This window comes from Chiroxiphia lanceolata, chromosome 1 (assembly GCF_009829145.1).
Source record: "Chiroxiphia lanceolata isolate bChiLan1 chromosome 1, bChiLan1.pri, whole genome shotgun sequence".
Lineage (NCBI taxonomy): Eukaryota > Metazoa > Chordata > Aves > Passeriformes > Pipridae > Chiroxiphia > Chiroxiphia lanceolata.
In genome coordinates, this window is record NC_045637.1 from 34,147,631 (window position 1) to 34,269,526 (window position 121,896).

Sequence of the window (121,896 nt, forward strand, 5' to 3'; positions counted from 1 at the left end):
ACAAGCAGCAGAAAAAGATAATATTATTTTGACAAAGAAAATTATCATTATTGCGACAAAGATGGACTATCTTGTAATCTCCTACTCTGACACACAGGTTCCAACTTTTTCAAAAAAAAAAACCAAAAAATATTCATGAAAATTTCTTCCTATTTCAGTGATATTGGGTAGCTGAAGTTCTATCTGTTTTTCAAAAGCCCCACTTAGGAAGAGAGTCCTAATGAATAACAGAGGCCAGGTAACATTACTCCTTTGACTTAAAATACACTCAAAAACTTCTGGCTTCCAAGGAAGCGAGCAGTTTTACATGCACCAGCAAAACAGATCCTGCTTAGAAACAGCATAATACATTTTGGTCTAGGACTTGAGTTTTGGTGTAATGGTGCTGTGAGAGTAATCACACAATAGCATGGCTTGTACGATAAGCAGAAGGGAGACACATTAATCACTGAATATTTTGTAAAGGCCATGCATACAAGCTGCTCCAGAGTAGTTCATCATCTGATCCCAAGGCTTAGAGTTTAGGATCTGTGCTTTGCTTTCTCTTGTAAGTTTTCCACAGAAGCAGCACATAACACTCCATGTGAACAAAGCAACGTCAGTTGACTAACATCTGTTGGTTTGATTAAAGTCATATAGATGGCAAAATTTCAGGTTCCAGTAAGAGCAGCTTGTGTTTGTAACAAAGCCAGGCATTGTGTAACAAGCTACCTTTGCTATACCTGCTCATATGATTTAGAATCATGTTTCACACCTGAAAAGGGGAACCCAGGCTGTCTGAACTGGTTATGTAAATTCCCTTTTATGTTCAACCGTTAAAGGGTATTAGTAAGCATACTGGCTACTATCATTACTACACAATAATGCAATAGAAATTTTAGACTTCCGTTTATATTGGGCTAGTGAGATATAGGCAACGAGTACGTTGGGATTTCCTTGCTGGTGTTCAAGCTGCTCCTAATGTGGATGTAATTGTGCTGGTAACTGCACCACAAGTGACCACAGTCACCTTAGAGAAGATTTTAAAACCAAGTAGGTGTTAGAGTGGAAATGTCAGGGGTATATCTAAAGGTATCCTCTGGACACTTCGAACAGGTTCTCATGTCGTCATGGACTGGTCTAGAAATTTGAAGGAACAAGACAATGGTCTTGTCAGCAAGACCCTGTCTGTGGTAGATGCTTTTTCCTCTGACACTTATGTTAGTTTTGCCACTGATTAACTTGTACCATCGCAGTATTCAGATTTTGAAGGCTCTTAGAACAAAGAGGACTTCAAAAAAGGCCAAGTGTTTTACCTGTGCAGCATAGGATGTCTAAAAGCACAACACATGAACCAATTTTGTCATCTGAGGAAACTTGTTCTGGAATGATATTGATAAACTGTGAGTAAAAAATAAGATTGGTTAATGCATCTGCCTTCAGAAGTTTTGTCACCATAGCGTTGTAGATGTCTACAAGACACAGTGGGCAAAATAAGCTATCTGCAGCGCCATGTTATCACAGTGCCATCATCAGCTGTATGTGGGACATACAAGGAGAGCAAAACAGTCACATTACTTTTGAATCAGCATTAGATCATGTCTGCCTTCAGTACACTGTAAGGACACATGCAATATCAGCTCCAGGGTTTTCAGTACAGCCCCAGTGCTACAGCCACGCTTTCAAACAGCTCTGTGGACTCAGCCTCTTCTATGCACTACATGGCAATTAAAATAAGCAGCGCCATTGTAACACTCAGGGGTCTAATGGGGCTCCAGGTTTTAGGAACAATTGGCCCATGAAAAAGAGTGTCTTCTAGCTGCAATATAGAGAAGCAGGCATCACTGATAAAAAAAATTTTAAGACCTACCATTTTCTACCCAAGTGACAAAGAAATGCAAAGACTAAAGTGAATATACTAAATTCCCGATGTAGCATCAAAGTCAGAGATATTACTGGTCTTTCTCTTTGCACCAGAAGAAAACCCGAGTTGAACAAAGACATGTCTGGCTGAGGAAGACAGTGTCAGTAGCTTGTGATGCAGACTGATTGACTGCTTTTCCAACTAAAAAAAGATATTTAAAGATAATGAATTTTCCTTCAAAACAGTGCAGGAGGGAATTGGGCTGACACCTGACATGAAATGCCATTTTCATTGTGAAGATATGAACATATCTTTTGCTGTTTCCACTAGCTGCCAAAAATACCTGTCCTAAATTTTACTCCACATACTAGTGCGGAACATCATATAGCCTGTGGTCAGAAGGACTCTGCAGATAGACATCACAGTACAAAATCAAAAGTGTGGCTGCAACTAAATTTTCTGATTCATCTTAAAGACACTCGGGTCAGTCTTGTGCTTTTCCTTTGATAATTCTCAGGGTACCTAAGGTGAAATTGTCTCTGTAGTTCCATTTTGCTGAAATCACTGGGTGATGGTGGCAACAGATAACATCAGCTAATAAATGTGTTTCTCAGATACTTGAAATCTTTAAAAAAATCCACCTCTCTCTGTGAAGCACATTATCATCACCAGGCTAATTATACCCAAAACTGATATTCTAAAGGAGTTCAGGGATTTCCTTTTATATGAGAAAGTGAGATGATTAAATGCCCTTGCAGTGTCTATTTCTTTCAACAAGTAGATTTTTGCAGAACTGCTACAGTCTGAAACATCCCAGATGGTGCTTTCCAGTTGCACTGGAGCATATATTTTCTGGTAATTGCATGGCTTACCTAATTCCCTTGATCCTGAAGTCTATTCTCTTGTAACAAACTTTTTCTAAAGGGAAGCATCTGTTTTATGCAAAACCACACTTACCATTTTGAAGGGGCTGGGATGTGGAGGACATAAGAAGTATGATTTTGAAGATTTCGAGTGACTATAGGAACCCATCTGGAAATTATAAGTAAAATGTAAAACTTGAAAAAAAATTGTAAACGGTAAAACTTCAAAAATTTTAAGTAAAAGCTAAGTCTTGAAAGACACTGAGAGCCAATATTATCCTAGGACATACAAAAAGGATTTGGAAATCAGGCCTCTGTGTACTGTGGCCTCTTATCTTGTCCCCTACAAATTACACATTATTTTGTTCACAAATCTTTATTACTTTTTTTATCACAGTAAAGTGCAATGTGCAATAGTAATCTATTTAACACTTCACTAAGGATTCTGCCTAGTGCACTAATGTGAATAATTACTGTGTATGGTTAAATGTTTAATCAGATATATGGAGTGAAAATAAGTCTTAAAGATACATCTGTCCTAGAACTGTGTTGATAAAAGTAATCACTAATAGCAGAGGCATTTTATTCAGTACCTGAACACAAAATCTTTGGGACAGGGATCAACTTAGGCCCTGTGACTAAAACTGAAAGATTTTTTTCCAAAAAAGATTGGCAAAAACTGCTGAGGATTATGCAGGGAAAAGGGAGTTTGCAGTTCCCTGAGAATGGGGGCAGCTCTGAGGAATTATCCTAGGAAATGGTCTTCACAGATAACTTCATCAAATAAATTCCTTTCCAATAAGAACAGGCTGGTGCATTGACAAAACTCTCAGTGAATCCTGATCTCTTTCAAGGGTGCATGTAGTTTTTAAAGCTTTTAAAGCTTGGGGATTTTTTAAACTAGAGGCTTTGCATTCACTGTTGAACACAATGGGACTGTGTGGGAGAGAAGCGGATTGTGCCAGGGACATGTAGGCAGCAGGGTGAGTTTGAGCCAGATATGTCTGCACTGAACAGCTATTTCTGGCTGCTCGGGACAGGGACACCTGGACATCAGCATGAAAACAAAAGAAATTAATAAAGTTGAAGAGATGGAAACCCTCTGAGATATTGCAAAAGACCTCATATATCCTATTTATACTCTTCAGTGACACATGAATAACACAAGATCACACTGGTAGCTGACTTTAGAACAAGATATAAGTTAATGAAGTGACATGGCAATTTTTATTTTTGAAACAAAATGAGCTGAGTGACAAATAGGCACCACAACTTTTTGTCCATACCTTTTATTACTTTACTCTGAGTAAGGTAGTGGGAAGGTATAAAGTGTTTGCCTGAAAATGTATGTGTATTTTCTGGCAATCAATTATTCAACTTTGACCTCAATACCGATGTAGCAAGTTCTGGTGAGTATTTTCATCATTAGTGAAATGGCTAACTTCACTGAAGAAGACAGTACCTTTAAAGTAAAATGCCACATGCATTTTTTGGTCGTTGCTCTTATTTTTTTAATTAAAAAAAAGGGGTATCAAACTAACTAGAATAAGAAAGCAAAAAAAAAGAAGCCTAGTATTTCTGCAGCCACACAAATACCATATTGTGCACTTCCTTTAGCAGAACCAAACTGGACAAGGCTGCTTTTGTCCATCCATCAAGATACACTGTGACAACAGACACGGAGATCAGTTTAAGAATCAGGTCACAGTTCTGTGCTTCTTTTGTGTCATTTACCCTGTGTTCTCCACCATCACAAATGAGGTATTAAGGAGTTACATGGTCTTCATCACATAACCCATAATTCAGAAAAGTTTCTCTCAAGATTGCCCTGAGGACCCCAAGCCAAATGTCAGACCCAGTACCCAACAAATTACTTCCTTCATCCTCAAAAAAATCAGGTTCATTGTACAAGAGGTCCATACGTGTGAGCACAGAGAAACAGCAGGCCAGCACCACGCTGGAAATGCTGCAGTTCTCTCACTTCTGCAGTTCCTATCAGCTCACCTTATGGACACTTTTGACACAACAAACTTTATGTGGCCCAAGACTTGTCCACCCACCTGGTAGCCCGCACCACAGTGTCCATATATCTACACAGTAGCCACGTTTCCAATGTCGGCAGAAATTGTAAGTGGATATCTCAGTCCATCCCTCCGTAACTCCACAGAAATAAGGATGAGTCTGGCAACAACTTGATGTGCTGATAGACTCTGCATCAGGCTGTTTATAGAAATGATGTTGTTGTGTCTTGAAAGTGTGCCAAAACCTGCAGCAATGTGGGCAAGGTAACACCTTTGGCACTTAATTGAATTGAACTGGTATATGGATAAATAATAATCCTAGCTTGTGGCTTTGGCATGTTAGGGAAGATCTGGCAGCTTTCACAGTACACAGACATGCATCCCAATTCGTTTAGCACCACTGAGGCCCTTTTTCTGATTTCATCTGTTTTTAAATACCTCAAATGCAAAGACATTGTTCCTTGTGTAAACATCCATTAACTCTAATGCATGTCTGGACCTGCCCCAGCTTCCTGAATCACCGGCTCAGAAAGCATGAAAAAGGAAAACATGACAAATGCCACTGCAAAGTGAACTGAGTCCATCTCTGTAACCATGTAACACAGAAATGGAGAGGCCTCAAAACATTGTCTAGGTCATCCCCAGCAGGTGACACTTGGACTTTCTCAGGTATAGTTAATTTTTTCATATCTCCCAGATGAATCTTTAATAATTAATTTAATGTCTCCTGTGCATTACATTTTATTGTTTCACTATTGCCAGTGATCTGCATCTTTTTTGAAAGGAGGTATGCCAATAAGGAAATGATGGTCCAGAAAAAGCCTGATAAAAAACCAAATAAAATATTTTTTCTTGAATTTTAGCTAGAGTGGTTTTTACTAAAAACCAGAACCATGTTTCCCTTAGGCTCTTATTTTTTCCCTTTGATTATTGCTACCTTATTTTTTTAACCTGTTTATTACTACCTGAACCAATTATCCTGCACATTGAAGAGGTCTAATTTTTTCTCTCCTTTGCATTTTTCTCCATGGAATTCAATTAATTCAATTAATCCAATTAACTGATTTCTGACTTCTCAGTTTTTGAAGATATTTCAAATGCTGATTCTTTCTTCTAGTCTACTAGTAACCCTTCACAGACTTTTACTATTTGCCTATTTTGTAAACATGTTCTCTAATCTTTAATCAGCCAAGTCAATACTGGAAGTGTTGAACAATACTGTCTGAAGATGTCCTTCCAGAATCCTACTTATATGCATAACAGAGAATCAGAAATAGCTACTGTTTAGGTACAGTTTTCAAGCAATTCTGCATCTACTGATCTTGACCTAACTTTGACCCAAGAAAGCCAGAATACTATTTTCCCATAATTTATGGATATGGCACATGGAGCTCATATTTTTAAAAACTTTCCTAAAGGCAAAATTGTCACTATTATTGTTTCCTGTCTATCCATCACACTACCTATTCAGAAAAGAAGAAAATTAGATTTGGAACCAACTTTGGCTCAAACTGCTTTTGGCAATCCATTCTGACTGTTTTTCATCTTACTATTACTTATTACATTTTTATTAATATTTCTCATTTTTTTTATTGCTTACAATTTTGTTTTGTTTAAGAGAGTGTTTCTGTATCTTCCTAGGGCCCTAAGGTTGAGCTTGACTCATTCACAATTCTCCAGAATGTTACACATAAAGCATTCATTTCATGCAGTGAAATCTTTCAGGCTGAATGACATTGATAGGCACAACCAGGGAAATTACTTTTGTGATTTGTGTTATGTTAGTGAGTTATGTTAAAAGCAGTCCAATATGTGATGGGAATTCATGCTGATGTTCAAATAATATATGTTTAAGGACACAGAAGAAAACAAGGATTTCTACCCCAACATCGATAACTTCTTTCATATTGAGACTACACCAAACCATATTCTAGCTACAGCAGGTTTTCTGAAGTCCTTTAGCCACAAAAGGTAAACTTGCTCAGATATGCAAAATATACTTTAACTTCCTGGCTGCAGTCACGCTTTTCTCTTTGAATTTTCTGTTGTAATTGCACTTACACAGAGCTGTGGATAGCTTCTGCACTTCAGTTCCCAAGATCAAACATAATTTTTGAGTGATTTATACAAAGCTTCTACAGACTATTAAGGGAAACCTTACACACAAGACTAGCATCTGAAACTATAATCACACATCTTGAAATATCCTAACATTTAACCTTACCCATCCTCTCCCACTGTCTTTCCAAACAAATCTGTGGAACACAGACAACCTTGTAGGAACTGTATGACAATACTTAGATTATGAGAAACCATCCATGGAAAAAAGGATCTTTCCAACTATATATTCATTTTTTGTTTAGTCTCCCAAGGCAACAACTTTCAGGAAGGGTGTTACGGTAGATCAGAATGCACAGTTCTACCAGGGATTCCTCATTCACATGAGCACAAAATCCATCAGCTACATCACCAGAAAAGCCATGTATACTCCAACACATTGTGAATTAAAGGAGGAATGAGGGAAAAAAGCTGCTCAACCTCCAGGATAAAAAAGAGAAGGAACATGTGAAGAAATGGTTGCATGAGATTCCCAAGCTAATAAACCAAATGTAAGCAAGCATTTTATTTTTTCCAACCAGGTATGCAGGAATCTCCTTGCTTTGGTGAATTGCAAACATGAAGTGGATTGCAGACTTCCTAATCAGGCAAACTTTTCCACAGTTGTTTTATGGGTAGGAACAAAATTCTGATTCTTGAATTTTTTTCTGGATGTGTAAATAGTTTCTCCTATGGTGATTCATCTGAAATAATTAGGAACTGTGGCAGAAGGTGTGAATGTCACTTGTACAGAAGCCACGTGTTGTCCACGTTATACTTTTAAGCTAAAAAGAATCCTGAGAGGCAAGAGAGAAATTCAAAATAGTTAACATCACTTCTAGAGCTGTGAGCTCCTATTTACAACATCAGAAAATAGTGGGTTTTTTCTCCTTGAAAGCAGGTTGAATTTCTTAATATAAAAAGGTTCATATGAGGTACAAAACTACCTAGAATGGGGAAATTGCTGAAGGGGACATAAAGGTACAAGCAGAGGAAATCCCAAGGTCCAGGGGCACACTGAAAAAGCAAACTGCGAGAGAGGCGAGGAGGTTCTGAAAGGAAATGTGGGGCTGGCTCAAACAGAGATCACATGGGAGCAGGAGACTCGGATCATAGCAAGGAAGGATGTGAAGAGAAGCAGAAGAAGATAATAGCAAATTGATAGATTATGGGAGCTGTATATCTTACCTCAGAGTCTTAGGGTAGGAAAGTGAAGTCTTCAACAAACAGCCAGATGGGAAGGGCACATTTTTATATATGCATTAAAATCTGAATTTTTCAGACTTAGAAAAACAAAATCAATGATGAGACCACACAGGAAAGCTCAAAACCAGAAAAACATCTGAATGGTTTTTAATAATTTTCATATAACTGTTTTAGGAATAACATGTTTGATTATTTTTTTTAACAATTGACATTATAAACTACAGTGCATTGTAAACCAGAAATAACTAGTGCTATAAAGCGTCTTTAACAACCTAACTCAAGAAGAGATCAGGTTGAAAACCTTTAATCAGGAGATCAACCTGTAGGGATATGGGGAATTAGCTATGTCCTTTTCTTAATTATTACATTCTGGCAAAGGCCCTTCAGTAGGAGTCTAAATGAACAGGACAAGTAGATTAATTACGATGTATGACTTCCAGGCACATTATTATTTAATCTTTGCACTTTTCAGTTGGCTTTCATTATCAGTCAACAAAAAAATTTCTTCATCATCATCTGTTTGCTATTTACAAATCTAACTCAGTTATCATCTCAGACTCCGGAATTCCAGGTCTCCCTGTAGTCCTTCCTTTTCTGACAACAGTCTTCACGGAACATAGACAAAAAATGGAAGGCTTTGCCTGGTGAATATGGCATAGCCATAATATATTCTGTTCCTACACACAGCTGAAAACACAACACTATGCCTACTAAGACCTGCTTGATGGCATCATCAAGGGTGATGACTGTGCATATTCTGTGTTTCAATATAATATTCATTGCACTAATGGCTCTAGAATCCCTGTGTAAGAGAGACATTGTATTCACAGGAAAACTGGATTAGGAAGAGGAAGATGGAGTAGAAAAATATATTATCAAATTTACTATTTATCCTAAGGAAAAAAAAATTGTATTTGTGTCTAGAATGGATTTGAAATCTTCCACTGGACAGAGACATAGGACACAGTATTATGTATTTTATTGGCCCAGACAGCACAAAAGAAGGGTAAGGCAGGCATAAGCTTTCCTTTTTCCTCTCTCCTTTGCATGGAATTCTTTAGAAGTGTTACTTTGTTGTCATTTCAGTGCCTGTGCTGAGAGGATCTCTTCCACAGAGGGTAGGAAAGGTATGTGAAGCACAAGCAGAAACTAGAAACTTCATCAAAATAGGAAAAATTCCCTGAAGCACGGACCTCTTGGTTTCTTTGTGTATCACATTCAAGCACTGAAGTTCATGAGTGTAGAACAAGGTAATACAGATCTATAAGGTTAGTTTAGTCCCTAATCTATTTGTTTGAATGTAGTCCATATGCTTCTATTCTGTTTTTTCTAATGAGCTTACCTTAACAGGGACAAACCAAGTTGATTTCTATATAGCAGATTTTTGTCTTTAATCACTGGAAGAAGTTATTACAGTGGTCTGGTATAGCATGGTGATTTTTGCTGCTGTCTTACTGTGCAAATAAAAGTGTTCTCAAGTGTACGGCATGTCCTTCAGTGATCTCTTCAGTGACTCCATATAATCTATTTATCCTAATTTGTAATTGCCTGTACAAAGCAGAAAATAGACAAATTCTCATTTATATTTTTTCTATGCAAAAGATATATCATATTAAGAAAAATTAATTATTTTTCACCCCATAAACTGAAAATTATTTGAAAGCAAACCAAAATAGTAGCTTAATCATCATGGCCTAACTTAGTTCTTTTTTGGTGAACAGGACAATGAAGAGAAATGACCTATACTTTTCACTGAAAAGCTTTCAAGAGAATGCTTAGTGTTTACTGCTTTCAGTACATATTCAGCACCTCACAGGATATACTTAATATATCACAAAACTTGACTCAGAAAACTAAAAATGGAATTACTTAAAATGAAGTTATGTGGACTATGAAACACTTTGTTTTGAGAGATATAAACAGAAAAGCATAAGAGAGGAGATTGCAGGATTTTTTCCTTCTCAGTTCAACCACATCTAATACATGACTGAGAACCCCATAGAGCATTTTTAGCTCACCAGATGCAGATTTTCAGCTAGAATAACTATGAAATTATTAGAAGGGTGTTTTTCCTAAATTGTTCAACTCTTTCGTGTGCGTTTCTCAGTGCACTCACATCATTTGGAAATGCACTCTGGTATGGGTAGTAAAATAAAACATTCTCTGTGCTTTTCTTACAAGATGAACCTGAGGAGGAAGGAGCTAGTAGAAATAGTGAAACACAAAGGTCAATGAAACTAAAATAGTGAAGGAAAAAAATAGCCTAACAGCTTTATTCAAGAGTAATGTAAAAAAAGAGAGTTTTGTGAGCTTGCTGTTGAAAGGTCTGTCAAGAGCAGATGAAGCTGAGTAGGTCAAGTACAGGTCAGAAACAGTTCAGCTTGCACAGCTTTTAAGTTTTATAGAAGGCAGCTCTCATTTGTCAGAAAGTCAATGGGACAAAAATATCCGATGTAAGTAGCTTAGGATCAGTCTTCTTTCAGTATGCAGATAGTCCCAAACACAAAAGCAAAGAAAAAATTTTCTGTTGTTGTGGAAAAGGATGGTGTAGGTAAAATAGAGGAATGGAATGAAAATGTCCTGCTATGTGATCTGCAAAACCAGTCATTTTTGTCTTGTACCTAGTGCACCCCTGCAATCAAAAGTTCCTGAACTCAGTTAAAAACTTCAGATGCAAGCGAGCCAATTTCTTCAAGTCAGTTCAGCCAAGATGTAAGAAATGCCCCACTCTCCTCACTGAAACACAGCTTGTCTCGCCTCTGAACCAGAAGAATTCCAGTTTCTCTAAAAAGTCTTCTGTCTGATCTTGTAGAGGAAGCTGGAGAAGTTCCCTAACACTTAAAACATCAGTACACTTCGAACAAGGATTTAAAACAAGTCTTTAAATTATTTTGTGCATCTCAGTTGAGCCCTGTAAATCCCTTGGAGGGAAGCCTTCATATGAGAGACAGTGAAAAAGTGAAACCCAAAGAGAAGGTGTGAACATAATAATAGCACAAATTTTAGACAAAACGGGTTCAGTCATTTTTGTAAGCACCGGGTACAATCAGCATTGCTTACAGATTCAGAGATTTGGGTGGTTTTTACACCAATAGCATGCACAGACATAGATCTAAATACTATTCTATGACAGCAAGCTTCTCTTTTATAGGCTGATGTAGACATAAATTGGGGCACGTGCAAATGATGATTGACTGAGTATCATTGGCAACTCTGGACAGACTAACTACCCAGAAGGTTCCTAATGCTGTGAGTGTGATATCTGGGATCTGTGGAATCTGTGTGCTGAGGGACCGTGGTGGAAACCTTTCTTAAAAGTTTCTCTACCACATGTGCCTTCCACCTGAGCGATTTTAGGTACAATTCATTGGTACCATTGTCCTTTCTTCATCCACGAGGTCTTCCTGCCCCTTTTCATTTAGGATGTATGAAGAGGTGTGCACATCCTTTCACACAAGGAAATCAGAAAATATGCTCAGGTTCCCAGTGCCCTGTGTGGGGGTGAGTTGCTCCTCTTTCTACAGCACGGGCAACAGAAATATCACCCAGAGAAGCATTGTTACCCAGTATGGCACTAAGGAATATGTCAGTGTGATGTACAAAATGCAGATATTAAAGAACATTTTGTGTAGGAGAAGCCATGTCATGCCAAAAAAAAAGTTTGGCAAGCCTCCTGGCCTGGTGTGGCAATGCCCACTGGAATCTGCAGAATTATGAGTGCATTGTTAATTTTAATGAGATTACTCTCAGAATTAAAGTTAAACTTGAAGGGCTTTGGTGACTTTTAATGAGAGCATTGCTTAAGTTGGTAGGTCTACAGCATGCCAACAAAGCTTAAATATGGGTGCTGCACAGTCAGACATACTGACCTTAAGTCCTTCAAGTATTTACAGAGCACTTACTTTATAAACACAGTGTTCTTACAGGCACTTGAGGCTGTGAAGTGTCAACAAATATTTATAGTGCTGTGGAAAGAGCTCCTTCACACAAGTGTGAGGGGAAGCTTTGGAGTGCAAAGTACATTAAAAATCCAGTGTGTGTGTTGTGTTGCTTCTGTGCTGTACACTCTCTTTGCTTTGGCTCAAATCCAGACTAAAATCTCAACAACACTCTCCACAAAGGTGGGGAAAAGCTGTCTCTGGGACTAGGTCTTTTATCTCCTAGACTAGAGCTGAATAGAAAACAGGAAATTTTTTCCATTTTTCAATGGAAAACTCTTTCACAAAGAAAGCCATATAAATAAACAACTCTATCTGCTGCTTGGAGAAAAGAATTATAAAGAATGGCTCCTTGCCACCCGGGTGGAAATTCCATTAGCTGCAAAAATTCACCAGATATGGTGAAAATGTTAATTTTACACAGTGCTTGTTAGTGATCCACAATTATCCATCAAAATACAAGACAAAATAAAGTTGCTCTTACTGTGGAAAACAAAGAACCAGTAAGAAAGGAAAGTATGATCCAAAAAAGCTCAAATAACACTGAATAGCTGCACCTCCCAGGGAATCTGCTAAAACTAAACCAAAACAAAACAGGAAAGCAATCCAGCATCCTCACCTTTATTTAATTAAGAAAATTAAAATCAAAAAAAGTAGAGGCTGGTGGTTTCTGAAACACTGTCATGGTTCTCTGGACACTGGACAGCATGGACAAAACATGGACACAGCATGTTCTCTAGACAGGCTATCTGAATCTGTTCTGCAATCTCTATGAGATGGTGAACCACAACACTGTCATATCATGATTCATTTGAGAACTGCATTTTTCCCTGCAGTGCACAGCCCACTAAGACAAATAAAACAACAGAAATATAATCTTCATGAGTCTCTGAGGCAATATAGGCAAATAAATGTCTTGGGTTTCAGAAATTTCATTTTTCAATCCCAAGAAACAAAGAATTTTCACAGAAAGCAGAGACTTTTTTAATGAAAAATCACATTTCATCCACAACCCAACTTTTCATCAACAGAATTTATATGAAAAATCTCTCTGACTGATGAATTTCAGGCTTATTTTCTTGAGAGGCCAGATCCACTCATGGCATAAATCATCACAGTCCTACTGAGCTCATCACTGAGTTTACACCAGCTCAGCCCTACACTTGATTATAACTGAGTACACACAAACATTAGTTTTAATTTTCTGTGGTGCAAGAGAGATCCCTGCTGCTGAAGCATAGCTATTTAGCAATAGTTCATTTCACAGGAGTTGAAAAAAAGAATAAAGGGACTAAAATCACAACTTAAGAGGAGTATTTCTTAATTTTGTCAAAAAACTTATGAAGTCTTAAAGTGTTTCTTCTTCAGGTGCTTTCAAGACAGAAGAAAAAGAAAGAACAAATTAAAGGGAAATAATAAAACCACCTCACAGAGTGCAGCCTCAGGCTGTAATTCTGCTTTCAAGAGGAGACATTAAAAGAAACCTCAGAAAAGCCTTCAAATATCAGGTGAAAGAGTATAAAAGTCATTCGTGCTGTGTTTGATGTGGTGCCCTGATGTGGATCTTGGAATTGGATTTATCAGCTGTAATTGAATTGAGATGAAGGAGACAATTCACACACTCCCCATCTCAGGCTGGAGAGCATCAGCACAAAGCAGCCCACAGTGAATAGCTGATGTGCTATCTACAGGGGAGAAGCCTGATTAAGAGCCCCTGGCTTGTGCAGTTTTGCAGCCCTTGTAGAGTGCCCATAAACGTATGTATTTTTGGAAAACTATCATGTGTTTTCAACTTCCTGAAGAATTCTTGTAAAATATAACTGAACCACATTCCCCTTTGTCCTGTGCTTTTATTCCACTAATGGACAAATTGGGAGGAGGCTGAGAACAAATGTGCTATTAATTACCCAGATGGCTTTTTAATAGAACCTTGGATGATTGCGCAGCCACTAAACATTGTCCAGAAATTTCTTAATAATGCTGGTGAATGAAGCATTCCTTGGGAGAGAATAAAGATGCCATTGACCAGGAGGCTAAGTTATGTCAGGTTAGTTTAAGAGATAGCGGACAAAGGGTGTGTATTGTACGGAAGGAATGACAGGCCATATCCTAGCTGTCCAGCTCCTCCAGCAATGACAGATTTTCTAATTCACTGCAGATTCTCATAAAAGTGGGTGGTCAGTTCTGTGGAACCAAACAGTGGACCTATTGATAGTGGGTGGGAGAGATGTAATTTTGAATTAACCTAGGTTGATTTAATACAGCAGAGAGTCTTAGTATCAGCATAAAATTAGGATTAATACATTAAATGTTAGGTCAGAATGTTAAATCCCATTGTTGAAAGACCTACATGCAGTCAGTCAAGGCTCAATATGAGTATTTCCTTCAATCAGAGCTACTGACTGGAGCGTGCCACACTTCCATGGCAGTAACATTGAATGCAGCAGTTAGAAACTGAAGATATTTTCATGCTTTCTCTTCAAACAGTAACTTTAAACATTCACATTTTTAATGTATTTGTGTCCATATTAATTTTACCTTCACCTGACATCATAATGGATAAGCCAATAACTGGCTCAGGCTTGTCCCAGCATTCTGTGAATGATCTTGCATAAAGAAGAGCAGTTCCTCATGTTTGCTGTATATACTGCAGTTCATTTCTGCCTTGGCTTTCACAGATTTTTTGATACACTAAAAGTTATATGGGAAATCCCATATCTAGTATCACTATAGTTCTCCAGGCTATAGGATTTGAACTCAGGAGGAAGAGAACTGATTTGGCTTGCTTTTTCCTGCCAGAAATATATTTTAAAACAAACAAACAAACAAAAACCCAAAACCAAAAACTAAACGACAACAACAAAAAAACTAAAAAAAAAAAACTAACAAACAAAATCCCAAACTAAACAGTTGTGAGAATTATGATAACTGTGATGAAGAAAATGTAGCATGAAGCAAAGAAACTACCAAACAAAATATAACAAATGAACAAAAGAGAAGTCAGTAAGATCCCATAAAAAGAAATGCACTATATCAAAACAGATTATCTGTGAGCATTTAGTAATGCTTGCCTTTTTGCTTCAAAAATTACCATTAGTTGGAACTCTATCCACGCTTATTTTACAAAGACATGATATGAAGTCATAGAAGTAGGAGTTTCTTTTAGTGGCATTGTCACTCTTTTGGAGCAGCTGACACTCCCTGAGCTCTAGGCTAGCTAAGGTCTCATATCCCACAATTGCTCTCCCACCTGAACATTTGACAGCACATGTTGCTTCTGCTTGACTATGCCATCCCTCTGCTTACCCCTTAATTTTGTAGTCTCCTGCATGTCTGCCTTCCTGTGCTTACATTTGTGGGTGATGACTGCATGATCCTATTCTAAGAAAAGAAGTTTCTCATTCACATAATTTCATTGTAGAAAACTGGCAGTGAAAAAAAGTCACTAACCCAGTTAGGGATAATGGCAGGTTTTATAAGGCCATCCTATGTAGGAATTATTAGTGGTTAAAATAATTGGTCCGTAACTAGGGTCAAAATGGTGGTTTAATTTTCACATATTTAAGCCTTTATAAATGCTTTTCTCATTATTTTAATTTCTTTGTCATTTAGTCATTTTGCCTTATTCAAGTATGTCACTTTCAGCAGTGTACAATAGTCCCTCTAGTTAATCCAGTTCTTATGCTTTAGGTGGGTTTAATACTGTAAGTTAAGGTGTCACTTACTTATAAAAATAGATTTATGCATTTTTCTTTACTTCTTCCCTTTTTTTTTTTTTTTTAATCATGTAGTGAGCTCATCTGATATAGCTTTCACAGGTCAGGAGAAAAATCTACTAAATTCTTGATGAAGTATAAGCATCCTCTTATGACCATAACAGAGAAGACTCTTTAGATTTTAGAAGCTGATGTATCCCCACATGCCTGCTGCATTTTCAAAGATATGTACCCTTCAGTCTCAGATTTTAGCAGTGCAACTGCAGGGCAATTGGCATAAACAAAAAACTCACCCATTGAAACAAAAGATAGTTTTGCTACAACGATCCTGTTCCTGTAGAGTACATTAAGTGCAGGTTATGTTTTTACTTAAGGAGCTCTAGTTGAATAAAAATGAACAATGCACTTATACTGCTTTTGCTCATCCTGATTTGTTATGCTGGTATTACAAAATGATTGCAACACACCTTTACTCTCTCCTGAGTTACAGCCTTTTTGTATCTTTTCCACTCACCACTAAAACTGCTTTTCTGTCAAAATAGACTGCATTATACTGGTCCAATATGAACAGCATTTTCTTATATGTTTACAATAGACTATATTACACCCATTTGAGGGTATGGAATAGCACCTTCTCCAAAGGAGAGATTTCATAGCACAGTTCAGTGAAGAACTTCAAACTTACTGAAAAATGTGTTTCTAAGGAATGTGCTTATGCAGGTTTCCAGGTAAGCTCTCAAAATCAGTAAACACCCACTTACCTGCTTTACTGGGAAAAGGATGAAATTCAGTAATTTTACATAGATTAGACATCTATGCTAAAATAAACATAGTGTTGAGGAACTGGACAGGAAAATCAAGTGCATCATGGCTAATTCCAGTCAAATCCCATATTTTTAGGCAAGTTGTAGGATTGCACTTTAACGGTAGGAAATAGATCCAACATAATTACAAGCTGACCCACCAGTGGATATTTTACAGAAGTCTCTGCATTTCAGCAGTTCCAACAAAGCCAGATGTAAAGGCTGTGTATGCCTAATACTTTATGTGACGGTCACGGAGGTGATTCTATGGGCATCTACACTGCCCTTCCTGAGATGGTGTGTCACAGTCAGAATTGTAGCTAAGAGTCTCCGCTCTGATGGATTTTTTAAGTTTAACTCTGATCCTCCACAATATTTTGCCATCAGTATTTCCATTTAATTGCAACATACCAGTGGGATAAATGGAGAAGCAGCAATCAGTACACACTGCAGTGTCAGTGCATTTATTAGAGAAACAAGAGGCTCTTTGGTTTCCAGCCTCTCTCAAAGACTGTGACAGACAGCCTATCAAATGGTGAATGCTTACTTCAGTGTTTAGAGTATTAGAGACTACTTTTTACAGATTCTTGCTTTAACTCTCTTAGCAAACCAAAAGCAAACCCTATGAAAAATCCCTGCACAAGGAAAAAAATAATTAAAAGAAAATGGGAAAGAAACCAAGAATTGATAAGCATGAAATAGCTTACAAATATATTTTTTTTTTCTCAGTCCTAAAGTGTCAGCTTTGAGTAGAACTACCTCTCAAAGAAGGTACTAGGACAGAAGTAGGAACTTAAGTACAGTGAAGAATCAAGGAAAATACCTTTAGAGTGTCAGTTTTTCTCGCAAAGACAAATGTACAAAACAAAATTTGATACATGGGGTCAAGACAGAAGTTGTCTTAGCTCTAAATATCCTGGCAATGTAACAAACTAAGCTTGCTGTCTGCCAAGAAATACCTGGCCAATACAGTCTAATATCCTTTCTTGTTTTCTTTTGGACATATTTTTGTAATTGCTTGTCCTCAGGTACAAAGATGCTTACAGGAAGTCATTAATCTTTCATGAGACTATTCTACCATTTCTTAATTCAGAACAATAAAAGCTTGGAAAGGCATGCATTCTTATGTCACTGTCTACTTCAAGGGAAAGGAAGTTTCAATGGAAGATAAATCTGATCAAATGATAGCAAGAGATAATGAAATAACTGTGTTAAAAAGAGTAGTATAACAGAGCAAAAGAAAAAGCTCTTGAACTTCACTCTTTTTTTCTGTGGTACAAGACCAGATGGGCTGTACAAACTTTGCAAAATATTACAGCTGAAAGAAATGTGATTGGCCCAGGATTTTCCATTCTCCTCTTCCTCAAGACCCCCCCCCCCTCAACTTTTCCTCCAGATACAGGAGATAAAAACACCTCTTGTTTGCTATCTGAAGCAGGTGTGGTTGAACTAAATGTAGGGAAGATGTCCAGCTGGAGGGACCCATCAGCCAGCTGCCTAGTGCAGGCTGCTTAGATAAATACCACCTGTTTCTAAAGAGCAGGGGAGAGAGGGGAACAAAAAAAAAAAAAGCCTAATGGTCACTGAGCTGAAACCTACTGATCCTCTGGTTACTCTGTAGGTGCTTTTGTAGCTGGTTAGTCCCCAAACTCAATATGAGTTTCACAGAAATTAGTGCATGCAATATGCTTAATTTGAGTCTGGACTATGATTAGATGCTTTCAGACAACCAGGGGAAATAATTCAACTCGTGCTCATAGCACACATGCAGAATGATAAACAGCATCCAAAAGGAACAGGGGAGGATCCAAAAAATGCACAGTTTTACACGTGCTTTCTAAATGAAAGGTCATGTTGAAGAAAAGCCCAGCCAATAATATTAAAACCATGAGAGCACTGAATTTATTTATATTCCTTTTGTGCTTAAAATATAGATCCTGCCCCACTGCGCATCAGTAATATACCACAAAAAGTTGCCATCCCTAAAAATAACAGCCTGCTTTTCTAAATCAGTCTGTACAAAATGTCCTGTACTTTTTTTTAGAGCATCTTACAGATGTGGTAATCCCTTGAACATTATTTGACCTGAAAGCAATTATTAAGCAGTGATTACAACACATCTGTACTGCTTACGGTTGTATATGAATGATTCATTTGACTAAGATAGACTGTTTCCTAACACTGTGAGGCATTTCTCTTTCTGCTCAAATAGCCCCAAGGCAAATAACATTTTTTTCCTTAGCAGCAGTGAAGCACTGTGAATGTTCACAGTCACAAGACTGTGCTCACAAAGCTAGTTTGACTAGAACTGTAGAGGAATAATTACCCTTTTGAAATGTCTTTGTCCGCTTTGTTACCAATACTGTAGCTTGAATTAGCCCTAACTTGGGCAAGCAGCATGGTTCTGTGCCTAGTGTTAACCTGAACCTGAAAACGTGAACCCCCTTCCTCGCCTGCTGCTCTGCACGGCCTGTGTGATCTTCAGTAATTCATTTGCTCTTTTTCTGCCTCAGTTCCCCACATATGAAATAGTTATCCAGCTATAGCAAAGGAAGCTTCATTCATATAGTCTGGATCTCATCTTAGAAAACTGACGGAAAATAAATGAGAACAAATACGAAGTCCAAGGGTTTGGAGGTTCAAAAGTATAGATTTTGCAGGGTTATTTTCAACTACACCTCCTTAACCACTTGTAATACAGAGACTTCATAGACGTGGTTGACTTTATACATATATATTCTTTAGACAGTGAGCATCTATCATTTGTGTGTGTTACAATCACTATATACCTAAAGTGTAACTTATTTAATCTAAATATCTTTATATAGTAAATTTTGAAACAGCCAAGTTTTGTGAAATTTGGCTTTTTACTCTCTTTCAAGTCTCATCCTCTGTGGAGAGCTAAAATCCATCTCCATATTTGCCTGTGTAAGATGCAAACATTCTGCATCTGTGCAGGATGCTTTTGGGCACACTCTTGAGAGGTGTCACCTGCCACTTTCTGGGCTCAGTCAATATCAGAAAATCCTGGAATGAGAGGTACCAGAGAAGAGTGAGCACAGGATTCTGTAAAGGCAAGTCATGGATCAAAAGAGTTATTGCAGCACTTCAAATGAGAGACATAACATTCACATAAGCAAGAGTAAGTAATAGAATCAGAAGTTAAGACTAAAAAGTCACTTTCACAGCAAAGAAGGTCACCAGGGGATTTCTCAGGGCTCTGTACAAAGGTAGGTGTCACTTGGTGTCACTCATAGACAAGGGGCAGCAAGGTCTGCTCACCATCATACAGCTACACGAACAGTTTGCCCATGTCTTTCCCCTCCTCAGAAAAGATATTGTAGAATGGCAACAGATTCAGAGAAAAGCAACAAAGATAATCAAAGGGACAGGAAAGTGCTCAGGCAGGAACTAATGAAGGCTTTTCTGCCTGTAAAAGGCATCTGAGGGAGATTGTGGTGGGGGTCTGCAAAACAAAAAGTAGCATGACAGATACAGATCAACTGCTCCTTGTCTCTTCCTAACCACAGTCTGAGGCATCAAATGAAATTAGTAGGTGGTAGGTTTAAAGCAGACAAAAGGTATATAGGTGAACACGCACAACAAATAGCTAAACTTTGGAAGTCCCTCCTCTGACAAGTAATTAAAGATAAGAGCTTACTCAGGATTTAAGTGAAGCCCTTGGATCCCAGGGACTTTTGCACAGATCTCACAAAATATTTGTAACAGTTTTTCAGGGTTTTTTTCCCTTTTTGCTAGGTTTTATGTAGTTATGTTAGACTATGCTTTCATGTTTACAAAGCCGTAGCGCTGTCTACTCTCTTATATGGTTCCGAATCATGGGTCATCTACCGCCACCACCTGCGACTCCTAGAACTCTTCCATCAATGCTGCCTCTGTACAATCCTAAACATCCACTGGTCAGATTATGTGACCAATACATCTGTTCTAGAACAAGCAGCAGTCACAAGTATTGAGGTCATGTTGCTGAGAACACAGCTGCGTTGGGCAGGGCACGTCTCAAGGATGGAGGACCACCGCCTCCCTAAGATCCTACTCTATGGTGAACTTGCCACCGGCTGCCGCAAGAGAGGAACCCCAAAGAGAAGATACAAGGACTCCTTGAAACAACATCTCAGCCTTGGCCATATTGATCAACATAACTGGTCTACTCTGGCCTCCAGTCGGGAGGTCTGGAGACACACCATCTATAACACTGCTGTTTCCTTTGAGAACGCACGCAGAACGTCACTCTCAAGGAGAAAAGACGACGCAGAAAGAATCATGTCTTGCAGAATACACCACCTAAGGAGTCTTTCTGCTATGCCTTTTGCAATCGGATTTGTCTATCTCATATTGGCCTTATTAGTCACCAGCATGCTTGTAACAAATGCGGATAGAGCCTTTCCCAAATCTTCGTTCACGAAGCCCAGCCATGAAAAAAAATGAAAAAAATGAGATTATGCTTTAGCTATTAGCTGCACTGCTGAGCCATGCCAGTTTGCTAGCATAGTGTGGTACCTTCCCTTTCACCTCAAAAATTAAATTAATGGGAAGGTCTTGATTCTGCTAATTATTAATAATAATAGTGAATGACCTGTAATTTCTAAATATAAGGGACCAATAAATTCTTTATGCATTCCAAATACCTTGATCTGCTAAACTGCCCATGTCAGTTCTTTAAAAAAATTTGTTTATGTCAGATCTGCATTATTCCTTTCCCTTGTCACTGCAAGAAAATGTTTTGTAGGACCCATTTATAAGGGAGACTATTAATGTTTTCATTTCTCTGTGAGGAGGGTCATCCATTTCCCATTATATATTATGTTTATATATATCTCAGCAATAAAAATACAGCTTTTAGTCTCTTTCCTCTCTTTAAAGTCATTGACATAACCACTAATTTTGCCTGTATAAAAGCTAGTGACCCAGATTCTAGTCTAATTCTTAACGTCCAAATAAATGTACTTCAACTTGGATAGTGCATTTTTCTTTCTGTTTTGCCTGTGGCATGGCATAAAGGGAATTCTTTATACACTAATAGTGGCCTCATCTTTCTAAATTGTAAAAAAATGTTTCCTAGAACTATGGCCCAATAGTCTGAGGCCTTCTTACATGTCACTTTATCTGTGTAATCTGACCATGTACTTCAGTTGATGTCTGTCCCATTTCTGTGACCCACTTACTTTACTAATGTTTGTAAAATAATGACTTTAGGTAACAATCAGCAGCAGTTGCATATAAATGACTTCTTTTTTAAAAAAAAGAAAACCCTATAGAAGTTTCCTATTGGCTTATTTTATTCCTAAGGGCCGAGGGCTAGATGTTGTGATACCATGTATGCTAAAGGAATTCGTTTTGTATTTGAGAGATCTTTAAACTATATCCTTTGTATTGCCTCTTAAAATACAGTCTTTGTTGAATACATGCAAAAAATAAATAGATGCAAAAAATTCAGCAAAAAAATTATTTTATTTTATTAGGAAATACAGAAATACAAAAGAGCTACTATACTATTATGCTGCTTTCTAGTTACTACATTCTGATGTTTTTATTGAGGGGAACATTCTTCACTTTTCTATGTGACATCCTTGGTTCCTCTTAATCATGTTTGCCTGCAACAAACAGCCCCAAACTCTGAACACGTGGTTGACTTTTTTGACCATCTCCATTGTAGTCCAATTGTTGTCTGTCTTTCAGACAACTCTGGGTCTGGCCAGCATCTTACAGGTTAAACAGAAATAAAAACATTAACAAAATTTGGGAAATCAATAATATTTAATGCATTAGCAGTAGTACTAGTAGTAGCATCAAAAGAGATTCAAATTAGTTGTCTTAAGGGGAAAATAAGGTTTCTTTATACACATCAGAGAATCTTGTAAAATACCTCTTACTCATTCAGACATAGTAGCTGATTTCACAAGGTGGTATGTGCAGACTTCTGCACTTGAAGTGTACCTATGAGATCGGAATTAAACCTTTCCAGTTCAGAGACAGCTTACAAGTAAAATGGGGGGGGGGAGTGTTGTTTGTTACTTAAGGTATCACTTTCTAGTTCATGGTGATGTCTAATCTTAAAAAAAGGAGTACAATTTTAATAATATAAGCTCTGGGACATGTTAGATTATAAACATGACCTACAGAATGTGCTTTGATCTTAAATAGCTATTGCTCTATTCCCCTCAAGATTCAGTGCTTCACTGATTACAGAGGGTTACCTTAAAGACTTTCATGTCTGAGGAATAATTTTTGAGAAAATGTTCTGACGAATAAGTCTGAATAGGGAGTTACATAGACTAAGCATACTGCTAAATTTTGAAATTTTTTTGTTAATTTGTCTAAACTTTCATTACATAGAGCAGAGAAGTCTTGAGTTCATTTTGGAAAAGATTGATAAATAGTAAAACATATAAACTAGGTATTAACCAGATGTCACCATTCAGATGGTCCCTGACAGGCTGGACAATTGGCCTCTTCTGAAGATCAAAAAGAATTGTAAAGTTCTGCACCAGGGGAGGAAAAACACTGTGCTCCAGTACAGGCTGTAGAACACTCAGCTGGAAAGAAACTTAGCAGAAAGGGACCTGAGGGTCCTGGTGGACACCGGATTCAGCACAAGACAGCAGCACATCCTTATGGAAAAGGCAGCCAAAAGCCTCCTGAGATGTGTTAGTCAGAAAGTTCTCACCACGTCAAGACTCCTCTCCACTCAGCACTGGTGAGACTCTTCTGGGGTTCCAGTTCTGGGCTCCCCAGTACAAGAAAGATACAGACTTAGTGGAGAAAGTCCAACACAAGGCCACAAAAATGATGAAGGGGCTGGAGCATGTCTCCTGTGAGGAGACAGAGAGCAGAGACTGTTCAGCCTGGAGAAGAGAAAGGCTTAGTGGATCTCATTAAGGAATATAAATACCTGAAGGAAGGGTGTAAAGAGGACTCTTTTCAGTGATGTCCAGCGCCAGACCAGAGGCAATGGGCACAAGGCAAAACACAGAATGTTCCCTCTGAACATCAGGAAACACTTCTTCCGAGTGAGGATGACTGAGCACTAACACAGGTTGCCTGGGTGGTTGTGGAGTCTCCATCCTTAAGAGATATTCAAAAGCCTACTGGACATGGTCCTGGGCAACTGTCTCTAGTGGCCAGGACTGAGCAGGGGGTTGGACCAGGTAACCTCCAGAGGTCCTTTTCCACACCAGTCATTCTGTGATTCTGTAAAAGTTGACAGAATTACAGATATTTACAAGGCTTTTCATCAGTTCTTCCCCAATTATGTACTAAATTAATAGTTTTCCCTTTGATTTATAGGTTGGAAAACTGTGATCTATAATGAAAAATACCAGTCAGCCTGCAGCACTATCAGGAATAGCATCCATCTGCTCTGAGTCCAAATTCAGTGCCTTGTTCATCAGGTCAAAATGATATGAACACCAGCCAGAGCAATCGAGGGTGGTGTTTGCCAACCATGGATATCTATAGCATGTATGATGAAAAAACCCTCAGCCTAATAAAAGATGAAGCTCAGACTAAGAAGAGCTGATCTGTTTTCAAAGAGGATATTGCGTTCCCTCTGTGGTCAAAGAATCCCTGTGCTGATATTTGCACACCTTAAAGCCATAAGAGCACAAGTGAAAATAAGTCAGTTTTCATTTGAATTCCCTGCCATTTAAATGTCCCATCCCCTTCCTGGGCTATCTACAAAATGAAGACAAAACACTACAAAGTAAAGAAATGGAACAGAAATACGTGTTAATCACAGTCAGCTAAATGTATTGATGAAACAAAAGTTGAAATGTCCTAACGCTCTAATTTTATTTTATTTCATTCAGGTCAATCACACCTCCTAAAATGAAGAAGTAGCTAATTTTAAACATGTACCAGTCTGTGACAGATGGCAACATCATGTAGAAGAAAAAACATAAATTATTAGAAATTCCATTAAGCTATTCACTTTGGTGTTACTCAAGAAAATAATGTGATACTTACGATCCATTAATTGTGAAATTCTTTGTGCTTGGTTTATGACTTCACTGCAGACTTCATGCAAAAGTTGTGTTACTAACTTGCATGTCAGCCCCTACTTTTTGTTCATGACACACAGTCGGACTATTTGTTCTGAATGTTCTTAATAAATTTAGCCTGTTTTCATAGAAAACCATTTCTGAGTTGTGACTGGCTTTCCCTGAAGATATCTTTCTTGTTTCTGAATGGTTTCAACTACAATTCAGACCCCCGAACCCAGTCGTCTCGCTAGCCCTCTACCAAAAATTGTATTTTTGATAAGAATTGCTGGACAAATCGGCCATAACTCCTGGCTGATAATTCTGCACTACAAACACTGAAAAACATCTCTGCAGGAGTCCAGTTGCCAGACCGCAGCAGTTTGCTTACAGTCTGATATGAAAATTGTGCCTATATTACAAGAGGGGGCAGATGGCAGCATGGCCAGACATACCAGTGGCAGGTTAGATTTAACTAGTTTGGGTAACCCTGGAAGCCAAGTTCAAGAAAATTGTACTGCTGCGAGATTTATGGGCTCCCCTTAAGGAAAGGATCTGAACTGCTGTATCTTTACTTCTATTGGTGCTAGAGTTGGTTTTCTCAAAAGTGGTTGATCAGAAGGTCCCCTGGACAACAAAGTATTTGGAGTTTCTTTACAAATACTGTGGTAAGAAGAAGAGGTAGTTCTAATTCCTAGGAGATGAAGTTCAAGTCTGTTTCTGGATTTAAGTAGTCAGGATGATGTCTGACTGTGTGGCTTGCAGTCAGTACCTGATTCTGCAGAGAAGAAGCAATAAGTTCTTGTTTAAGCCCCTATGTTTTTTTTAAATCACTGTAGCAATTGAAATCTTTCACCAAAGATAAAACAAGCAACAAATTGTCCCATCCTTTTTCATGGTCCTTATGGTAAAGTGAGTTGCCTGATATTTAGCAGGGATGTTGCTGGAGTATATCATGGTGTGGAAAGGTGAAATGTGTCTAGCATAAGGCAGGGTAATCCATTCCAGACTCATGTGTAATGCAGGGGAAACAGGTGCAAACAATTGAGCTCGCTGTCAGTAAGCCACAGTGATCGCTTTTGATATCTTAATCGTTAGTTGATCCATGTGCAACATTGGCAACATCACTGTCATAGCTGACTGCCTTCTGCACATCTGTAAACCTTTTCTGGGTGCTTCTTGATGTGTGTGTGAGTCCACGAAGTCCTGACATCATGAGAAACTAAATTGGGCATGATTGCTGCCATTTCCGTTTTCCTGCTAGAAAACCAGAGGGTTGACAAATGTCAATAACTGCTAATAGCTCACTACTGTTTGTCAGATGCCACACAGGACAGGTGTGAAGAGAAGGCAGCATGTTTCTCTGAGCACCACTCAGCAACCACTTAATTTGTGAGACTGCTATCTAATTGCTTTTGCAGATAAAGAAGTTGCTGTTTCTTCACTTCGTGACACCCTTTCAGCATTAAACAGGTTCCCATTGCGTCTACTGACCTCCAGCAAACCATGCTGCAGATTTCCTTACAGGTAATAACAATAGTTTGGAAATAAGTCTAGCCCATAGCACAGCTTTATGTGTAATGCTATCAGCTAACAAATTAGTCACCTCCTCTCTATTTTCCCTCAGAAAACATTAACATGATTATGTACTCCCAATTTATGACCTTCCCACAAAACATGACACAGATGACACAGGGTGCTGTGGTGGGTGCTTCTGTTTCTATGTCGACCAGGTAGTACCAGCTTGAGGACAGCAGGTTTTTATGATTTTCAGTAAGATTTGTGTATTCCGTTTATTTTAAATTTCAATTTATTTTTTTCAATAATAAAAGGGGAGTCTTATCTCTACAACAGGGTTTGTGTTCACAGGAGGATTTGAAATTGAAATTGTGCCTCTTGAAAATTGGGTCTTTTAAGAGGGAGGCTTGTTCATGCAAAAATATAGGCAATGCTCTATATACGTCATTAATTTCTTCAAGAATTTTTTTTATCTCTGTTTTACATTATAATAGTGAATATTTTGCTTGCCTGTGAGGTACATTTCAGTCACCATTCAGTGAACTAGTTCTAAACTGATTTTGAAGCATTTCTTGAGAAAAATATCATTTCAGGTCTGACATGCAAGTAGCTGATCATTTACTTCATACTTCTGGGAGTATACGACTGCCACGTGTTCAGCTGAGGATCTGCATTTGCTGTGTATTTCTTCTGACACATTAATTAAATTCCCCAAGAAACCAGACTAAAGAAGTTAATTGAAGTATTTTTTTTTCACCATTGTTTGATTCTCTCACCACTGATTGATGGCTCACCAATTCTTCTTAGGTAGGTATTCCCAGACACCTATCTTCTAAACAGCACCACAGTGAAGGGTTCCATGATGATCTTGTATTTTCTGCCAGGGAATCCTTTCAGAAGGCTGGGTTTTCATAAAATCCCTGCAGAATTTCTGTATCCTGTCCAGTATAACAAAGTTATGGGGAATATGGTTTGTAGGTTAGATCAGACTCAATAAACATTTCCTGCTATATCTATTCACCAATTGAAGAAGCAGATGGGTAGATAAAATCTGCAATGGTTTTTCCATGTCATCAAAAGTAATCAGAAAATGCAGAGAAATGGTCAAGTCTGATTCCTTGTTAAAATTGGCGAATCAAAAAAGGATTCATTTCACGTTTCCAGGCCTTTGTTCATCTGAGTACCCACTGCATCCTTATTTCAAAGGTGGCACGCGAGATGGTTCTGTTTATGATTACACAGCATATTTAAGTTTGATTGTTTCTGGACCAACGAACACTGACTATAAGAAATGTATATGCTCCACTCATTATGAAATAACAAAACAAACATTAATTCTAATCATGTTGAAGGTGAGAAAGAGCCAATGTGTGTTGGTGCCTCACCTTCTCCATCAGTGTAATACCATAGCAGAGAATAACAGAAATTACTACAGCCATACATAACCCATCGATTGCCGTATCTGTACTGTTACATCAGTTTTGGGGAGGAGCAACCAGACTTTATTTAAGAATATTCAACACAATACTGCTGTTCTTCTCATACAGTTAGAAATCAGAGCTAAATACAACTATGAGTCATTATTTAGTCTGCCCCCTTCCTCCTAGTCAAAGGAGGATGACCTAAACAAGGCCCAAGCCATGTTTTCTAGCTTGTCCTAAAACATCCCCATATGGAAAATGTCTCCCATTTCTTTTTCTTCCAGAGTCTGATTAGAAAGATATTTACCTCATGACAGGACTCAGATTCAAATAGAGGATTAACTATAGTCCCTTGTTAGACTATGTAATTTCCTAACTTATAACACCAGATGGGCTACCTTTGAGCTTTAGAATTGATAACCCTTAAAATTTAAGATTGGAAGAAGTAAGTATATAAGCTTTCACATGTGTTATAAGATACCTGTTTTTATACATATGAATATATAGATTCATTTAATATATGTATCTTTACAGGTATGTATAATCAAATTTATTTACACGTGATAAAAAGCAGCCTCTTATGTCTTTCTAATGTCACTCTCCCTGTAAATACTTATATTTAGTGCTCCTACTTTCTCCATTTTGCCTGAATTAGATAATAGCTTCTTAGGACTGAGGATATATGTAATGTTCATAACCAGTAAGTGACTAACTCTTTTCATATGCTGAAAAAGAGCAAGTCGTGTCTCTGGGATGAGGAATTACAGCACCTTCTTTCATTCAAATTTCCTATCAACCAAATGTGGGAATGTTGTAGGAGAGTGCAGCTGCACCCATATGGATACCCACAATGATAGATGATCTCAATAATGAATTAAATTTTACTACTATCATTCAAAAATACGCTCATCTACTTCTGTTTTTTCCTACTTTCTTTTCAGGAAATTTTTTGAGATCCTCTGTCTTGACTAGGAATCTCTGTGCTCTCAGGAAGCTCACAGCTTACAGTTTGAAGAAAAAGCATTAACTTTGTTTTTTTTGACGTGTTTTCAAAGGCAAAAGTTTGACATATTCTCTCTTTTTGCAAGTTACATGTTTTTATGTACTGCGATTTTTCCCAATTGGAAAGATTTGACTCCTAGTGGTAACCCTTTGGAGCACCTGGCTCAGGAGAGTAAAAGAAAGGAAATCTTGATTTATAGAGGATGCCAGTGACTTTCTTCTGGCTGTGAAACTTGGCTCTGTCCATCTGATGCCTTTTAAAGCACAACCATGTGTGAAAAATAATGAATCTTTATAACTTCCTTTGCCTTTTAAAACAAAAAGGTAATGTATTTCTTTCAAAACCTGATTGCTTTTTTTAGACTTATATTTCATTTCAAAATATATTGCTTTATACAACGTGGATCATTTAGAATGGATGCTGATAGGTAATCCAGTAGTACATCATTTATGTTTCTATAATATCATAATAAAATACTAAAGCATTAGAAAAACATATCTGGACAGCATGATCGACCTTTGAAAGAAAAGCCTTGTAAGGCCAGAAAGAACTTATGTAATTATATGCAAAATTATGACCATGTAGTCAAGCCCAGCTGTTCTCACTGACATAATGCCATGTGTGTATTCCACCTATCCGGTCACATCCGTCCTCTCCGAAGTGTGCTGCAGTTTGCACCTAACCACATCTGCACTTTGGATAACCCCCGCCCCCCAGTCTGTATGTGCCTGCAGCCCACTGGCTCTCCTCAGTGTGGAAATGACTCAAGAGGAGCTCCAAGGCAGCAGAGCTGACCGAGCCCTACCCTGCTGCTGAACAGGGAGTTTCTCCATAGCATGCGGTCAGGGAATGCTGCTGAAGCTCTCTGCCAGCCCAGCGGCTGCTGTGGCAGGGCAGGAGGTAGGGCAGTAATGATTAAAAGAATCTGAATCCTGCAGACAGGCAGGTGCAAAGTTATGCTTAGCTCCTATTTTGGCTGTAAATGTGTGGCAGAGTGTATGTAGAGACTGCCAGCATAATGTGTGTGACAATTAAGAGCCTGGTGTGGAGGGAACCAGCACAGGCTGCACTGCAGTACTCTGCTGCTGTGGAGAGGCTGGGAGCATTGCAGCCTTGGAGATCCACAATCACATCCAGAAATCCAACAAATAAGTTTTTGGTTTGGCAACCAGCTTTATCAGAGAATTGCAATAATTCAAACTTACAGAGAGTAATGTTTCTTGGCACATTCAGCTACATGTACCAGTAATGAGACATAATGTCTATATTAGAATTTGAGATGGAAAGATATATATGACCAATCAGATGTCTTCAGCATAGATTAAAATGTCTGAAGAAGAGGCAATCAAGGCAGTAAAGATGGCAATTGGTAAAATGCTGTGTGGTATGAAGTTGAATGGGAAGTGACTGCTGTCACACAGTATTCTAAAAGTAGGTGACATCAATTAAAATATTTGGAATTATATTCAAAATTAATAAAAGAAGTTTACCGCTACCCCTGGTAAGACCCTCAAACATAATGGATGCTGAGACATTACATGGGTTCAAGCACTGACAGTACAAACTCACAGAAAAAAGCTCTGTTGAGGGCTATCAGAAAATCAGATAGTTTGTCTAAGTGAGCAAGACCTTGAGCTGCAAACAGGCACTGAACTTATCAACTATCCATTTGCTCTTTTCTCTTACATTTCTGTAAGCATTTGCCATCAGATGCTAATGAAAACAGAACAGTGGACTAAATCAACCTCTATTCTCCTTGATATCTATGTATCGATATATATTCTTAATTGTGCTGCAGGAAAAATTGGAGGACCAACTAGTTTAGCGGTTAGGTGGCATTTCCACTATTCTACAGTGACATCTGGCATGTATTCAGAACAACAAAAGATTTTTGAACATAACTAAATGTGGACAAATTAATTTCCAATCCTCTTTCAGTCAAATCCAATCCTTTGGCCAGCTTCTTGATCACAGCCTCAGCATTTGGCCTATTTAGATGAAGTACTTCCTCTCTACTTTATCGGCTTGCTCAACCAGGATCACCATAACTCTCCAGAAACTCCCCTGTAAACAGAAAATACCAAATACTTCAAAATTAAGGGGGCTCCTCTGTTAACCCAAGAGAAAGAGCAAAGAAGACTCTTGAAATTTATCTGCAGACTGGGTTACCACAGCTAGCTAGGCTTTTGCCAGCATATAAGGAATGAGAAACAATCCAAAACCTACGAAAAGGTTGTCCTTGACAGCTATAGCCAGACTAGCCTTTACATCTGTAACTTGGATCGAGGAGATTCTGGAAAGAATTAATTGTTCTGGAAGAAGCTGGATAAATCATGTTTTAAATTATTTTTGTGGGAAGGAAGCCCTTTAGTCTATTAACAAATGGCTTGCAAACTGACCCTGCATTCTATTTATGTATTAGCTGAATAGTTTAATACATTTCAGCTTTTTGTGAGTTGTTCCAAAACAGTCTGTCAATGGTTACATGAGTCATAGGTCATTGTTTCTGAGACCTGATTGGATGTCTGTAGATTTTAATAAGGAGACAAAATGTGAAAAATAGCACCCAGAGAATAAAGCACTTAAAAAGGTCTGTGCCAAAAGATTAATCAATTATGTTGAAATGCCTTAGTTTTGAGAGTTATGGCCTTTTACGCTGTCTGAGCACTCAAAACACATGGGTGACATGACCTGCAAATAACAGCTGGATTCACCACTTCAGCTTGGACTGTTTCATACTCTACAACCACATCTATTTTATTGTGACTTGGATCAAGACATAAAGCGTGTTTCTTACAAAATAAATTTTTCGTTTGCTCTAAACTGTTAAAGGCAGACAGTAAATGTGTGCCCTTGACTGTGGTTGATCTGAGTTGTTTCTTCTTACTTCTTATTCAATGAAGAGCAGCTGCTCAAGCAGGCTAAGTAGAAGAAACGCGAAAGTCCTGTTGCAGAACCACACTCCTATAACTGCTGATGTACAAGTGCTGATAGTGCATCACACCTGCCTCAGGCAGCATCTGCTGCCATGCCTTGGATTTCGCTCTGATGAGCCCCAGAGGTACTTACACAACACATAGCAGGTGACTTGATGCAGGAATCTCCCTCTCAGGGCCCGCTTTGTGAAACCAAGTCAAACCAAACTGCTCCTTTTCACCCCAGCAGGGACAAAATTGCTCTTCAGGTGCTTCAACTCCTTTGCATTATTGCATTGAGCTTGTAGTTGTCTGTACTTTGGCCATCATTGTCAGACTTAGTTCTTCCTGCCCTTGACTCCAGGGATACGGCTTTACAATTTTTAAAGGGACTGTTCCCCAGAGCAATTTTGCTGTCAGTGCAGGCAGTGAATCCCCTAGACCATCTGCAAGCCCTGTCACAGGCTGCCTACCACAGCCACTCCAAACGCACACATTTAGCATCTGCCATGCCCACAGTTTGCCCCCAGGACGCCCCCATGAGCCATGTGCCCACCTTGGAAGTCTGCAGCTATAGGACCCATGCCATCGTTTCTGACAGCCCCTTTCACCCTATTGCTTGAGCATCCTACCTTAACTGCTTTCTGTCCTAGTGCCTAGGGCTTCAGCTTGCAAGTGATTGTTATGAGTCCTTTCCTCTTGTACACAATAAGGACACTTTTTCAACAGCCCTTTCCCATTCTGCAGTAGGCTACAGTCATTCAATAGTTATTCAGGTTGACAACTACAATGGACATCTATGTTACACATAGACAGCTATTTAATCACCAAAGTCAGATGAGATGAAGCCCTTCCAAGTCTCTACACCCTTGAGTAAAATTGTGTTTCCTGAATACCAAAGCAAGCACAGAGGATATACAGCCTCAGGGCCCAGGGCTTTGTTCAGCATCACCAAAGCAATCATTCATAAATCATTATCTTAAAAGCAGCAGCAATGGGTTTTAAATCCTCGTTCGAATGCTGAACATTCAATTCCTTGGCTTAAGTATTTGGTTCTTTGGCTTCTAAGCCATTAAAAAGCCTCTCTTTTAGTGTTTCCTTCACAATTTTTGAGGACCTATAAATTTGTTGGGGGTTAGTTTAAATTTAAAGTAACTGGATTCTCATGAAACTCTCCCTGGGACTTTTAAGAAAAACACCAAACATTGCAACAGCAATCAGTCTTGAGAAGCAGTTGCTTTACCTTTCAGTGGCATTTAACTCTCACATAAATCACAGCATTTGAACTGATTCCTTGACTCACTATTACTGATTCCAGGACAAAAACCAGAAATGTAATTGAAATTTAGGCCAAATTCACCACCGACTGAAGGAAATGGTTGTTAGATGACTTGCACCGCAGTGAGGATCCCTGGGGCAGGTGGTAGGAAGGATGCTTGTAAGTGCAGTTAGAAACTAAGTCAGTTATACTGACTGTTAAATTTATCACTTTATTTATAATGATACCAAGATTAAACAGAATTTTTGTCTTTTAAGTGACTAGTTGTTTTTTAGTACCTGTATTGTCAGGAATTGAATTTGAAACACAGGGAAAGAAAATTGTCAGCACTTCCTGATATAAGAATATTTTTGTAAAAGAACTGAAGGAAACAACCTCATTAACTGTTCAGGTCACTCATATTGTACAAGATCATAGAGTCATATAATAATATAATTATAGAATGGGTTGAATTGGAAGCGATCTTAAAGATCACCTAGTTCCAATCCCCCTGTCATGGGCAAGGACACCTTCCACCAGACCAGGTTGTCCAGAGTTCATCCAGGCTGGCCTTGAACACTTCCAGGGATGGGGCATCCCCAGGTTCTCTGGGCAACCTGTTCTAGTGCCTCACCAGCCTTACAGTAAAAAATTTTTTCCTAATACTAATCTAAATCTACTATCTTTTAGTTTGAATCCATTCCCCCTTGTCCTGTCACTACATGTTCTTGTAAAAAGTCCCTCTCCATCTTTCTTGTAGGCTCCCTTCAGGTACTAGAAGGAGACAATTAGATCACAGCTAAGCCTTCTCTTTTCCAGGCTGATCAAACCCACTTCTCTCAGCCTTTCCTCATGGGAGAGGTGCTCCACCCTTCTAATCATCTTGGTGGCCCTACTGTGGACTTATCTCAACAGGTCAATGTCCTTCCTGTACTGGGGACCCCAGAGCTGAACGTAGCAAGATCCCACGGTCTTGTCTGATTTATGCAAGTTGTACTTAATATCCTTGGGACAAACCTCCCCTTTTGACGTGAAAAAGAAAAAAACCACTTAGAAGGACTCTCCTACAGTCTCTTCCCATTCCATTTCACACTGAAAGACTTTATATTGTTTTACATTATCTGGGATGTGTGTGAGAGAGAAAATGCTGTATGATTGTGTTCTTGGCATTCAGAATACTGTGCCAGCCTATGAAACACATGCACCAAATATTTTAACTTTTAAAGGGCCTTTTATTTTGGGCCATTAAGTCACCTGGTGTCTGAATGAAGAAGCAGGCCACCCAGTCCCTCAAAGAGTTGATATTTAATTAGACAGAGGTTGTCCCCATAGATGGAGAGAGAATATGGGTCTCCATTTGCCCTGAAAGCATCTGCTAGGTGCTAGAGTGAGAGCAGGGGCTGACCTGACTTGCTGCTCCTCAGATCGTGAGCTACCAGCAAGCCAAAAAGACAAAATTTTAGATCAGCTTACTTGAAGGAATCTGTAACTGCTCCTTAGAGCAGTTTGCCAGTGGTTTTGCATTGGCACAGAAAGATAAAGAAGGTGCAGCTAACACCAGGGCAGATGCAGTGCCTGGGTGAGTAAGCACAGTAGGCATGTCTAAGGAGAATATCATAGGGAAGGAAGTTAAAGTACTTGAAGAATTCCTAGGTCGAATACACCACAGGTCAGTGCTCCCTAGGATTTAGAGGGCACAAGCAAAAAGAGATGAAGATCCTTACACCAGAGGATTTTCCCCCAGAAATCCACCAAGGTTATGCTTAAACTTGCTCTTTAGAGCCACCAGAACAGCTTTACAAGGACTAGGGATCACATCAGTGTCTACTTCACCTTTGCTCTATATTTAAGTAGAAGAAATGTGTGGCTTAGTTTATCCACCTTTGTAGGAATGCTTGGAAATTTCCATGTTTTCTCCCTAAATCCATTTTCCTATTGTACCTTTATTCTTATTTTTATTTAGATCTTTGTTTCATTTTATGAGTCAACAGATCATATCCCTGGAGGTAGATTGCATAAATGTGAAATCACAGACACCAGAAAAACAATCCCATGAGTACTCCCCAGGGCATTACCAACATGGAAATGGGGAAAAAATGTTCTCCCAAGGCTGGTGCCTCTGAGACAGTTAGAGTCTTTAATGTTCTGTCAGCTTCTGTCTTGTACATAAACCATAAGACACATGGCCTCTTTGCATCATTATTTTGCAGCTGCTTTAATTACTCCATCACTGACACTAGAACTCAAAAAGCAGGCTGGAAGTAAAAACTTTCACATTTACTGAAAAATATGGTGGTTGATCTACCTTACTCAGGTTCATATTTTTTTCCTTAATCCTGTAACTAGTCTTCAACCTGCTCGAAATTGCCAAGAAGTAAAAACTTCTCTGCTGTGGCCCAGGGAGAACATGAACAGCTTGAATTCTGCCAAGCAATTGAGTAGTCTTTTGTTTTTAGAAGGGTTTTAGCTTTTCTATTGTGTGATCCAATGCAACACACCCACAAAAAACGGCAGGAGGCACCTGACTAAAAAGGTGATTACACCCCACACAGTTCTCTTCCTCCCCTCATTAAATATTTGAGATTTTCCATACACATAACAGAAAGCAGCAGAACAACTTTGTCCAGACTTCTTTATTCTGAGTCTGTTGGTGGTGAACACTCAGGGAGAAGTGAGAAAGCTCAGGTGGTGCAGGCCAGGTCAGACGAGTCATTAGAAATAAGTCCATAGGTAAGAAGAGTCTCTCCTGGCCCAAACACTCCTGAGACCTTGCTGGCCTTCTTTGCTGCAGCATCCTTCTGACATGCCTTAGGCTGGGGAGAGACATGAGGGCTGGGCAGTGCAGCGGGTGGCAGCCATCTCAGCAGGAGGTGCATCGTGAGAATTACCCTGGCTGCAATGCAAAAATCCCTGAGACATAAACTCCTTTCTCCTAGCCGCAAAGCACCTTTTCAAAAAGAAAAAAAAAAAAACTGTTTGCATAATTTTTGACAGGCTAATTTTTTTTTTAATAATTCTACAAAGGATGATTTATTTCTTTTACTCCAGCTTTGGACTGAAACTGCACTTTTAGTTCATGTTTCTCTATGCTTCTAGTGGCTTTTGGCCATGTACTCCACAGTCAAAGTTGTAATGACGACTATAAATACTTTTACTAACAGAGAATAATTTGGCTTCCCAGACCAGAAGGCAGAGTCTGCCCCTGAGGTACCTTTACTAAGGTAAAAAACCCAGCTCCCTTCCCACCCTGGGCTGATCAGTTTCAAAACCTTCCCGAACCTGAGGAGGGGGAGTTCTTTGATACATCACGTCTATTTGCCACAGCAATCTGTCTTGTGGCAAAGTAAACACAAGAAGACGTCAAGATGTCCTGCTTTCTCTGGTTAGCATTATTCACAGTAGATATGGTGTTTACGTGAGGGGGTGAACAGACTTTAAAGCAAAACGTAAAGTCTAATCGAGGAAGGTTGGAAGGTTATTTAGATATATATCAGTTTAAAGCTTTTGATATAACATCATGATGTCAGCTGGGGTTAAACTTTTAAGATTCAGACTGGGTATAATAGAGATAGTCCATCATGGGGAATGGGGTTTCCAGAGACCTGTAAGGTTAATTTAAATTATCCCGGAGATTAGCCCTGAGACAGAGAACGGTTCCACAAACATCACCACCGCTGTCCCAAGCAGCTATGTGATACCTTCAAACCTCAGTTAGCATTTTCAAAGAGACTAATCCTGAGCTCACCAGTGAGGAGAGGACATAATTTTATAGGTGACGCTGTCACTCTCTCTCGGGGTGAGTTATGGGGCTGGGCTCCAGTGGAACAGGAGCATACAAGTTACAGGTCAAGCTCTTCAAAGACTGTCAGCTCAAGCAAATCCACTCTGCAAATTTAAGGCTCTTCACCCTGAAGCGCCAAGCAATTTATTCTGTTTTAGAAGAGAAATAAGCTGTGACCCTGTTTCTTGTATTTCTAGCTACTATCTTTGACTTATTATAGTCATCGTTCATCCACTTTGTGAGAGGCAGCATCAGTAACACGGAAAAGTTCCCAGATAGCTTTTCAGTACTTACTCTGCAAGTCAAAAAGAAAGATGCTGAACTACCTGCTCTTTGACATCAGAAAGTGCAGATCACTATCTGCAGAGATTTGCTGCAGAGATTTGCTACAGAGATTAATTCTGGGAGGCTGTGTTCAATGCCACTATTGAACACAGGTACGCAAAAAATGACAGAGCATCATTAGTGTAAGTAACATCAGCATATGTCACTTCCCACCCTGGCTTGCACCCATGGCCCAGTTGATTACACTAAGTTTTCTTAGTACAATAAAAACATTTGAGTTTTTGCTTTTTATCCCTAACTTGCTTTACAAATTACCTAAGGAAAACCTGCATAGACTTCAGTTTCGAGTTGAGCAAATATTTGCTTCAGGGCAATTTTAAGGAAACACAGTGGATTCCCATTGCTAGAAAGCAGATATAAATGGAGCTGTGGACACAAATAGGCTTGTAATAAATTAGGAAAACTCACTGTACGTAGGAGGTGAAATGACAAGGGCCACATGAAATCATACAATGAATACAGGTAGATTTTTATTAAACATTCAAATAATACCAGACCATCAGCTATTTTCACAATCATGTTTTGCTCATTATGAGCACTATCACAGTAGGAAAAATAACACAGAGTAAGAATTCAAATAAAAATAATGTGTAATTATGAACTGATTATAAAATAAGGGCCAGTGTAGATGCTCTGATTATTTTTACAATTATTTTACAATTATTTTTAATTGTATTTTTAAAGTGGTGAATGAGGAATAAATGATGCATTAAAATTCAGGTAATTTTAAATATAGAAATATTAGAAACCTTTCTGAAGCCAGTGAGGTTCTATTTCAAGTGCCCAGAACTGCAGAAAACAAGAGGCACACATAACAGAAGCAGTTTTCTGTTTCATATATCTCATCTAACTTTCTTGTTCAAAACGGAAATGGTGTGTGAATCCAAGAGTAGGGAAATCTCTTTCTTACTGAAGCATCTATGGAGATGTGTTGTGTTAACATTGCCCCTTCTAAAATCATTTTTCATATAAGATCATTTCACACTATTGATAGTCTGAGTCCATTGAAGCATCTCACATCTGTACTTCTTTTACCACCCAACACTAATTGTCAGCTGAAGTGCCGGAAGTTTTAAAACATGCAGGTTTCATTTCTAGTTTCTGTTGAGAACTGAAATTGCCAAATAACAAAAAAAGTGGCAGCTGGTTACATTTTCAGCTCAGTTTTCCAGATTCAAAAAATGTAGACAAGTTGGGCAAGCTTCAAGCAAACACCCAAACAATTCAAAGCAGAGAAGTAGATCCAAACTAAACCAAGAGCGTGGATCTGAAAGTTCCCACATTTCATACACATTTAGATTCAGATACAAAAATTGTAGTGGGCCCTGTATACACAAACGGGTGAATCAAACCCATGCCCAAATCACCTTTCTTTTCTTCTTCCTTCTCAAGCTCTGATGGTGTTTGACTATGAAACCAAGTACTGATCACCATTTCTTAAGTTGCTTTCCAGCTGGGTGGTTGATAACAGTTGAAACTAAACACAGATCCTTTGAGGATTGGCCAGCAAAAAACAAAGGTTTGAACAAATACTGTTGACTTGGCTATGATCTCATGAGACAGCATAATTGCGTCTGCTCTGAAGGCCAAAATATTTCAGATGGCAATATGAGCTACTTCATTTTTGTCAGTGAGTACAGTAGGAGTAAGAGGTTCAGCACTTACAGGCCTAGTTTTTGAAAAGTAACCAGCAATTTGGGGTTCTCAGTTTGAAACACCATATGCTTGATTTTTCAGAAAATGCTGAATATTTTAATTCTGAAAATTGGAATGCCTCAAAATGGCCAGTCTTTTTTTTTTTAGCTTTAAATTGTCAAGTAACAGTTTCCAGAAATATGAAAATTTTGCCACAGTAGACATTATTTCTGTAAAAAATTGACAGTCTGCTGCTTTTTCACTTCTGTGTAGTAAACATTTTTGTAATGTCTGTAGATTCCTTAAAAAAAAAAATCTTTGTTGCTAGATTCAGTCTGATGGATGAACAGCTGCATCAGCTGCTAAAGTATAAAATATATTAATGTTAAAAAAAAAAATCAACCTCATAAGATCACAGACTTGTTTGAGTTGGAAGGGACTTCAGAGATCATCTAGTTCCAGCCCCCCTGCCTTGGGCAGGGTCACCTTCCGCTAGACCAGGTTGCTCAGAGCTCCATCCAGACTGACCTTGAACAATTCCAGGGATGGGGCATCCACAATTTCTCTGGGCAACCTGTTCCAGCGCCTCACCACCACTCTCACAGCGAAGAATTTATTCCTTATGCCCGATCCAAACCTGCCGGAGCCCCACATGGAGCGGAGCCGGGAGGCGGCGAGTTCGTGTGGAGGCAGCGCCATCTGCCGGCGGGACCGGCCCCAGGGCTCTGAGGGGAGAGCTCGGAAAACCCCGACCGAGAGGTGTCACCTTCCTTCGGGACACGACGGGATGGGCCGGAAAGGATAAAACGGGCCCCTGCACAATTCCCGGGCCCCTGCACAATTCCCGGGCCCCTGCACAATTCCCCACCCTGCTACAGGGAGAGCAGCTCCGTTGTCGCTGGATCAGGAGGAAACAAACGGCGTACGAGGGGGAAACCGAGGGGAGTGTCTGCCCTCCGAGAGGAAACGTGTAAGAACAAATCAGTTGCATCAGCAGAGAAATTAAGATAGTGCTGGTTTATGAATTGAGGGTCCCACTGACCAAGAGGGTTGAATTAACAGATTGCAACCACAAAATTAGGTCAATACCTAGGTTTATATGCTTTTGTGAATTATACTCTCTATAAAGTACTGAGGAGACATCTCTAACTTTGGTGTTGGTCAGTTTACAGGTTTAATCTTTGTTATTTTATTCTCGCTTTCTTAGCATGTTTTTTCAGTACTGCAAGCAGTTAGACCGTCCTAGTCTTATCAGTACTCCAAGTGGTCAGGCAGTCCCTTCAGAAATACACAATGACAAAAAAAAGAGGTGGTTACTACCCAAAAAAATAATAAAATCTAAAAAGTTCCCATATTTCTTCCAATATTCTTCTCCAGCAAAAAGAATGTTGTGAGAAACGTTTTCCTGTGCTTGAACTGATGATCAGCTAACTTGAGTTTCAGCAAACAAGAATCATAGAATGGCCTGGGTTGGAAGGGACCTTAAAGATCGTCTCGTTTCCAGCCCCCCTGCCATGGGCAAGGACACCTTCCACTAGACCAGGTTGCTCAGAGCTCCATCCAACCTGGCCTTTGACACGTCCAGGGATGGAGCAACCACAGTTTCTCTGGACAACCTGTTCCAGTGCCTTGCCCCCCTCACAGTAAAAAATTTTTTTCTAACATTTGATCTAAATCTACTCTCCAGTTTGAATCCATTCCCCCTTGTCCTGTCACTACATGCTCTTGTAAATAGTCTCTCCCAGAAATCAGGAGATACTTAGGGTTGACAATACTTAGAGATATTTAGAGATAATGATCGCTGTAGATTCATCAGAAAACAAGTTGGGCCTCAACCAGGTATTTATCCACAGCAGAGCCCTGTTGCTGTCTGTATCCATGGGTTGGTTCCTTTGGCAGTGGTGAACTACAGTCTTCTTCAGACAGTATTCATTTCAGGTGTGGGAACAAACTGAATGCAGGGACTGACTCAGTCTTTGATGTTACATGTAAGGATATTGCAGAGCTCATCAAATGTAAACAGTTAGCAAAGAATCAGACATTTTCTGACGGTAAACCATTGCAGCCTTCTCTGGGAATGCCTGTCTGGAAAAAAAATACTTCAGAAGAAAAAAATAAGCGATTCTAGAGAGGATTATAAAATTATTTTTACTCTTCCTTTTTACTTTTTTGGCTGCATATTCTTAGTCATAATTATTTTTGCTGTTTATAAATACATATGATTGCTTATCAATGAATTAACCTATCAATGGCAATATTCTTGTGAATTCCTTGTAGAAACAGAAAAATGCAGTATCATACCTGAAATAAATGCTGAGCAAAAACCTTGCTAAAAAAGAAAAAAAAAATCTTAAAATTATCTGGATTTGGCATGAAAACTAAAATTGTTGTGTCTATGTTTTCTCCAGCTATTTCAGTTACATTGTTGGTCTCATAGATTCTCCAGAGGAAAACCAGCCACTGGGGTCTGCTCTGCTAACAGTCACAGAGGGATGAGAAAAATGGTTACATGATCATTTGTGTTTTCCCTTGAGAAGACGTAATATGGCATTAATGTTTTTTGGCACTTGAGATGTTGCTGATATTGGGCTGTCGGCCTATGTTAAATAAGTCAGGCACAGTTTGAAGAGGCATCAATATTTTCACTGTTTGACTGGTTGATAGAACTGTTAAGTGCACCAAGGCACTAGTGGGTGACCAGATTTTCCTTTTGTTCATTTGCTGAATAGCTTTGGGACACTGATTACAGAGAATTTTAGCAATAATGTGATATTTGGCATATTTTTGAGGAGAGAAAGATTTTCCAGAAGTCCTTCTCCCTTTTTCCTTGCAGCAATCTCTTCCGCAGTAAATTTCGCTGCTCCCTTGGACTCCTTCCAGCCAATTTAAGCCACCACCATCATGACAGCCCTTTTCTAGCTGGCAGCACTGGCACTGACAGCAGATGGAGTGTCTGGGATATACTTACTCCTATCTGGCATGTTCCTCTTACCTCCTCCTCACTGTCTCCGATGGATAACCTCAGATGTTGGTGTAAGGCAGCAACCAGAATTGTCCTCAATCTATTCATTCCCAGTTTCTCTCCCCAGAATAACTCATCCTGCTGGGGAACAGCAATGCCGTGACAGTGGTCACAATCACTCCCTCCACTGCTCTGCACAGGGCACCCTCCAAACTGCAGTCATGAAACCACGGCCATGCCAGAGGGAATGCCATTTGCTTCATGTGGAAGTTTGGGAAGATGCATAGCATTTCATAAGACAGAAGCCTAGGAAGGAATTTGAAAGAAAAGGATGTGGGCCAGGGTTCAGGAATTGCTATTTGAGGTATTTTAGAAGTTGAAAACAAAGAAGCCCCAATAATAACCAGTGACATGCTGAAGTGACCAGAATATTGTAAGTTCCTACTAACACCGTCCTTCCACCTCTGTTGCCCACTCTCCACGTATGCACACATACATACCTCCTACAAAATCTCATACATACATGTAAAATCTCACCCAATTTACAACAATGACCTCTGTTAAGAAGGAACTTGCCCAAAATGCTGAAGGTCTGGTGCTCTGTGTGTTTGAAGCTCCAAAGCACTATGTTACGACAGCAAGTCACTTTGCCCTAGCATAATGTCATGAACTTGATACCCCATCCAGAAATGAGACCACAGTGAAATGAGGTGATGCATTGTTTATGTGAAAGAATGTTTGTACTAGATACTCAATTTTTATATGTATATAATCAGTTCTAATAGATCATTATCAAACTAAAGTAAACCTCTTAAATGCTCAATTTGTGAGTGTGTAAATGAAGCTCTGCAGAAAGGCCTCGGGATAGAATGAAGTTTATGAGATTGTAAGTGAGCTCTATTTATAAAACTGTTTGGGAATGAAACAAAGAGTTGTTCATCGCTTGTTCTACACAAACCATCATCCCTAACAAGCAGCCTGGGACCTCATACATTTGGGATTTCCTAATTCAGAGGGATGAAAATACATGATTCTTGTGTTTCAATACAAACCGAGTTTTTTTCTAGCAAATAGTCTGATTTTGAAATATACTGGAATAGAATATGCTGAAAGTATAAAAGAATAGTGGATCAAGTTCAGTTTCCGTCAGAATGTTGCTGAGAAAATCCATATTGGGTTTTAACAGTCCTGATTTGAGTCCCCTTTTTTAGGACGTAATGTTTCATTTCATTCGATGGAACTATTTCGCGCTCTCCTTCAGATTTCCAGACTTGACTCCACTGTAGTTACCACACACTAAAATATTATATATTTATTACTCCTTGTCCTTGTGCATGTATAGTTGCTCGATAGAGAATTTATGTCATAAATTAACTACCTGAAGAACAAAGATTCATTTTAGAATCACAATAGGTGTGTGCTATGGTCACTGTTACTTATGGGGTTTTTATACAGAGTGGATTACAGGAGAGTTGAAAGAAAGTAGTCGTACTGGATCTTTACTTGATGAGCAGCACAGAAACTGTTCTAGGCGCTCAGCTTCCTTTTTATGACTCATTCTTTCAAGCCTAGGAAATTGCTTTTTACCTTACTTCATAGTCATAAGCTGACCATCTCCCCAGTGCCTTTAGTACAGCAGAAATCTGATGCAGAAAATTATCAAAATAAGCCATTCTGGTGACTTTTTTTAGAGTTTGCACCCATTGAACTGTTGACAAAAATTCAGTTAAGATTCAAAACAGAAAAAAAATGTATGTCACAGATGCAGGTTGTTTGATTTGGAACAAAGAATACTGATCTTTACATTTCAGAAAGCTTCCCCCCAGCCTGGATAAATCCTTTAGCCTCCTATTTAATTTTCACAGATCTGTCTTTATAGGAGGCACGCTTTATGAAAAGATCTTTAAAATATATGTATGTATCTATACATACTAAAACACATGTATGTATGTATGTACAAATATGAAGAGCTTGAATCATAGGTTAAAAAGTCTGAAAAATGTCTATTTTTCTTTCTCCTAAATGAGCAGAGCACAGCCTACGGAGGGGAAATTTTAATTCATCTGTATTTATTACAAGTGAATCGCTAAAAAATGTTGTTTCAAACAGTTTTAGGTTCAAGACCTTTGTTCAAAGAAATGCAGATTTAACAGCAAGTGTTCAACAAAACTCATTGCACAGGGTTGTCTTCCAGCCAGAGTTTAAAGCCTCACTTGTGAACGCTGGCAGTGTTCAGGACTTCCCCTGCTGCCCCAACCAGAGTGCCAGGACTTTGCACCTGTGATTTCTCCCACAAGTGCTCAAAAACTATCTGGATCCAGGAGCAAATAGGTTTATGGCAAGATCTTTCAGGCATGGGCACAATTTGAAGCTGGTTTCCCAAGGAGAGTGCAGCAGCAGGGTTTTGGGCAGTGAGCTCTGTGGCTCTCCTGTCCAGTCCCTGGCAGTCACCTGCTGTGCATGGAACCCACAACCTGCCCTGCTGGCACGAGTCCCTCGGTATTACCACAAATCCTCCATTGCTCCATGTAAGGAGCAGGACATGTCCTCACTTTCTAATGGGAAAGTAGTGGTTTGGAAACTTCCCTGGGCACCGAAAGGCACAGGTCCAGGACTGCAGGAGCAGAGGGAGGTCTGGGCTCCAGTCACCCATGACTGCAAATGCTCTGGTGCAGAGGGAAAAGCAGGAGCAATTTCCTGGTAGTTTCTTCTGTATGTGCTCTAAAATGTTTCCTTCTGTACAAAAATGCAGACAAACTGAACATGAAGCAAGGCACTTGTTGCAGAACAAATTAAGATTTCCATATATCCTAAAAATTAATTTTTTTCACTTTATTGACCAAAGTAAAAGTCCTTTATTACAAGGTGAAATTAATTCTCTTTTAAAAAATTAAAAGCTTTTAAGCTGAGGTGATAAGTTGCATCTCATGTCTAAAAAATGCACTTTTTGGCTTAGGAAAGTGGTTTTTTTCTCTCTCAGTAGCTGGCATGTTCTGCCATGCAAACAGCTTGAGCTAATATTTAATTAGGTAAATAGAACATTAATGTTGGAGCAAGAGAGGCTGGTCAAGCATTCCTGACCCAGGACAGCCTCTTAGACGCTCTGACCAGAAAGGAAATACCTCTACGTGTGGGCGAATGTAAAATGAGACATTTTATATGCAATATTATTTATTGTTCTATTTGAAGTTTGGATAACAATCGTAAACCATGCGTGTGTGTACATATGCATGCCCTTAAAATAAACAGTTAATGAAATCTGGATGCAAATGCTGCTGCTGACCTCCTTCTATATATGTATATAGTGGACTGAGCCAAAACACAAGCCTCAGGTTTTCCAGACCTGGATCAAGATCCAAATGTTGTGGCTCCTGTCCACCCCTACTTCTTTTCAAGGAACTAATTTATCAGTGGTGTGGACATTTATCTGGACTTTATTTTAGCTGCCAGAGATTTTTTGGCATTTTGTAATAAGACTAATTGCAGTGCACGTGAGCACCAAGGAATGAAGACGTTTCTCTGCTTTAAAATTAGTAGTTGTGTCTGCCAAAGGGACATGCAGAAATATTCTGGAGGGCAGATAGAAAGCTCAGTGGGGGTTTCCAAGGCCCCACAACCGAGTGCTGACTTTTTCAACTTAGCAAATACGGTTTTCTAAAATACTTTTTATTCATAAGGGGTGCTGCAGCAAAAAGAATTAGAGTGAACAATTCTTGTACTTAACCACTTGATTTCCTCTCTAATGAGTTTTCATCTCTGGTACTGAACAGCATGCCTTTTCTTGGCTGTTTTGAATATTGGCTCCTTGGCTAATAAAATTTTACAAGTGATTTTGAAAACAAACAATATTATATTATCCCTTTTTTTCAACTCATAAAATAAATATTCCATCAAAGAGACTTTTATGTTTCACAGTGGCAGTTCTCAAATGACCAGCATGGTATCATGTTCAAAACAGGGCACGGTCCATTTTTACAGTAGATTTACTCAATCACAGTTACTAATCAGATTAGTACTGCTTTTATGTCTGACAAATTTTTAAAAGTTGGGGGTCATTAAAGCCCTTGCACAGTGAGAGCCTGTGGTGCTGGGCTGTGTTTTTCCAGTTAACCATTTCTGCCTTGAAACAAATCAGAGAATTATACTTTTAAATGCACGTAGAAGCTATCTTGATCTTTAGGCTGCAGTGCCACTGAGCATTTAAATCCATTGCTCAGCTTAGCAAAGCACATGCTTACGTATGGAGTTAAGAAAGAACATCAGTTTAAAAGGTAGGAGAGGCTGAATGCTGGGGAAGGACTCATGTATGCTACTATCCAAAAGAAAATGCTTCCTGTTCCCTTACGCCTTGCGCTTCCCACTCAACCATGTGCAGGAACTAACCCTCACCATCTGAAACACAGCTCTTGATATTATTACTTCACAGTTGTTGTCCAAAATTCTAATAAAAAAATATTAAGGTTAGAATTAGCTGTCATGAGCTTGAAAGTGAATTCTCTCAGAAGTTAGAAAGGAACTATGTGTACCACCAAAGGGAGAATTCTGCCACCAAAAGACTAGGTTTTGCTCAAGAGGCTGAACTCCAGTGATGTCAGAAGGCTATTCCAGTTCTTGTAGAAGCATAATACAGGCCTTGTTTGGATGCTAGGTGTGTATCTCCTACTCCAGCTGGTTTCATGAATTGCATAGGAAAACGACTAGAAAACTTTTACTCATAAAGTTGTAGGAAAGCCCAATATCCTCTATCAGACAGTTGGCATAAAGTTCAAGCAGAATTGGTCCTGTTTCAAAAGGAAAGCAGAGAAAGCAGACAAAAAGGCTAGAAAATGAAGCCTGATCTTTCATTTTTTCTGGAAATTCCACCCTGGAGCTGGAGGAGGGAGCAGAGGGCATACAATACCCTTTCCAATAGCTAGTGCAGCCTTAAAATTATAGGAGTGGTTCTGACTGGCTCATTGCTGAACAGGCAGAAATGGGATGTAAAATTGGTAAAAAACATACAAAACATTCCAGGTGTCAATACATCAACTGACAGTGTCTGTCTTTTCTTGGAATTCAAATAAATTTCAGTTTTAAAAGACTGCTACCAAAGGCTACCATGGGTGTTGATATCTGCAAATGGTTCCACTGCTGCCACCCCCAAACACATGCAAACAAGCACCTTTCATACAGCCTTTGGAATGCTTTTATTTGCTCTAGTTTACTAAATCTGTAGGAGATAAGCAAAGGTTAGATTTCTTAACGGAAAATTTTTCTTAAAGAAAAATAAGACATTTAATTTTTTTGACATTACTCAGTTATGACAAAAGGATTTCAGTAGAAACAGATGCACCAGAATACAGAATAACTAAAACAAAAATTGAATGAAATATAGTCTATGTTTGCACATGCTCTCTATAAATACTAACTTCATGAGAAAGTGAATGGGTTAGCATCAGCCAAGCACAAGTCAGGAAACTACCAAATTAAGTTTACACACCGTAGTTTAGACTCTGTCCCCTGGGTACATGCATTGCTGTGAGATCTTTGATATTGATATCATATGTCATTTTCTAAACAATGAAGTGCAGTAGCATGCATTTTAAAAAAATATATAATTCTCCTATACAAATACACATACAATGAAGTCTTGCTGTCTGTGTGTCAACTCTTCTTTGGAAAGGAAAATAAAAATAAAACCTAAATGCTGAGGCCTCCTTTGCAAGACTGCAAAGCTCTGTTGCCCTGTAGGGTAAAAACAGTATATAAATATAAATCTAGCTTGCTATTCATTAACAGAACTACTAGCCAGTCTGATGAGGAGGTTATTAATGTGAACTGTTATTAAAAACTCTGTCATTTTTATGGTCAGGCAGCAGTTCATATCTTCTCAGTGGAAAACAGGATAGGCATTTTTCCTTTGTTCTACCCCAAATAATTGACTCCTTGAGAGTTTCAGAGCTGAATGCCACCTGATACCTACAGAGACTGTGCAACTACTATGAGTTCCTCAGCACTTCACAAATTAGCACAAATAAACCACACAGAGCAACACACTAACAGTTTATAAAACTTCAAAGTCTAATAATGAGGCTGCTACTGCGAAGACACTGTAAAATACCATATAAATTATGAATATTACATTATATATCATATTATCATGTCATAAGGTCTTTTAGCAAAATTAATGCTCGATGAGGTTTTGGCTTTTATAAGAAAAGGTAACGATTGAATTAACAGATAATCCCAATTAGAAAAAAATATTAACTTCTGACAGTGGCACAAAGGCTACTATTGAGCAAGTTGCCAAATGCATGAACAAACCTCCTGACTCAGTAAGTCTGTTTTAAAGGAAAAGTCACAAAATATGAAATTCATCTCTGTTGTGTGTTGTGCAAATTCCTCCACATTTTAAATCCCTTCTAAGGCCCCGCCTGAAAACACCAGCACCACTGCATACTATGATTAGACAGGCAAACTGACACTAATAAATAATAATTCCTTAAACCATGTTGAGAAATACTAATTATAATCCTAAAGACTCAGGAGCTCTTAGGTAGGGGCACAAGGATTAGGTTTCAGACAGAAAGTCAGCAGAATTTAAGTGTCTACTGTGAGCCAAGGTCATCTTAAACTTCTAGACTAATCAATGGAGAACTAATCAATACAGTCAGTGAAACCAGGAGAGAATTTCACCTTATCCTAAGATAAATAAACAAAAGAGGCATTCATGCTCCTAAAGAGAGATGTGGAGAGCTGTTTGAGGTGCTCTAGGACACTTGGGACAGAACCGAGGGAGGCTGGGCACAGGACATACAGAAAATTTTGGCCCTTCAAGAGCAGCAAATAGTGGCCAGGTGAAATATCCTGGAGCATCAAAATGTCACTAGACAAACATGATTAGGCAGCTGAATCCCATCTGTACTGGATAGTGAGCTGAAGAACTCTCTAAGGAGCTCTAAGTTGGATGTGGATGAGGCAACTAGTGCACATATGCATTCACTCCTAAATTTAGGTAGACACCTAATCCTATGCATTGTGTTAGTTCCGTAGTTTCTAGCTAAAAGATGGATGGCCATGTACTCCTGACTGCCTTGGCAAACTCACTGAGAGCAGAGGAGTATAATCTCAGGAGAAGTTATTTGCCAAACACCAAACAATGATGACCCCCAGAGAAGAAAAATATTGAAAGCACTAACTTAGGCATTTCATGTGTTTAAACTCTTGGCATGTTACTAGTCACACTGATCCAGTTTATTTATTCTTGTCAAGCAAAAATAAACAAATGCAAATCCCCAGGTCTATGACAAGAAGACACATAGTACTCATCCATTTCCAGAAATAGATGGGGTAAAAGTATTGGCAGTAAAACCTTGCGATGAAGATGATCAAACAATTAGGGCATAAAGAATTTCCAGGGGAAGAACTCCACACCTGATTCATTTGCTAGGCTGTCTTTAACTCAGAGCAGCAAGCCCTACAGTAGCACAACATTCTTCCATCAGCAGGTCAGGAGGAAAGGCATATTTCATGCTCACATCACTGACCCAGACCTGTGGCCGAAAGGGAGTGATATTGATGAGCTCTGCAGCAGGTTTATCTGACTCTTAATCAGAAAGCCATTAGCCTGACACAGGGGTCAAAGGAGGGAGTATAAAATGCACTGATAAAGGAGGGATGTCCGTGATTTCCAGAAAAGGCTTGGAAAAAGAGAGTCTGTGGCACTTCCTCTAATCATTTTTATTACCATGTTGGACTTCAAAACAGCAGCTCAGGAAAAGAAACAGTGAGGTAAAGTCTTGACCCCACTGAAATCAATGGGATTTTTATTACAGACCTCAGCTGGACAAAACTCAACCTCTTTTTTAAGTTTAAAGGAGTGCCTGCTTGTTTAGAGCATATAAATATTGTAAGATGGGCAGTGATTTCAGCTGGACTGAGAAAGCTCTCTCTGATTTCTTGTGCAAACCAGAAGTTGTCAAACCAAACACGTTGCCTTAGCTCGGTCCTGCTGGGCATGTTTCCCCAGAGTCTGCCAGGGCCCCCACTGCACAAACTGACTTCCATTGTCCTGAGCAGCCTCACCTGGGACCCACACACACCTTCTGCCCATGGCCTTGGGAGCCTCAGTTATGTTTGGCTTTGGGTTGTTGAAGTTTTCCTGGATATCTACCCTGGGTAGACACTGGGGCTGTGTGGTAGGAAGCTTTCTCTCCATTTCTAACTGTAGCTCCTGCATGGACATCAGATCTGGGCAGTAGCCTTGTTTTTGCTCCTGACTGGTGTTCCCTGGCTGGACTTTGGAACTAAACCATTACTTTGACTTGTCAGAGACTATCAGTTGAAACCAGCAGCAACAGCAGGAGCAGCAGCAGGACCCTTTTCAGGTACTGTTGGGAGTGAGGCAACTGTGGCCTTTTTTCTAGGGAGAGCTAGGGTAGTCATCCCTTGTTCCTCTGCTGCTCTGTATAATTTCTGTCTCCCTAATAAGATACCAAGAAAGTTAGATTTAGTGATTGGAACTGAAACACTCAAATCACTGTGTTTTCCATTTGGTTTATGTTTTGTCATTTTTACACATCTGTCCTAAATGTAGCTAGGGCACTAGCAATCCATTCTTATTAGTAGTCTAAAGGAATCATTAACAAATTAGATTTGGATGATTATTAAAATGTGTATCTCTGCATATGCAGTTTCCTGTCCCACTGCAATGCTAACATTTCTAACATTTTGAAGAACTGGCTGAATGGCAGATCCCAGGGAGTCATAACCAGTGTAACAGCATCTAGTTGGAGGCCTGTCACTAGGGGCGTCTCCTAAAGTTCAATACTGGGCCCAGTATTGTTTAACTTATTCATCAATGACTTGGATGAAGGGGCAGCTGCCTCCTCATCAAGTTCACTGACAGCACAAAGCTGGGAGAAGTGGCTGATACCCCAGAGGGCTGTGCAGCACTTCAGAAGGACCTCAACAGGTTGGAGAGGTGGGCAGAGAAGAACTGTCTGAAATTCAAGAAAGGCAAATGCAGGGTCCTGAACCTGGGTAAGAATAATGCACCAGCACAGGCTAGGGGCTGACCTGGAATCATACTACATTCTTTTTCTGAGATGGGAAAATAAGAACTGCATACAGTATTTGAGGTCAGCATGTTGTGAAGTTGTAGGATGGCACAGTATTGCTGCAGAAGAAATCTCTTCACACAAGTGTTGAGAAACAAAATGTTATCTTATTTTGGAGTTCGACTGCGCTCTTCTAACTCAAAGAGAGGCCAGGCCTACAGTTCATCTACAAAGGCAAGTGATTCACTCAATAACAACAGAATTTTAAACAACTTAAATCGTCATCACTTAAATTATTATCTAATTCAATCAAATAGCTGATCCATCCTTGATCTGTTGGACCAAATCTTGGCTAATAGGGAACTGAAATAGATTTCTCTAATAATCCAGAGATTCCTACATAATCCTAGGATAATTATAATTCTTCAGGTAAATCCAAATTCTCAACCTGTGTTTATTCACATAATCTTCACTGCTTAGCTACAGATGTGTATAAGCCAGTGAGTTGAGTACCTCACTACGACTTCTCTGGCTATTTGCAAGCTCCAGTAAAGTTCTTGTCTAGGGAAACTGATGCAGTTTAACTGCAGAATCAAAACAAAAAAAGCTATCAATTCCTTATTCCATGTTCTAAGTTATATAAGTGACACTGATGCCACTTTTTCCACAAGGCAACTTTTCTAAAAAAATTTAATGTTCGAGTTACTGCTACCTGACCATTTTCAGGCAGACGCTGCTTAAATTAACAGCCTGACTTGATAGGACAGGGTGGGTTGAAAATGTGCACCATTACCTGTGCTGCACATTTTTGTGCATAAAAAGAGAAATTTTACCGCTGGCACTGTCAACCTCTCATCTATGTAAGCCAAGGGGAAAAGAAAACCCTGACAGTTAAAGGGGGAGTAGAGAGTAGAATGGAGTCATACAAAATGTTGCTAAAAAAATTTAATCTATGAAATTATTTTTGTCCCTCTATTACGTTCCTTTCTTTAATAATGTCCTAGGTAATTAAATCTCAGAACTGACCTTCTGGCATTATCACTACTCAAGGAAATCACCATACCATGCCCTAATGCCTATTTGAAAGATTATAAAGTCTGCTAAGAATGTGTTTCTAATATAAACTGGTTTTCAGATTAAAATAGTCCCTAAATAAAGACAATTGGTTGCATGATGAATGCTAGAACTGCTGGTTAATAATTTATGCATGAAGGAGATTAGTTGTTAGGCAACAGACCCAGGATGTCAAGAAAGGATTAGAAAAATGAAAATCAGCCTCCATACTTATGGCTGCTTATACAATAAAAAATACTGCCCCTCCCAGCACAGCAACAACCATCTGTTTTCATTATGTGTATATATATATACATATATATGAATATTTTGCGGTGCATTATGCTATTTTTGTTGGTATCATGTTTGCCCTGTTTCTCACACCAGAAGACATCACTGGCAGAGGTGCTCTTTTTGCAGTCAGCTATATTGCCTAGAGTAACAGAAGTAAAATACTAAGGATGAAATAAATGCAGATTGTACAGACGTATATAAGCCTGGCTGTAGGAACATATAGTTAAGTTAAATAGATAAGAGGTCAGCCACTCTGGAGTCCTGGACAAAACCAGTTCACCTGCATGGATCAGTGAAACACTGCGGGGATACTTTGGCTGAAGCCCGAAGGGCCTTATTCACTCTTACACAGCACCACATCCACACTGTAAAACTCCCAAGGTGCTCACAAAGCAGCTCACTGCAGTACACTTAATGCCTCCCTTCACACTGCAGTACACTTAATGCCTCCCTTCAAAGGGGTTTAGAGCTGGCCCTGTGTCCCTGCCTTTGCAGCATGGTCAATCTGCAGCTCATGTGCACACCCACAAACAATGAAGATGTGACTGTTCAGCCTCACTCTATAGGAAGTTAGGGGAATAGCAATCTCAGGAAGGGTCCTGTGATAGAGCAACAACATGTAGGCTGAGGTTTCTCACAAACCATATAAATGAGGAAGATAATATCAGGCTTTTCTATTAATATTTAGGTGTTGAAAGTCTTTTAAAAGCCACATCTCCTTCTGGCAATTGTGTCCATGTTGTTTTCCAATTTTTTTATTTGGAAATGCAAAGAACTGTGGCCTGCTCATGTGACACAGTAATTCAGGATCTGAGAGCTTTTCTTGGTGTGTTTCTTTTTTCAAGTTCTAACAATCCAAAATTTTCAAGCCGGGAACATTTGCTGCATGTTGCAACTGTAACATGACTGCATTTGGGGAATTTCTGTAACTAACAACCCAGGTGCCCCTAGGTGTCCCTGCTTGAGCAGGGGGGTTGAACCATATGACCTCCAGAGGTCCCTTCCAACCTCAGCTGTTCTGCAACTGTGACACAGCTGGGCAGAAAGATAAGTAATAAGTTAGTAACAAAATTATGTCAGGGCCAGAAGTACAGCAGTAGCATTAGTGTAGGCGTTGGAGGATGGAGAAATCACATAAAAGCATGAAGGAGAAGGACAAGACCTGGGAAAACGAGGATATGTGCATAGGAGCAGTAAAATGGCTGAAATGGGAGACTGACAGACTTATGGAGACAGAAAGGATGGGTGGAAAAGACACTGGAATAAAGTTCCTGAAAAAGGTGTGACAGAACCTCTGGTATGGAGAGAGGAGGACTACCTAGCACTCCTAATCTGAAAGAAGGTGCATGGCATCACAACTTGTGGATGGGACACTAACACAGAAAGGAAGAAAATGTGGAAAAGTGTATGTACTATAGGCCACGTATGTACTATAATTAGGCCTGAAGAAGCAAGGGAGCTATGCAACACTCAAATTATCTTTAGGTAAGCAGCAGGGCTGAGGTGCATCAGAAAAACCTCACTTGGGGGCACTTATCTGGCTGAACAGCCAGGCTGTCCCCTTTCCTCCTGTGTAGGAGATGGGCTCCTGCCCTCTCCACAGGCACAAGTGGGGGACTGAGCTGAAACAGGGGCTTTATGCTGGAACAGAGCAGGAACTAACCTGCTTCTTCTTCCTCTCTCTTCTACACCTCAGCCCCACGCAGGTGGTTTCCAAGATCCTGTTGCCATTTGACCTACCCAAGCACAGACTGCCTGCGTGTCACACAAAGATACTTCTTGCTGAACAGCAGCAGCAGAGTTCACTGCTGAAGAAGGACCAGGTGGGCCTTCACAGAAAATGAAGAAGTGAGACAGACAAGGTATGGGCAAGTCTCTTCTGAAATTATATTTTAATGGCTTGTGATGTTGTATGTGCTGTTTTCTCAAGCTGTGCTCTGACTGCCAGATGATAAAGCGATGGTGAATTGCACTTGCTGAGAACTTGCTTCTAGAGGTCAGTAGGCAGTAGGAGAATCCTACTAAATCTAAAATTTACGAAGCAGGCCCTTTTTCTTTTTTAGTATGGTACCATATTGAATTGATCCATTTATTCCCCTGAGCAACACTCTTTAACTTCCTGAGATTAGCTACGGCAAACTGTATCAGTAACCACAGATCCTTTCTAATCTACTGCTGAGAAAGCTCTTTTTTAAAACAAAAATTCACACAGAGATCTTAAATCATGTAGAACTCTCGGCTTGGTGTATGGCTGTCTGACATATACATAAGATACCACTGACACAATATTGTTGGGACTTCTGTAAGCAGCAAATAAGTCATTGTTTTGACAGTCACCCATTTGAACATTTTATTGATAAATGGAAGCTGGAAGTGGAAGACTTAGTATTTTAGTGGCATTCACTTGCTTGTTTCCCAAGTGGTTGAGCTGAGCACCTTTCTCAAAACACACAAGTGTATGTAGTCATTAACCAGCAAACAAAGGGCTGGTTTGCACTCCACTTTGCATGTGGTGTGGTAATTGCCGAGCCTCAGAGGTCCAGCCCACTGTGGTGAGGGAAAAACAATCATTGCCTATGACAAAGCCTGCAAGTTAACAGTTTCTATTCTCCCATGCGCAATCCCTCATTAGCAAAAAAAACCCCAAACCAAAACCAAAGAAAAATAAATAAAAACCTTGTGGTTTTGTGTTTTGGTTTTCTTTCTGATGGAGGAAGGCCACACCCAACTGCTTTAATTATACTTCTAAATACATACATGTAAACATTATTTCTTTGGCTTGGAGAACATAAGGGAGGAAAGGCTTTTGGGGGTTTCATTTCTTCCATCAAAGAAAGGCATAAATTAGCTACTGATAGCTACAATTGTTGTTCAAGTCTGATTATAATTATGGATGTCAAATCAGTAATTATAATTTTATACTCGTTTTTCCACACAATAGTCATTCTTGTTTGAAATTACCACGCTTATTTCTGTTATAAAATTCTTGTTTAACAGAACACAGTAGAAATGGACATGCAACTTGAAATGTAACTTTGCTTATATTATGCTTTTTTAAAATGCTGTTGATTACAGTAACTGTTTGCCAATGCACAAGCTCATTAGCTTATGCAAATTCTGGTAGTGTCATTTAAGAAGTTGTTTATAAGGGACTTCTTCCATATTATGTGGCCTAGTCTATTTTCCCTTGTGTTTATGTAACTGTGCCATTCAGCTCTGCAGAACATAAGGTCACACTCGGTTAAGTCCATGTACTCAAGGCCATGGTAGAGAATCCAGGGAGAATTCACCAGGGGTAAGTTCCTTCCACTTTTCTTCTCAAGTGAGAAAATAGGGTCATATCAGCAATTTGCACCTAATAAAAGTTGATAATGCATTTATCTTTCAAGGACTTGAGATGGTTGCTTTTGGCACAGAGGACATTAATACCAAGCTTCAGAGAAAGGTTACTTATTTCAACATGCTGTTCAGAAGTGGTCCAAAGTCTTTAATAAGGTAGTCTGAAATGCTAAATGTAAGCCTTTATGCTGAAGAAGCAAATGAAATTCAAAGGCTCTCAACACCTCAGAACAGTCCATGTCAATAGGATGGAGAAGATGCATTCCTACCATTCAGTTTTTAGGATTCAGTGGTTGAAATAGCCAACTAACATCCGTTTGCTCCCTATATAAACAACCTGAGGAAAAATTCTTACTGATAATTTACTGGAGTTCTGCTACATATGATAGTTTTACTATGCAAAGGGTCAGTTACATAACCTAGTTCTACCTACCTAATTTGCACACCGTTGACGTTTTTGCTGTAGTCAAAAGGAAAGGGCACCTCCTAAAGGAACATTTATCACATCCTAAATAGGAGGCAGGATAGACAGGCTGGCAGTCCCTTGGGTGTGAATTTTTTTCTCCGTTGGTCAAAGAGAACCTTATACAACTTAACATGCAATTTGAATTAATTGTGTATGACAGAAATCTGAGGTAAATACAAACCTAAGGGTACCAATACCACTCAGGTAACACTGCCACACACTAGTGAATGTGACAGAGCAGCACAGAGCTATATGAGGTACTGTTTTCTGCTTGGGAGTGCTGACACAAGCAACTGACAGGAGACGAAGACTTATTCTTTTAAATCTAAGTTTAGGAATGTCTATAGCCCAGCAAAATACAGCCCCAAACAGTGTGGAAGAGACCTGTAGTACGAGGTCTCTATGTGTCATTGTACCTATTGTATGACACCATTTTCCAGAGCCCAGATTACAAAAATACTCTCTTCTCTCTCTGCCTTTTCAGCCAATTCAAACAGTATGACAAAGATCTGATGGCTTACAAAACTATCAATAGCACTCAGTCTCCAACATGACAGTGGCATGTATCCCCACTCAGCTTAACTTCAACCAGGCAAATCCATTTCTTCTCTCAGTTGAATAATGCAATATTCACTAAAGATGCACATCTTCATGTAGAACGTAGTTCTTTGGAAAACCCCAAAGATAAGCATAGCAGAATTATAAAAACCTAATGGCAATTTTCTGAAGTTGCTCAAACTTCTATGTGAACACACAGACAAATTCTGATGACTGAATACCTGGCATTGAAGAAGAGAAGCTGTTTTTTCAATCATGGGCTGAATATTCATCAAAAGAAACCTCTGAAGGAAACCAGGCCCTAGAGAAGGCAGCAGCTGAACTTATACTTTACGGTGGCAACCAAACACTCAAAGAGGGAAGAAGAGATAAGACAAAGCTTCTGCACAGAAATATTTGTGCTGCAGTGCATTGAATTTGAGTAATTAAAAGTCATGCTGTCGGAAAAAAAAGATGAAAATTATGTTTGAGGTTTCTTTCACCTCTACTACAGCAAAACATACTTCAAGTTAGACTGAATGTGTGGAGTATGTTATGTGGAAAAAACACCAGCTCCCATTTTCTCTACCCACTATGCCTTTCTCTCTGTACCTTCATCTTTGCAAGTGACCTGCAAACATGTAGCTTTGTCATTTACTTTATCACAGCAGCCAGGAACTGTCCAGTAACATTTGGCCCTTTATTTTCAGCAGTTTACTTACTGCTCACAGATCAAAATGATTAACTATCTCCTTTCTAGGCTCCCATTAAAAAATATCTCTGCTGAATCAGAGAGACTTGAGATCACTTGTAAGTGATCAGATAAAGCATTACAGAACTTTACTACTAATTTTTTGTTGCTTTCCAGATCCAACAGATAGATTTTCTTCTACGTATTGTCATCCTAGACACTTCAACAAAGTGCCGCTAGTAGTAATGATAATGATAATGATGTTCTGTTATTTACATCTGTGTTCACTGTCAGAAATAAAAACTGTATGCTAAAAATAGAAACATATGGAAACCAGAATACAGTTATAGGAAGGCCAGTGCAATTTGTATTTTCAACAGATTCTAGCAGGCTACACTGCTTGAAGCATCACTGCCTATACCACCGTAGTCTACATTGTACTAAGCTAATGAATGTGAGACTTGCATAGTGAGAATCTTTAGTGGGACTTGTATTTTTTATATGTTAGCTAACTGGAGGTAAAAGAAGAAAACTTTTTGTTGAAGATGGACTCCAAGGGATTAGCTGCACTTCAATCAAATATCTATGGCACAGCCCATCTACTTTGCTATTCTTCTACTAAAATTCTGTAAAATTAAACTAGAGAAGTGCATGAAGAGGTAAAACAGGACAATTCTTCACTTGGAATTAATGACAAGTACATGTACTTCTTCAAGTTCAGACACGATATGTTGTTTAACCTTTCAAAGCTTATCTTTTCCTGGAAGAATGTACACATGGTGAAACCTGTGGGCAGAATGTAAGTAAGCCTAAAAATATTTGAGCTCTATGCATGCTTCTACACTGCGTAATAAAAATGAGAGATGCTAGTTTTGAAACCATCCTTGAGATGTAAGACTCTGTGGTAGAAAAAAGAGATGGTACTTAAATGTGTAAAGATACAAAGGTTAATGTTTGGGCTTGGGGCTTTCAGTAAGAAATATGTCTAGTACTAGTACCAAGCAAGAGGTGGAACTCAGCACTCTGAAGGGTTAAAGTGAACTTTAGTCTTCCACCAATCACCATTTGGTACTGTATCTTCATAAATTTCCCCCGTTTATGGAGTGTTTTTGATGGCAGGCAATTCTTTGTTGAAAGTTAAGTGCTCTTTTATATGAATAAATAAAGAAGGCATTGGTTTGAATGAATACATTATTTTGACAAATGTTTATTGGAAACCCAATTATGGCTTCATAAATCAGTGCTATCTGTGGTACATCAGGTGAGCTCACCCATGCCATCAAATGGCACGTTGAATATTAGTAAGATAATTAAAACAATTCTGTTGAATGTTGTTCTTCTTACCCAGGTCTGATAGTAGTCAAAACAGGAAGAAATTGTTTATTAATTTTATTTCACTTATTAAAATACTTCTTGTAAGATGTAATGGGCATACGTAACACACAAAAAAAAGGGAGAAAAAAAACCATTTGTTTTCAATTTGCAGTTAGATTAAAATGACAAGGTCAAGCACAACGCATGAACTGAGTGGCAGCTGAATTTTAAGAGTAGTCAGGAACAGAAAGGATATGTATGAAGTCTATTGTTTAAACTTTACACCCAGGTGAAGTGGGGCTTTTCTTGTTTTGTCTGAAGTGGTCACTGGTGATATGAAATGTGTCTGGAGTCAATTCATGTGCTTCCTTGTCCACTCCACCACAGTGATTCTGAGTTAGAATGACCAAATGAATGAGAAGCCATTTTCATATCTGTGAAAATGAAGGGAATCAAGTGAAAAGCTTGAACTCAAGGTCAAGAAGAGAGGGAGGACTTTACAGTTGAAAAATTTTTATTCTCATAATATTCCCCTGTAGATAAAAATCTACAGGGCACAAGCTACCAGGAATTCCCATCTCTTGAGGCCATATGACTGACAGCAAAATGGAGACATATTGGTGGCAGGACACTGAAGGTCTCTTTAAGCTTTATGGAAACAATATACATGATTTCCCCAAGGATCATTTCGCTGTTTTAGGATACGGCTATATCCATAAGGATTTACAAGAATAAAATACGGATTGAAACTGAAGTAATTGGGTTTGGTGTATATTTGAATTAGAGTGATATAAACAGCCACCTAGATATCTTTCTTACCAACTCAACTTCAGCATAATATTCCTCTTAGTGGCACAGAAGAGGGAGCGAAGAGATAAAAGAACAGAAGGCAGCATAATATTCAGCTTTTCTCTCATGAAAGAAAGTGAGTGTTAGGAGTTGGCCACAGAGGTGGCAATGAAATACTTTTATTTGGAATTTCTCAGTACATTGAAAGGAGGAAAAAAAAAATCAGCAGGACAAATTCTTTTGTTTCACCAGAAACTAACCTTCCTCCAGAGCAACTCAGGTTCCAGATTTCTGTCAGCAGGCAGACAAACTGGAGGCCCCAGGGTTGAAATGCCCACACTAGGACTTCTTAGGATCCCATATTTCCCCAGAGATCTGCTTCTCAGATAATGTATAAAGTTTGAGGTGGTCTTTGAAATAATGGGTAGACAAAAAGTTTTCTTTTCTTCAAGACAGAGATAATATTCTCCATTTTCCACCATTCCTTACTCTAGTCCCTTCTCAGGATTTTAGATAAACAAACAAGTGTGGGAAGCAATATAGGGAACATCTTCACTATTTAGGATCCTATTTTTTTCATAGCAAAATAAAAATATATTCAGCCTAAAACCAGGCTAGCATTTTACTGCCAAGGACATCATCATTGGTAGTAAATACTCCGCGATAAAGGAGACAGAATTTAGGGCAATCATGGTGCATGAGGTAGAGTGGAGCCTTGGGCTTTTTCCTCTTACCTAAGAAGGAATGTTCCAGGGCAAGAAAATTTGGAAATCTCTTTTCCAGAGTAGAGAGAAGTGAAGATACTCTTTTATATATTAATTTTAGAAAAACTATTGCTTTAGTCTCATGGACTGTGCTTTTCTATGTCTTAACTTCTGGACCCATATTTAGTTCTCCCTAAGTGGAAATGAGGGATTTTAGAAGCAAACTCTTCTCACTACACTACTTTCTCATGTGTAGTCTCAGAAAGTCAGACCATTCAGTTCAAACTATGCACATAGAAATTCATTTCCTTGACTAGTATTAAGGAGATGTACGTGGTTGGCATGGTTAAAGAAAATGTGGACATGGAACAGGAAAGAATCACGTTTAGAAACTTTGATAAGATTTGGTAAGGCTGGAAGAGTAACAAGAAAAAGGCATTCTGCAGTCCATGAACTTGATACAAAAGGCACAAGACATGGCTCTTGAGCACCCTAACTATCGACCTTATTATCAGCCATTCTCCCAAAGTTTCAGGGAAGTTTGCTTTAATCAACAATACTAAAAGATTTGGTTCCTGGTGCAGTTTATCAGTTTTTCTTATCTCTAGTCTTTTTTTTCTCAGACCCTGTTTCCTCCCTTTGTCTGTAGCCACTTTAACTGCAAATGTGACTTACTGGCAGTGAAAATGGGAGAGAAAGAGCCCCAGATTTTCATAATACAGATTTAAAACATGGAAGCTCTGAAATACTTCCCCTTAAATTTTATTTCTGAAGATACTATCAACCTTACTTCCTTTGTTTTAGCATTCAATGAAACGTTGTCTAATTTCACTCTGCCTTCTGCCAAAAATTCTTGATGGGCAAGATACTTATTATATCTTTTCCCAGTCCCTGTGAGTGCAATTTATCAGAAGTCACTCCTCTTTTCTCCAGTCACAAAGACATCTGCACCACTGCATACCTTGCACAGCCTCCTATTTCAGTGGAAACCAGCATTTAAAGTGTTGCATCTTAGAGCCCAAAGGAGACAAAAGCTTTATGGAAGATAGTTCTTTCTTTATATGCAAAACTCCTGTTGCCATTCACAAATCACTCAGGCTGCTATTATAACACCGAACAAGCTGGCATCACCCCTAAATACAGAAGATTCTGTGAAAGATTAGCAGAACAAAAACAACAAAGGAGTCATTAGAACACCTAGAAGATAAAATGCTTGAAAATATCTCCCCAAATTTCCTTGTTGCAAGAAAGTGATTGAGCCATAAATCAAAGCTATTCTTCTTTAGGGGATGTTTAGGGAGAAGGCAGTACAGTTTGTTACTATGTGCATCTAAAAACGAACTGCAGCTCTTACACTAATGGGGAAAAGCAGATAACTAATCACTGCCCTCAGTTATTTCAAATGCACTCCTCTTTTCTTCCAGTAAGAAAAAAAAAAAACAAACCTTATTTTTAACAGAATCAACATAAATGAATAGAATGTGGTTTTAATGCTAGGTTTCATTTTATTAACTTCTAGCTTTTCCTATGTTACATTTGCATTGCGAAAAAAACTAAAACAGTGGAATGTGTTGGATAGATAGATTGTTTCTTTTTCAAAAGTAACTTTCACCAGCAGGTGAATATTCATGTTACAGTTTTTGTACAGCATCACAGAAAACAAATAGTTATACAAAGTCAATAACTAGGGTCCCTTATGTGATGATACATAAGAAATAAGACAGAGAAACAGATTGTCCAGCAAGTATTTGCTTTGAAGTCTTCACAAAAAAAGATCTATACCATTCATGGCATTAAAAAGTTTTGAAATCTGCTGGTTTTCAATCTATCTTTTTGTCCTGTCATTCCATCAACTTCATCTAAACATGCCTGAGGTCTGCAATAAGTAGTCGGATGAAAATGCTTATAATAAACAACAAGAAAAATAATACCTAACACCAGATATAAAATAGTTAAGATGATCACAATTGTAAAATGTATTTCCTTGATAATGGAAGGTTTCCAGAACACATATACAAACAAAATACCTAGAGTTACTACAGTGTGAGTAGCATAATAAATAGAAATGCAAACTTTCGTTCTTCTCTCCTTTATGTTAAATAATGTAAAAATTAGAATTATTCCAACTACAGTTCTGTACAGATATTCCACCTTCTTAGATTTGCAAAATGTTGTACATTGTTTCAAAGTCCAAATGAAGCCACAGATCCAAAGAAATATCAGCAGAATTACAGAAATTGTAACACTCAGTAGAGTGATAAGTGAAATACTGAGTACCCAAGAAGTGATGGTAAGCAGTTTATAGAAGAGATACATGAACTTGGAAGGCACACGAAATTCACCTTTGTCAGGCAGAGATTTTCATAATGACATCTGATAATCAACCATTGAAAAGGAGATACCACAAAAAAGACATAAAAATGGCAGCATCTAGACAAAACACAAGGAAAAATGTTAAACCAGAGAAGAAGATACTTACTTTACATTATAATATCTGAATGAAGTTTTGGACAAGTTTATGCTTCTTAACACTTTACCACAATTTTATATTTACTCTGTGCTCCAGAACAAGTCACCCTAATTTTAAGGCTCACTTTAGTTACCTAAATCTAGGCATCTGATACCTGTTTGGTATGCCTGTGTTATCCTGCCCAGCCTATGGTTCTTAAAGGTATTGCCTAAGTGACTTTTTATAGTGATTTGATAGCAATTAGTTTTGCCATGTTGCATGAGGATGTAAATCTGGACAAAAAGTTGTGGTGTGGTCTTAAGAAAAGCCTTGAACACTCTGAGCATGTTAATATCAGTCACTGTGTCAATAGCTTGTTTTTTAATGAAGTTGGAAGGATCTGTTTCTGAAGCATCCCCACTGCTTTTTAGTTTAAATGCAGCTTGGCAGCCATATTTCAAAGCAAACCAATACCTAATAAAAAAAGAAAACTGATTAGACAGCAGTTTTTAGAAGAGAAACCCAACAAAATTATATAGTCTAACAACAACTTTTCCCATTTCATTTTCCACTGATATTTATCTTTGAATGTAATCTAGTATCTTCTACTAAGCTAAAATTTTTTCTGATATCTGTCTGGTATCAGAGATATCAGAAAATCGTTTAAGCCCAGCAATACTGTGCAATATAAAAACTAACAGAATCAGACTTGTCTGAATAAAGATTACAAGCTTTGTTTTGTTAGGTTCTTATTTCTTTAAAAGTACTGCATTTCTGAAAATTCCCTTAGCATCTCTCCTCAGTCCCTCTTTGGGATACTCATTCACTTTTTTTGTATCTTTCTAAGAGTACTAGTGAATATCCAGCTCTGAACATCCACATCTATGTAAGTATAGTTTAGAGCCATAAGCCTCAAGTATAATCCTTGATGAATTGCAAACATATAACAAACTTTTTTAAAAAAAAATCACTACAGTGTTACTTTCTAAATACTCAGGAATATAGCAGTGGATCACAGTCTCCTTCTGCTTACAAAGGGAGCTAGGAAGAATTCCTGACTCCTTCAGGGGTTATAAGTTTAACACCTTCAGTATCTTTAAAGATCAAATCCTTTGACCACAGGGGAGACAGCATCAGGGGTTCTTCCATAGCTACAACCAAGACAGCTGGGATTGGCAGGTGCTTGGTTAAGTGCATGCTAGAGGACTCATAACTTATTCCCTGATATGTTAAAGCATGTTGACCATACAAATGAGAATTGCAACATGGAAGCATTGGTAGGAGTAGGTGTGGAGCAGCTATGCTACTATTAAAGAGCCTTAGAGGAAGAGCCTTTGCTCTTCTCCTTGCAGAGATTCATTGACCGCATCCCTGCCATTCAGGCTGATTCCTGATTCCATGAGCTGGCTCTAGATCCATTATTTACTCCCAAAGGAAACCCTTTTCTACTTTTATGTTTTTGTATGTTTTTCTTAGTATTCTCTGAATAACCACTCATAAGTAAAGAACTGAACTGTTTGGCAAGGCATCTATAGCTTTTTCCGTTTATAAAACAATTAGTATTCCAAAACATATGGTTCTCATCTGAGATGTAAACATCTGGAAAGTTTGCAATGTTTTCAAGAAAAAACAATTGGGTAGACTGATCTGCTAGTTGTCCATGGACTCACTCACCAGAGCCTGTGTTTGTCCAAGCAGCAAGAAGTGGAAACCAGCTGCACAAATTTCAAGCCACGGAGCTCACAGCTGAGGAGGCAGGTGATATGCAGGGCATGTTGTAAAAGGAATATTTTAGCTGGATGCACACCTGAAATCACTTGTCAGTTTTTCGAAGTGCATTCCTTCTGAGCACGGTATACTAGGTTTATATTGTTATAAGATGGTATGCTATAGTACACCATGAAGTATACTCCTGACTGTATATAATACATTGGGTTTTTTCTAGAAAAGTCAAAATATTTCTATTGCTCTTTAACTATATATTAAGCACAGTGATGTTCTCTGAGCTCCATGTGCCTTTGTCACTTACTGTAGTTCACTGTGAGAAATTTTTCATCATTTAAAAGTATCTTGCGCTTACACTCCCATTGTCATCTGCCCATTTGGCATGCAATAGAAGGACATTTTAGGAAGGGTTCATAGCCAACTTTTAGGCCTAGTGTTGGACAACTGCATTCCCAGCCTAAGGCAAAGTTCAGTCCATACTAAAGAGTAAGTCAGGTTCAAATTTTCTCCTTTATCATGCCCATGGCTCACCTAAACCCTGTGCCTGCTCTGACCCTATCATAGTTATATTCCTATAATCTATTTTCCTATAATATATCTATTGCTGTAGAAGCTCTGTGCTTCAACATTCATAAACTGTAAAAAGTCTTTCCAAAAAGGTACTTCAACTCTAATAAAAAGACATTAACTGAAAGTATTGGATTAGTTATGTATTTTAAGTAGATGTCCATCTTAAACTGAAGGTGAAATGGGTATGTCAGTAATACAGACAAATGCAGGTTTATAATTTACTTTTTCTTCCTCTAAATTCATTACAGAGAATATGTTTTTCATTAATTCAAGGTATATTAGCTACTTGGAAGCCAACAGAGTAAAAACCCCACAATTTCTTTATAACTGGAATCATCATATGTGAATGGTAAAGAATTATCAGTTTCTAAATATCATATTTGCTTTGACAGGGGAAAAAAAGGTTTCTGCCTTTGCAGTGTTGCTTTGTGGAGAACAGAGATGATAGGGTTCCTACTTGTTATAAAAAATCATGGAAGCACAGCTCCACCATCTCTCTGTTCTTGAGATGCTCCTACATTTTCATCATCATTTCATAAGGGATGAAATTTGCTCCTTATCTCCTGTAAAATTAGGAAGGCTTTGTCTCTGACTGGGAATTCACAGAGGTGACAGCTATTTGGTTTTGTTGCTTCACAGCATCACAGCCTTCACATGTGACAGGCAAGCTGCCTTGCCAACGTTTCCATATCACATGCTTCCTCTCAGATTTCCAGTGAGGACTTTGCAACACAATCCCAGCATTACACTACACATCCCATCTCATCACACACTACACTGTTGAAGATTTGGGTGCCATTTAGAAGTTCATACAGGCAGGGTGTGAGCAGCCTGGCAGTAAGGATTGTCCTGTCTAAATTCTGGTCACGCTGTCTCAGTATTCAGCATAATATAAATCATATAAATCCTTAATCAAAGGAAAAATACTCTCTGTTGCATACTAAACTTCACCTTCTAAGTATCAAAATACTGGGATTAAATCCACGAAACTGATGCAACTAAGTCAGGACTTAGGTCAGTAAATATATATTAAGAAAATGTGATCGAACACAAAGAATCATAGAATAGTTTAGATTAGAAAAGACTTTAAGACCTTCAAGTCCAACCATTGCTCTAACACTACCAAGTCCACCACCAAACCATGTCCCTAAGTGCCACATCTACATGTCTTTTAAATAGCTCCATGGTTGGTGACGTCACCACTTCTCTGGGCAGCCTGTTTCAATACTTGTCAAACCTTGCAGTGAAGAAATTTTTCCTAATTCCAATCTAAGCCTTCCAGGGGCAAGTTGAGGCTGTTTCCTTTCCTCTCATCCTATCACTTGTTACTTGAGAGAAGAGATTCACCTGCACCTCACTACAGCCTGCTTTCAATTGTGGAGAGCAATGAGTTTGACACAGGCTGTAGGGTAATGTAACCTCAGCGACACCTCCAAGCTAGATGAACCATCATACTTGCTATTACTCAGTTCCACTTGCAGAGCCTCACACCTGTTGTGGCAGGACACCTGTGAAGGTAGTCACAAAGACACACCTGGGAAGGAACTTGTTGCCATTGCCCCGTAGCCTTAAGTCGCTGTGCTCAGCCAGGTGGAGACAGGATAGGGAATTGTCCATATCATGTCCTGTGACTGTTGGGCCTGTCTCAGGGAAGGCCAGGTGTGATTCTATCTGTCTGCCCCTCCCTGATACTCCTCAGCCTACTCACTTCCTCACGGAGCTCTGCCACTGTGCAGAGGAATTCCTTTACCTGGATGCACCTCCCACACGTGTGCTCACTGCTGCCAGCTGGTACTAACTCAGAGCAGGACCCACACTGCAGCCCAGCACCAGGTATTAACAGAACATCATCTATCTTGGCTCTGAATTTTTCTCATTGTCTTTTAAAAACATGTAAGTAAATAATCTCAGATTCAGCAAAACACTCACATTTACTCTCATGCCTCATGGATTTAGAATTAATCTTTACAAATATGCAAAAAAATCTTCCATCTGCCCCTTTTCATAACATCAGGGCATCCTGATGCTACCTTTAAGCATCAAGAGACACAATAGCACCTGCCAGTGTCACAACAGCTTCTGCCTGTATGGCCTTCTATTCTGACAGCAAAGGTTAGGAATTGCTAAAATTTAGTCTCCAACAGGTGTGTCCTTGACTGATGCTGCAAACTGCTACACATCAGATGGCTCCAGAATTCATATGGTGCTCTAGGGAAATGTCCTGCTTTCCCACATTCCCTGACTGTGTTATTGTTTTGTTATCTGTTATGTCACAGATTGTTCTCAATTCTACCAACATCTGTGTGAACCACTCAAATTGGTCAGGCTGAAAAGCATTGTAGTCGACATACTTAATATATACTTTACCAACTTAATTAGGTTTCCTTGCAGAGAATAATATTTCACATAAAATAAGATTGCAGGTATACATTCTTTTCATTAAAAGAAACTAAAGCCTTATTAGATATGTAATATTTTTATTTAATTTTCCTTTTTTTAATATATATATGTATATACATAAGTGTATACACATATATGATTTTCATATTTATTACTTAGCATTGGCAGTGTGATAAGATAACCAAACTGATTCCCATTGTGCTGTGCACTGTACAAACATGACAAAGTTCCAGTAGCTAAAGGGTACCAGCTTGTAAGTCACCAGTACCTCAAGGGAGCCTAGAAGAAAGCTGGAGAGGGACTCTGTACAAGGGTATGTAGTGATAGAACAAGGCAGAATGGCTTCAAACTGAAAGATGGTAGGTTAGCATGAGATATTAGGAATGAAACTCTTTCCTGTGAGGGTGGTGAGACACTGGCACAGGTTGCCCAGAGAAGTTGTGGATGCCCCATCCCTTGAAGTGTTCAAGGCCAGGTTGGTCCAGTGGAAGGTGTCCCTGCCCATGGCAGGGGACTTGGAGTGAGATCATCTTGAAGATCCCTTCCAAATCAAACTGTTCTATGAGTCTAAGTTCCGTGCTTCCGTGCAGCAAGTAATGTAAAAGGCATATGAGAAATGGAAGAAGCGAAGAAAGAAGGGAAGAAATGAAGAAAGATAATTTGGTAAGTCAAACATCCTAAATTCACTGGCCAAGACATATTTACTGGGGAGGCTCCCATTTTCATCTGTAGTTCAGGTTCCTGTCCCAAATGAGCTTCTGGAGAAGCTCATCTTGACAAGTATGACCTGACTCATGACAGAATCTATTTTTATCCATTGACTGTATCCTTAGACCTGAGAGACTCATTGTCTAAATTAACTGCATAATCAGATGACTAAGAGGTAGGACATGAGAGAGTTGTACCTTGATATTCCAAAGAAAACACATACAATAGGAAGTAGCTGGTCACAAAGGTACAAGCACAAATGCCAGCTTGCTGTTATCAGTTTATACTTTACAGTATGCATTTCCAACCTGCTGAATTGTGAGGAGTGGCTGAAAGAACTTTGCAACTTATACGTATCATCTTGGAAGTTTTCCAGGTGTAAGTGACAGCATAAGAGAAAATATCATTTATGCAACAAAGAACAGGAGATCTAGTAGAAAACACTATCAGTGCAAAGGGCAAAATAATGTTTGCTACGTAATAAGCCACTCAGAGAAGATGGGGCTAATTCTGGAAAGAAGATTCAAAAGTTATAGAAATTCATGGTAAGACGTATTCATTCAGGAAAGGGTATGAGTTCAGGTAAGTCCAAGAGTTTTGTGGATTACCTTAGAGTTAAGGTAATTACCTTAGAGCTAAGCAAAGATTCCATAATTAACTCAGTCTCTGCAGAAGTACTGCTGGAAGTGTTCTTATATGCAGCTATTCATTTCTCTACTGAATTTTGGTTGGTTTTCTACATATGGTTAGATTCTCAGGTTCAAAAATTACCTCTTACTTCAGCTGTCTCAGCTGTTTAGTGTGCATAACATCACTTTGAAAACTTATATTTATCAGTTACAACAGTACTACACTATAAAGCAAGCAGTTTTATTACATATGCCTTATCAAAAAGCTGATTAATCAAACAGAACTGGATTGTGAATGATAAAAATTATTACTTAAAAGTAAATAAAAGAAGATCTGAAGGTACATCAAAACCTGATAAAATTTACCCTGGCAAAAGCAGACAAAAATCTCCTTCGTTTCATAGTAATTGTTAAGGCCAGAGCTGGTCTTATCCCTGAAGCCATACTAAGCATTTCTTAATAACTGTCTTAAAGGAACATGATTTCTCATTTTAAGATAAATTTAGAGGTTTACGTACCTTATAAAAATTCCACAGTGAAAGAGATGAACTAGAAAAATCCATTTCAACTTCCCAGTATCAGTACCTTCCCAGTCGTTTTTAAACCATTCATAACTAAATATCTGAGTTACTAATGATGAAAGACCTCTAAAACACAGTGTCAATATACTCCAAGAATATTGTCCTTGACAGAAATATTTACTAGCTACCTAAAAGTCCACTCCAATATCAACTACATAAATTATAATTCCGCCAACTAAAACAAAAAAATTCTGCTTAGTAAATTTCATCATGTGTTAGACTGCCACTTATCATTCTCTCCTCACTTCATGTAAAGGAATCTAAATGCTTTACTACAATAGAGTCTTTTTACTGATGATATCACCTGCTCATAGGGCTCTATACAAAGGAAAGTTGGGTTATGCATTTTTATTATGGCAAAGGGACTTGCATTTTTGTATGTTCTTGATTTAAATATTAAATTAACTTCCTTGATACATATCTATTCTGGAAAAGATAAATGTAAATTGTCTTTTTAATTGGTGGAGTCATTCTTCATTAGTGGTTCCTAAAAACAAGAAGAAAAAAAATTAGCAGTAGCAATATCTCCCTCATTTAAAGTATCATATAGCAAATTCTTTAAATTTTCACAACCATTTAAATAGGCAAACACAAAATGCAGAATGTAATGAGATATCAGTGAACAATCAAGCCAAGAGAGGTGCATTTCTGAACCTGCTGAGGTTACTCTCCCAGCCAGTGATTCTCCACTCAGGCAGCTGTTGAGATAATTCCTAACGGTTGCAAAACACTAAGAAACAAGCAAGTTTTTAAAAGCAGTTTATGGGGAAAAAATTTATACCTTTCCAGGACTTTCTTAACTTCTGAGCTCTTCTCCTTTACTGTACACAGCACAAAACATTGAGAAAACTTCTGTCTTGAGTGCACACAATTGCATCAGAGTACACATCATTCTGCAATTTCCAACTGCATTACTGCATTTGTGTGCATACAGCTAGTGGTTTTATCATTCCTGCTCTGTTTTCCACATGCAGCAAGAAAGTGCTGAATAGGATTGCAGCTCCTCTGTTAAAGAGGCTTGTAATGACCTGACCTGCACCAGTCTACACCTCTTTGAGAATTGTCTCCCAAGCTGTGTGAGAAGTAGCTACATGCAGATGATCTAACTACATAGTCCACTACAAATAGAATTAATTCGCAGTTTGAACTACATTTACACTGCCCAACACTGCAAGGATTCTTTTGACTTCTTTGGGTAGTCCTTAACACGTTTTTCCTCTGTAGATCTTTGGTATTTGCCAGGTGAAACAGAAAAGCTATATGACAGTACATTCTTTGTCTCATTCATGTCCAACTGTGCAAAGCTAGAAAATTAAAATGACAAAATCCCTTATTTCATTTACGTGTCTTAGGAAAAAGATGCTGGCAGCAAACACAAAGGATGGGATGCAGAACATGGCAACCCCACTGGGTTTGGGGTGGTGCCAGTGCGAAACAGCAGCAGACAATACATGGGGAACAGCTGGGCCAGGGATCTTAGAGCAGGGGAAGGGCATGTGTAGGCAGGTCCCTTTGGATTTTTGTGAATTCAGGCACACTGCCACAGAGGAATGAAATGAGAGAATTGGTCAATAACTCATGAACAAAGGTAATGACTATTCTTTGCTTGTGTTAACTGGGCTCGTCTATGCTGTGACCCAGGTACAAACCCAAAAAAGAGAATTTAAGCTCTTAATTTCCTAATAAAGACAAGTGGAAACATAACAGCCTGAAAAGGTGCTGAGTGTCTAAACACCATTTTTTTGGATCTAGGCCTTAGCTTTTTCTAGCCTCTCATTCTATCTCCTACTTAGGTTTCATGTCCTGGTCCAGGCGATCTTTCAGCTGGGATAGTTGGAATCCTTACACTGTTCTTTCCTATCCCCTACAATAAAATACCACTAATGTCTTTGAAAGACACTAATGCAATTTATATCCAATTCACATTTAGATTTTCAGAAGTGGATTTCACTACAAAGTCCAACATAAACTAAACTTTGTGTTTACAAACACAAATAGACAAGTTAACCACGAGCCAGCAATGTGTCTGTGTGGCCAAGGTGGCCAGTGGCATCCTGGCGTGCACTACAGAGAGTGTGGCCAGCAGGTTGAGGCAGGTTATTGTACCCTTCTACTCTGCCTTGGTGAGGCTGCATCTGCAGTACTGTGTCCAGTTTTGAGCTCCCCAGTTCAATAATGACAAGGAATTACTGGAGAGGGTCCAGCAGAGGGTTATGAAGATGATTACGGGCCTGTAGCAACTCTTTCAGGAGGAACAACTGGGAGGGTTGGGCTTGTTCAGGCTGGAAAAGAGACAACTGAGAGGGGATCTTATTAATGCATACAAATATCTTAATGCCAGGTGTCAACAGGATGGAGCCAGACTCTTTTCAATGGTGCCCAGCAACAGGACAAGGATCAACAAGCACAGACTGAAACACTGGAAATTCCATTTGAATATAAGGTAAGACTTTACTTTAAGGTGAAAAACCACTAAAACAGACTGTTCAGAGAGGTTGTGGATTGTCCTTCTATGGAGATACTCAAAACCTGTCTAGATGCAATTCTGTGCAACCTGCTCCAGGTGAACCTACTTTAACAGGGAGGTTGGACTAGATGATCTCCAGAGGTCTCATCCAACCCCAGCTGTTCTGTGATTCTTTGAAATGTTTTATATTTGAAAACTTGTGTAGGAACCAACAAGAATTTATTGCTACTGTTCATTCATGAAAATTCCAAAGTAAACTGTATTTACTCTACATAACATCATATCATTCTGCAAGTTGACATACCACCTTTGTCAAGCTGTACACTTTTTTGTAACAAGAACATTATGCATTGCTTTTAGAACTGATTAAAACCAAAACCAAATATAAAACCAAACCAAAGAAAACAAAACCACCCTGGTCAGGTCCATTATCTGACTGCTGCAAGAAGCACAACAGCAAAAGGTTAGTTAGTCAATAACTGGATTCAAACAGAAAGTTTTTTGGAAGGCAATTTATGGCCAAAACAGGTAGTATATCAAGGTTCACACTTAATGAGTAATACTGTACTAGACATTCCAGTGGCAAGGATTAGCCTCCAATTTTGCACCTGAAATAAATAAAAAAGGTAACTGGATTCATCTCTCTTTACAGCCTCACCATTCTTTTGTATCTGAGCACTTCACAAATAAGAAAGAAAGTTTTATAGGCTATGTCCAGACTCCTCTGAAACAACAGCAAGAAGAGTAGCTGTGAGCCAGGTGATTTCTACCTCTGACAAGCCTACTGTCCAAACTGCTGCCACGCCAGCAGTCTGCAGACCTGTCTGGACATCTTGGTGGTAATATGAAGCCATCAGGTAAGCTAAGACGAAGAGCCACACCAAGCGTGGCAGCTTGCTTGCTGTCTCATAATTATCTTGAATAAGGAATCTAGTCTTGAAACAGCCTTGGAATGGCTGGTAAGACACAGGATTTACATTTTGCTCACAGTTACCTGAAAAAAATGCTACCAGAGACTCACAAATCTGTACTGACAGATGTCCAATGTCAGTTCCAAGTGCAAGCACCAATGCCTACTCACAGGTGCACCTGCTCTCGGATGAAATCGCTGTTGAAGATCTCAGCCTTTAATATCCCCTATATTTTATGCATGACAGCACTCCAAAGAGCATCATGGTCTCATGTACAAGGCGGGGTTCAATTAAGTGCCACAGGAGAGAGTGTCTTGTATCACTCAGAACTATATTGTCCCTGGTCTTATTAAACATATGAGATCTAACCTGACAGGAGCAAGAAGAGTAAAATGACTGTCAGTCAGCATAAATATAACTGCTCTAAAAACTGAAATACTTTAAGAGCATCATTTTGTAATAAAGCAGAAACAATAAAATGTGATTAGAAAAATCCTTCCTTTTTCACTATGCATTTAAAATTCTATTAAAAAATGCAGGGTTACCTGAATACTGGCCATGGATAGAGGTTTTTTCAGTTCAAAAGTTGTAGATTTGCATATTTGCAGGTTTCCCATCCATACCTTTACAAGACTTGCAATCCAAAGAAAGTTAAAGGCCTTACTGATATAACACAAAGTGAAACTAAATTCATATGGAAACCATGTGACACAGTTAATGATTTGCTATCTGTAAAAAACTGTCATTCTTAAGAATATATTCTAAAAGTTCTATTTTAAAAACTTTAGAAGTCCCTGTCTATAGTTAATATTAAACTTAACAAATTATAAAATTCCTTCAATAAATTAAGTTTACTCTATAAAAATTAAAAAAAAAAAACACTTTTTTTGCTATAGTTGAAAACTGTAGTACAATGCATTCTAAAAAAATGTACAAAAAGCTTTTCTGTGCAATGATACATGAAGAGTCCGCACATCTCCAAGGACAAATGATTAAAATTGTTTTCCTCTGGTGAAACTACAGGTGTTTGCACGAGTCTGCTCCAGCTGAGCTCTTGGCACTCAACATGAAATTTTTATTCATGTTTAAAATAGCTGCAGGGTACAAGGTGCAAGTGTTGTGATTCTGCCTCGATGACTGTGCTGCACAGGATGATGCACACCCTCAGCCAGAGCAGTCTATAGCTTTTATAGCTCTAGACTAGGAGGACAGGAGGTACAATCCTATCTTCATAGCAAACATAGTATCAGTGCTTGCCTTTTCTTGTGCAACTTCCTGCTTCCCCCTTATAGGTCAGAAACACGCTACCCCTAAGCAGTCCTTGCAGTGCTTGAAATACCATTATTTTCATGTCATCACCTGAAGAACAGAATCACTGGATCAAGTGAATTTTCCAAAGCTAAAAAACCCAGTGCCTGAAGACAAAACAGCACTGCATTATTCCTGGTTCAATTGGCCTTCTGAATAAATGCAGCAGAGGCCTTTCTGCCTGTGCAGAATCATCTTGGGGATGATTCAAAGATAACAGGCCTACTGTGTGCATGCCCAACAAGCTCTTTGTAATAGCTGTGAGCAACATGAATTCACTAATTAAAAATGCAGTTGTATATTGCTCCACAATAAAATCCCAGGGATGTCAGAGAAGAAGCAGCTCAGCGATTACAATGACACCTGTCCCATAAATGGCCAAATGAATACAAGCATTCTGTCAGAATATAGCTTTTGGAGACGATATTTCTTTTAAACTCAGATTAGGCTACTGCGTGGTTTTGCAGCAAATTGAACATCTGACACCAACATAAACGTCTATAATATTTGCAGAGAAAAACAAAATAGTTTCATTATGCCAATCCTGCCTTGCTTACTCCTGACTTGATTGTTCCACTTGCAGAAGATCCATTGGAATGGATTTGGCCACTGGTTCTTCACAACATTCACTTCACTGCAACCTCAATGGATGAGACTGCAAGAGTAGCTGCAGACAAGATGAGACAGTGGCAAACTGACTGGACTAGACTATTTACAATTAGCAGCTTTTACCAAGACTGTCCCTCTCTTTGGATCTGGGCCAAATTTGAAAAGCACCTGCTCTCCAGTACAACATGGGGTTTTTTTAAACCCTATAAAATCTCTATTGATCTTAGTCAATTATTAATATCATTCCTTTCTGTATGAAAGATGTTAGTTATCTGAGATATGCTCTCCTTGAATTATAAAAATGTACGTAATTTAGCAGCAGAGCAATAAATACATTGTATACTACATTTGGTATATAGTTTTACATTCTTTTAGCTCCACCACAGCTTTTTAAAATTTGTAATAGGCTTTCCAAGCTATTTGCCCAAATAAAAACTAAGCTACAGATTTAAATCAGCCACATCACAAATCCACTGTTGTGACCTTTGTTATAATTTAAAAACGACAAAAACTCTGTAGCACAGAGAGAGAGGTGAGGTTTGTGTATCTCATTCATGGAGTGTAAATCAAGCAGCTCACAAGCTAAATTACAGGCTGGATAATTAATTTGTTTTCTGGTTAGACTCGGCATCAAAGCAAGCACATTTCTAAATTGTGACAGATCTCCTCTGGTATTCAGTACACATCCTTTTATGTGGTTCCAAAGGGGTAGGAAAGACCTTTTCTCTCTGCATTGATTAGTGTTAACAGGACATTGAACATTTTATCTTTGAATTATTTCAGACATTGGAAACCAAGGTCCTCACTGGGATAAGCATAGAAATACCCAGGATGAAATGCTGACCTAAAAAATTTCTGAAGATTTATTGTGTGTCTTTACTTTTGATACTTTCTTTGCAGTCAAGGAATGTTTTTGCCATTGGTATTAAGGGACGTTACCCAAGAAAATGCATGGCTTGAAAGAATATATTGGTTGATGACTTCATCTCAGTGTAATAGATCCCCCTGTTTCTTCATGAATTATTCCTGTAGAGTTGTACAAGCTGCCAGCAGTTTTCTATCATCACAGCTTCTTGGTACCCTGCTACAGCAGAACTCCTGGTCACCTGCCCAGGGAACCCAAAAGTATTTATGTTCTGAGCAGCATTAACATACAGGTTTTTAGGAGAATCTTACAAAGTCACAGAACAGCTGTGGTGGGAATGGACTGCTGGAGGTCATCTGGTCCAACCTCCCTGCTCAAGCAGGGCCACCTACAACAGGCTGCCCAGGACTGTGTCCAGATGGTTTGTTAATACCTCCAAGGATGGACGCTACACAACAGCCCTGAGTAACCCGTGTAGCACTTGGTCACCCTCACACTGAAGAAGTGTTTCCTGATGTTCAGAAGGAACCTCCTGTGAGCAGTTTATGCCCATTGGCTCTGGTCCTGGCACTAGGCACCACTGAAAAGAGCCTGACTCCATTCTCTTTGCATTTACCCTTCAGGTATTTATAGGCATTGATGAGAACCCCTGAGCCTACTCTTCTCCAGGCTGGACAGTCACAGCTCTCTCAGCCTTTCCTCTTACAGAGATGTCCCAGTCCCTTCAACATTGCCTCTAATCATCTCCCATAAATCTGCTGATCTGACTTTTTACATTTTCTACACTATGTTGCCTCTTAACGTAGGAATCTTGTAGCCCATGGCCTTCCTCTCTGCAAAATCTTCTTCACTTCTGTTTGGTTTAAGGTCTCTTTACTTATCTCTGTACCGGATAAAAAGCATAAAGAAAGAAATATTCTGCAAGTACCAAGAAATCTTACTTTTATAAACAGCATCTATAATTGCATTAAAATAACTTCAAAATCTACCGACTAAAAATCCTCTCAACAAGACTTACATGTACCAATGTCTATGAAGATAAGTCTGTCAAGACACTTTCTATCTACTATTCAGTTGATTCTAACTACTACAGAATTACATGCCTGTGCTTAGTTCTATTAGGCCTCTACACAGCCACAGTGGAGAGGCATTTATCCTCAACATTTACAGTTAAAATGTGGAAGAAAGTCAAGTGCCAGTACTCAAAGATTTCTTGAGTGCTAAACATTCAAACAGTGACACGGTGGGATTTTCAGAAATACCAATCTGTGTCTCACAGTTATTACAAAATTAATCTTCCATGATACATCACATTGTATATTACCAACAATCTCTTTTTAGGTTTATTGAAACTCAGCTTTTTTTTTTCTCTTTTTACTGGTAGTCTAACACTATCTACTGCAGAACATTTTTCGCCTCAAAATTTTGTCTTAACAATGTAAAACAGAAGAGAGCGCTACAAGAACCTCAGGATATACACTCATATTTTCTTGTACCACATTAGAGCATAACAGCAAGACTTTCACTACATGCCTATTAACTTCTGTATTTGAAGAGAAACAACAGACTTTTTAAAAAGATGGGCTTGTACAGGAAATGAAGATAATAGAACTTGTACTTCGTTTTCCAAAGGCACCATTGCTGCCACCTACAGATGAAACAGATTCATAGCTCCTGCTAAATAACTGGCACCTTACTATTTCTGAGTAATCAACAGGTAAAATTCAGATAAATAATTTCAGAAACCTTCTCTAAACTCAGAATTGTCTTAAAAGTAGAAAACCACTTAAATATGCAATTTGCCTTGGGTTAGGTAGTAACTTCTAATGACACAGCAACTAAAGACTGAAAATGGGTTGAATATACCAACAAATAGCTACAAATTAAGCACAATAGGGCACCTCAGGATTAGGTAAATTCAGGTCTAGTCACGGTTGCTTATAAAACAATATAGAGGCAAATGATATGGGATGAGATTGGAATATTTTGTATAGGGTTTTCTTGCTTACTTCAGCAGCACCCCCGCACACAAAAAGGCTTCTTTCCTTTGACCTGAAACATCCTTTCTCTTGTCTGTAGTTAATGCTTTAATGAGCTTGAAAATAAAAAATAAATGCAATGGGTTTATATCTTAAATAAGTAAATAGATATTCTAAATCTCAAATAAGTAAATGTTTATTATATAAATCAAAGAAATTGTCTTGAAGTCCTAAATATAGGGATTATCAGCATCAGCGGCACATTTTCTGTCTGTGGCTTTTGTGATGCCAACCAATTAACAGCTGCAATTGAAGTCCATGTCCAGGAGTAAATTTTTTTATTTACTGCATGATATAGGCCTGCATAATGTACTGCCTGGCAAGTCATTTGTGCATCATGAGGCAAGCTATTTGGCTGCATGGGTGACTGCAAGGTAACGCAGCTGATGGGTTAGCAAGCACTTTAAATGTAGCTAAACTAGCACTGAAGACACAGCCTAGAAGCAAGCTTGCTGTTGGTCCCTGGACAGCAAAGGTGCATCACTGCTGTCTGGCCGAGCAGCATTTGTTCTCTAACCTTTGAGGCCAGCTGAAAATCTGAGTTGTGAGCCAATACCAGCAAGTGCAGCATGGTTAGGCAGGTAGCAGGATGTACCTCAGAGCTGCCTCCCTGCCTTGTGCCATCCCCTGCCTCGCAGTGCCCAGGAAGCCAAAGGCATCAGGTGGATCTGTGCCAAACTGAGAACCAGTTCCCAACATGGGAAGGAGGAAAGAGACACAGTGTTAGAGTGGGGAACACCAGTTTGTCATGCATGGCAAGATGCAGACGTTTGTTAGTATCTGAAGCTTTTAATAGCACATCTCCTGGCATGTATTGCATGTATTACCTGCACACAACAGCATTTAAGTCCATTTAAAAAAAAATTAAACTTTGAATTTTCATGAAGTTACAAAGCTCTGTTGAAGCCACAAAGTTTTGTTTTTCAGTTCCATGCTGTGCACTGAGTTGCTTGTTTCTAATAAGTCTTTTGGAACTTTGCCTATCAAGATTATGTTTGGTGATTTCTGTCTCTTCAGAAGTGAGAATCTGTTCTGTTTGCCCATGCAAATCCTAGAAATGGCCCTAGATCACACATAAGAGTTGCACCTCTATTTTCACATAATGAAAAGAACATTTAAGAAAAAAATATGCTACCACCAAACACTTTTTGTTCTTTGTATTGCTACCATCATCTTAGAAATTTACATTTATTTGTTATAGGTAACATATGGGATCTAATATAGATATAAAACAATCAGACAATATTTGAAATTCTAATATTGGTAACATTCCTGTAATAATATTATCTGCTTTTATTTCAGGTTAAATTATGTTTATTCTTCATTTACAGGTGCTTTAAGGAGAGAACAAGCCTGCCCTAATTTCTTTAACAATGTCAATTGAAAGGCAAATAATTGGGGGTTTCAGAAGGGACACTGCAAAGCCAAACAGGTGAATTTCAGCACCTTGCACACTCTAGAATGAATGCTGTTTGCAAACACAATATTACTACCTGACAGTGACAAAATTTCACAAAATCACAGAATGGCTGAGTTGAGATCACTGGAGGTCATCTGGTCCAAGCCCCTGCTCCAGCAGAGCCACCTAGAGCCAGTTGCCCTGGACCATGTCCAGATGACTTTTGAATATGTCTCATAATGGAGACTCCACAACCTCCTTGGGCAACCCGTGCCAGCTCCTGGTCACCCTCACAGTAAAAAAGCGTTTCCTGATGTTCAGAAGGAACATCCTGTGTTTTGGGTTGTGCCCCACTGCCTCTGGTTCTGGCATTGGGCACCATAACAGGACAGGCAGCAATGGCCCTGTGACAGAGCCTAGCTCTGTCCTCTGTACACCCTCCCTTTACGTATTTATATACACTGATGAGATTTTCCTGGGCCTGCTCTTCTGCAGGCTGGACAGTCCCAGCTCTCTCGCCCTCTAGTAACAGAAGAGATGCTCCAGTCCCTTCATCATCTCACTGGCTCTTCACTGGACACTCTCCAGTAGCTCTCCATTTTTTTTTTAAATGCTGAATCCTAAATTGCTCCTATCTGCCATACAGAGCATATATAGCTCCTACATCCTCTGTAAGTGGGCACGTTCCTGGAATATAGAGAAGGTGCAGCTGCCCCTACAACAAATTTCTCTGGAAGAATCCTGCAGAGCCTGGACCTGCCTCTCACTGAGCAGCAGCGAGGCACCGACCGGGAAAAGGAGGACTGAATTCTACTGAGAACTGTTCTCCACGAAGGATAACTTTATCCCAGTGGATCACCACGGCGTTCGTTGGCAGAGGCCGAGTTCCAGGCGAAGCTCGGCGGCCGCCCCGCCTGGGCCGCGGGCCGGGAGGAGCCGCCTCACGGCGGGTTCGCCCCAGAGCCGGGCGGAAGGCGCCGCGACCGGGCACCGGGAGGCGGAGCAGGGGGAATACAGGCTTCCGCCTTCCCGCCCGCTGGCGGTGTGAGGGGAGGGGAGCTGGGAACTCGGGAGGATTCGCTGCAAGGATGGTGTCGCTGCTGCCGCGCATCGAGCGACTCTCGTCTCGGGTGGTGCGGGTGCTGGGCTGCAACCCGGGGCCCATGACTCTGCAGGGCACCAACACCTACCTGGTGGGCACCGGGCACAGGTACCGACCCTGCTGGGGAACGGGGCAGGGAGAAGGGGACCTGGCGGCGGAGGTCGTCTCTCTTTCCGCAGCCCGCGGTCGCTTCCCCTGCCCCGCCGCGGGGCTGTGCGCTGCCTCTGGAGCGAGAGGCGGCTGCCGGCCTGCTCACAAGTCCCTTAATTAGGGCGAGAAAGAGGAAAGAAACACTAAAGCGTTAAATTTTCGGGGCAGGTGCCCGGAGGTGGCTTGGACAGGTGGGGTGTGGAGCCCCGGCCGTGCGACACTTGGGCGAAGGCCGGGAATTCCCTGAGGGAAGCGGGTGGGAGCCTCAGGCCGCGCAGCTCCCCGGCCGTACTAAACGATGGTTCCTGCTACTTGTCCCGGAGTTGTAAATGTGTGGGCTATGTTTATTATTTATCTCACTTTTTAAATTGTCTTGACGCGGGCTTGGCATATCGGGGAGAAAGAGATGGCGTCTGGATATGGAGACATCAATTATTGCCACATTTCCACGCAATGTTGTCTTCTTCTATTATTATTTGTGTTTCAAATGAACAGTCTTAATTCTGTGCTGTTTGTATGTCCCTCCCTTTTTTTGTCCGTGTGTAGAAGAGTCCTTATTGACACCGGAGAGCCAGCTATTCCTGAATATATCAGCTGTTTAAAGCAGGCACTGTCAGACTTCAATGTCTCTATTCAAGAAATTTTAGTGACACACTGGCATCGTGATCATACTGGTGGAATACCTGATATCTGCGAAAACATCCCGAATGGTAGGCCAGAGGTTTCAGATATTGAAATCTCATTTCATAATAACATTGAAAATGTTAGATACGTGGCAAGTAAAAAACATTAACTCAATGCTTCTGTGCAAAACAGCTGGATTATTCTTCTGGAATCTTCATATAAGATACATGTACTGTTGCAGTGTATTGAATGAGAGCAATGAATAATCTGAATATTGTACTTGTAGTACTACAGTTTTTCTTCAGTGCCTGTGCATACCTTCATAGTGATTTTTTCTTATGTCCGAATAATGAGAACTTAGATTACCATCAGCAGTTTACATGGTATTATGTGATGTGAGAAAAACTTGATAATCCTTCCTTTTTACATTGACTGCAGTGACAAATTGATTGTTATTTTCACTCGTGTAAAAACAAATAACTTGAATTTTGAAAAAGAAACATACATAACTTTGAGATTCCTACAGGAGCCCACTAATAATTGCTGACAAATTCATAGGCCTCAGATCATGGCCCACCAGGGGAAGGTGGTAGGGCAGTCCACAGGTAAATTCTGATCTAAAAATGTGCATTTCATATTGATAAACAGTAGAAGACATTTCTGCTTTGGTACCTGGGAAGAGAACTTTATCATGAACTTTGTCACAGGCTTTATTTTGTAAAACTGCTAGGTACTTTTCTGCAAAGAAGCCTGGGCACTACTGAAAACAGTTGGTGTCTTGGTGAGGATTTTGGGCTTGTCAAGCCATGAGTGTGGTTGTAAAGACTAGCAAGGAATATAAATGCCTTTCTGGGTTCTTATCCATAGCTGTTCCAGCCAAGGCATGCACAGTTCTGAACAATAAAAGCTAAGGGAAGTTGCAGCTCAAAAAAGTCTCCAGTTTTAGGCAAATGTTGAATCACAATGAGAATGCGAGTGCAGAAATCTTAGTGGTGTTGTAAAAGTTTATGCAGGGTGGCTCTTGATGACTCAAGAAGGAATATTTGTAAAATATTATAATTACTGAGCTTTTAATTTCATTTCTGATTGTTTTTTTCATCTTCTAATTTGTTGATGGTACAGAGTACAGTATTCAAAATCAGTGGCTTTCTGTATTCTTTACAAACATAAAGTTACTATACAGAATTTATTGTTTCTAGTTTTCTATTCGTACTGTGTGGTAATTAATAGTACTCATTAAAAAAGTAACCTTTCTGTGGAATTAGGTTTGTTAGTGACAAATTCCAAACATCAATTTCTTTACTTTCTTTAAATATTAGACTCAGGATATCGCATCTGTAAGCTCCCTCGTGTCCCTCACTGTGAAGAAACAATAGAAGGAGGACATAAATATTTTTATCTTAAAGAGGGTGATGTGATACAGACGGAGGGAGCCACACTCAGGTAAACACCAATTTCTGCAAGTTCTTTTTTCTTCAGAATTCTGACACGTACGTGTATCCTAATTTCTATGACTGCAAACCCACACATCTAGTCTTTTCATCACTTATGCATGTGGACTTCCTGTCATAATCCAGCACGTATGTTAATACAAAGAAATCGATTTTATGAATAAGAATTATCAGGAATTAGCCTTTGGTCTTTGGACTCAGCAGAGAAATTAGGAACATTTCCCTAGAAAAATATTTTCTTTGGGAAAATCAAATAAAATTTTACATCCTTTCTTATCGCTCTTACATAAGTACTTACTATTAAAATTGATACTTTTGTGAAAGCGTGTGGTAGTCTGGATGGATTATTTAGCATGCCTTTCCCTTTACTTTAAAAATATTTCCCAAGGAGACACTAAAACATTTAATACTTAAAATGTTAAATTTTAAACCTTGAACCTATGAGCTTCTTGAAGGGTGCCAGTCTGGGAGAACTTCTTCCCCGGGAGTATATTACCTGTAATGTTAGTTTGAATGAGTGTGAAACAGAAAGCCACTCTGCCTCATGGAAGCACACACACAACAAAAAGGTCTGATCGTTCTCTTTCCAGGCTCCTTTCATTAACAAGGCATTACACTTCTAAGGACAAAGTTTGCTTGTTTTCCTCAGTTTAGCTGGGAATTATATCCCAACTTGCAGAATGTCAGTTGGTTGATTGGAAGAAAAAAAAAAGCCACTTTTTTTTTTAAAAAAAAGGGTATTTTTAGGATGTATTTCTCCAAAAGCATTTTATTTTGTTAGTGTAAAAAAAAATTAATAAAAAAAAGAGTATTATATTGCATATTGAAGACCTTTCACTTCCCTAAGTGGCCCATGTTTGGACAAAAATTTAAAGATGTAAAACAACTTTTTTAAATTTCAATCCTAGTAGGACAAGAGTGGCACATTTTGAAGTTTGAGGTGGTGGAGGACCAGGCCTAAGCGTGTTTTGTCTCAAACATTATGACTGTCACGACAAGAAAGTTGTGATTGGCAGAGAGGATCCCATGGAAGTGGGGCAGCACTGAGGCAGTTCCGAGCCAACTTCCTTTTCTGCCTTCAGACTCATGCCTGCATCAGTCCCCCACCCCGGCTCACTTCCTGGGGTGGCTGTGCTGTTGTGGGAGTTTGTTGTAAAAATACAGGGCTACTTAGCCAACACCTTTGAGAAGTTTGTCCTGATGATTGGGACTTGTTAAGTGTGTTGTCAAAGTTAAGTGGTTGTTAGCCAACACTTCTGGGACTAAATAGTGGGCTAGTCCCAAAGTTAAGACAATTACACCACTAAGCACAGGAGCTCCCTGTCATGTGTCTGGTGTCCTTGTTCAGCCTGGTGAGAATTTATAATAGACATCACAGCCCCTATGGAGTCATGACAGGGGTAATGCATCCAAACTTCATGCTTGGTTAAAAGCAGGTAAGCTATTTAAGGATACTCTCAGATCCACCACTGGTTCCAAGATAGCAGTATCTGCATGTTAAATTTTAGTTATCAACCTTCAAGTTTCCAAGGTGAGCCAGGCAGTGCTGGGTTCATTTTCCATTGTTTTTCCATGTTAGTGGTTTCCTGGTAAAGTTTCATCAAGAACTGGAGGATAACACTTCCCACAAAGGCAAGATACAACCCATCATCTCGATTTTGATGTTGCTTCCATAGGGTGATGGCTCACCTGCTTCCTTCTGAGCTCAGTATTCAGTAAGAGCTGGAAGTCATTGCGTTGGATGGTGCTGTACTTGTGGTCTCCTAGCCCTGGCTGGGAGCTGTTTAGCCTTTCCCTGTACGCCGTGCTTGGCACCAGCTCTTGTCAGTTCCTGATGCGTCTGCCATTAACAGGAAGATTGTCCACTGTCCCTTTGTGGCATGCTAATGCAGTGCTGATTCAAGATGTGGGTCCTTAATCTTTACCATTCAGATGTTTACTGACCTGCACATAGAACAGCTAAAAGACCTTGGTTCTTTGTATTTGAGGCTCTGCTCCTCTGTGCCATGGGGCTTTCAGGGAAAAATGAATTTTGAGAAATTTAACTTTATCTGAGTCAGGTTCAGAAGTTTAGAGTTAATTTCTAAAGGAATAGACGTCATCATTAACCTTATTGCTAAGTACAAGGTGTATGTGAAGAATGTCACACTTTTCAATTTGGAAATAATATCTGAATCTTTCTTTTTGAAAGCTTCAGAGTAAAGCCCTCTAAAACAGCAGTTGTACACGGGTAGTGAGCTCCCTTAATGCACTTGTATTATGATGTATCACGTAAGTAAAAGCATGTCAGTAAGTAGAGATGATGATCTGTGTTCTCTACCTGGTATAAGGAAATGCACTGGGATTAGACAAAGTGATACCCTGGTTACATGAACTTTTCAGCCTTTTTTTGGTCAGTTTTTTTCTGATTCTTGTGGGCTGCTTTGCAAGTGTGTGATTTTATTATTATTTGTTCTTGCTTCAAAAATTAAGCATATTTGCTGTATGAAAAACTTATGCTTTTTTGTTGTTGTTCTTTAAACAGAGTTTTATATACACCAGGACACACTGATGATCACATGATTTTACATCTAGAAGAAGAAAATGCTGTATTTTCCGGTGACTGTATTTTAGGGGAAGGAACAACAGTCATTGAAGACCTGTATGATTACATGAAAACTTTGAAAAGGTTGTTAGAAATGAAACCAGATTTGATATATCCAGGTAAGTGGTTCTATTTTTAACTTCTTTCTTTTGCTGTGTAATTTTGAAGTATGTCCTCTAAGAATTTGAGAACTCTTATTACAATCAAACACCATTCCTGATGTAACAATTTAAGTTCATTACTTAATAAGCACTAAGCTAAGATGACTTCATGGCATGGTGGTTTGCAAGACTTGAAAATTTTTAGTGATAGGTATCTTTCCTTCCTGAAATTTCTCCATTTGAGGGTGAATCTTGTGTTTTTGTGCCCAAAGCCTTCAGAGGCCAGAATCTTTCACTGTTTAAATTGTACAGCAAATTTAGTTTTCTTATATTACTGTATCCATGTACCTTAATGTTACCCTGGAAATAAAAATAATAGTTGTTCTTTTGGTCGTTTCCATCCCCACATATTCTGCCACTGTGAGTACCTGGTAAAGTTTTTTGAGAGAGGTGTCCGTCCCTTGCAACACAGATTAATCACAAATTCATCTTGAAAAGCTGCAGAACTGTGAAATGGTTGTCTTAGTTAATGACTTAGGTTACATTTGAACAAGAGCCAAACATGTTCTAAAAATAAGTTGCTGATTCACTCAGTCTATGACTTTTCTTTAATTTTTTTCCACTCTTTCCTCCAAACCTTTTCATATAAATCATTTGTCTATTTGACAAGACTGCATTTTAAGAACTCATTATGTAACAAAGGTTTAAGCTCCTCATTTGCTTTCTCAGAGCTACATCTCAGGATTTTTTCTGACTTTTTCTGTTTCATCATCTTCAACTTGTCATTCTGAGCTACTGTGTCTACATTCTCAGTCCTGTCTTGCTCCATTAACCATCTGTGTTTAGCCTACTGTCTTGTGTTCACTCTTAAAATGGCCTTCTTTTGAAGTAGGTGTCCTTTAAGTGCTTTAAGATCTAAGCATACAAATACTATTTAAGAAAAACATCATTATAGATATTCCATGGACATGGAGGCTGATGTAGACAGAATAGCAACTTGGTCATAGTTATTGACTTAACTTCTGTTAAAACTAAAGATATTTTAGCTCCCAGAATCTCACTTAAATGTTCTACTCTCTTTCAGTCTGTTCTAATTCAATTTCTGCCTTCCAAAAGTCCATATATACCAAATTCTATTTTGTTTATCAATTTTATCTGTTGTATTTCACTGTGTTCTTAATGGTTATGTATCTAGATTACACATTCACCCAGGCTGAATATTTGTGCCTTTTATATGTAGCTGTTATAACTGTGCTTGTACTGTACTTGCAATTAGGAAGCCAGTCTGATATGCATTTTCAGTGATGAGTAGCCAAGTATTGAGCTGGTTCAAAATTAACTTTCTTTTTTCATCCATGCACCAAAAAGTGTATGTGCAGCTGGGTAGAAGATGGTTATTGCTCAATCAGAACAATTGTTTATGCTGGTGGATAAGTATAGCAGAAGGTAGTTTGCTGTACTATACATTCTGTGTAAGTTGAGAACTTCGTCTGTACTGCAGTTTTAGATCTTCATAATTTTTGAACTGTTTTTCTGGTCCCCATCCATGCTTTAGCACTCATGTGGCAGCCTCAGAATTAGATGAATTTCTGTAACAAGCTGACTGCTGGCTAGGTGTGAGTAGCTGAATTTTGCCAATCATTCCCTTCTGTACTTCTTTTTCAATTTAATGTAGAAGTGACTCAGGCAGAATACTGATGACATCTACTTACAGTCGGTATTTGATGAGAATCCTTGGGACAAGAAAAGGGCATTTTAGTCAGCAGAGGGCTCCCCATCCTGTAATAATGAACAATATTCCTTCATAATACAGAAAAAATGGTACTGGAGTTAGGAATCTATGCAAAATTTCATGAACCAGTTGTTTTCTTCAGTTCTGTCCTTTGTGCTATAATTTAAAGTAAGAGAATCTGTATTATTTCACAGTGTATTACTAGAAAATAATATGAATCTGTCTGATATAAATTTGTGGAATGACAGTCATATTTTGAGAGTGCTTTTCATGTGCTCAGAAATGTTTTACATTTATTCAGATATAAATCCATTTATGGATGAAGTTAACTATATTACTGTCCTGGAAAAATGATGGATGGGAAAGATCCACATCTGGATTTAGTTCCTAGCTTTCTGACATCATTTTAATGTACATATATGCATACACAACAGCTAGGGATCAGATGATGTAATGGCTATGAAATGCCTTTAACTTTGCAAATTGTGGATTCCATTTCAGGTCCTGACATTGGTCTTGTAGTCTAAGTCAATTAAATCACTTGGAAGAGTGGGGACAGCTTTTAAGATACCTTGTGATTCCATGTGCAGGCCTTACTTTTGATTGCTTTAATGAGACTTCTGTCCTTAGAGAATGCAAGAGAATGGACAGTTACTGTTATAGTCTCTGCTTTGTGTATCTTTTAGTGTGTTTTTTCTAAACTTAAAGTTTTGGTTTTATAAACAGTAACAGTGTTATATTTGTAATCTACTTTGTAAGGGACAATAGCTTCAGATTAAATATGTTTGAAATCATTAAATATAAATGCATATGACAGTATAGTTTTATATTTGCACATTACATATCTTATATTTATAATACTATATTTACACAAGGCAAACTATATTTAGTAATTTCAGATGTGCTGAAGTGAGTATATAAGTTGAATTGTGTATATTTTGACTTATGGAAGAACAGATTCCTTTGACACTTTATTTCACAGATATTCAAAACATGAAAAATTAATTGCTCTTTTTCTATAAGCTGCCTGTCCTCAGGCAAAATGAGCTTTAATTTAAAAAGCCTTAATACTAAAAAGTCATTTAGTCAGTTAACCCAAAGTACAAGTAAAGAATAAGGTGATTTTTTTAAATAGTCCAAGAATCTCAAAAAGAAACTGTCCAATTTGGATGATACTAAATAACTTCTAAAAGAAAGCTATGGTTTTTTACACTACTTTCTTTTCTACTAATTTTGTAAATTACTCAGAGTTTGCATTGGCAGAGCTGGAAATGGCTATTGCTACTTCAGTGAGATATACAGGCAAAGAAATAGGAAACCTTGCTATAAAAAGCATGTGATGATTATTTGTGCAAGTAGATTTCTCAGTGGGTAAAACATTAAGTTTAATTTCTGTGCATGTAATTCTCATGGCTGAAGAAAATTTTCACCTATCATTTTAGTGTACCATGAGGCAGTATTTGATTTTTCCATAAAGGTTAGTGCTTTACCAATTAAGCCTTTTCTTAAGGTGATTCAAAGACCTGTCAGTAAGCTGAACATTTCTGAACTGGCGCAATCAGTCCAGGAAAAAAACATGTGTGTTTTTTTTATTAACCAGCCAGACATAAAATGACCCACCTGTAACTGTCCCTTGTGCCTTGCTTATTCCTGCCCTGACACATTCCGATTGGCTCACTGATTTGTCCCTTGTATTAGTTTTTTTTGGTCATACTTATGATCACTTATGCTTTTAAAGAAATAAAATACAGTGTATGAATCAGTTCTGAAGATCTGTCCTGGAAAATTACCTGTCACAATTAAAGATGCCACCTCAGTGCTTGCTAGGTAGTCCCCAACAGGACAGTAGTACCTGAGTCCTTTACATCAGCCACTGTTGTTCAAAGGCCAGTATCAGTTTAAATCATCAGTATCAATGTCCTTTGGGGAGGGGAACACAGGCAAACACAGATTCTATAATAACATGAATCTCATTTTAAAGTCTGCTCAGCAATGAACTCCTTTCCATTTTTTTTAATAGCCTAAAGTAGTCTTTCCTTGCTTTCCTCATTCCATCTGAAGTATTCCTTTTCCCCATTCAGACTTTTCATATCCTAGTTCTTCCTTTCCATCTTAATGCTTTTCAGTTGCAGACTGTGATAGAGATATTCAAACTTAATTGTGGCCTATTTATATGATGGGAAGAAAAAAAAAAAAAACGAAAAAAAACCCACGCGCAAAATCATTCAAAGAGTGTCTGACAATTTAACATCAAGGATACTCTGACAGGGTGATACATAAAGGTGCTGCTTATTCCTTATGACTCTCAAATCTACCAGAGTTTATATAGGAATGTTTCAATTATTCAATAGCATGCTTAATTCCAGATTTGAGTAATAGTGCTCTGGTACATGTGTTTTGATTTTTAGGTCATGGCCCTGTAGTACGTGATGCAAATACTAGAATCCAAAACTACATTTCTCACCGAGTTGCACGTGAGCAGCAAATTCTAAATGTGCTCCAGAAGAATACTGGAAAATCATACACATCCTCAGAGCTTGTAAAGATAGTATACAAGGTAATTGTTGATTCAAAGTTTTTAGATCAAGCTAAAGAAAATTGAGGTTATGTTTATAAAATTGTACGTAACAGTTGAAGTCTTTGAGTGAAGACCATGGTGGCTTCTTAAAAGAGAGAAAAAAAAATTCTGCTTGTTCGGGATTCACTTATGACTGCATCTAAATTGTATTGCTTAAGCACTTCATTGGAGTGAGACCCAGATGATTCTTATGAACTTCTTATTTCACTACCTAGATGGCCCTAAGCACAGTTTCATAGGATGAAGCAAAAATAAAGTTGTACAACTTGGTTCTAAGGGAAAAGTATAACATGGCGAGTAGTCACTGATTTGCCAAACTGTGTTTGGAGTCTCCTGAAGATTGGTTAGAACTTCTAGTTCCTGATTTATCAGTCTGCAGGAGATTGCAGGTAAACTGCAGCTCCACAGAGATGAATGTTGCTACTCAGAAGTTGGATAGCTTGTGTGTGTCATTAGACAGTAGTAAGAGTATTTTTTTGCTACTTCATCATTCTTCATGTAAGCTCTGCAATCCCAGTTGTGTGGGGGTTGCCCCTCCTAGCAAGCAGAGATGAGAGGTACAGCATTTACTTAGGAGGAAGATGACAAAGTTGCCAATGGCTTTGGCTTGTGCACAGATCTGTAACAGCTTCACAACTCGTTTTTCATGCTGACCTCCAGTTTCCAAAAGAATGAGTACGTCAAATTGAATGTTTTGCAATGCTGATGTACTGTTCGTTACCTGTTGCAATTCAGCTTCTGCAGTTTTCCAGCCTGATCAACTAGTTTTTAAGTATACAGCCATTGTCATGTTTCTGTAAATCACAAATTGCTTGTCCTATATATATAAAAATTTTTTCAATACTACTAAAGCTTTATATTACAAAGAAAAGTGTGTGCTTTCAAAGTATTTTAAAGGTTCACAATTTATTTAACTAATTTTCTAGTGAATTTTCCTACCATGCTCATATTATTTAGAGAAGAACTTTTTAATTTTCAAAAACAAAAAAAAAGCTTTACTTTTAGGATGATAGAGCTGGAGAGGGGGATTTTGAGCAATCAGTATAGAATCATAGAATGCTTTGGGTTGGAGGGACCTTAAAGGTCATCTAGTTCCAACCCCCCTGCCACAGGCAGGGACATCTTCCACTAGACCAGGTTGCTCAAAGCCCTGCCCACACTGTCCTTGAACACTTCCAGGGATGGGGCATCCACGGCTTGTCTGGGCAACCAATGTTACTATTTTTTACCTAATGAGCAGTGAAAAATTTTGAGAGATGTTTTGTCCTCCTAAAGCTGTTATATTTTTTAATTGTTCACTTATTTACAGACACTAATCACTACAGGATATTTAAACCTATGCAAATGTTGTTGTGGAATAGAAGTGATAGGTTTATGTGGAGAAATGCATCTTAAATTTGTCTTTAAAAATACTCAGCTACACTGACAACCCAGTGCAGACAAAGCTCAGAAGAGCACAGTCTTCTTAATGCTGGACAAAGTTTACATCATACAAACAGATAATGCAAAAAATGAGCAAAGTAAACAAAAATGTGTTGTTAGACTGCTAGTTTAACTGGTGTAAAAATGATTTACTCATCTCTGTTTCCTGTAACTAACTGAATGTTCAACATGGTAATTCAGAAGAGGAAAATATGTAGTAATGAACCATGAGTTCCATATATTGAAAAAATAATTGATGAATACTTAAACAAACACAACATGCATATTTTTTTGTTCCCATTAGGAAATCCCTGAAAATTTACTTCCAGCAGCAGAAAAAAACCTCCTAGTCCACTTGAAGAAGCTGGAAAAAGAAGGAAAAGTGTGTAAGTTGTGGATGGGGGGTAAAAGGAGGGTCATTTTTGTTTTCACATTTTATGTACTGTTACTCATTTTATTATAGTGCATTATTTTATAGGGGAAAAAAATGCAATTTGTTGCAGTAGCTTTGTTTCAGTTTGAAGTAGAGTGATATACAAAATGATTGTACAGTATTTACAAACTTTTAGAAAATATTCCATGAAGTATTTATTACTTGCCTAGAGCACAGTGCATATACCTTTAAATTTTTATTTACAGCATACCATAGAATACATTCCTAATGCTAGCATTTATATCTTTGTATATTTTCTGGAATTCATACCTAAATATGCAAGTACATAACATTTTATGGGGTTTACATTTAAGTTTCTGCATTTCTTAAATGCATGTTTTTGTGTGTATGTGTTCTAGAGATGCTTAACATCAAGAAGTGTAAATTTTTACGATTTCTGATTAGTACAGTACCTAAGCAGAGCAACTGTATTTAGTTTACTGTTTCTGTAATGGCATGTGCATATGGAAATGTTATTCAGACAGAAGCTGAATATAAGGAATATATTTCTTCCTGTTCATTACATAACTGCACCCAGGACTGTCTACTTATAAGTAAATAACGACACAAATATTTAATGACACAAATAATTACAGCTGTTTCAGATTTTCAGCATTTACCAGCCTGAATAACAACATGAAATTAGTGGGGTTTTTTCAGCTTAGACCTTCTGTTTATTTTAGTGATAAAACAGCTACTAGATACTAATTGAACAACTGAAACTTAATTTTTGTAATATTAATAACCTTCTTTTTATTCAAACAAAATAGACTAGTGTCACACAAATGCAGTTATTACTCAAGTTCAGAAAGTGTTGTCTTTAGACTTACTTGTGCAGAACGCCATAGAAGCTTACCAGCATGATACTGCACCAGCTTTTAAATATTATCTCAATTCTTGGTTATTAACATGCATTACTGACCTACACGTTTCTGCACTTTGGCTCCAGCAGATTCCTCAAGGGCACTGGGTGCTGTTGACTGGTTTATCCCTTCCTTTCACTACCAAAGTAGTTCAAGAAACAGCATTTTCTGTTTAGATCAAGTAGTGGATAAATTAACTTTCCCTTGAAAGGTAGACTTGCAGTCTTCCCTACAAAAACCTGTGTGCATCTTGAATGTCTGGGAATTACTTTGTCTGAGTGAACTACAGACTTAAGGGTTTATTTGTTTGTTTGTTTGTTTGTTTTCCCAAAAACACCATTTCCGTGTTTACTAAACAAAAATAACTCAGTTTTCCTCAGAAATCACTTTTCAGTTTTGAAGAGACAGCAGATACAGTCAGTTACTTGTTCACAAAGAATCAATTACTTGAAAATATTGATATGTTTAAATAACTAGAGGAGATGCTAATCAGAATAATTGTGACTCTTACTCCAGTTGGAAGTCCTTGATTCAGATGTATGCTCCTGTTTTCCAGGAAGGGCAAGAAGCGCCCTTTGAAGTTTTTTGGTTTGGTTTTTAAACTTCAGTTTGTGCTCACAGAGAAGGAGGAAAACAATCTCATCATAACACTTGGGGTGCTCATCTCTGCAGTTGCTGAATTTTTAAATATAAGCTTAGGCCCAGGTCTGTGGTAAATGCTTAACATCACGTGACCTTTGTCCATTTTCCAGTTCAAATTAAGGACGTCTGTTAGGGAAAACTGATTCTGTTGGTTCTGGGCACATAGCATGCCAGTGCTTGTGTAGTCTCATGGTACTTGCTCATTTGATTTTGGTGTCCTTTGGTGTCCTTTCCACCTACTCAGAGCTGCAGCATTTCAAGTTTTGTTCTCATTATGGAAGACTTGAGTTGTAGACATAACACTGTCTGCTTAATTTTCACAAAATATTTTTCCCAAGAAACATCTTGTCAGTATCGCTAAGGAGGGTGACAGGCACATTACAACCTTATAAGAGAGTTACTGAATGCAAATGATGGCCATATGCTGTCTGCTGCAGTCATTAATTTACCGCTTCATACTGGGGATTGCAGTTTTTCTTAGTACGTAACTTTTATAACTTCAGTTGGGAGTGACACTGCCTTTACAGATCTCCTTTTCTTACTTGAAACAGAAAAATAATGTCTTGTAAACAGGAGCACAGCACAATATGTGCATGAAAGCTTTCTCCCGTGTTTGGATATAATTTGGTCATTATATCATAGCTGATGAAGAGATAAAAATAATTTGACTGTTCTTAATGTAGCAGCACAGGCTTTTTTTCCCTCTAAAGTTTATAAATTTCAGAAAATAGAACAAGGGCTCTTCTACCTCAGATTTCTTAATAACTAGAAAGTTTAATATTCTGAACTTTAAATAACAAGAGTATTATTAAACCCTTTTTATTAATCACTCTTGATATTGCTAGGTTACATTGTGAAACAGTTAATGTTTATCACCTTCCATGAAAACTGAACATTGGCCTGAAGGAAAGTATTTCAATAGCTTTAATAACAAAATAACATGTAGACATACATGTGCATGTACAGGTTTAAGTTTGAGACAGTCTAATGTTTATAGATTATCTATTCTGTAAATAGAATCTTAAGGGTTGGTTTGTGACTAATTTGGCCTTTTTTTTTCTTAACAGTACGTGACGAAACTCCCACCTTCAGATGGAAAAACAATTTATAAGTTATGCAAGATTGCTCAAGAATGTATTTAATCTGCACAATTGCTGTATGAAAAAGTATAATGATGAGCTCAGCCTATATGTAAAATAAAAACTAATTTTTACTTATTTTTTTTTTAAATCAGTAACACAGTTTTAAAGCAATGTTACAGTCAGTTAACTAATGTTTTTCATATTCTACTTCATAGGAATTTTAAAAGTATCCTGATAGGTACTGAGTTAATAAAATGGAATGAGCGTGAAGAACCAAATCATACCTTTGTTACAAAATGCCCAGTTTTATCATCAGTGGCAGAAGACAAATAGCAAAGTCTTATGAACTTAATATTATGATGTCATAAAGCAATATAATAAACTTTATAAATCAGATATATAAAAAACTGTAGTAAAAAGAAGAGAAAATGTGTTATTCTAAACCTGTTTTCATTTGCTTGTGCTTCTCAAGAAGTGATTTTCTAATGAGTTATCTGTACGTTCTAAAAAACCAAGTTATTTCTGTTAATAGATGTAAATGCTGGGGGTTATGTTCCTTTTCTGATTTAGCTGACTGTGCTCATCTTTGCTGGTTGTTCGCTGCAATAGATTTGAACAAATACTGAAAGTAGTTTCAGGCTTCTCTGTTTTCTGGTGGAAACACCATTTCTATGGAATTCATTCAGAGGATTCAGTAATTTTAACTAATCAGTGTCAAAAATGTCCTGAGTTGGAGTAGATTTTTAAATTCTTGATCTTCTAAGATTCTGCAAGAATGTAATTTTAAATCTATATAAATTGAGATACGTATTACACACCATATGAAGTTAACTTTGTGACATCATAACTAACAACCTTCAAGTTTTGCTGTTAAATCCACTTAAATTACAAATATTTTAACTAAAGGTTGTATTTGGTTGTAAAATACTGTATAGTGTATTAAAATACAATGTTTGATGATTAATTTAAACTGTGAGTTCCTTTCTCTGTGTAGCTTACACCTGAAGAATAGTGCATAAATGTTGGCATTACTTTGTTCCAAGTATGTGGCATTTAGTGATACATAACACTTCTTTTAATGTTGGCTCAACCTTAAAAAACAGAAACAGATATGAAATGTTTTGAAACTACCAGGGACAAATATATGTCCCTTAAAATCTTTCAACATTCAATCCTGTACCCTCATTTGTGAAATATGAATATGTTTGGGTATGTAAAGACATGTCATCATACTTAGCATTATTTTATGAAGTTGATGGCATTTGTTCTGATCAGATGAGACAAATCCAAAACAAAAATGCTCCCGAGAACAGCATCCAAAACTGAAATCATATTCTGAAGTAGCAGCCAGACCCCTTCAGAAGGGGAATAATTACTTTCTACTAAACTTATGCTGTTTGCAAACTTCGTTGATCTGACTTTTGGCCACATCATGACATGCACTCACTTTTAACTTTTGGTGCAGTGCTGTTTTGAGGTCTTTTTCAGGTCTCTTAGTTTTCCTTTCTTTTGTATTTTCCGTTTACTTGCATTTTTCCGTTTCAGACTCTTTTTGTTCCTTCCCCTCACAAACATTTTTTTTCAATTCCTTTTGGATTCTTTCTCTCTTCGTAGTTACTCAGAAGTTTTCTCATGGACTTCTTGCCATTAATAATTAGTTCTCCTGTAGCTATTTGATGAATCTGTAGTTTTCTTTTCCATTGTTAGGAATAAAAGCATAACTATCACTACTTTCTTTAAAAAAAAATTCACGTGCTCTTACATCATTTTGCTTCAGGAAAACAGAAATATCAGTGAAATGACACAGTTTTCTGTCATGAGGTCTGAAAACCTAAGACAGTAGGAAACCAGTATGAAGAGGTGATATCTCATTCTCTTTTTGATCTAAAGAAGAAATCTAATGTTGCCTAACCATTTTCTTCTGTTTTATGTAAGTTTTTAAATACAGAGAAATGGCTTTAGAATCCAATTAAAGAATTGTTGGAACTTGCAGACAGTGAAGAAAGTAAGAGAATACAGATCAGAGAACTTCATGTTCTGTGCTGTGCCACAACAAATGCCTGACATCTTCAAAAGAAAATGAGGGAAAGGGCAGTTTAACCAGACAAGTAATTAATGATTGTGTATTGTGTCTTTGAAATATTAAGAGCAGAGTTTGCACTGTTACTAAGATGTATATGTAATAAAGGGTGCTTACCTTTGCTATGACATGTTGTAAAGGTCTCAAAACTCCTTGTTGATTATGTCAGATAGAATGTTTATTTAAAAATGGTGGTAATGTAAGCTATAGGTTGTGTATGTATAAAAATGGAGATTAGCCTATTCACATCCCTTATGTGAATATGTTCATCTGTGCAGAATGCACTGAAAGTTACAGATAAAAACAAGAGAAGGAGCAATTTCTGTCTCAACAGGCTAGAAGGGCAAAAGTCATTTGCTGTGTTAACTTTCTAAAGAGCTGAGGACAGAAGCCAGAGGAAGTTGGAACACAAGTTGTGTTTCCAGCCTTCCTGCCAGCTCATGTGAAGATTCTGTTCCGAGGGACTGCATCATTTATTAGGTTTAAGACCTAGGAAAGAAGTTTGATGGTAGTTATAACCTTTTTGAGGTTTTCTATTCTGTTTCTTGCTAACTTGCTTGTTTAGACTTCTTTTAAAATTGTTCTTGGTTCTGTCTTTAAGCATGTTTGATGACAAGTGAATTAAGGAAAGGTTCCCAAATAGGAAGAGTGTTGTGTTTGTGTCTTACAACTGCAGGTGCCATAATACTCTTTCCCCCAAAGTCTCCATAGTCTTGCCACCTGAAACGCTTTATTTGGTTTTCTTGGTGAGGTTTTGGGCACACACATGCACAGGTGCTAGTGGCTTCCCCTGTTTCAGGTGATAGGGAACTTCTTTCCTAAATCATGTGACCATTTTGAAGCCTAGTGTTGCAAAACATGGATATCTGGAAAGAAACATAGCAAACATAGACCAGCCACCTACTGGCAAGAAGCAGAGTGAAGGCTGACTGTCATGTTTCAGATTATCCCACTTTACCTAGACAGCTGTCAGAGACTGAAACAGTTAATGGTTTATGCATTCTAGGATTGCCAAGGGACTTTTGCAGGCTTCTGCAGGACTTTTGCATTATACCTCTGATGGCCCATCAAAGCCCATCCCCTCCCTGCCAATCTTGAAAGGCAGGAAAAACCCTTTTGGCCAGGCCCCTCGGGAAAACTCAGCACAGACCCAGGAGATGTTGGAGGCTCGTGGCATGGCCTGTGACATTAACCATGGATATAGTAACTCATAACTTCTTTGAGTGTGGGGGCTTCCCTCCTTCACCCCCAACAGATCAAGGCCAGCACTTCAACTGACAGACATGGAAGCTGCAACTACCAAGTTTCATCGCTGGACCCCGTGGGCGGTGACTATAGACATCTTTCCACTCTCAGCTTTTCTTTCCCTTACTCTCCCTTACCCTTATCCTGTCTTTCCTTTCTCTCCCTTATGCATTTTCCCCCCAGGGGGTTATCCCTATGATAGATGATTTAGATGACAACAGCCAAAATGCTAACATACCTGTTAAAACAAAATTGTTAAAATAAACCCTACCTATATATGTTTTCAGACGCCAATTATTCAGTGTCGTTTCACTCTAATCCACCCCAAGGGAATTATTGATAAGAACCTGGGTTACCCCCCTCCCCTTTTTCTGGGGTGGGTCGTAACAACAGCTGTATGAAACTTCATGTGGCAGAAGAGGGAACTACTGATAAAAGGAAGGTGTGGAAACTTCAGATGAAGTGACAGGTTGCCTCAGTATAGCAGTTTATAGACTGTATAGCAGTTTATAGACTCTATAGCAGTATATATAGACTGTATCATCAGGACAAACACTAAACCAAGCTGAAACCAAGGGTCTCAGTGCTTGTATGACAGGACATCCAGCCAAATGCTCAAGGCACTTGCTGATTATAGCTTGGGAAAGCATGTCTTGTCCCAGTTAAGTCCTGTTGATTATATTCTGTGGAGATGAGATGACCTAATTTCTTTTAAGTCTGAGGTGGGACATTGATGCAAACATACTGCAAAAAGGATTCCAATTTTTATCCCAGCCCAATGTATTTCACAGGTGCAGTATGTTACATCCATGACTACATTGTATGCAATCAGGGATATACTTTCACATTGTTATTGTTGAAATAGTGTTCTGCTTACTTTAGAGTAACAAAATACTGGTGTAGCCAGGGAATTAAGAGATTTCTAGTGTATAAAACATCTTGAGACTGAAATATGAATGCTGCTTCTGTTTAATCTTAAAAAAAAAACCCAGCTGTGCAAGGAAATTTTCTGTAGCCTTTTCTGTATTTTTAAGTATCCTAGATCATCTCTATATCTGTCTGATGATTTATGAAATTCACAGGAAACCTCTGAGCATCTACACAGCTGATGAAGATGTTTTATAGTTGAAAAACCTGGACATCAGTCTGGTCCATACAGTAGGAAGAAATGAACATATTACCAACAGCTCATACAATATATTTGATGCATGCTCTCAATTCTGGCAGGGCAAAGCAATACCAACCGAACAGTTGAACCTTAATTTCTTACCCTAATTTCTTACACTGTATTCATTAGCTGCTGGCAGCAAAAGCCATTCTGACAACACTAAATTTCAGCTGTAAATTAGTCATTTTCTTGATCTTTCTTTTTCATATATCCACGGGGAGTATCTGCCACCCAGAAGCTTTAATAAATAAACAGAGCATGAATTTTGGAGGGGATGAAGGACAGCTGAATTCAGCTTGGATGTCTGCCACATCAGCGTTGATTTCTCAGACCTCTTCATTCATCCGTTTAAACCAGGCGAGAGCCTCCCGTGACTGGCTTATTTTTTTAATCTACTTCTAGTCTCCTGTTAATGTCTCTTTCCTCCTGTACTTCTCGGTTAGCTTTTCTTCCCCTCTCCTTTCTTGCACTTGGATTCCTTGTTACTGTTATTGTTACATGTTACTTGTTACTTCTGGCTGCACAACTACAGTGTGAGCAGAGGGACAGCGGGAGCCGCTGTCTGCCCGGTGACATCGGGACCGTGCGGCTGCGCCTCGGCCGTACCCAGAACGAGCCCGGCAGGAGTCCTCCTTGCCCCCTCAGGCGCCCATCTTACGGCTGACAGGGGTCTGGTGACCACCAGGCTTACCCTCGGAGAAGGAGAAAGTGAAAAAAAAAAAAGTGAACCTGTATGGCGGGTGTGCCGGGAGGGAGTGGAGTCCGACCCGGCTCCGTGGCACAGCCCGAAGCGGGGGCAGCCCGCTCTATTAGGTCGCGACCCCGGCGGGATCCCCAGTCATTTTATGTCGCCGCTGTCCCGGTGGGAGAGAAGCTGGGCCGGTGCCCAGCGAGGGTTTCGGGCTACGGCCAGCGAGTACCCGGCCGCGCTGCCAAGGACGCAGCACCTGGACGCTGCCCAGGTGGCACAGCACAGCACGGCACGGCTCTGCTGACGAGCCCCGGCCACGCCGCGTCCCGGGGCCGCTCCCGGGTTGGTGGGTTCGAACTGCCGCCCCCGGGCGGGCGGAGCGCGGGCGGAGGCGCCGCCGGCCGGCAGGGGCGCTGCGGGAGGGGGAAGCGGAGCGGCGGCCGTGCCATTCCCCGGCTGCGCGGTCGCCTCCTCCCCCTCCGCCTCTTCCTGGCCGCGGCGAGCGGAGCTGTGCTGGCAGCGGGGAGGCGCCGGCGCCGGCGCCCAGCTCCCGGCCCGCCATGGCGATCCGCAAGAAGAGCAACAAGAACCCGCCAGTGCTGAGCCACGAGTTCATCGTGCAGAACCATGCGGACATCGTGTCCTGCATGGCCATGATCTTCCTGCTGGGGCTCATGTTCGAGGTGAGGCGGCGCCAACGCCCCCGCCCGGGGTCCTCGTCCCGCTTCCCCCTGCTCCGCCGGGGGCTCTCGGTGCTGGAGGGGAGGGAGGGAGCGGGAGGGCGCAGGAGTCGCGATGCAGCGAGGGCCAGCGCCACAGCCTCCCGGCGCACCTGCCCGCCGCCCCACGGTGTACGCGGGAAAGGAGCCGACTCCCGCCCCGCCGCACGGCCCGACCGCCAGCGCGGGCGCCCTCCCTGCGGTGCATCCTCGCTCCGCCGGGGGAACGCCCTCTTCCTTGGCTCGGCTCGGAGAGGCGCAGCCTGCGGCTGCCGCCAGGACCCGAGTCCCGCTTCCCCCGCCGCCCTGGGAGGGAGGGAGAGAGGGAGGGAGGGAGGCCGTGCGGGGCCGGGCAGCGGGTGGGCGCGCTGCGTCCCTTGGCGGCGGCGGGGAGTTCCTGCGGGCGGCGGGGTTACGTGGCAGACGGGAGAGGGAGGAGGAGTGCGCGGCACGGCGAGGAGGGGGCGGGGGGCGAGGCCCGGCCGCCACAGCCGATCCCCCGCTCTTTGTGTGGCGGCCCCGCCGGCACTACGGCTCCCGTCGGGCGGCGCGGCGGGAAGGGAAGGCAGCGGTGACGTGTCCTTACAGCAGCGCTCGGGTCCCCCTGCCCGCGCCCCCGCGCTGCCCGCGGAGCATCCCAGCACTCCAGGCGGTTCGAGGAGCCGCTCGGATGGCGCTGGTCAACCCTCGAGTGGGCCGAGGTTTGGCAGCGGCAGAGGGGAGCTCTCCCTTCGGCCTGAGCTCTCCCTTCGGCCCGAGCTCTCCCTTCGGCCCTGCTGCGGGCCAGGCGCTCTCTGGGAACCCATGTTGAATGCAGATGTTTTAAAACGTGCCTTTTTGGCTCTTCTCGATTACCTTCTGAGAGAACTGAAAAGGTGACTTACCTGTGTGACTGCCAAAATGTTGTCAGTGATCTGAGGTCATTGAGACTAAGATCACTGATCATCAGAGTAAGACAATTCATTGGCTAAGTGTTTCTCATGATCATCATCGTGGCTAGGCTTCCAGAACGAAGATTTGGGAAGGCTCTATCCACATTTGTTACAGGCTAAGTGTTTCTAGCTTTTTGGTATTTTAGACGTTTGTTTAGACATGTATTTGGGCTTTATTTTAGATATTTGTTTAGGGCTGTGGACCTTTTTGTTATATGGGTGGTTTTCAGAATAGTTTTATCCAGCCATTGGTACTGCTCAGCACTAAGGCCCACTGGAGTTAGGAAAACCCGATACATATATATGTATGTATACATATATACCCAAAAAGGGTATATATGGACAGACCAACAAAGGTGTTATGTTTGAGTTTGCTATTAGAAATCACCAAGACACCACCAATATGGTGGTTTTCTGGGGAATGACATTAAAGAGGTGGACCTAAACATTTACCTTTTATTCCTACTTCAGAGTTACTGTATTAACAGTATTATTGATAGGGTTGGAAGTTTGGGGGGGGGATTGGATGTGTTCTGAATTCTTTTGTTTCCAGTTTTTTTAACACGTGTTTTTTCTACCGTGGTGTAGAGAGGCCATATATCTTTGTTGGTACAGATGTGATGTGGCTGAGAAGATTGTAGCAATTTTTTTAATGCTTTGATATAGGTCTTGGAAATCACCTGCTCTGCTTGATGTTGGTATGGTAAGGTGTTTATACTGCCTGACTTGTGCAATTGAATTAGTACTGAGAGTAGCTGACAGAGCTTTGAAGGACAGTTGAGAACTGACTAGTGTTTTGAATTGTCCTCTGAGGACTCCCTTGATGGATAGGGAGCCCGAGGTGATCTCGCTAATTTAGGCAAACTAGTTGGATACCCCGAAGTTACATGGACTGAACAGTCTGCCACGTATTCCGGGTTTCATAGAAAATCTAGGGCTTGTTGACAAAGAGCTGCTTTTAAAACTTAATCTCATTTCCCGTGAATGATAATTAATGCTGGTAGTAACCTAATAATTATTTTCAGATACTCATTGTATCCTTCCAGGATTCATAAAAGAGCTTATTTTTTTCATCAGCCCTATGAATGCCACAAAGACACTAGGTTTTTACAGCAATGAAAAACTATCAGATCACAAATGCTGTTGTAAAGCACAGTTATTTTTCCTTCTGTTAAGACATGTTGTTTCATGTTGGAATTCAACTAAGGTACATTAGAGTTAAAAATAAGTTTATGCTTTTTGACAAATAAGAACTTGTACTCCTGCTTATCCACTAGGGTTTTTAGAATATCTCCACCCTCAGAAAAAAGCCATTAGGACAAACATCCTCCCTCCAAATTGCTTTTATTCATTCTGCTTTTTCTTACAACCAGTCATAAAGGAGTAGTACCGCTACTGCTAAATTTAATCACATTTGTTTTATGCATCTTGCCAAAGGATCCCCAAGGTCAAAAGACTGCTAATTGTATTGAGTTGGTATGAGCTGGTATGCCACTGGCCTGAAATGGTTTTCTGTTCTTTATGCTTTCTTTCCTTCCCTGTCCACATTTTTCAGATCACTCACAGTTTTATGAGTATGATAATTGACTTTCAAATTTTGTCAAATAAAAAAAAGTACTTTTAAATAAACTTTATTCTCAGTCATTGCATCATGGTGTAGAGGTTCCATGATATTGTACATTCTGTTAATGTAATAATACAGTATGGACTGAGGAAAGCATTGTAGCACATTTTCATTTTAATGTTGTAGGAAAGACTATTTGTAAGTGGCTTTTTCCAGTATATTTCATTCAGGAGGTTTGGTATTCTGTAAACAAATCTATATAGACCAGGCAATGTGTGCTGCCTTTGAAAAGTCAAGTGAAGCTGCGTGATAACATGATCACTTTTTTGGGAGGGGACAAATGTGCTGGGCAAGGGTGCTAATGTATTGGCATATGTCTTCAGTTTAATGTAGCTTACTTACATGAGAATTTGGTTTTTTCCTCTTTCAGATTACAGCAAAAGCAGCTGTCATTTTTGTTACACTTCAGTATAATGTTACCATTCCTGCCACAGGTATGTATCTTGCAGGAGGTTAGTTATGAGACTCTGTATTCAGACATTATTAGTATGCCATGCTTTCTAGACTGACAGTAGGTGAATTTGTCAATTTGAATAGATAATAAGCAGCTTTCAAGGATTTCACTCTATTTTTATTAAAACTCCATTTTAATTAATTAGGTTAGAGACAATGTTTCTGTTCTGATATATTCATCATTAGTGCTAAGACGCCATCTGACTGGTAGATAAGTTCACACAGATTCTTACTTTGGCTTTGCAAGTGACAGTCTTTAATACTCAAAGTGGTGTGATAGCTTAACATATTTTTATTGTCCGCTTTCAATGCGTTTGGGTAAGCTTCCTAAGTGCACTTAAGTTTTTTGTTTTATAGTACTTCTTTCCAGAGTCAAAATGAGTTTGTGATGTGATGGAGAAAACTATAAACAATCTAGTGACCTAGTTTATGGTGGCAGTTTAATTTGACTTTTATTTGTTCAGCTGACTACAAGGTAACTTCTGTGAGAAGTTTCACTCTGAGAAACAAACTTATTAGCCATTAAACTGTATTGATGCCTAACAGTTCATTCTGTTTGCCTTTTAGAAGAACAATCTGCAGAAACAATCTCTCTCTATCACTATGGCATCAAAGACTTGGCTACGATTTTCTTTTACATGCTTGTAGCAATAATCATACACGCTATAATTCAGGAGTATGTACTGGATGTAAGTACAAAATATTAATTCCTTTCATCAAGAAAATAGTCAGATTTTAATTAGACTGTAAGACTATTAACTTAAAAGTAAACTTCTGCATTAAAGCTTTTAACTGTAAAAACATGTATTAAAACTTTTAGATGTTCTAATGCAGTTACCAGGTAAATGTTAAATACTACAGCATATAAATAACAATGGATTTTTATTTCAGAAAATTAACAGGAAAATGCACTTTTCAAAAACAAAGCATAGCAAGTTCAATGAGTCTGGGCAACTTAGTGCATTCTACCTTTTCTCCTGTGTTTGGGGAACGAGTATTCTTGTCTCTGTAAGTATGCCTCCTCTTCTGTTTCTATTATGAGATTTCTAAAGCTTCAGTTAGACTGCTGATAAGTATGGTTTTGGCTTATTTTTCTGTTTTTAGCTGGTTTTAATTTTAAAGTGGGGACAAGTTTAAGAATTCTGTGTAGGTTGTAGTCATAACTGAGTATAAAGTCCAGTAGTGTTGCTGTTGCTCAGTCTTGAGTTGATTTACTGTGAACAGAGTAAGGTAAAACCATTTAACTATTATGGTACTTAATTCTCTGTTGTTTTTTTGTGTTGGCTTATTAATGTGAAATAAATATTTAAAAAGCACTATATGTAGCATTTTGGAGCCTAGGAAATGGGTATATGGGCCGACTGCTGTAGTCTGAAGTCAATGTGTCCTTTCAGGTTAAAGCTAGTGGCTGAATGTGAAGGGAAAGAGTATCTTTTTTCTTTTCCTTTAATATAGTAACTCCTGGAAAAACTTTCCTTTTATTAGTTAAACTCAAAGCCTGTCAGCAGTTTACATGAGAAGACTTATGGCTGTAGAGGTGCTGAAATAACTTACATCTCATTCTGTATGGAACAAACACATGATTTGATTGGTTGTTTTTTATTTTCCTAAGCCAGTACTACTGTCTTTTGGTTTGGGGAGTTGTTTTTTGGGTGGGTTTTGTTCTGCTTATTTGTGATTTCTGGGTTTGTGATTTGTGGGTTTAAAAAAAAATTAAATCTGCAGCTTTTACTTGTGTATGTAGATGTGTACACATGTGTTTGTATGTACACACATGCATATACATAAATGCATACATGTATTTCCAGTCATTATTTCTGACTAGAAAGCAACATCTCTGAGAGTTTATTGAGAGGTTTTGTTTGGTTTTTTTCTTCTTTTAGGAGAACTATATATCAGATCCAACCTCTCTGTGGAGGGACTATCCGCACACACTGATTCCGTAAGGCCTCTTCCTTAGAGGATTGCTGGGCGAGGGGAGGGGGTGTTTTAAACTTACCTTGTGTCACGTACAATTTGTGTGGAATAAGTAGTTTGTAAAACTGTATTAGTCACTAATGCATTTTTGGTCGTATTTATGTGGCCTCTTGATTCTTTGACAATTGTAGCATACAAAGTTCTCTTTCTGTAGGCTGTTACTTAGAGAATTAAGTTTTTGCAAGCTTTATCTCAATGATTTTGAGTTTTAAAATCTTAGTTTAAAGTTGGCTGGCAGGAAGGATCTGTATGTTTTCTTTCTTTAAGAGACAGTGATAAAATGTGTTCACTAGAAGGCTTCTGAAATGTTTTAATTTTATTCATAATAAGTAATGTGGTTCAATTCTTACTGTATTGCACAGGTTTCAAATGAAGTTTTTCTACATCTTACAGTTGGCATATTGGTTTCATGCTTTTCCAGAATTGTACTTCCAGAAAACTAAAAAGGTAAGTTCAAAATGTAAATGGAAGGAACTGCAGAGCAAGCAGCTCAAACAGTGGAGTAGTTAATTTCTTTTGAACTTCCAGAGTAATGTGTTACCCTAGATTTCCTACCCTATTGTGATTTGTGTTACCCACTTTTCTTGATGGAATTTGGGGTGCTCAAAATGTCCATGTGAGAAAGGGGTCATTTTTCATTTTAGTTATTTCAGTATTTCTAATTGTAGTAAATATTTCAGTATTTCTCATTGCATTAAAATTGCTGTATATCTGTTGTGGAAATAAAAATTACTAGTGTTTCTCATCTACTGAAAGGATTTTCCCTTGAGGAAATGCACGTGAGATTTTCTTTTCAGACTTTTTTTTTTGTTTCTCATAATTGGTAGTCTGAATAGTCTCATTGAAATCACAACCAGTTAATGAATCATGATATAGGTGTAGATTATAAGCTGTGAATAATTTTATAAATCAAAGTGGTATTAAAGTATGGGATTTGATTTAAGTACCACTGTCCTCTGCAGAAGTTCTGGTTAGTTATGTACTGATATTTTTTTCAGTTCTCAATTTCTATCAGCAGCATTTTTTCCCTGAGGGTTTTCTGTGTTTGGGTTCTCATAACACTGAGTTCACTTCAGATTTTTTGTAGCACACTCCTTGCCTTCCTGACCAGTTTAAGTAGGCTCTTTGCATGTTTTTGCTCAAGATCATTTTGCATATACATTTTCCTGCTTAATCTTTCCTGTTTTAAACTCTTCAACATGGCTTCACCAAAGGCAAATCGTACTTGACTAACTCAGTGGCTTTCTATGGTGGAGTGACTGCATCAGCAGATGAGGGAAGAGCTGCTGATGTTATCTACCTGAACTTCTGTTAAGGCTTTTCATAGGGTCCCCCACAGCATTCTTATTTCTAAATTGGAAAGAGATGGATTTGATGGATGGACTGTTAGATGGATAAGGAGTTGGCTGGATGGCTGCTTCCAGAGAGTTACAGTCAGTGAGTCGATGTCCAAGCGGAAACTAGTAACAAGCGATTTTCTTCAAGGATCTGTACTGGAACCAGTGCTGTTTGACATTTCATCGGACAAAGGGATCGAGTGCACCCTAAGCAAGCTTGCAGAGCCACCAGGCTGAGTGTTGCAGTTGATTTGCTTGAGGAAAGGGGTACCATCTAGAGTACCCTGACAGGCTTGGACTGGGTCCATGTGAACCTTGTGAAGTTCTACAAGGCCAAGTGCAAGGTCCTGGACGTGGATTATGGGAATCCCCAACATCAATAAAGGCTGGGGATGAATGGATTGAGAACAGCCCTGCAGAACACTTGAGGGTACTGGGGATGAAAAATTGGACATGAACTAGCAATGTACCCTTGCATCCCAGAAAGCCAGTTGTAACCTGGGCTGCATAAAAAGCGGTGACCAGCTGGTTGATCTGCCCCTCTACTCCACTCTGGTGAAACCCCACTTGGAGTACTGTGTCCTGCTCTGGGGTCCCCAGCACAGGAAAGGTACGAATCTGTTTGAGCAGGTCCAGAGAAGAGCCACAAAGATGAACAGAGGACTGGACCAGCCCCCCTGTGAAGACAGGGTGAAAGAGTTGGGGTTGTTCAGCCTGGAGAAGGCTCCAGGGAGAACATATTGTGGCCTCACACTGTTTGAACTGGCCTTACAAGAAATATGGAAAGAGACTTTTTATCAGGGCCTATAGTGAGAAGACAAGGGGCGATGATTTTAATCTGAAAGAGGGTAGGTTTAGAATAGATACAAAGAAATTCTTAACTATGAAGGTGGTGAGACACTGGAACAGATTGCCTAGAGAACTTGTGGGTTCCCCTTCATTTGAAGTGTTCAATGTCAGGTTGAATGGGGCTTTGAGCAACCTGATCTAGTGATAGAAGTCCCTGCCCATGGTAGAAAGGTTGGACTAGAGGATGTACAAGCGGCTCTTCAAGCCCAAGAGATTCTGTGACTGTTGTTGCTGTGTGACAAGGCTATATCTCTGCTGCCAGAGTTTATTCAAGAAAATGAAACATAGGTGTTATGTAAGCATAGGTCTTTGTTTAGGAGCCTAGAAGAGGCTTAGTAAAATAGTAATGAGGTGCATTGTTTTTATGCTGGTCTGAGGCAGTATAAACACTTTTGCAGATGCACTGCAGCTCATGTTCCCATGTTGTGCTAATGGTACCTCTCAAATGTAACTTCATGGCCAAGTCTGGAGATTTTTTTTTAACATAAGGTCAAGAAAGCTGTCACAAGTGGCCTAAGTGCTGTATGTTGAATAATAATTATTTATTGGGTCAGTACTTGAAATTTTGGCCTCTGACTTTTGCATTAAGTTTAAAGAATAGTTAATTTGTTTTAGCAAGTTCACAGTTGATATTTCTTTCACCATGGCTTAACCTCTGCCACCTTGGCCTCCTTGCTTTATTCCGTCTCTTGAAAGAACTGGCTGCATTTACTTAGGTCTAGTTGTCTTTACTGCTGACACAGACAAGGGAAGAACTTCTTAACTCCAGTACTCTGTGTAGGCATCTATATCTCCAGTTGCATTATTCCAGTAGGCCTTCAGTCTCTGCCAGTTTGTCTAAGAGGGCAGCATAGGCTGTTGAAATGTTACCTCAGTTCTGAAGTTAGCGTAAAAGGCTCCTCCTGTTAGTACTTGGAGAAACTATTTGTACTGTCTATTCTCTGATTTATCTCAAAGAAGTATTTTTTTTGTTTTCTTTCAGATAATTTAGAGTAGGTCTTTGTTCATCTCTTTTCTTGCCCTTTGTGTATGGTGCTTTGTGTGTGGTGTTTGCTGTTGTCAGAAGTGTTTGATTCTATATGTTTGTTGGATTTGAGATTGAGTATTGAATAACATACTATAGATGTTACAAGATTAAAATGTTAGGCCTTTTTTATTTGCATGTATAGCAGATCAAGCTGAAGATCCTTGAACTTTAGGGAATTTTTCCAAAAAATAGGAGTTTCTTAAGCACAACTTGAATGTACTCTGCATACTGCTTCAAGACAGATTTTTATTGTGATCTGGCATATTTTAGTGATTCTTCTGTTTCACAGATGGCACAATCTGCTTTCCATGTGCTGTGTGTCTCCCTCTTTATTATTTTGTCTCCATGAAGTGTTCAATTTAATGGGGCTGGCTAAAACCTGAATTGAAGTGTGACCATGAGGTTTAGCATGACTAGTTAATAACTATATTCTCTGTATTTGCCAGCAACAGTGTGCCAGAATTTTGAATGTTCTTGAATTTTTAAAATCAATGCCAACACTAGGAAAAGTTTTCATTTTGGTTTGTAGACTGTTTTTTTTTATTTCTGTAGCAATCTGACAATCTGATTAGCAGCAAACATGTGGAACTGTAGGAGCTGATGATACAGTTATATGTATACAAAATAAGTATTGTAATAGCTTGTACAAATTCACAGGAGTCATAACAAATAAAACTGGGCCCTTTTAAAAAGCATTTTTTTGTGTTTGATGCATTTTCTCCCAGTAGCATATGTGTAAGATTGCTAAGTAAGCAATAAGTTATGTGTGGAATTAGATGACCCAGGCTGAGTAATTCAGTGCCAGGCCAGACCAGGCCATGTTAAGGTAATTGATAAACAAAGAAGAATTTCCAAGACTAGGGAATAGTAATAATAGATAACATTGTACCATACTGTATAACATTGTGTATAAGTCATGGTTGTTTTTTCTTCCTAATAGGAAGATATCTTTCGCCAGATTGTCTACATTGGACTTTACCTCTTTCATATTGCTGGAGCCTATCTCCTGAAGTAAGTCAATTGTAAACTTTTTCTGGCTTCATTCCCTTTCTTAAACATCTAACAAAATGTCTGAATGGTTGTTTTATTTGTTTTGATAGTCTGACCCATCTTGGACTTGTTCTTCTGGTATTGCATTACTTCGTTGAATTTCTTTTCCACATATCCCGTCTTTTCTACTTCAGTGATGAAAAATACCAGAAAGGGTAAGTAGTCTTCATCTTTTAAATTCATATGATTTCTATCTTAAAGCCTTTTGCATTTGACTAGCCAGAAACCAAAATTACAAGGAAGTTCAAACAGTTTTTCTTAGAGACCACAGTTCTCCAGAATAGTGTTAGTACTTATATCTCTTAAACAACTGGGTTTTTAACCTTGTTTTAGCCTATTTAAGTAAATGTTAATAGCAGTATAAAAATGAAATAAAATCTCACAATGTGTACTAATTTTTTTTTTTTTTTTAAGTTTTGTAGAGAAAGGAACAGGATAGGTTCAGTATCCAGTATTCAGTATTCCTACAGCCAGTGCTGTAGGAATTAATAACATGCTTATGTTCTAATAGTACTGGAAAGCACTTTCCATTGAGTTGAAATTAGTTTTCAGAACATAATGCAAGACTCATGTGGAATAGGTGCAAATGAATTTAGGTAAGTTCTTATATTCCAAACAAATTTGCATGGTGAAGGGTAAACATTTGTCTTGTTAGTGCATGTGTTTTGAATGGAAAATTCATTTAGTGTTTGTGGTGTTTTTATTTCTAGATTTTCACTATGGGCAGTTCTTTTTGTTTTGGGAAGGCTTCTCACCTTGATTCTCTCAGTCCTCACTTTTGGCTTTGGACTAGCAAGAGCAGAAGATCAGCAGCTGAATTTCAGTACTGGAAACTTTAATATCCTGGCTGTTAGGTATAGTAAACCTGGAACAGTTCTTAAGCATGTACTGTAAACTTGTGTTAGATACACAATATAAATGGTATGGTATGGTATTAATGCCAGTAATTCTGAATGATTGAGTATTTTCATGCAACCGATGGGATCAATGGGAATAGCTTATGTAACAAACTTTTAAACCACAGTGAAATGAATTGAATTATTTACAGTCTACAGCTGAGAAATCTGTAACTGGTTACTCTTCTTTGTCAAAAGACACCCAGAATGAAAAGGAATATTCAATTATAAACACTAATTTTAAATGTTTGAGATTTAGTAAATTGAATTCTGGATATAATTGCAGTGAGTTTATCTGTAGAGGTCAAGGTGGTATGTCCAGAGCATCTTTGGTCCTGGTTGAAGATTTGTGTCTCTTTCTCTGTCGTTGTTATGGCTCCTGTTATTGCAACATGATGCAGAATGTTCTGCCAACCACCTGGCCTTCTTATGAATTAAATCTAGAAAAGGAAGTTATTGAAACATGGCAATGTAAGCATTACCCTGTAGAACTGATATGCTCAGAATGGCAAGACACTCTTAAACCATTTTCAGCTGTTGCTGCCTGGTGCCTTGAGAGTAATTCTGAAAAAGAGAGCAGGAAAGAAACCTGGTACTTCCCAGTTTTGGTGGGCAAAGACTTCACTATCTCTGTATATCCTGTTTTGATCATCTGTGCTTAAGCCCAGTCGCCCTGTGGGAGCAAACACTTGCAAGGCTTAGCAAATGGATGTTACTGGGAGGAAGGGGTGGAAGTTGCCAAAAAAAATAAAAAATAACCTGAACAGAACTGAACTTTTAAAAATTCATGTTATCTAGAAAGAATCACTCTAATGTGTGACAAACTTACTGATAAAACTTCACTTGTGTTTTGTTTCTAGAATCAGCGTGCTGGCCTCTATCTGCATGACTCAAGCATTTATGATGTGGAAGTTCATTAATTTCCAGCTTCGGAGGTGGAGAGAACATTCTTCTTCCCAGCCTCAGTCAGTGAAAAAGAAGTTTGTATCAGCTAAAGGAAAGACCTCCAGAAAAGAAAGAGGTTTGTAGTTGCAGTTTTTCTGTTGCCTTGACTTCTCAAAAACAACCTTAGGATGTGCAGAGCCTTTTTTAATAGAGTTGCTAAAGAAGCATTTTATATTTCACTCGCAAGTGAGAGGACTCCGTTACAGAAACAGTATTGGTGAATATTACTGTGGGGAGAAATGATTTAAAAAATACACACTATATATTGTTTGGATTTTCTAATTGCCCAGATGAAGGAATTCCTGTTTGTAACATGATATTTTTATTATCTTTCATTTCAGTTCTTGAACAAAATATATGTCATTCTTATGTTTTTTTCACTTATAAAAAGGGAACAGACACAATTTTAGATCGGTTCTCGTAAACAATTATTTGTAAAATTTTCTTGCAATTAATTTCAGGCTTGTTGTTTATTGCCACAAAATTCTGAGGTTTTAGGACAAAGAGATGGTTTGATGATCCACTCAGTAAATAGTCTTGTGTTGGACTGTTTTTACAAAAAATAGAATTTGATAGTTGTCTAGGGGGAGGTAATAACTACTTACTAGTCTAAACCTGTGTTGAAGCATTTGGAAATGTACTGATGACTCCAGGTTTCACTTTTTGGTTATGTCACACTCTTTTTATAGAACGGGCATGAAAGATGAACTGAATGCTCTTTCCTCCAAGAAAAATTATGTCCTCTTTTAAAAATAAAGTTTCCCCATACTTCAGTATTTCTGTTGTACCATCAGTTAAGCTTCTGTGTACTTAATTGCTAGCTTGAATAACTTCTGGACTTTTTTGAAACTGCTGAAGTTTCAGCATGATCCTTTGCTCCCAATCATGTATTACCAACTTGTTCCACCTTTTGATATATTGAACATAGTGTGTGTGAAGACCATTTGCATCAAGAACTGAGATTTGTGGTGGGTGATCCATAATTTTTTTTATTTCTCCCAAGTTTCTTTTTTATTAAAATGATGTGCTTTAGATTTTTGCTGCACTCCCTTTAGATGATTTGTAATTATCACAACTTGGCTTTTGTGTGGTGTTGGGTTTTTTTATTTTCTTCAGAAAATACAGGGGGATTTTTTTTATAATTGGGTGAAGGTAGTTTCCTATGTGAAAGTGTCCTATTTAATCAGAAGTGTCCTATTTAACCAGAGCTCCGTGTTCATTGCATACTCACTGTGGTGTTTCTTTAATTTAATTGAAGTCTTTTATGTCAAATAATTTTAAAATATAAACTTTAATGCTGTTTTAATCAGTGAGTCAAAATCTCCTAATCTATTTCATTCATATAATTTGATGAATTTCCTGGTTTTCATCCAACTTCAGTGGACACCTGGAAGTGGTAAACGAACAGTGAAAAAGTCAGTTAGTTGGAGTTGTGGTTTAATTCACAAAATAATTGAGCTATACCTGTCTTGAGACTGAAGAATTTTTTTGTTGATTTTAAATAGAAAGAAAAGAACTCTGTTCTTTCATATTCTTCTGTTTTGAGTGTTCCTGTAATGTTGTCTGTTCAGAACACTTGCACAGGATGCAGCAAAACTGTGTTTTTTAAAGAGTAATATATGTAATTGAACTGTTTAAAGCACTTTTTTGTGTTCCACCTATTTGAAGTACTCTTTCCATGTATGCATACTCATTGCAAATCTGAACTAGTGTTTTCCTTCTGTCCATCTTTTAAAGTATATGCTTTAAAAATTGTATGTGCATCTGTAGATAAAGGCTTTCCTATATATATGAAATACTTGTAAATGAAGGAGTGTAATTTTAGCAAGAACTTATAATATGAAATAGGTGGAACAAATAATTAAGACCTATATAAGGGAACTGTGTACATACTATGTGTCTCCAAAATTTCACAGAACGTGTCATCTACAGGTTGTGTTTTACTTTTTCACAAATATTGTAACTGGTCTTGATTTTTCAGTCTTGGTGTGTATAATGCACATATTTCAGTGTCTGGCCACATCAGCAAACTGGAATTTATTGTAGTAAACTTTAAATTTTGCACTTTGTAAAAACTGTGTTATACTGTTGCATTCTGATGATAATTATTGAGGTTTAATGAAGAAGATAAGTCAGAAAATAAGTTAAAAGACTATTTGTATAGGACCTAGAAAAATGTAAAAAAATATAAAACATCTCATTGTATTTGAAAAATGTTTTCTTGTTTTGTAGAAAACGGAATAAATGGAACAGTGACCTCAAATGGAGCGGACTCACCTCGCAGCAGGAAGGATAAATCCTCGTAAAACTGGGGTTTATTAAGTTAATTGACTAATGTCCCCAAAGAATCTGCTTTTTACATGGATGGCTCTTCAGCACTAGAGATATTATGGATTAAGGAAAATACAATTCATGTTTTTTGATTATTGATGTTGTTTTGAGAAACTTTTTTTAAAAAGCCATTTTGACTAAGGAAAAAGGTTTATCTCTCTTCAAATACTTGAGGGGAGGATTCAACACTTTTTAAAAAACACTGACGCTTTTTTAAACATTTACTGTGATGAAATAACTTACTTAATGAGGATCACTGTTGCAATGTATTATTTCCCTCCAGTTTTTGTAATCTTGGTGATATATGATGTTCTACCAACTTCACTTTTTCCAAGTTCCTCAAGAAGTATTACAAAATTGAAGTAAAAACTTAGTATGCGTTTTCAGATACTGTGGCTTTTCAGTTAATTACCTTGACTCAAATTTGCATTTCAAATTGGGATTCCAAGACCACACCAATAGACCTCTTTATTTTGTAGTTACTAGCTGCACAGTGTCTGCTCTTAGAATTGCCCCATATCATTAAAACAGAACTGAAATAATCGGAAATGTTGCAGAGTCTTATTGTTTGTTGGTTAGAAATCTCTTACAAGGAACAAAAAACCTTTCTGAGATATAGCTTTTAGCACTTGAAAATTAGAAGGGAGCGTGTATGATCATAGGAAGAGTTGATTTGAGTAGCACTGTTCGCTTCTGTGTGTGCTTTTAAAGTGTATCTTGGAGAATTAGTGTGCGTTGGACCTTCTTTAAAAACTTGTCTGGCCGATTTTAGAGGGTGGAGGTTCTTACAATGTGTTGTGTTTGTTTTGGGAGGCAATTAATGCTCCATGAGGAGGGAATTAAATAAATGGATCAAGTTATGAGAAACATTCCTTTATTCTAACTGCTTTGCTTTGTTTCACCTCTGTTAGGAATAGTTTGATTTCTCCTATATATGTTTTTATGAAAAAATATTTAGAAGCTACAACTTCTTAAAACTGATTTATCGTGCCCTTTGCTACAACTGGAAAAATCTCAATTTAAGAATTCTTCCATTATCTTTTAAAATTGTATTCAATGTGAAGCTTCGTCCAGTTAGTTTTCCAGTTTAATATGCAGATAATGTTTCCTCTGTACGCTTTTGTAATGGATATAATTCAACCCATTGCACTTGAGAACGAGTGAGAGATTTATTTCAGTCTTAAGAAGAAGTTGCTAAATTAGTCTATCAAGGTAACCAAAGTATTGAACTGCTTATTGATTGAGGATAATTATGAGCAATCAAGCTGATAAATAAAATAATTTTAATTAAAACCTGTTATTACAATTGAGTTTATACCCAACAGAGTAATAAATCTGCATTCTGTATCTTCTACAGTTCAATTGCTTACTGTTCAGAATAAACGTTTCCAGTACAAAATATTCTCTACAAGTAACTATCCATTCTTCAGTTGTTTAGTGCTATTTAGAGTTATTGCAGTATAATTTATTATATGTTTCCGCTAATTACAGTCACGATTCCCAAGTATTTGGTTCACACCTCCTGAAATGGACTTGGCAGACTTATGTTTGCTTGGCTTGAGAACTCTAGGGCAGCATGCCCTGTAATATGCCCAGTCTGCTTCAGTAGAAGTAGCTATGCCATGCCTTGATTTGAAGTGGTGGAATTGTGAATCTCTCTGATTCTGGAAATCTGACATGAAACTGGAAAATTGGAAATCAGAAATTTTGAGAGAATTGTATGTATTATATACCTGCTGCCGAAAATCACATTTCAAGTCTGATGTTTCTAGAAAGACCTTCACAAATTCTGTGTGCCTTGCTCTCAACTTGTACCTTAAGCCAGGGGGGGAAATTTTAAGTGTCTAGTCTGGTACTTTGACTCTGAATCAGTTTGGTTGTGATATCCGGTTGTACTGGGGCTCTCAGAATCGTAACAGGTAGAGGAACAAATTATGAAGGGAACATCTAAGGTACTTCTTGAGATTTTTAAGACTTATAGGAGGGTTGTAATAGTTGTTTCCCTAAAGCAAACTGTTTCTTGTAAACCTCATTCACAGTAGTCTTGAAATGCAAACTTCAGGTTAATTTCCAAAAGCTTCGAAAGAATATATTCTTGACTGTTAATACTGACATTGCTTTTTGTCTCCTTTTGGCCTTATGGACAGAAATTCTTGGCCTTTGGACTTTAACAAAAGCACTTTTGTTTCCACAATGGCTTAATCTTCATCCTTGCCTTATAGGAGTTGTTGCTGTCTGCCAAGTAATATAGAATAATAACAGTTGTTCTAGAATTTGGATAGAGTATTGGAAGCCAGTATCTTCTGTCTTTTGTATCATAACTAAAAACACATAATTATTATGTTTGAGGCAAAAGCAGTGATTTAGAATTTTCTACCTTGGAATGGAAACACTCATAAACTTATAAGATTTTGAGACTTATGTTTCCAGTTTGATATTGCTTGTTTTAGCATAAGATTATTGTCTGGCTGGATAATTTCTTTTTAATTGCTTAAAATGTTTTTTAAATGTTATTGCATTTTTTGCTCTTTGCTTGTAATCTGTAATTCAGTAAAATGGAAGTCTAATCATGTTTTCTTAATTGTGGAGTCAGGAAAAATAGAAATGGAAATGTCTGAAGAGTTCATCATTTTATTCCTATGTCCAATAAAATAATTTTTGCCTAGGCTGCAGTAATTTATCCTGGTCAGTTGACAGGTCCTGTGAAGAGAAAGATTTGTCCATATAGATGGATTTTAATTAAATAATTATACAGACAGTGGATAAGGTTTGTTGGGTTTGGGTTTTGTCTTAAAGCCCCTTCCTTTTGCCCTGTCTTTTCAGAACTTTTCAAGATTTAACATGATTTATAGCTTTTTTTGCCCCCCAAATGTGTGTTTGGTTTCTATGCCAGAATCTCCTATCCAAACTATTATTCTACTTTTAAAGTGATTATATTGAACTTCAAAGTACAAACAAGGAGCTCAGACCAGCTGAAAATAATTTTAGTTTTCATCTGGACACTTTGACTAGTTGCAAAGACTGATTTCTCCTATGTGAATTACTGATGAATGTGGAAATACTCTTTGGAAATACGGCTTTTCTGGTGATCCCACGTCCAAAATTAGGAATTATGAAGGAATTTGCCAAGCAGAGAAAATGCTTAGGCTATTTCTGCTAACATTAGGTTATGCTGATGGCAAATTAAGTATGTTAAGATAATGCATGTAGAAAATCAGTTATTTGTAAGCATTTGATATTTTTCCTAAATACTTTTTTTCTTTGAAAATTTTAGTTGCGTTTATGGAGTTATATTAGCCAGAATTGTCATAAGCAGTGCACTACTCGGGTACAAGTAATTGACTTCTGTAAAAAGGAGCAATACACATCTGCAGTCCTTTTGTTCTTTGAAGATTTCTGACTAACTGCACATGAGTAATTTTGTTGGCGGCAAAACTTGATGTTAAAGGGAAGGGAGCATTCTCATGGTCATGCTAAGCTGAAAGTAATGTAGGTTGCTGCCAAAATTGGGGTTCTGTCCCTTGCCTTGGCTAGCACAAGCCTTTCTGGTTGCATGGTGAGCTAGATCAGGGAGCTGGTGCAAGGGGTTGCTTGGGGTTTTTTTTCCATTGGATTAGTTGTCTGATAGTAATCCCAGAGGCTCACAAGTAGTTATGTATAAGCAGCAAGAAAAAAATGCAGGGAAAAGATATATCAGGTTCTAAGGCAGCTACCCCTTCCATTGACATGTTGCTTAAAAATTACACTAGATTACAGTATGAGTTGGGTGATCTCCTTGAAAGGCTTCCAGTCATCATTACCAGAAGAGAGATTGGTCTCTGGTAGCTCCTACATGCCAAATCCATTAAGTGTTAATGGATTTCTGTTGGATATTGAGGGGGAAGGGGAAATACTCATTGTGCTTTACTGTACTGAGATACCTGTTAACTGTCAACAGGGTTTCCAAGCAGTGAAAAATGATACTGGTGATGTACAAACTGGAATTTTGAAAATGTAGGTTGTCCTGGATCAAACAAACAAAACTACTTTCCTTAACGGCCAGGAAACTACAGCTTTTTTGGTGAGGGATTTTTTTTGCACATAAACCCTTTATGTATCGAAGTAAATCTTCCAGAGAGTTTTGCAAGAATTGCATGATATGCCTGTCTTGGTACATGGAGGGCAGGGTTGTTTGGTTTCTCTTATTTTGTTTTCAGGAAGTTCACCAGCTGATTCCTAGGTCATACTTGGGTTTGGTTCCATTTGTGACTCAGCCCTTTGGGCCTGTGTTGTAAACGATGGAGACTGGCAGCTTGAATAGGCTTCCTATGCAGTGTTGGTCATTGCTGTCCTAATTGTTCTCTCTGGAAAATCTCAGTATTGAAGGGGCTTGAACACAAAGTAGAGACAGTCGTGTTGCTTGTAACGTTTGCAGGCTGGTGAGAGCCAGAGAGATACTGCATTCCGGGGAGGGGGAGCTGTGGTTTAATGTCCACAGCCTGTAGTAATAGTCATCTTGTGCAAATATTTAGGCTACTTCTGGTGCAGAGTATAAGGATGTCCTACAAAATGAAGGCTTGGGGAATATTTGGAAGATCCTTTAAAAGGAATGAGACTTCAAAGGACTGATGTCAGTTATCATCTGTTCATCATATTTGAATTTCTTATGTTGTTAGCTGTGGATTATCTTTATAGAGCACTGGATTAGCCCATGCTTGTTGCTTTGTTGGTGGGGTTGTTTTATATACTGTAGGTGGTTGTGGTGGATGTTTAATGAGTATCCCCTCTTCACACTGTTCCCTGAACTACTCAGTTTTCGGTCTGATAAGCCTAGATCTCTATACATTAGGGAATTTTGTGTGCTCTTCAGAACTAAAATAGGAGCAGGGCTGAACTGTTGCTGGATCAGACGTGCAAGAAATAAGCACATCAACATATTGGGTGTCATCAGAACCTCCTTAATAGGAACTGAAACTCTTTGGGATGAATACATTGCAATACAACTTATATCGGATATAGCTCACATCCACAGAGCAAGTGCCACTGTGGATGAAATGGAACTGCTTTTAGCATCTGCCGCTGTCAATTCCCTTTGGTGAGCAATGGGTGAGGAGTGCTGGGCTCCAGCAGCAGTAGACTGTTTTCTGCCTTTCAGAAAAAAGTTCTTTTGATGTTGCCAATTCAAAAGGCAACAACTCCTATTTCTGGTTTAAAAAAAAAAAAACAACCTAGTTTTGAATCCAATACACTTGATCTCTATGTGTCCTGTCACTTTTATTTTAGGTTTCTGCAAATACTTCAGTTTTATCCTGCTCAAGGATGGCAAATATGTGATGTGAGTGCCAGAAATGACAACTCCTTTTTCTTCTTTTTGTGTTTGAAACTTTTTGCAGAATCAGAGCAGCTAGAATGTAGCTTTATAATTCAACAGTCTTTCAGTATTCATTCTTTGTCTGTATTTATTGTGGTTAATATTAAAGATCAGGCATTGTCATGCACCACAACAAAGTTGTTACTTCTTCATTCCACACACGAGAGTGTGGAATTTGATATACTGAATTGAAAAAAAATACATTAGTCTTGACTGGTTTAGCAGAAATTGATATTCCTGGATGTTTTTCCTTTGCATATTGCAGTTCACTTTTACTGCCTTTCTCATTTAAGAAACTGGGTCTCTGAATCTCTAGACTGTAGTTTTGCTGTATAGCACTCGACAAATTATGGTCTAGAACTTGAGCTTTGTGTCTCCATTTATTGGTTATAAATGTTGAAGATTATATTTTGCACTGTAATCAACAGGTAAAAATTCAGCCCGTGGTAATAAGAATACTGTAACAGGGTAGGAATTTTGACTCTTGAACTCCAGACTAGAAACCAAGCCAAAACGTAACTCGCGTTCTCACGCGGGTGATTCCTCCTTTTTGTTTCTTGATTAATCATTATATTTGTTTGGTTTATTTTGATTGTAAGTTCATGTGGCAAGGGTTGTCTTGTGTGTGTGTGCGTGCGTGTGTATACCCAGGACAATAAGGTCTGGAGCCCCAGTCTGTGGAAGCTGTAATAAGCAATCACCTTGTTATTGTTTTCCTGGATATCATAATAAAGAGTATCAAATTAAAACTGTGCTTGAATAGTCTGTTACAAAAATGGAGGCATATAAATTGCATCTGGCCTTGCTTACAGCCCAGCAGCATCAGTGAGATACTGGTCAAAGGCAAATACAGTGTTTTGTTTGAGGATATTCACTTAAACTGGAGAACACAGACAGGAGGTCTGCTTAAGCTGAAGAGGAATGGCATGTAACTCAGGCTGGAGCTGGAGTTTGCACAAAATTATCAGAAGTTCAGGATTGAGTTTCTCACCTGTCAACTTGAGAAACCACATTGGCCCTCCCTCTTGAGAAGGTGAGGCTTGTTTGCTGTAATGCTTGTGCAGCATTTTGTATCCTCTGAGTAGCACTTTCCAGCTTGACAGAGTAACCATGAACTTGGAGAACATCAAGAGCTGTGCTGGGCAGTGTCTGGTGTGGCCTGGGATCTTGCTATTCTAGTGTCTCCACGCTCTTCAGCTAAACAGCTTTTAAAGCCTTCATAGATTTCAGCTTCACTGATACAGAAAGAGTAAAATTTCATCCAGTCTGAAGCTGAGCCTCCACACTGCTCTATTGGTGATCTCAGCAGCGTGGTGGGACCTGAGGACTGTACCCAACTTGGGAAAAGTTAGGCTGTTTTTTGGAAACTTTTACCATGAATGTTACTTTCCGAGGGGTTCGATTTGATACATGGTGGAGGGGCTGACTACAGATCCCATGAACTCTGTATTCGGTTCAGCTCAACATACATCAAATTGGTGCTTTTGAAGAACTATTGAACTACTTAAGTAACCCTTAAAAACCTGCATTTATAACTTGTAAATCCTCAAACTAATTGAATGAAAATGTTAAGTGAAGGTTAGTCTTTCATGAACACACATCTTGTTCTTGACTTCATTGTTAGACATCATAGCTTAAACTGCAGTTTAAAAAGAAATTTTGTTAGAAAATCAATGGAAAAAATATAATTTTAAGAATCAGAGCTATCTTGCCACCATGTGTACTTGTCAGGTGACTAAATCTATTGTAGGTGGTAAGGACAGGTAGATATTGACAAGTAAGTGGCATCTTGGATGATTGTAACAACTCCTACCTTATCTTTCCCCTGCTGCACCTCCCACTATCATCATTTCATTCTACTGCCACTTTTGGAGGGATCCAGCAAACACAGATGGGAGGTGGAGCAGATGCAGTCTTAGGAGCCAAATCATGTGATGAGTTTGGGATGTGGGAAAAGCAGCCACTAGAGGCCACCAAAGTCTGTGACAGCTGCTTTTGAATTTGAGTGACTGGTAGCCAGCAAGAATATCTCCAGAGGCCTGTTTTTGCTGCACTTTTGGCAAAAATTACTTTTTGCCTTTTAAGAATCATTTCTGCTCCAACTCAGAAAACAGAACATTGAATTAAATTAGACCAAACTCCTTGTAGTTTTGTCAAAGTAATAAAAGCCATGTTGTGTTCTGCAGGGCTTGGAAGGTGTCCTTATTTGGCCAGAAGCTACTTCCTCACTTCTGGTTGAGAGAACAGGATGTAGACGTCCAGTATTAAAGCTTTATCTTAACCCAAAAGTGCAACGCCTTAGATTAAAAGCAGCATTGAGAGTACAAAGTAAGCCTCGGATTATATCTGCCATCTGTGATCAGTTTTGTAGACATGTACACAGTGCTGTGGCAGATGCTGATTTCTTTGCTTTAATCCTTGGGGTGGGAGAAAGTATAGAAAACCTGTGCTCTGTATTTCCACTAACTTTTAATGCTTTCAAAACAAAGTTCTTGTTAGCGAAGCTTACAAAACTGTTTCATGCACTGAAATTTCAGTTTTTATCTGGCAATAGGAGACTCTTGTTTGGTGGGAGTGTTGCTTATGGACATCTCCCTTAGATGCTGCAGAAGCCATATGAAAACTTTGCCTACAGTAATTAAACCAACTTCTCAGAAAATATAAGTCGAAAGTTGCAGTTTACGGATTTTTTTTTAGAATAATAAGGAAGTGGTTTGTTCTTTTAGCATGTGCCCTCTTTTATATAGAAGAAAGTGTTTTGGTGTGACATAGGAAAATGGTCTGGTCCACTAGTTTTTGTTGTTGTCTTTGGGGTAGTTTTACCCTAGTCTGCCCAGAAAAAAAATCCTGCCCTGTCTCCATCTGTTCTGGGTCCTGGAAGGGTTGCTTCTGCTGTTGGAAAGCAGTGCAGTGCAGGGAAATCTATCTCTGGAAGACAAACAAGAAATATGGCTCTCCTTCAGGATTGTCCTGGGACTTTGGTGAAGTCTGGGCAAAACTTTCCTGAACTTCTGGATTTGGGTAGTCCTGGTAAGAGATGGCAAAGTATCTGAATTATGTTATGAGCTGTGAACGTGCTTTGATTTGTAATTCATTAAATTGATGATGACAGGTTGAGTGTCTGACTGGCCTAATCATTAGCTTAGTATTGCCATGGTGACCTCTAAGACAGACGCTGTGCAAAGCATTAATTTGTGGGGCTCCACATCTATGAAGGTGCAGTTGAAAACAGGTCCCAAGACTTGAGGTGCTTACACTGAGAAGGCACCATGTCAAGCATTCTCCTCTTGCTGTGGCTGTCACTTCAGAGATGAACAGCTGCACCAAGACCTGCGGGAATTCAGCAGGAGCCAGGAGCTCTGATTGTGCTAGAAGGAGTTGATTCCCTCAGGGCTTGAATACATACCCCCTCTCCCCACCACCAAGCCTGCCCTGTTTCAAGAGCTTCAGAGATTTGAAACTGAAGCTTTTTAATTTATAGCAATAAATGCAGCTCAGCACCATGGGGGACATTAGGAACCTCTGAGTATAGGATACAGTATGCCCTACCCTGAAGAGAATGACGTAAATCATTCTAATTCTTGGCACTGGTATTTAAATTTTGTTCATAGCATGCCATAAAAAACCTTTTAGACATTGTAAACTGTCTGTTTTGTCAAGAAAAGTCTCAGAAGCTTTCTGGAGGAAAATTTTTAGAAGGTGAAGGAAATGGTTTCTAGAGGCAACATGAATGGTACTATAGTTCTCTTGACACTCGTTGCTTCTGCTCTCTCACTCTCCCCTCTTCCCCTTCTCTGCCCCCCAAGTCAGGGAAGTCATGACAATGAGCTGCAGTGTAGGTCAAGAGAAACTATGGTTAACCCTGGAGGTTCCTCTTACAGGGGACCCCGCCAGACTTCTTGTCTCCACAGCTGTAAGGCTCCCTTGCAAAGAGCTGCTATCCTGGACAAACCCAGAAGACCACGTGCTCCAGTGTCTGGTATTCGTGGCCCTTTAGGGAGGAGATGCAAAACTGTGAGAAGGTTCCTGCTGTTTCATCTCCCCAGTTTCTGGCAGTCATCAGTTTATGGACTTCTGAAGCATCTGGTGCATCAAAACTGTAGGGGTTTTTTTATTTTATTTTTAATTTTTTATAGCCACCAATGGAAGTAGTCTACATACATTTGTATAATCCCTTTTGAACCCATTTAAATACTTGGCATCCACAACACTCAATAAGTTACACAATTTAACTATGCCTTGTTTGAA

The 121,896-nt window shown here is 38.8% G+C and overlaps 3 protein-coding genes and 1 long non-coding RNA gene across 5 annotated transcripts; 3 read left to right on the top strand and 1 right to left on the bottom strand.

The window, feature by feature from the left end:
* Positions 1 to 61,523: 61,523 nt before the first annotated feature.
* Positions 61,524 to 74,132, bottom strand: XKR9 (XK related 9). The gene is given in 5 exon segments (XM_032704438.1): positions 61,524 to 61,982; positions 62,252 to 62,473; positions 68,550 to 69,099; positions 72,536 to 73,349; positions 73,856 to 74,132. Coding segments are annotated over 3 exon segments (549 nt in total). The 5' UTR covers positions 68,825 to 69,099; positions 72,536 to 73,349; positions 73,856 to 74,132; the 3' UTR covers positions 61,524 to 61,930.
* Positions 70,684 to 74,238, top strand: LOC116795098. Its single transcript, XR_004359964.1, has 3 exons — positions 70,684 to 71,055; positions 71,732 to 71,936; positions 73,882 to 74,238. It is a non-coding gene; the product is annotated as an uncharacterized LOC116795098 (long non-coding RNA).
* Positions 74,239 to 79,151: 4,913 nt separating this feature from the next.
* On the top strand, positions 79,152 to 95,184 carry LACTB2 (lactamase beta 2). 2 transcript variants are annotated; one of them, XM_032700210.1, is made up of 7 exons: positions 79,152 to 79,420; positions 80,009 to 80,172; positions 81,406 to 81,529; positions 84,062 to 84,240; positions 88,363 to 88,511; positions 90,259 to 90,336; positions 92,960 to 95,184. In XM_032700210.1, exons 1-7 carry the CDS (start codon positions 79,299 to 79,301, stop codon positions 93,032 to 93,034), a joined length of 891 nt encoding a protein of 296 aa, XP_032556101.1. In that variant the 5' UTR covers positions 79,152 to 79,298; the 3' UTR covers positions 93,035 to 95,184. The 2 variants fall into 2 exon arrangements, with proteins under 2 accessions (XP_032556101.1, XP_032556093.1); XM_032700202.1 differs by having other exon boundaries at positions 79,157 to 79,420; positions 90,259 to 90,340.
* Positions 95,185 to 98,548: 3,364 nt separating this feature from the next.
* TRAM1 (translocation associated membrane protein 1) lies at positions 98,549 to 117,836 on the top strand. The gene is made up of 11 exons (XM_032690140.1): positions 98,549 to 98,841; positions 101,804 to 101,867; positions 102,454 to 102,575; positions 102,778 to 102,894; positions 103,770 to 103,828; positions 104,226 to 104,310; positions 108,017 to 108,087; positions 108,177 to 108,281; positions 108,837 to 108,980; positions 109,883 to 110,043; positions 112,200 to 117,836. The coding sequence occupies exons 1-11, from the start codon at positions 98,719 to 98,721 to the stop codon at positions 112,271 to 112,273; spliced, it is 1,125 nt and encodes a 374-aa protein (XP_032546031.1). The 5' UTR covers positions 98,549 to 98,718; the 3' UTR covers positions 112,274 to 117,836.
* Positions 117,837 to 121,896: the final 4,060 nt, after the last annotated feature.

Excerpts from the sequence above, each read along its gene's own strand:
- LACTB2 (XM_032700210.1), top strand. The coding sequence starts at position 79,299 with ATGGTGTCGCTGCTGCCGCGCATCGAGCGACTCTCGTCTCGGGTGGTG. Across the intron at positions 80,173-81,405 it reads CTGCGAAAACATCCCGAATG|ACTCAGGATATCGCATCTGT; the intron begins GTAGGCCAGAGG and ends TTTAAATATTAG. Across the intron at positions 81,530-84,061 it reads ACGGAGGGAGCCACACTCAG|AGTTTTATATACACCAGGAC; the intron begins GTAAACACCAAT and ends TTCTTTAAACAG.
- TRAM1 (XM_032690140.1), top strand. The coding sequence starts at position 98,719 with ATGGCGATCCGCAAGAAGAGCAACAAGAACCCGCCAGTGCTGAGCCAC. Across the intron at positions 102,576-102,777 it reads TTCAGGAGTATGTACTGGAT|AAAATTAACAGGAAAATGCA; the intron begins GTAAGTACAAAA and ends TTTTTATTTCAG. Across the intron at positions 103,829-104,225 it reads TATCCGCACACACTGATTCC|GTTTCAAATGAAGTTTTTCT; the intron begins GTAAGGCCTCTT and ends TGTATTGCACAG.